We start from the raw sequence: 144,179 nt of genomic DNA on the forward strand, positions 1-144,179 counted from the left end.
CCGTGGACAGTAGCTTGCTAGACCACTAAGTCCATGGAATCCTCCAAGCAAGAATACTGGAGTGGGTAGTCATTTCTTTCTCCAGGGTAATCCAGGGATTGAATCCAAGTCTCCTGCACTGCAGGCAGAGTCTTTATCATCTGAGTCAACAGGGAGATTTTAGACAGTTATTAACATGCAAGAGCCTAAGAATGTTAATACTAGGAGGTTTTCCTGAGAAATATAATAGAAAATAAGCTGTTCAGCTCAGTTCAGTTCAGTCACTCAGTTGTGTCCAACTCTTTGCAACCCCATGAATCGCAGTACGCCAGGCCTCCCTGTCCATCACAAACTCCTGGAGGCCACCCAAGCCCATGTCCATCGAGTCGGTGATGCCATCCAACCATCTCATCCTCTGTCGTCCCCTTCTCCTCCTGCCCCCAGTCCCTGCCAGCATCAGGATCTGTTTCAAAGAGTCAACTCTTCGCATGAGGTGGCCAAAGTATTGGAGTTTCAGCTACAGTAACAGTCCTTCCAGTGCACACCCAGGATTGATCTCCTTTAGGATGGACTGGTTGGATCTCCTTGCTGTCCAAGGGACTCTCAAGAGTCTTCTCCAACACCATAATTCAAAAGCATCAATTTTTTGGCACTCAACTTTCTTCACAGTCCAACTCTCACATCCATACATGACTACTGGAAAAACCATAGCCTTGACCAGACGGACCTTTGTTAGCAAAGTGATGTCTCTGCTTTATAATATGCTCTCTAGGTTGGTCATACCTTTCCTTCCAAAGAGTAAGCGTCTTTTAATTTCATGGCTGCAATCACCATCTGCAGTGATTTTGGAGCCCCAAAAAATAAAGTCTGCCACTGTTTCCACTGTTTCTCCATCTATTTCCCACGAAGTGATGGGACCAGATCCCATGATCTTAGTTTTCTGAATACTGAGCTTTAAACCAACATTTTCACTCTCTTCTTTCACTTTCATCAAGAGGCTTTTTAGTTCCTCTTCACTTTCTGCCATAAGAGTGGGGTCATCTGCATATCTGAGGTTATTGATATTTCTCTCAGCTATCTTGATTCCAGCTTGTTCTTCTTCCAGCCCAGCATGTCTCATGATGTACTCTGCATATAAGTTAAATAAGCAGAGTGACAACATACAGCCTTGACCTACTCCTTTTCCTATTTGGAACCAGTCTGTTCCATGTCCAGTTCTAACTGCTGCTTCCTGACCTGCATACAGGTTTCTCAAGAGGCAGGTCAGGTGGCCTGGTATTCCCATCTCTTTAAGAATTTTCCACAGTTTATTGTGAGCCACTCAGTCAAAGACTTTGGACAACTACAAAGTAACTTCAGAAGAGTCAACCTAAGATTTTCTGTTTAGCATTAAATATATTTAACTAAGTTACCAATATTAAAAGATGTAGAAATTGTGACAAAACAATATTAAGAAATACTGATCTGATCATGCAAAAATATTGTAATAAAAAATGAGAAGAGAAGAGATACAATCAATAAAAGATAAAGCATGCTGATTGACTTGTAGGTGTTATCAAGTTTGCTGACTGATCACTTGAAGCTAACAAGTAGAGTAAGCTTCAGTTCATTTAATATCATGTATATTAAAGCAAAAAACAACACTATTATTAAAAAATACAGCTTCCCAGGTGACACAGTGATAAAGAATTTGCCTGCCAAGCAGGAGATGCAAGAGATGCAGGTTCAATCCCTGGTTGGAAAGATTCTCTGAAATAGGAAATGGCAACCCACTTAAGCATTCTTACCTGGAAAATTTCATGGACAGAGGAGCCTGGTGGGCTACAGTCCATGGGGTTGCAAACATTAAGATACAACTGAGCAACTAGTACATACACATTGCAAAATATACGAAATACAAAATCACAACAAAAATATAGCAATTAAACCAGAGGAAAATTTTAAAGAGATTATTTTTAATTAAAATATGTTAATAGATCTGAAACACTGACATATAGATAACTTTATAGCAAAACCATGAAGATGGCTAATTGCTCCTAGTTTAATCTATACATTTAAAATTATTTTCATAAAATTATCTGCATGATTATTTTCTAGAGATAGACAATTCATTATAAATTTCATATGTAAAAATAGCCAAAGTACAAATGGTAAGAAAGAAAGCATCAGAAAAACAATAGCGCAATTTGAGGAACCTAGTTTTGTTGGCCATTAAAATATTTTTCAAGGAATCCTTATGCATTTCATAGTATGTAGGTATTATGTATGTGATATATGACAAAGTGGTATTATATTCAAAGTGAATTGAATAGTTTCTCCCCAAAATTCATGTCTATGTGGAAACACAGTTCAGTTCCATCGCTCAGTCATCTCCGACTCTTTGTGATTACATGGATTGCAGCACACCAGGCTTCTCTGTCCATCACCAATGCCTGGAGCTTACTTAAACCCATGTGCATCGAGTTGGTGATGGCATCCAACCATCTCATCCCCTGTTGTCCCCTTCTCCACCCGCCTTCAATCTTTCCCAGCATCAGAGTCTTTTCAAAGGAGACAGTTCTTCACATCAGGTGGCCAAAGTATTGGAGTTTCAGCTTCAACATCAGTTCTTCCAATGAATATTCAGGACTGATTTCCCTTAGGATGGACTGTTTGGATCTCCTTGCAGTCCAAGGGACTCTCAAGAGTCTTCTCCAACACCACAGTTCAAAAGCATCAATTATTCAGCACTCAGCCTTCTTTCTACTCCAACTCTCATGACCACACATGACTATTGGAGATACCATAGCTTTGACTAGATGGACCTTTGTTGCAAAGTAATGTCTCTGCTTTTTAATAGGCTGTCTAGGTTGGTCATAGCTTTTCTTTCAAGGAGCAAGCATCTTTTAATTTTATGGCTATAGCCACCATCTGCAGTGTTTTTGGAGCCCCCTAAAGTAAAGTCTGTCACTGTTTCCATTGTTTCCCCATCTATTTGCCATGAAGTGATGGGACCAGATGCCATGATCTTAGTTTTCTGAATGTTGAGTTTTAAGCCAACTTTTTCAAGAGGCTTTATCAAGAGGCTCTTTAGTTCTTTTTCACTTTCTGCCATAAGGATGGTTCATATGCATATCTGAGGTTTTTGAAATTTCTCCCAGCAATCTGGATTCCAGCTTGTGCTTCCTCCAGCCCAGTGTTTCTCATGATGTACTCTGCATATATGTTAAATAAGCAGGGTGACAATATACAATCTTGACGTACTCCTTTCCCAATTTGGAACCAGTCTGTTGTTCCATGTCCAGTTCTAACTGTTGCATCATGACCTGCATACAGATTTCTTAGGAGGCAGGTGAGTTGGTCTGGTAATCCCATCTCTTAAAGAATATTTCAGAGTTTGTTGTGATCCACACAAAGGCTTTAGCATAGTCAATAAAGCAGAAGTAGATGTTTTTCTGGAATTCTCATGCTTTTTTGATGATCCAACAGATGGTGCCAATTTGATCTCTGGTTCCTCTGCCTTTTCTAAATCCAGCTTGAACATCTGGAAGTTCATGGTTCATGTACTGTTAAAACCTCGCTTGGATAATTTTGAGCATTACTTTACCAGAGTGTGAGATGAGAGCAATTGTGCAATAGCTTGAACATTCTTTGGCATCACCTTTCTTTGGGATTGGAATGAAAACTGACCTTTTCCAGTCCTGTGGCCACTGTCGAGTTTTCCAAATTTGTTGGCATATTGAGTGTGGCACTTTCACAGCATCGTCTTTTAGGATTCGAAATAGCTCAGTTGGAATTCCATCACCTCCACTAACTTTGTTTGCAGTGATGCTTCTTAAGGCCCACTTGACTTCGCATTCCAGAATGTCTGGCTCTAAGTGAGTGATCACACCATCTCAGTTATCTGGGTCATGAATATCTTTTTTGTATAGTTCTTCTGTGTATACTTGCCACCTCTTTTTAACATCTTCTGCTTCTGTTAGGTCCCTATCATTTCTGTCCTCTCTGGTGCCCATCTTTGCATGAAATGTTCCCTTAGGATCTCTAGTTTTCTTGAAGAGATCTCTAGTCTTTCCCATTCTATAGTTTTCCTCTATTTCTTTGCATTGATCACTGAGGAAGGCTTTCTTATCTCTCCTAGCTATTCTTTGGAAGAACAGAATGGAATCTTATTTGGAAATAGGGTCTTTGCAAAGAGGATCTTCAGATGAAATCAGTTGTCTAGGATTTGGGATGGGATCTAAATCCAACGACTAATGTCCTTATAGGAACAGGAGAGGACACAGATTTATACAAAGAAGAACTTGTGGAAACAGAGGCAGAAATTAGCGTTATGCTGTCACAGATCAAGAAATGTCAGAAGCCACCATGAGCTGGAAAAGGAAAGGAACAATCCTCTCTTCAAGAATTCAGAAAAATCAAGGTCCTGCTGACACTGTAATTTTGGACTTCTGGCCTCCAATCTATTGTTTTGTTATAGTCAAGTAATACAGACTAATACCAGCAATGTGACTGAAATTGAGACTAAGGGCGAGAATCTGGTTAAGATGAGGCTTGAACAAAGGTCTGTCAGTCAAGGTTATGGTTTTTCCACTGGTCATGTATGGATGTGAGAGTGGGACTATAAAGATAGCTGAGCGCCGAAGAATTGATGCCTTTGAACTGTGGTGTTGGAGACGACTCTTGAGAGTCCCTTGGACTGCAAGGAGACTCAACCAATCCATCCTAAAGGAGATCAGTCCTGGGTATTCATTGGAAGGACTGATGTTGAGGCTGGAACTCCAATACTTTGGCCACCTGATGTGAAGATCTTACTCATTTGAAAAGACCCAGATGCTAGGAAAGATTGAGGGCAGGAGGAGAAGGGGACGACAGAGGATGAGATGGTTGGATGGCATCACCGATTCAATGGGCATGAGTTTGGGTCAACTCCATGAGTTGGTGATTGACAGGTAGGCCTGGCAGACTGCAGTCCATGTGGTCGCAAAGAGTAGGACACAACTGAGTGACTGAACTGAGGAGCAGGTGAGAGGCTCTCTAATGAAGATTTGCTGTTATACCAAGAACAATGGAAAAAACTTTGGAAAGATTTTAAGAGTGATACCATGAATAGATTTGCATTTTTGAGAACAACATTCTAACTGCAGAATAGAGGTGGGCCAAAATGTAGAACTTTTAGGAAGTATTCCTGAAGTTCAGGGAAAAGAACCTAGCAGCTTAAATTAGGATGCTGGTGGAAAATGTGGAGAGAAATGACCAGCAGCAGAAGATATTTAGGAGGTAAAATATACAGAACTTAGTAATGAACTGGAGTTTTGACATAACAATGAGTGAAAGAGCCAAATGCAAAATTACAGATTCAGTTCGATGTAACTAAAACTGAAACATAGGGTGGAAACATAAAAATTATAGATAATATTCTCATTTTTATACTTTCCATGATAATAAAAATATGGTAATATTATACTTTTATTTAAATAAAAATAATATTTTAGTATAACTGCCACATAATTTCCACAAGGATCACTCCTCAAGGGTAATTGAAATGTAACTATAGGTTTTGCTAAGATTTTGTGTAAAAATTAGTACAATCTAGAGAGGCTTGGCAGTAGAAATTACCTCTGGCATGAAATATGCCACAGAGAGTTTAGGATAAAAGGGGTGTTCCAGCACAGGAAGATCCATACAGAGCTAAAATCATCATTAACAAGGTTCCCCTGGCTCATTTTCCTGAAAGAGATTTTTTAATATACAGGCAGGCAAAATTATGCCTCTTTTACCTGAGGCAAATTTTCCAAACCCTGTGAGGGTTTGATTCATTTTATCATTTATAAAATGAGGGGGGTTCTAGCAGTACTTTTGACCACTGAATTATAAGCGAGTTGAGACAACCCACTCCCCACACACAGTTAAACATCCACATACTGCCATTTCTGCCTCAAAAAGAACGGAATTAATAAATGACTCACCCAAGGGCAGGAAGCTGAAAGAGTTTGGATAGAATCAGAATTTAAACCCTAGCTCTTTTGATTCCACATATTGTGATTTCTAATTGAACACAATTAGAAATTGGAAGTTTCACAATTAGAATTGAAAGTCTAATTGAAAATTTCTAATTGAACCTTTCCCTACCCTTATTTAAAGATTTGCAAAATTAAAATTTATTGGAAAAAAAAATCCAGGAATAAGTGGATCTGTGCTGTTCAAACCTGTGTTGGTCAAGGGTTAACTGTACTTTCTCAATAGAAATATTGTGAGGACACAGTGAGATAAAGCAGATAGAGTCCTTTGAACCATGTCTGTTGGATTCTAAGTGCTCAGACTGGTAGTGTGAAAGTGGTGATGGGCAAGAAATTAGCAGCAGTAGAAGTAGCAGTGTTTACTTCCCTCCACACTTAGGTTTTTCAATGACTGGTATATGCTTTAGGTAAAATTTTTTCCCCCTTATTTAGTAATTAAACATAGGTTTACATTGAGAGAAATTGTTCATGTTGCATGGGAGAGAAAATCAGTTGACTGGAATTTTAGGAATAGATATTTGTTTAATTGAGTGTAAGTCAGCAGTTTCAGAACTGGTTGCTTAGGTAAGATGGGCATATTTGGTACTCACAGAAGAATCTGCTAAGATGTCATCTGACTTTTCTTAAATGATAATACTTTTTTATGCCCATGGGGCAATTTGGGAAACAGACCAAAAAAGCTAAACCCTCGGGAAATGTTGTCCAAATCATCTAGACAGCCTTTCTAGATGTCAAAGGTAAAGGAGGCAGATGAAGTGACTTGATTGAGAGAATTGACCAAAGTAATCAAATTGATCAAATTGATTGAACCCAGGTCTCCCACATTGTGGACAGATTCTTTACCAGCTGAGCCACAAGGGAAGCCCTAATCAAAATGATCCTAAATGCAATATCAAGGCACCAAATAGGTGGGCATTATTTTTTCCTAAATAATAGTCATGAGATAACTTTCAATAAAAATAAAAGTGTACTTTCCAAACAAATGATGTTTTATCTTCCTGGTTGGTGATCCAATAGTGGACACATCAAAAACTGTTTCTCAAAAGTGCATTTTGGATGAAAGGAAGAATTTAGTACCAAAGTTCTGGCTTTATCTGCTCCACCTCCAACTGAGCTTAGGAGCAGGAACATGTGACTCAATAAATCTGAGTGTTAGCATCCACATGTGCAAAATGAAAAACATCTTTCACAAGGTTGATGTAAGAAGGTTTAAGAAGCTAGAATATTGTAAAGACTTCATTTGTTGCCTAGTGCATTGTATGAGTTCTTACCTCTGTAAGGACTTACCATTCTTACCTCTGTAACTATTATTAGGACATTTTGTCAGAGACATGTGATCAAGTGTACAGAGGGATAAAACATACAGTTTCAGATTCTTCTCAGTCTTAAATTTTCTTTTCACATGGATGCAAGAACAGGAGCTAGATGATTAGTTTTTAAAGATAAATTACTCAATTGGGATATACTTTGTAAGCAGACATGGTTTGGAAACATACAAAAAGCAGATTTGATTGACTTCTGATGAATACACTAAATCTAAACTTAAACTATAAGAAGGCATTTCCAAGTTCAATTTTTTTTTGTTACTTTTTTGTTACTTTGTCCCTTTATTCTATATTCAACTTAACTGGAAACCTCTTCTGATGTCTATTCAGGGAAAACATTTTGAAAGGAGTATTTTAATGAGACCATTTGCATTCCCTGTGTATTGCTGAGTGACAGGTTATGGAAATCATAGATGAATATTGTTGAAATTGAGAATATAAAAATAAGCTTATCAGTGTCTCACATTCAGAATGAACTAGTGAATTCCCTAAAGTGTGTCCCAAATATCAAACTTTAAAAAAAAAATCACACACAAAAGAAGTAAATCATGACCCTTGCTGTTTAACAAGAAATTTTAAAGATGTTGTCCCATAGTCTTACTCCTCAAACATCTCTTGCTTCCGGATTTCTTTAATAAAATTGAAGTAAGCAGACAAAATATTCTCCTAGCTTTTACAGTGGTAACAATGTTTCTTCATTTCAGACAGTTTTTACACTATTTATCAAGGCTTTCTGTGTCTAAATATATATATATATATATATATATATCTGGTTAAGAAGTTGATGAGCCATAACCTCTGTACCTGAAAAAAAATTTAATCTACAAATTTAGTTTATCTTATGATGTTCTAGTGCCTGAAAAAATACTGATAAGTGAGGACCCCCCACTGTTCTAAATGTCAAGAATAAAATGCCGTCTTTCTATGCGTGCATTTAGTATTGATTCTTCAAATGGAAAAAGAATCTGTAATAAACACAGGGGAATCAAGAAGGCTTTTAGACTCAGCAGTAGACTCAAGGAAAGAGGGCAGGCCAGAAGTGGTTTTAAACTGCCTGGAAATTACTGTGTAATGTGAAGAGCTGGGAGTCTACAATTTGTTAGTAAACTCAATTCTTATCATGAAAGCCGTCAAATCACTGCTACGCCAAGCTAATTTTGTTGTTGTCGATGTTGCTTTTAACAATTTATAATCTAGTAGTATAGGATCTGATGGTAAACAGTTCAAGTCATTTTTTGAAAGTTCTGATCTCAGATGATCAGCAGCCCTTTTTTCTTCCTTGTACCCTTAGATCTGTCCTACACGTGCTATCAGCTTGGAGAAACAACTCCACTCTATGCAGTGTGGACAGAGAAGATGTTCTTGGGCTATTGCTATGACAGACGAGTCTCTTTTCTTAAAAAGGGCCGGTGGGAGATTGCGCTAATTGAATCATTTTTTGGTTGTGTCTTTTTAAGTGCTTTTCTACTCAAGGGGTCAGAATCTGTACTAACACCTTTGACCTTGAGAATGCAGTCTTTCAAGTCAAAGAGCTTTCCCCACAGGTCTTCAAGGACTCAACTGACCTCACTAAATAGATGGTAAGCAAGGTGAGTAGTGACAGTCTAATGGATTATGTTGGATCAGAACTGAAAGAAAGAGAAATAAAAAAGAGGGAATCAGTATGCATGGTCAGTTACGAAATGTCTCTCACATGCCTTTTCTAAGACTGAATTGTTCATCTCTGTTCCATTTGAATTAGAATGCCGATGTGTTTTGTTCAAATAAGTCAATGCATCTGTGAATGTTAACCAGTCAAAGGTATTCTGAAAAGAGAAGCTAACAGTACGTTGTGCTATGCAAACACTCCCCCTAAACCTTTCCAACACCCCACATGCCTGCCAGAAGCAGTTGAAACTAAAGATTTAAACAACAGATGAGATAAAAAAAATGGGAGGCCATTGAGAATGTTTAGATAGCTTTTTGACAAGGCTGCATATTAGAATCTTGATTTCCTCAAAAACAGTGTTTTCTAAATTTAATGTATTATTTGTCTCTATTTTCTACGTTGTTTTCAGTCCAGTTTTTTCATAGTTCCTTCTCTCCTACCTCTTCTTTATCATACTTCATTGGAAGACTTAGCTTGCTTTGTGTCCTGAAATTACTTTGAATGTATCAGTGACTTTTTTCAAATTTGATCAAATTATGTTAATACCCATCAGGTAATAGTAGCGGTTTAGTTGCTAAGTCATGTCCAACTCTTGCAACCCGACAGACTGTAGCCTGCCAAGCTCCTCTGTCCATGGGATTCTCCAGGCAAGAATACTGAAGTTGGTTGCCATTTCCTTCCTCAGGGGATCTTCCCAACCCAGAAATCAAACCCAGGTCTCCTTCCTTGCAGACTCATTCTTTACTGACTGAGCTAGGAGGGAAGCACATCAAGGAGAATGAAAAAGGTGAAACAATATCTATGATTTATTGTGTTCATATTGTGTGCAACTCAGGTGTTGAATTAAGCACCTTACAATTTTAAAGAACAGTAGCCGCTGAATCAGATAGTGAGACAGATTTTTAAGCTCCAGTAGTTTTAATAGTAGCTTGTCAGAGTCAGACACATGCACATATGGGATAGATTTCGATTTAGGTGATGTTAAGAAGACTCATACTTACATACCTACAGAAGACCCTGAAAATTTACTAATCCATTCCTTAGATTCTGTCATTATTCCTTATGAATATTTTAAGCAGAAGAGTTCTCCCAAGTTCTACTCCCTAAGGTAATTTAATTTTTCTTGTCTTTGTTAAATCCCCCTATTTTTCCCTCTGTCTTCTGCCATTTTTCATCTCCTATAAGGTAAAGTCCTATAAAAACTATTGAGAAGTCCCACGACCTTCTGCTTATATTGAAAAAGCCCACCTCACTGTGCCACATTCAAATTCTTTTCCCATGATGGAAAAATTCAGATCTTACAGGGGAAATATTAACTTTGCTGCAACATGTGAAATTGATTTAGAAGTGTTATCCTGAGAATTCATTGCAGGAGGATGTCAATGCCCAGAAAAAAAAATAGAATTGATATGAAAGATCTAGAAGTAAACTTAACCCAGAAAGAGGAAGAACAAATGTCATCCAAATTTAAAAAAAAAAAAAACTGGAAAAGGACATTCCAATGCCTGTTTAAAACACAAGCATTTCTGATGGCACACATCAGAAGATCTAAAGAGAAGGAGGAATCGGAAGTGCGAGTGGAATACTTCTGTGCCTGAAAGGAGGGAACATGGGGCTGGAGGATTTGAATTTGAGAGGAATTTACTATAGATACCTGATTTTGTAACTTTATGTTTTATTCAAGGCAGCTAGCCTGCCAATATGGAAACCATTACAAAGTGGTCAACTCTAATCCCTTTCTTGATACAAGAAGAGACTGGGAAGTAATTCAAGAATTTCATGGCAGGCTCTATATGAACCACATTCTTCTTTACAGAAAAGCTTCAGGGCCCTTACTCTACCATCAGGTAATTATGAGAATGTGATCTATGATCTCCCTTCTAAAAATTAGTCACGTCTCAGAGTCCAGACCGCATCTGATCAACTCTCTCAGACTAGCCTGTCGGCCCAGTTTTAAACACAGATCATACTCTCAAAAGGACTCTGATGTGACCCTGAGACTTTTAATCAGGCACCAGATCAGTGTTTCAGTAAGGCTCAAAGGCTTTTACAACCTGATTTTCTCCTTTTTTTTTTTTTTTTTTTTTTTTTTTTGTCTAAGTTCCTGCCTTGGTTTCTGTTTATTCCATGCTTTATTTTGTCTGGGCATGCCCATTCTCAGGCGCCTGAGATGCTGTTGGCACCTCTTGCCTTCCTAGGCGTTGTGGGGACAGCCTATCCCCACGATGCCGAGTCCCCCCGCTCTGTCTCTGTTTCATATTGCTGGCCAGACACCCAGGCCCCTTGTAATGTATTTCATAGGAGAGTTCAGGGCCAGGAAAAGACTACTTGGAGAGAGGGATTTCTGAATCTCATGTGCAGTATGGAGACTAGAGCTTTGGGATGACAAGGAGGAGGACATGGATCCTAGATCAGCACTCCAGAAAGACAACAAAAGAGAACACTCGTGGTATTTCTAAAAAGAGGAAACGGGGACACTGGAGCACCCAGCCCCATAAATAACTCCATCCAGAGAGGAGCTGGATCGCAGTGGGCTGCTCTGATGAGCACCAAGGACATGCTGATGGTTCCCTGAGGGGTCTCACAGACATTACCGGAGGATGCCACCTTCCTCCCTACCAAAAATACATGTGGCATGCATAAAACACTGTCATTTTGGGGTGGAGAGAGAAGCCCAAAGCTAAACAAAGCTTGAATATCTCACTAGCCAGCTAGATAAGGGCTTAGAATAAAAATACTGTTATCACAAACAACAAAAAAAATACAATGTCTCTGGCAAAACCAAGTTTCTAGCCTGAGATCCATAGGTATGTATATGCTAGTCACTCAGTCATGTCCAACTCTTTGGGACCCATGGACTGTAGCCCGCCAAGATCCTTTTTCCATGGAATTCCCCAGGCAAGAATATTGGAGTGGGTTGTCATTCCCTTCTCCAGGGGATCGTCCCAACCCAGGAATCAAACCCAGGTTTCCCACATTTCAGGCAGATTCTTTACCATCTGAGCCACCAGGGAAGCCCATAGCTGCTTGGAATCTATGCCAAACTGACCAAGAAATGGAAAATCATCACTGTGTAACTTCTCTAACAAGTATAGATTGTTCCCAGAGATTTTTGCACCATACTTAAAGATTGTTGCTAACATCGATGGACAACCATTCTCTGTTACAGAAAGCATTGAGATAGAGGGGTTTAGGAGGGAGGTTGATATTGCTAAAGAGATAAGAGACAGACAGTTCTGAAAAGTCAGACAACTTGTATGAGACATGAAGATAGTGATCAATGGAGAGGGACAACAGAAACCCAGATGAAGGGCCCAACTTCCAAAAGTTCATCTAAACACTGAAAGAAATCATATAGGCAGCATGTGCTCTAAGCATTTAATATTTCTTTTAGCATTTTCATAAAAACCAAATGCAAAATAAACAAAAATTTTTAAATGAATGAGAAAATACCTGGGTACACCTACAAGCAATCTCATGTCAAATTTCTAAGGAATGATAGAGCTTTTGCTATGATTTCAACATAGAATGTGTTAGAGATTATGTAATAAATCTATCATGATTTAGCCTTAATGCATCAAGGGCAAGATATTTTTCTCATTTGTTTCAGCTCTTTGGTGTGTCTGTGGGATATCAGTGTTTAGCACTAGAATATTTATAATTTTCCAGAGGAATATTAAATTCTCAAAGTCAACCCAATGTTCCTATTTTTTAAAATGCAAGCATACATTATGTATCACACCACAAGTACTCTAGAAAATCAATGCTATCAGCAGGGGAGAAACCAAGAAATCGTGAAGAAAAATTGAAAGAATAAAGATAATTTACTAGTGACACTGTAGAACAATTTTAGGTTTACTTTCTCAAGGTATAATTTAAATTCTCCATATTTCTGGGTAGAATTTTGAGACATAACCTAAGAATTCCATCAAAAGACTAAGTGTTATGCCAATAACACTTAATTTGGCAAATTTATTGGCATTTCCTCAGAATCAACCTTTTATGAATTTGAGACAATCTTGGAAGAGGCATGGGCTAATCCTTGTCTGAATGGAAAAGAAATGCTGATAGGTGGTTACTGGAGGTCAATAAGCAACCAGATATGGAAATCAATAAAACTGTGTATTTATGTAAGAGAGGTTTATTGAACAGAAAAGTGCAAGATTAACAGTAAGGTTCTATCAAGAGAGGCTTGTGTTCAAGTTAGAGTTCTCAGAAGCCCTCTCTCTCATCATGCTCAGAAATAACTGTGGTAATATTCAGGAAAGCAGATGGAATTTGGCACCATTTCAAAGACTGCAGATTGGATGCTATGTATTTAAACTGCATGTAATTGAGAAATTATGAATGAGTCTTTGAGATCGAAAATGTCAAGCATTTCCTGTTATGCTGCAATTGGCTTGATTTATAATGACTTTATGAATAGTAAAATAAAAGGAAATGTATGTACTAAAATATTAGAGCAGAATAGGAAAAATCAGTGATGTGCTTGATTACAAAGAAAGCCATTGCTTTTTGAATGGAAGGTGATTGACATTCAATTAAGAGACAAAAGTAATAAATAAGTTTGCCCTTTTATTACCATTCTATCAAAATGCAAAAAGCATTGTGATAGGCTAAAAGACCAATAGACAACAATACACAATAAATAATGCAGAGCAAAGCCAACCTTGCAAATAGGGAAGAAAAAGCCTAATTACAATTTTTCTCTGTTGTTCCAAAGCCAAACTTTTTGTTTCCTGATATATCTACAGATAGTTTATTTTGCTTCTGACTATATGGTAATCAACATCTTGCCCCAGGCATAGTTGGATATTCAACCAATGTTTCTCTGGAGGCTCAGTAGGGAAACCACTAGTAAAAACAGTGGAATGGGAGGATTTAACATGTTGACTAAAAACTCAAGGACTGCAGCTTGGTGTGAGTGCTGTTTCTTCGAGGCAGTAATTGCACTAAACAATGCAAAGGCCTCTAGGTTTATACAGTGATTCAGTCAATGACTCAACCCACATTGTATTTACATATCATGTTCTCTTAAGTCATTTATCTCATAATTACCACATGCCAGGATTCAAAAATCTCTGCTGTTCAATGAAAACGATTACAAATGAAACCTCGCTGCTATAAAATTTTCCAGAACTTGGCATCTGTCTCAGGAAGCACTTTTGTGTCAGTTTCCCCTTCAAATCCCTGCTTCTGAAAGACTTGAATAAGTAATGCTGTTTTCCCCCTCTTTCATTACAGGTTAATGGTATCCCATATCCAGCAATATAATCGTGAATTCTCTTCCAATCCTGGGTAAATTCTAAATGTTCCAAAGACTTAGAAGTGTCTCAAGCTGTCAGCTCACTTCTAGCTAGTTTTTTGTCTGGTTTTCCAAAGCTTTGAGGAGTCTTTGAAAAAGATATTTAATGATACCTGCTCCTCTAGGCCCAGTTTCTTTCAGAAGCAGCTCCTAATATAGGAAACAGATAAACTCCAGAGAGATCTACTCTTCAGCCCTCTGTTTTATCAACATTGACATAGAGTTAGTTGATATATAAAATAAGAATTTAAATTGCACTTGAAACAGAAAAAAATGCCTCCCCCAATGCCACAGATAAAAATATACAAAAATTATTTTTAGAACAAACATGTGTGCCTTTAGCACATAAAGAACTTTTCTGGATTTAGTAAGGAGAGACTTTATTCAAAAGAATAGTTGTAAGGGGAATAGGAAGAGGAGGGCTATGGCAGCAGGAAGAAGTTGTGGTCATAAGATCTGTTTCAAGAGTCTCAAGAGTTAGGCAGGAAGGATTTTTCTGTTATAGAGAGGAGTCAGCAAGGCTTAGGGCAGGATGTGAGGAAGTGGGATAACAGGTGGTAGGATCAGACAGAAGATCAGAGGAAGCTTCACACTGAGGCCAGTCTACTTTTCTATTTTCTGGAGGGACTCTTAAGAAGGATTCTGTGCTGGATCAGGCTTGTACATGCATGCATGATAAGTTGCTTCATCATGCCTGACTCTGTGCAATGCTATGGACTGAAGCCTGCCAGACCCTTCTGTCCATGGGATTCTCTAGGCAAGGATACTGAAGTGGGTTGCCATGCCCTTCTCCAGGGGATCTTCCTGACCCAGGGATCAAACCCGTGTCTCTTGCATCTCCTGCATTGGCAGGTGGGTTCTTTACCACTAATGTCACCTGGCTCAGGGTAGGACAGAGTTCAGGGATCTGGGAGAAGAAGACAATCCTACCTCAAATTATTTAGCAAAACTTTGTTGCTTTTAATTAGGGGAGAAACAAGCACTTCAGCTAATTGGGGTTTTTTTGTCTTTTTTTTTAAATTTTTGTTTTCATTTATTTTTATTAGTTGGAGGCTAATTACTTTACAATATTGTAGTGGGTTTTGTCATACATTGACAGGAATCAGCCATGGATTTACATGTGTTCCCCATCCTGATCCCCCCTCCCACCTCCCTCTCCACCCAATTCCTCTGGGTCTTCCCAGTGCACCAGCCCCGAGCAGTTGTCTCATCAGCTAATTGTTTTGACCGAGCAAACAATTAGTTGCTCTGAGCTTCAGTCTGGCCTTATCAAAAGTAAACAAAGGAGACATCCCAAAACATTATCTAAGTTTATCTCAATCATTGGCTGGTTCTTTGCAGTAAATATTTTTTCAGAATAAATAAGGGTCAGGGGATTCCTTCCAACTTCACTGTTTATCAGAATTTGTTTCAGAAAAAATTCAAGCTCAGGGAAAACTCAACAATGTGTGTGTGTGTGTGTGTGTGTGTGTGTGTGTGTGTGTGTGTGTGTGGAAACATTTTATCGACATAAGAATTTTATGGACATTTCATGGATATATGCGCTTCTTGGATTCCCAGTCTATACAGTTGGCTGAACATATAAGAGATTTTCAGTGTTTTGCAAGGTCAAAGGTAAGGTTTCTGATCTATGAGCAAAGTTATGAACCCCTTGTACACTCCCAACTCCATTTCTGCCTTAGTCTAGAAATGTTAATAGGCCAAAAACTGGCTGTAGGACTAGAAAAGAAATGACGTGTTCCCCAGCAGTCTTAATAACTTAACCATTCTTAACATTTGTGCAATTATATTTTAGACATATGAAGAGTGGAAGGAGCCTTGTGACTGCTAATTAAGATCATAGACCACCACAAAGGCTGGTTCTTTAAAAGAAGTGTGAATTGATTTTGCGTGAACCCAGCCAGTTTAAATTGACATAGGAAACCACTTCTGCAGACCCTTTGACTTCTTACTCAGGCACACCTTCATCATCACGGCCACACTGCCTTGTTAGATAATTGAGGTTATTTGTTGCGGTTAGTGGTGTTATATTTGTTCCTCTCATCCCCTAGTTTCATACTGATCTGAACTCTCCAGAGAACATAAGGAAAATTAAAAGTACCCAATTGACCTTAATGGATTCCTTCACTCCTTCCTGCTTAAATAAAGGCCCTTTGTGTACTTCAAGAGAATAACATAACTAGAGACGGTACAATAACTGCGGGGTCTGGGAAAGGACCGTGAAGGCTCTGAACCAAGCAGCCCAACTCTTAGCATTCATCCTTTGCTACACAATTTCCTTTAATGACCAAAGTTTTACAGGTGATTTATTGACAAATATCTTTCAAAATAATATTGTTGAACTTATCCATTAACTTAATCCTATGTATTTTTCCAAGTGAATGAATGGTAGTTTCTGCAACGTCAGAATTTATTCTTCCATACATCTCTCAGTGATGGGGTAGCCAAAAACAAACAAGCAAAACAGTTCCTAGGTTTGGTACCATGAATAAATCATTCTTTCCCTGCTCACTGCTAAAGATGACTATGTCTCTGATCCTGTAAAGATAAGGTCTGACTTCCTCAGGACCGGATAATAGGAGTTTTGCTGTTTCCAGCTGTCATCCTTCCTACATCTCCCATTCTGCCCCTTCAAATCCACACCTCAAGGGACTGGATAAATTAACAAATGCCATAGGCTTAAATACCCGCCAGCACCTCGCTGGAGTGCCTGGAGGACCACCCAGGCAAGGTGATTATGGGAGGTTTTATTGGTGGCTCATGGACCCTACGGACAAAAGGTGAAGCGGTAACATGGGACTTAGAAACAGAAATTCAGAGCTGCTGCTAGGACTAGGTGTTCTCTTAGAAATTGATTGCTAATACCCACTAGGATTTCCATTTCCAAGACACATGCACACAAGGATACTCTTTGCTTTCAAGTGAATCCCAAAATGATTCCATTGTAAATACTCCTTAAAACAATTTGAACAGAAAACAATTTCACTATCTTCAAATTTATGACTTTCAGATTTTTTTAAATGTTCTGTTCCCTTCTCCTTTTGGCTAGATGCTTGATAATTCCAATATCATTTCAGTCCTAGATAGATTACTCTCCTGAAAATGAATACCAGGCTCAGGTGCACTCCTAACACTTTGTGAATCCTTCACCTAATTAATGAGAGGTGAGCCTCTTAACCTACTGCCCAGGTCCCAGGGCAGATTATTAGCACGATTGCTTTTGATGGATCTTTTTAAGTGCTCCTCTTAGGAAAGATATTTGAAAGTCACATTTAAATAAGGATTCAAAAATTACTGAACATTAATTCTCTTCTAGTCTCAAATGCTATTTCTGGCCAAGGTTATAGAGGCCATTTTAATGGAAGAAATACACCATTATTTAGTTACCCCTTATTCTCCACATCCCACAGAGGACTTTGCTAATCTCCCCTCTCCTCCCCCACCCCCAACTCTGGCCTTAACTTCTCTACTGATATAATGGTTTTCTATTTATGTTGGAAACATAGGAGATGAAGTGAAAGAGAAAAGAACCAGATCTCAAGGAGGTTTGTTCTGTCTTTTTATCCCAAATACAACCCTTGGGAGGTGCAATCTTGATAAAAGCATTCATATGACTGGCAATTTAATATTGTATCCAAGAAAATCCTTCCCTTTTTCTCTCTCCTGTCTTATCCTCAGCTGATACATTATAAAAGCAAAGAGGCTTTTTCTCATATAGAATTACAAAACTGAAAAGAACCAAAAATCCAATTCACTCCAAAACAGAGACTGATTCAGAGAGTGTAGTTACTTGCCCAAAGACAGAAGCTTGTTAGCAGCAAATCCGTGATGTGAGATCAGGTCCCGTGACACTCAGCAGTATTCTTCCTGCATGAGGCAACTTAAGTATAACTTGTGAATTCATCATGTTTTTAAAAAGTCAAGCTTATCTTTTCCTGCCTTTCCTTAAGACCAAAATTTTAAACTGAATAGGTTAAGATGACAAAAAGAATAATTAAGGAATTACAATTGCATCTAAATTTTCTAATGTGTGTAAGGTTTCATTCGGGCAGAGGCATAAAATAAGGAGAGATGACCTCAACGGATGTAGGTTACCTTTATTCAGGCAAGGAGGGACGACAGTCAGCCTAACAACCAGGCTGAGTGTGAGAGGGATCAGGGAGGCTTCATATTTAAAGGGAGGGTTGTGGAAGATAAGGGAAACGTTAGTCAGGCGGGACGTTTTGGGTAATCTTTAGTTGAGATGGCATTTGTAGTTGAACAAGGGGTGGGAGGATTTGGGCAAGGGGTGATAAGTCCCAGGTAGATGCAACCGGCCCAGAGCATCAGGGCAGAAATTAAAGTTCGGTTTTGTCTTCCCTGAAGTTAGATGATTCAGCAAGGACCTTTGAGACCATTGTTTTCTTTTCTAGGCCCAAGGAATCCTTCAATGTGTATAGTAAAACCTGCTATAGAAGAGAAATAAAGGAGAAGCATGAGATTAAAAGGAAATGAGTCAAACTTTCTTAGATTTTACAAACGTTTGAGAGATATATTCAGGAAAACAATCAAAATCCTAACTCATGGCAAAGGAAGACATTAAAAATACAAAGCAATGCTACATGCAACTTCACAAAGTGTTTCTACTGTCAGGAAGGCAAGAGACCAATGGAGGAAGAGATGAAAATATCGGTGGGTGAAACTGGAAATGAAGATGCTCTGGGTGGCAAACAGCTCATCTATTAAAAAGGCAAAGAGGAATATAATTCATATATTAAATGAACACAAAGCATCTGTCATTAACCATTGATTTTGCATTTAAGCATCATAGGGGACCTCAGCCCAAAAGCAAAGATAGTTAAATTAGGCCAATAGTGCAAACTCACAAAACTGGAGGGAAATAATCATAGAATTTTATTTCAGGGAAAATGAGAGAACAGTTAATGTAACAGTAAAACAAAACCTGTTTTCTCCTTCTGTATACACATATAAATCCTATTACCTTCATAGGCAGTTCACGCAAATCCAGAAATCTGTAGTTTTCTCTTAGGTGAGCACAGGGCTGTCTGAGGAGCTGCAAGCTGGTAGGGGTTAGAGGTCATATTAACGAAGCCAGAGCTCAGATGTGACTTCTAGGACACTCATCCTCAGTGGGAAGGGTTTTAAGATATGAGAAGCCAGGGATTTATTTTTAGACAGGTTGACATCCAATGAGGAGGACATTGAACTTGCATGCCAGATCTTAGAAATTCTATCACGGGTACCACCCAGCAATAGGACACAGGGATTTTCTCAAGTAAGTCCCAACACTTTCTGTTTCAAATGTACAATATTGTCCCTTAGGTTCAAGACAGAGCTGAAATGATTCACAATAAATCTTTGAAAGTGTATACTCCTCAACATTTTATAATTACATACAGTACTTAAAAATTCTACCTTTCTGTCCAAAATTGCCCACACCATTTTAACATACATCTAATGAACAAGACACAAAATCAGCTTTTTCAATGGCCATCAGTAAACATCACTCCAGAAAAGCACTATATAAAGTAGAAAAACAACAAGAATCTATTGTATGGCCTGGGGCTCTATACTCAATATTTTGTAATAACCTATATGGGAAAAGAATCTGAAAATGAGCATATACATATATTAAAACAATACCACATTGTAAATCAACTATATTTCAATAAAAAAAATTATACACAACCATAATTAATTGAAAGAAGTAAAGTTTAAAGTTTTCTAGAGGCATCAGTGTTAATTCTTAGAACAAATACTAATCACACACTAGGAGCTGGTACAAGTAGACAAGCTTGATTTGGATTATACACCAACTACTGTTGGGTATGGGTTTAGTAGGACACGTGCTCAAAGGTAGTATCTGCCTATCGTGGTAGCACAGCAGCTAATATTAGGCCAGATATGATAGATATTGCAAAGTCATCTTTGCAGCCGGGAAATCATGACTGCCTTACTCTCTATACCCACATCATGATTCCTAGTGAATGAGGAGATGGAAATTTCCTGGAGAAGCTGAACCGATGATTTGTCCTCCAAAGATCAGCCAGAGGATAACAAATTTTAAAAGGACAGAGAGAAGAAAGGAGGTCACTTTGGAATATCTTACTGGATGTGGGGAAGGGGATATTCCTGGGAGGGAAGAGGAAAGCTTATTGAGAAGGGGAGGCTTCAGGCACCCTGGTCTTGATCATAAATGCCGGCTGACTATTATTGAGGAAGCAAGCTTTGGGACAGTAGTTTTGCTCATGTGTCTCCATAACCTTACATAAAGAGTTATGAGGAATTTATTTTTTATAACATGCTCATTCCTTTTTTTCCTATGGAATTTCCTATGAGAGTGAAAAGAAGGGAAGTTATGTCTTGTGTGGCTGGGGTACATAATCCCTGATACACACACAGGAGTCTGCCATGGTTATCGGGGTCATCAGGCACACGCAGTAAGTCAGTTAGGGTGTCACATTTGGAGGTGTTGTTGAAAGTCCGCACTCCAGTCTGGGGATGGGTGGGGTCCGAGTTTGAAGGAAAGGGGGGACACTCAAAGGTCAGGACAGTCCTTTGAGAAGCACAGTGAAGAAACAGTAGCTTTTGTGAGAAGTTCTTTGAGAGAACAGCTTCTACTTCGGGTGCTGCAGATGGTTTCAAACTTCCAAAGTCAGAAATAGTAGCACCCAAATAGCAATGACTGCATGAGACAAGGAAGAAAGCAGGACTTACGGGAGCGACAGGAAACCTCGGAAAGTCGACCGAAGTAGTGACATACCAGTGTTCATAGCAACACCGTTTACAAGGGCGAAGACGTGGACGCAACTAAAGGCCCATCAACAGGTAGATAGATGAGGAAGATATGATGTATATAAACACAGATACCCCACACATACATACATATGCATGTATATACAAGGGGATATTACTCAGTCACAGAAAGAATGAAATAATGCCATTTGTGGCAACATGGATCGACCTAGAGATTGTCATATTAAGTGAAGTCAGACAAAGACACATATCATATGATATCACTTATATGTGGAATTCTTTTTTAAAAATGATGCAAATGAACTTATGCACAAAGCAGAAATAGATCCACAGACATAAAAAATAAAGTTATGGTTACCAGAGGGGAAAGGGAGAGAAGGATATAGTTGGAATTTAGGATTAACATATACACACAACTATATATAAAATAGATAATCAACAAGCACCTTCTATATAGCACAGTGAACTATACACAACATATAACCTATAAGGGAAAACAATCTGAAAAAGAATAGAATATATATACATATATTTATTTATGAATACATATACATGAATCACTGAGCTGAACATCTGAAACTAATATAACATTATAAATCAACTGTACTTCAATAAAAATAATAGTATAAGAAGACATCAACATGCCTGGTAAGAACAGGAACTTGGTGTGTTTGAAGATGCCGGTAAATGTACTAGTTGAGGACAGTAAATCAAACCCCAAAGCCGGGGAGAGTTAAAAGAGAGCTAGCACTCCCTCCTCTGTGTTCCCAAAGCACAGATTACAATTTATAATAAAGGACCATTTTTCATGTGTACAATTGATTCTTTCACTATATTGTGAGCTTCAAAAAGAGCTGGAACCTTATCTTACTGATTCGCCTGTCCCTAGCACCCTAAGTAGCACTTGGAACAGGGAAGAGGCTCAAAAATGTTTATTGAAAGTGAAAGTATAAGGTCCCTTAGAAGAGGCATGCTGAATAGGAGAAAAGACAGGCACACGGGCATAGTATTTTGGGAGATTGCCTATTATAGTTCTGCCTCTGACACGAACCAGCTGTGAGACCCTAGAAAGCTATTTACTATTTCTAAGACCTGGTTTCTTTATTGGCAAAATAAACTTATCCTTCCAGATTACTCTAAAGTTCTATTATTGGAAAATAAAATCTAGATATATTGGAAGTTTACTTATGATAGTTAAGTACCAGTTTTCATTACATTTAGCATCTACAAAAAATAGGACATGTTAAAAGCCCCAAATTTTGAGAGCTTAATTTACTTTAATTAACATACTAGACACTTAAAAAATTAACTCGACTCAATAATAAAGCCAATACACTGTGAGAAATATACCTTTAATTTCTCCAGATGTCTCTAAAATGAAAATATTCTGTTCTTATCATTTCCATGTAAAAGCTATGAGGTTGTTATTATTTTGTACTAGTTTACTTTCTGACTGGAAAGAGAATTATTAAATTTATGTCTTAAATTGATTAGTTCTATTAATCTTCCAGGTGATGCCTTTGTAAAAAAAAATAAAAATTGCAGGTATACTGTATGTCTTTATTCTTCCAAAATGAGGGATTTTTCTAAAGATTGGGAACATTTAAAATGAATTATGTACGTGCATATTTGTTTGTTTAATTATCTGTGTAAACCATAGTATAATGAAAATATTGTAATTGTGCCACTTTTCAAAGAAACGCTAAGGGGAAAATTGTAAAACTCATGGACGGGGAATTAATGCACACAAAGACTAATTGCTACAATAATGTTATTCAGAACTGTGCTGGTAATTTGCCCCTTAGGGGGTAAATTTGGAAAAAATATGTATACAGTTTAATCATGTGACTCTCACTTAATGGATATTGTACTGCAAAAGCCACACACACCACAGTGAACATTCCGTAATAATTATTTCTTTTATTCTCTTGGTGGCTTCTCTAGTATCTGTAATTGCCATGTTCTCAAAAACAGCACTCTTTACATGGCACCTGCCCAATAAATGAAATGGACTGGCAGTTACAACATAGAATTAGCAATTAGAGATTTATTTTTCTTTCAAAATTTCATTACTTAGGGCTTACTCTAAAGAGGAAAAATAAAATGAGTAGGTGGAATTTTCCTATGTTGAGACCTAGGAATCTCAGCTGCTGGTGCCTTTTTCTTAGGTGTTTGACTTGGAGATTATTTGTCAAATATGTTACAGAAAATGGTTTGCTTTGTGGATAGGATAGTAATCTACATTTTATTTGAGAACTGTAAAGATTATTCTGTTTTTGCAAGGCTTATTCATTCTTTGCTCTTATCATTCCAAGTCTACTCTTTGCCCCAGACTAACCCTTGTGCTTTGCATCTCCCAGACTCACTTGTTAGTTGGCTTCCAGTTGAGTTGGCCAATGGGAAGGCACCAGCATGTCATGATCATGAAGGTCTTTGGCACCTCCCTTATATCAGCTTTTCATCTCCAATACTATAGCTCCTTCTGATACGAACTTCCCTCCATGACTCCAACTCTCATTGGGTTTCTGTATCTCTCTTTATATGTCTTATCCTTTTCTACCCCGAGGGAGTTAACTGCATCTTACTATTGCTATCTCAAGGTGCCTCATCATCCCTATATAGTCCCTGACTTGTCCATGTCTTTTAAGTGCTACTTTAATGGAAATATCATTTGAACTATCTGCAGTGAATTTTGTCTTCTTCCAAGACATTGACCCATAAATCTTAATGATAGTGCACTTAATGAAAGTCAATAATAAATAATTTTAGCCTGTTGAGTTGCTTGATTATAGGGCAAATATTGCTATTACAATTATCTCCATACTGTTTCTTTAGGTAACAAAGTACTGTAGTGGATTCTACAGTGGTGTATCCAAAGAAGTAAATTACTATAGCAATTGGAGACAAAAGTACTTGCTCTTTGCCTCAATTTGGGATAACACTGAGGGCCATCCCAGCTCCAGACCTTGCCATAGATTGGCTGATTGGCTAATGAATAACTTCATTAGTTACTTCAATATGGATCAGCAGTCTTGCATATATATCTCCTGAGAGCAGCCCTAAAAATCTTCTGCATGCAATTCTCAATTTCTGAGACTTATTCCAGTCTAAGTCATAAAGTGACTGGGATGAGTTTAGACCTGAGATAGTGGAAGAATGTAACTAAAGCCCCATATTTAGCAAATATTTAGACCGTGACTATATGAATCAAAACCTTCTACAGTGTCTCATGACTAAACTGTTGTGATCATTAAATAGTGCAGCTACCACTGAGATTAGAAAAATAAATTTCCTCCCTTATAGTGTTAGAGCTCTTCTTACTAAGTCATCCAAAGAATGACTTTAATCTGGAATAATATGTGCTGTATTTCGTCAGGGACTTAGGTGGGTAGATATTTGAATTGTGCCAACTAGTGCTGTCTCCCGAACCATTTCTCTTGTTTGGTAGCTTCCATCGTCCCTTCTTTCAGGGATGTGGCTGTCCCTGCCTGTTGCAATGAATTGGTTCCATGGAGCCAAACTAGAGCATGGGTTTCTATTGAGGCAGCCAGTGTGTTATGAATCTAAGGAGTGCAGAATGTCAGTCTTCAAAAAGAGTTGATCAGAAGCAATCACTGAATTTAAAAAGCTAGAAGCAGATTTAAAATTTGAACTGCAGAGGAAAGCATATTGAGAGGAATGTGTGCATGCATGCTAAGCCACTTCAGTCTTGTCCAACTCTTTGCAACCCAATGGACTGTGGTTCGTGATGCTCCTCTGTCCATTATTCTCCAGGCAAGAATACTGGAGTGAGTTGCCATGCCCTTCTCCAGGGGATGTTCCTGACCCAGGGATTGAACCTGTATCTCTTACATCTCCTGCACTGGCAAGTGGGTTCTTTACCACTAGACCACCTGGAAAGCCTCAGTTGAGAGGGCTGGACTGGGGCAAAACTAGGCCAGCAACAAATGAAAAGAACTATAGGCACCTGCACAAACTGTCTTGGGCTTTAGAGACTTGCCTTCAAGTGTGTTGATAAGTATGAATGATAAGTATGGGAAAAAAATCAAGATTATTTCCAGCATCAAAATACTTCTCTGAATATTCCTAGGGTAAGGACCTTTAGTAAATGATGACTGCTTTCTATCAGGAGCTAGGGAGGCTCAGAGAAGCTATGGACAACAGCATCCTCAGTGCAAGCTATTGCAGTCAGCTAGAATAGATGAGAAAGCCAGAGCCCTGGAAGCAGCAGAATAAGTGAGTTAGGCACAGAACCTTTAAATCTAAGGCAGTGTAATCAGCAATGTCCATAAAATATACATATGAGATAAGTGCATATCTGAAATTACATTTAAATGGATAAAGTCCACTGAAAATGATCAATAACAATTTTAAGGCTTCTTTATAAGATCAAACTTCACACAACACTTAGAGGTTTTTTTTTACACAGAAGAGTAAGAAATAAAATCAAAAGAGAAAAAAAGATGAGCATAGTTAATGATTGAAAAAACCCTAAATGACCAATCCATTTTCCTTGGAAATATATGTTTGAATACCATGGCTTAAAAGCTTACATTATTTTCTGTTCCAATGCTTGAAAGTTAGCAATAGAATAATTTTCTTTGCAATAATGATAGTCTTGCTGTGCCTTCTTAATATAAACAAAAGATAAAAATTGCTCACTAGCATAATGTGTTTATTTACCTCCCATTCTTCTAGGCAGACTCTAGCTAAAAAAAAAAGTAATTTAAGGTTAGTCTTTCATGGAAATGCTCTTAATGAAAAATAAACTTATTTTAACTAATACTCATTTTAAAACAGATTTAGAATTAAGAATCCTCTTTGAATTCAGGCTAATACATTTCAGTTGATTCTAAGTACTTGTAGTTCACATAGATTTTCACCAAAAGGTTTCTTATTACAGCAGGCCAGATTTAAGGGGACTGACCCCATGAGCAGTGTAGATTCAGAAAAACAAATACAGTTACCCACAAAGCAGTCTTAATGAGCTACAGCTAACTGTAATAACCATTTTGCAAGGTAGCTCCTGCCCAATTTAACCGCATCCATGCAGGTAACACTTTTAAGATGGGGTGTTCTTGAAGTTATCTTTCATTTTAGAAACTCTTCTCCATAATCTCTCAAATCTTTTAATCCCATAGTGCCCTAGATGGGTGACTGTGCTTCCCCAGAATATCTCAGAGAAGAATAGCAGATTTGTGTTCTGCTCTTCTGGAGCCCACTGGCAAGCCTGAGGCAGGAAGCCTCCATGGCATGCATGCGTGTGGGCGTGCGGTCACTTCAGTCTTGTCTGACTTCTTTGCGACCCTATTCACTGTAGCCCACCAGGCTCCTCTGTCCTTGGGATTCTCCAGGCAAAAACACTGGAATGAGTTCCCATGACCTCCTCCAGGGGATTTCCCCAACCCAGGGATGGAAACTGCCACACCTACATCGCCTGCATTGGCCGACATGTTCTTTATAACTAGCCATCCAGTTCCAGTTCAGTCGTGTCTGGCTCTTTGCAACCCCGTGAACCACAGCACGCCAGGCTTCCCTGTCCATCACCAATTCCCAGAGTTTACTCAAACTCATGTCCATTGAGTCAGTGATGCCATCCAGCCATCTCATCCTCTGTCGTCCCTTTCTTCTCCCGCCCCCAATCCCTCCCAGGATCAGGGTCTTTTCAAATGAGTCAGCTCTTCGCATCAGGTAACCAAAGAATTGGAGTTTCAGCTTCAACATCAGTCTTTCCAATGAACACCCAGGACTGATCTCCCTTAGGATGGACTGGTTGGATTTCCTTGCAGTCCAAGGGACTCTCAAGAATCTTCTCCAACAACACAGTTCAAAAGCATCAATTCCTCAGTGCTCAGCTTTCTTCACCGTCTAACTCTCACATCCATACATGACCACTGGAAAAACCATAGCCTTGACTAGACAGACCTTTGTTGGCAAAGTAACGTCTCTGCTTTTTAATATGCTGTCTAGGTTGGTCATACTTTCCTTCTAAGGAGTAAGAGTCTTTTAATTTCATGGCTGCAGTCACCATCTGCATGATTTTGGAGACCAAAAAAATGAATTCAGCCACTGTTCCTACTGTTTCCCCATCAAATTTTCCGTGAAGTGATGGTACCAGATTCCATGATCTTAGTTTTCTGAATGTTGAGCTTTAAACCAACATTTTCACTCTCCTCTTTCACTTTAATCAAGAGGCTCTTTAGTTCTTCTTCACTTTCTGCCATAAGGATGGTGTCATCTGCATATCTGAGGTTATTGATATTTCTCCCGGCAACCTTGGTTCCAGCTTGTGCTTCATCCAACCCAGCGTTTCTCATGATGTACTCTGCATATAAGTTAAATAAGCAGGGTGACAATATACAGCCTTGACGTACTACTTCTCCTATTTGGAACCAGTCTGTTGTTCTATGTCCAGTTCTAACTGTTGCTTCCTGACCTGCATGCAGGTCTCTCAAAAGACAGGTCAGGTGATCTGGTATTCCCACCTCTTTAAGAATTTTCCAGTTTGCTGTGATCCACCCAGTCAAAGGCTTTGGCATAGTCAATAAAGCAGAAATAGATGTTTTTCTGGAACTCCCTTGCTTTTTCGATGATCCAGTGGATGTTGGCAATTTGATCTCTGGTTCCTCTGCCTTTTCTAAATCCAGGTTGAACATCTGGAAGTTCAAAATAGTTCAACTGGAATTCTATCACCTCCGCTAGCTTTGCTAGTAGTGATGCTTCCTAAGGCCACTTGCCATGCTTCCCCACAAAAGCGCACTCCCTTTATGGATACAGGAAGTTTGTCAAAACCTGAATTCTAAGATGGCTTATAAGATTTCCAGCCCAATGTGTGCAGTACATGCCCTGTGAGATTCTTCCTACTTGAGTGCGAGCGACCTGTGAATATGATGGGACAGTTTCTTTCTTAAACTGTGGCCAATGTGATAGGATAGTCAATCCTGATAGACTTGAAGAAGAAGGTTGGCATATTGTGTGGAGGGATCAGTGAGTGATCTCTAACCTGAGGGCCTCAGTCCTATGATTACAAGGAACTGAATTCTGATAGTGATCACATGAGGCATATAAGACAGTGACTTGCCCAAGGTCACATAGCCAGTGCGTTAAGGTTGTCAATGGTGCTCATTTGTTCATTACCATCCTGGGTTCCCAGGTGGCACTAGTTATAAAGAACGTGCCTGCCAATGCAGGAGACTTAAGAGACCCAGTTTCAATCCCTGAGTCAGGAAGACCCCTGGGAGAAGGAAATGGCAACCCACTCCAGTATTCTTGTCTGGAAAATCCCATGGACAGAGGAGCCTAGTGGGTTACAGTCCCTGGCATGGCAGAGTCAGACACAACCGAGTGACTTAGCATACATATCCTGGTTTTAGCACTGAATGTTCCATATTTCCATCCCAAAGAAACGTGGATGGTTGATCAACCTATACAGAGATTTGAATCCAGGCAGTCTAATGTACAGATGGTGTTCTTAAATCCAGTCTGTACCTTCCATTTCAATCATTGTCATTTGGGTGGTGAGGTATGATATGACACGATTTCAATCACCCATGACTGGTCTAAACCTATACTTTGTTATCCTGTAGTGCAATTTATCACTGACCCTATGAAGCTTCACTTTGCATCCAAAGAATGAAAACTATGGTTGGGGCTCATGAAGGGCTACACCGAACCATGCTGCCCTACAATGGCATATTGATTATTTTGAATTGCAGTTACTTAAAGAATGTTCAAACTACAACAAAATTGTACTTGTTTCACATGCTAGCAAGGTAATGCTTAAAATTCTTCAAGTCAGGCTTTAACAGTACATGAACCAAGAACTTCCATGTACAAGGCAGATTAGAAAAGGCAGAGGAACCAGAGATCAAACTGCAAACATCCACTGGATCACAGAAAAATCAAGGGAATTCAAGAAAAACATCTACTTCTGCTTCATTGACTACACCTTTGACTGTGTGGATCACAACAACCTGTAGACAATTCTACAACAGATGGGAATATCAGACTGCCTGACCTGCCTCCTGAGAAATCTGTATGCAGGTCAAGAAGCAACAGTTAGAACTGGACATGGAACAACAGACTGGTTTAAAATAGGGAAAGGAGTACATTAAGTCTATATCTTATAACCCTTCCTATTTAACTTATTTGTAGAGTACTTCATGTGAAATGCCAGGCTGGATAAGCCTCAAGCTTTAATCAAGATTGCTGGGAGAAATATCAGTAACTTCAGATATGCAGATGACACCAACTTAATGTCAGAAAGTAAAGAACTAAAGAGCCTCTTGATGAAGGTGAAAGAGGAGTGAAATAACTGGCTTAAAACTCAACATTTAAGAAACTAAGATCATGGCATTAGATCCCATCACTTCATGGCAAATAGATGGGTAAACAATGGAAACTGACAGATTTTATTTTCTTGGGCTCCAAAGTCACTGTGAATGGTGACTGTAGCCATAAAATTAAAAGATGCTTGCTCCTTGGAATAAAAGCTATGATAAACCTAGACAGTATATTAAAATGTAGAGACATCAATGTGCCAACAACAGTCCGTATAGCCAAAGCTTTTGTTTTTCCAGTAGTCATGTATGAAAGTGAGAATTGGACCATAAAGAAGCCTGAGTCCCAAAGAATTGAATGCTCTGGAGCCGTGGTGCTGAAGGGGACTCTTGAGAGTCCCTTGCACTGCTAGATGATCAAACCAGTTCATCCTAAAGGAAATCAGTCCTGAATATTCATTGGAAAGACTGATCCTGAAGCTGAAACTCCAATACTTTGGCCACCCAAGGCCATAGGAAAAGAGCCTGATGCTGGGAAAGATTGAAGGCAGGAAGAGAGGGGATGACAGAGGATGAGATGGTTGGATGGCATCACTGACTCAATGGACATGAGTTTGAGTAAATTCTGGGAGTGGGTGATGGACAGGGAGGCCTGGCATGCTGCAGTCCATGGGGTTGCAAAGAGTCAGACACAACTGAGCAACTTAATGACCAAAGCAAGTGGAACACTGACCCACTTTTCTGTCTCCATGAAAGCAGGAAACGAATCTCATGTGAGATGTACACTCCCTGCATCTGGAGGTAGAAAGACATTCTATCACCAGAGATAGAAAAACCCTATATAAACAAATCCAGCTACTTTAATTTACTACCCCAAGGACAAACTCTGCTTAGATTCTTCTTTAACTGAGCATCCAAAACCTAAGTTTCTTTATTCTATCAATTCCTCACAAATGTATTGTTTCTTTGTTTAAAACGTATAGAAGCTAACTGGTATGGTCACTATTTATATCTTATTTCTATGATACCTCCATGTACAAGAGTTAAATTTGTTTCTTTTTTTTTTTTCTACTAACCTGTCTTGTGTCATCCTATTAGTCCAGCCACAAGAACTCAAGTGGATTATGAGGAAATTTCCCCCTCTAGGTTACTACCCAGAGAAGGCAATGGCACCCCACTCCAGTACCCTTGCTTGGAAAATCCCATGGACGGAGGAGCCTGGTAGGCTGCAGTTCATGAGGTTGCTAAGAGTCAGACACGACTGAGCGAATTTACTTTCACTTTTCACTTTCATGCGCTGGAGAAGGAAATGGCAACCCACTCCAGTGTTCTTGCCTGGAGAATCCCAGGGACGGGGGAGCCTGGTGAGCTGCCATCTATGGGGTCACACAGTGTTGGACACGACTGAAGTGACTTAGCAGCAGCAGCAGGATACTACCTTTTATTTGTCCCCAAAGAGATGCGGCAGCAGGATGTCACCCCACCTCTCAAAGTAGGAGGAGGCCTTCATTTGCCCAGAGGAGTCCAGGGAATAAGGACAAAGTACATGTTTCCCCAGGGTGTCCTTTCCTGGAACAAGACCTGGAATCACTAAAGTCTTTGAGTGAAGAGACAGAAGGGACTGGTTAGTCATGTCACCCGGTCTGTGACATTGGGACTCAACCTCACCACTCTATAAGGATGATAAAGATCAGGATGATCTGCAGGATCTGAATGCTCAGATATGCTATGGATTTCTTCTAAAAAAAGACTTCTAGTTCTATTGCTATCCATTTTTTCTGATGGCTATTGCTCTTGTTAAGAGTCCCATGCCACAACTAAAGCCATTTTTAAGTGCATTACCAGTCATATTGGAAGAATAATTTCAGGCACTCTCATACATTTCCTTAACCTTCCTGAATTAAAAGCACTTTACTTTTTTGAGATGTATCAGAAGGAAAGAAAACCACTAAAGGCTGAATTTCTTCTTGTCTAATTCACTCCCTTGAACCCTCGGATCCATGCCTTGCCCCTTCCGCAAAAGCTTCTCTTATCCTTCAAATTCAGATCCAAATTCTCTCTTCTCCAGGAAACCTTCCCAATTTTCTTTATACAAGAATAATGATAAAAAGTTTATATTGCAACATTTTACTATACACAAATAATGATAAATGTTTATATTGTAACACTTTACTATATCTCAAACACTGTGCTCTATAGGTAGATAAATAGGTAAATAGACAATCTTAGATTAAATTTATACACATAATCTTATTTAATCTTCATGACCACACTATGAAGTACATGATATTCTAATTATCTCAATTCACAGATCAGAAAATTCAGTTACAGAGAAATTAAGTGGTTTGCCTGATGTCACATAGCTAGGTAGAGTCAAGGCTCAAACTCAGACCCACTAAGATGAAATTCTGTGTCCTAACTATAACTACCTCCTGCTAATTTCCCAAAAAACTTTCCTTCTAGAAACACTTATTGAGTACACTGCTCAGTTATAGCTTAATCTCTTTTCCTTATGTTAGGTAACTTTTCAAGCATATGTCTGGAGAAGGGAATGGCAATCCACTCCAGTATTCTTGCCTAGAGAATTCCATGAACAAAGAAGCCTGGCCGGCCACAGTTCATGGGGTCGCAAAGGGTCAGACTTGACTGAATGACTAACACACACACAAACATATGTCTTGTTTAGTCCATGTATATCTAGAAACTCCCAGATTATAGGAACACTACTCTATGCCTCTTTGAATCTTCAGCACTTAGGATAGTGCCTTGCTCAGTATGAACCTTGGTCTTCATCCAAATCTAACATTATAATAGCATTTGTCTTGGTTGAAACACAAGTATCAGTTGATTGTATACAAGTAAGTATTTGATTTATAAGTGCATAATGTTTTATTTGGGCTTCCCTGATAGCTTAGTTGGTGAAGAATCTGCCTGCAGTGCAGGAGACCCCAGTTTGATTTCTGGGTTGGGAAGATCCACTGGTGAAGGGAAAGGCTACCCACTCCAGTATTCTGGCCTGGAGTATTCCATGGTCCACGGGGCCACAAAGAGTCAGACATGACTGAGCGAGTTGCACTTAGCAATGTTTTATTTACTTATAATTATTGAAATATTTGAAAACTGATGAGAGATATTCCATTCATTCATTATATTTCAGCATTGTTTATCAAACATTTATCTACATTTTCTACTTAAAATATACTTTTTTGGAGTACTGAATGAATGCAAAGATGAATTGGATGCAAATATTTGCCTAAAAGAATTTTCAATTAAATAAGGAATGTACATAAATGATTAGAAAGTAAAATAAATGAAGATTAATTACATAAGAGGGACAGGTATTCCTCTCAGTTTGACCTGGAGAGCAGGTGCAATTTGGACCAGAGAAAATGGGCAGAGGCAGTTCAGGGAGACAGAACTATGGGAAGAAGACACAGAGGCAGCAAAGGACAGGTTCCAGGCAAAGAACAGCAGTTCCCAGACTAGATGAAATGTTAAGAGCAGAAGAGACTAACAAAGTAGATTGTATCATGGTGGGCTCAATAGGAGGCTAAGACTTCTAAGCCTGGCCCTGAGTGTCTACCAAATGATATGATAATAAGAGATTTGCTTTCAGAAAATTAATACTGCTACAATGTGAAGAACTGCCTAAAGGAAAGAGAACTGCATAAGGGGAAACAATTGGAGGTGTTCAGTTCAGTCCAGTTGCTCAGTCGTGTCCGACTCTTTGCGAACCCATGAATTGCAGTACCCCAGGCCTCCCTGTCCATCACCAACTCCCAGAGTGCACCCAAACCCATGTCCATCTAGTCGATGATGCCATCCAACCATCTCATCCTCTGTCATCCCCTTCTTCTACTGCCCTCAATCTTTCCCAGCATCAGGGTCTTTTCCAATGAGTCAGCTCTTCGCATGAGGTGACCAAAGTATTGTAGCTTCAGCTTCAACATCAGTTCTTCCAGTGAACACCCAGGACTAATCTCCTTTAGGATGGACTGGTTGGATCTCCTTGCAGTCCAAGGGACTCTCAAGAGGCTTCTCCAACACCACAGTTCAAAAGCATCAATTTTTCAGCACTCAACTTTCTTCACTGTTCACCTCTCACATCCATACATGACCACTGGAAAAACCATAGCCTTGACTAGATGGACCTTTGTTGGCAAAGTAATGTCTCTGCCTTTTAGCATGCTGTCTAGGTTGGTCATAAGTTTCCTTTCAAGGAATAAGCGTCTTTTAATTTCATGGCTGCAATCACCATCTACAGTGATTTTGGAGGCCAGAAAAATAAAGTCAGGCACTGTTTCCCCATCTATCTGTCATGAAGTGATGGGACTGGATGGCTTGATCGTAGTTTTCTGAATGTTGAACTTTAAGCCAACTTTTTCACTGTCCTCTTTCACTTTCATCAAGAGGCTCTTTAGTTTTTCTTCACTTTCTGCCATAAGGGTGGTGTCATCTGCATATCTGATGTTATTGATATTTCTCCCAGCAATCTTGAGTCCAGCTTGTGCTTCCTCCAGCCCAGCGTTTCTCATGATGTACTCTGCATATAAGTTAAATAAGCAGGGTGACAATATACAGCCTTGGAGATGGAGATGAGGTAGATTCGATTATGGGTGACAACATACAGCCTTGGAACTGGAGATGAAAGTGAAGGTGAAAGTGAAGTCGCTCAGTCGTGTCCGACTCTTTGTGACCCCATGGACACCAGGCTCCTCCGTCCATGGAATTTTCTAGGCAAGAGTACTGGAGTGGGTTGCCATTTCCTTCTCCAGGAATTGAAGATGAGGTGGATTCAATTATGGTGGAGATTATCAATAGCTTGTACCCATAAATCCTCAATAACAAACTAAAGATACTTATTATCTAGATTTCAAGTAGGATTAATAAAATATTGACTCTCTAGATATTTTGTAATCTTTTTAAGAAGTTTTATTAATAGACATCTCTATACCAACTCTGGAAATGATCAATCATGCTATAGTTATTGAATCTCAGTTGTACAATCACCTCTTCACTTTCGTCTCCATAGCTCTTTGTTTATTTACCTACTAGATAATTTATCACAGTCTGTCTTTCATTTAGAATAATATCATTAGATTTTTCAACATCTATAGGACAGGTAACACAGCACAGATGATACTGTCTAGAAAAGCACTGGTAGTTGATAAATGTTCATTAAATTCAATTAAGCCAAAAGTCACTACTAATTTCCATGGATGCATTAGCTTTTTATCATCTACATTTTTGTTGAACAACCAAGGATCACCTGTCATGCAAAGACACTGAAAGTAGGCAGCAGTATGGAAATTTAAAACACATTCCCTGTTCTGAAGACATTCATGGCGAAGAGCAAGTGAGTCACTAATTATAACACACTATTCTGAGTGTAGGGATAGAAGTGAAATGAAGTGAAAGTCACTCAGTCGTGTCCAAGTCTTAGCGACCCCATGCACTATATCGTCCGTGGAATTCTCCAGGCCAGAATTCTGCAGCGGGTTGCCATTCCCTTCTCCAGGGGATCTTCCCAGTCAAGGGATCAAACCCAGGTCTCCCACATTGCAGGTGGATTCTTTATCAGCTGAGCCAGAGTGATGGAGCTATCACACTTAGGAAGCTTTTTGACCTACCTGAGGGGCACTGAAAAGGTTCTCAGAACTTCTACATTTTCTTAAGTAGAAACAGCACAGGAAGACGGGACATCAAAAACCATGTAGACAGTCCTGTAAGTTTCCTATCTTCCCAAATACTCTGTAATTTCTAATTAAATACAATCCTTAACTCTATTATACCTTATTTACGCAAGTCCCTTATCTTTGAAGGAAAAAAAAACTATTGAAGGCATACCTTTTACTTTAATATTTCTGGAACTTTGAAGGTAGGCAGACCCTCAATTTGGTTTACACATCTTCTACTTAATAACTGCTTGAGACCAAATTTTCTCACCTGTAAAATAGCAACACGATGTAATTGCCTTCCTTTCAGGCTTGATGGGACAATTACGTGAGATCGCTTATGCAAGACACCTATCAAAGTTCATTGCTCCCTCCACCCTAACTTCATTCCTCACTTTGTACGACTCCCCCAACCCAGTCCCACACTGCTTAGTTTACCACAATTTCTTGAGAGAGTATCTTCAAGGTGTGACTTCTGGAGTGGTAAGGGTAGGTAGAGGCAAGAAGAAAAGGAAGAAGGTGAGAAAATCCAGTCCTTTGACATGATATCCAAGTTACATGTTCAAATATCTTTTAATCATGTCGTTCCATACTCAGAAACCCTCATGATCTCCTCAATGGCTACATTTTATATAAATTGCTTTTCTGAACTATCATGATTTACATAACATAGCCTCACTTTTTCCATTTCAAATTATTGGCCACGCTTACTATTATAGAAACTCTACTCCAAATACAATAAGTCCAGTTCTAGTTTTATGTCTTCAATTACAGAGTCTACTCACACCGAGAAGGTCCTTCCTGGTCACCTTTATTTAGCACCATTCTATCCATCTTTTGGCAACAAATGCAATTTATGACCATCTCTTTATATGGTTTCCCATTCATCAGGAATATACCATATACCAACATCCCATACACCACTTCTTTAAACTCCTATTACAGTTAGTACCATGCTGCTGACGATAATGATGCTTATTCGCTTCAGTCGTGTCCGATTCTGTGACCCTATGGACTATAGACTGTCAGGCTCCTCTGTCCATGGAATTCTCCAGGCAAAAGTACTGGAGTAGGTTACCATGCCCTCCTCCAGGGGATGTTCCCAACCCAGGGATAGAACACCAGTCTTCTGCATTACAGGCAGATTCTTTACCCCTGAGATAGCCCAGTTTTACCATATGATTTAGTATTATTATTTCCCACTAATGGTTTCAAATGCTACTCTTCTTTTCACTCCTCCACCTACGTAATCTACTTTTTGCCCTTGAGAAAATCAATTTAAGGTCAGTAATGACTTAATTTACAAATCCATCATCAAATCTGGGCCAGCTAATCTTATCCATCCATTAAAATTGACACGCTTGAAATATGACTTGGAAAATGGCTTCTTTCTTTTTATGGCTTTCTTCTCCTCTGCTAGTCATGATTTATCTCCTTTCTTCCTGAATCTCCAGTACAGATTTCTCGTGCTTTGTCTGCCCTCTTAGCGCAGCTAGTTTAGGGCTTGCTTGCCCTCCTTTGCATGATCCCTCTGGAGATATCCTTATTCTAGAAGTTTGTTTATCATATCCATCCTATCTCCAGCCCAAATCTCTTCACTGTGCTTTAGGCCTTGGTTCCCAGATCACTCACAAGAAGCTCAAACTCAACATCTATAGAACTGAACCATTTCCCCACATCAGTCTCCTCCTCCATTCCCTACTTTGGGTGGTAGTACCATCCTCAGCTTAGTCATTGAGACTAGAAACCTGGGCATCAACCTTCCTTCTTCTAATTCTTTTGCCAACCACAGAAAATTCATCATCCAAACTTGTTAAATTTACTTTGTAAAAGTTTTATGTTATTTTCTCAGTTCTTATGCCTATTGCTATTACATGTGTTATTTCAATTACCTCTCTGAAATGAAAATTGGATCTTCACATCCTAGTTTAGAACTCTTAAAAGTTTTTCTCATTGCCAAAAAGATAACCTCCAAGTCCCTTAAACCCCCACCTCTCTACAATTTCTAGTCACACTCACACATGCCCTTTTTACTTATAACCCTGACCATGCCCTGCACCTTACTTCTCCAGGCTTTTCCCTTGGATTGTAATACCTTCCTCCTTTTATCCTACAGTGAAAGAAAGTGTTAGTTCCTCAGTCGTGTCTGACTCTGTGACCGCATGAAATATAGTCCACAAGACTCTTCTGTCTATGGGGTTCTCCAGGCAAGAATAGTGGAGTGGGTACATTCCCTTCTCCAGGAGATCATAAAGGATTCTATTTAAAGATTTTCTTTTCTGCACTTCTCAGACTCCAACAAGAAACAAGGTTCATCATTTCACCACTCTTTCGCCCGAGCGCCTCCAGAAATAAGTAGAGCCTACCAGAAGGTAAGATTCCTCCTGAATTTCTGACCAACAGAAATATGACAAATGCATGTTATTTTAAGCTGAAGTGTGTGATGATTTTGTATGCCAACATAGAAAATCTTACATAGTAGATATTCACAACTATTTCCAACTGTGCCAATATCCACCTCCTAAGTGTCTTATAAATGCTCACAGACAGGAATCAAGTTTGCCCTTACTCTTCTCACCAGAGTTTAATTTTTCCTCAAATGATTTTTCTGATTCTACAATCATTTTTATTTCCTTTCTTTGGACTCTTTTTAAAAAGATTAACATGAGATGCAATATATTTGGTCAGTGCTAAGTCTCAGCTGGAATTAGAAAAAATATTCTTCACTCTCAAGCTTCTTGCAGTGAAAAAACCATACAACTTCAACAACTAATATGTTATGTGGAAATTCTCAGATTAGGTAAATATGTGTTCAGCAATAATTCTTCTTAGCTGCTTTCAATCTGTTTGGACCAAAGCCGATAAAATTCACACTGTTGCATAAAATCTTTGTCCAGAGGAATTGAAAGGGAGAGAGAGAGAAATCAGAGAGAGAAAGAGATGAGAAGATTATTTATAATGGAAAGACTTATTTTTATAAAAGTGTATATCTTTCCTAGAAATGTCTATATAGATGTATCTCTATAAAGGACAGCCTTCCCCAATCAAGGATTTGACTTTTCTGCTTCCTTTTAAATCACAGCCAACATTTCAAAAAATCAATATGCTTTAGTAATAACTCATAATTCTTTCTGTTGTGCGATTGTCGGCCAGTTGGAACAGTCATGTTTCGCTAGCTGGGAAATCGCAAGTACAGAACTCTCAGAAACCTGTTTTTTCTTCTGGGCCATGTCCCATTGTAAGCCAGGCATATCCAATAATTCTGATATAAGCAAAATCAGAACCTTCCCTGGAAAAAGCTACTGGACACTTTTCCTAAGGTCCCTGTTGTTCCCCTAGTATAGGGCAGTCAGGGTCTTACAGAACTATGCCTAACATAGTTAGGCATAGAACTATGCCAGGACATTGACCTAAGTTCATGGGGACCAATCTATATTCCTTATCCCCTGGAAAACTAAAGAAACTCCGTTCAATCCATATGCATGCTACATTTTTTTTTGTAGAATGAATAAACAAAATATTTTTTAGAAAAATGTACTTGTGATAGTCAATTTTATAAGTTGACTTGGCTAGGTTATAATACCTAGTTATTTAATCAACACTAATCTAGGTGTTGTGAAGGTATATTGTGGATATGGCCAACATGTACAATAAGTTGACTTTAAGTAAAACAGACCATCCTCCTTAATGTGGGTGGGCCTTCATCTTAAAGATGGAAATCTTTAAGAACAAAACTGAGGTTCCCTGATGAAGGAGAAATTCTGCCTCAAGACTGCAACATCAGCTCCTCTTTCAGAGTTTCCAGCCGCCTACCTGTCCCCTCAAGTCTTAGACTTACCAGCACCTATAATAATGTAAGATATATACGGTGCAACTACTGGTTCAGTTTCTCTGGAGATCTCTGATATAATACTATTTTTTAAGTGTGTACATATTATTGGGATTTAAATATGTAAATTGATTATAAATATATCCTTATGTAGTAATTTTTCATTTTATATTTTTACAAATAATCCATAAATACTAAAATACATAATACCAAATAAAATCTGTAAATTTTTTTTACATTCATCAAGTGTTCTTATGCTAAGAAAAGTTGGATACATTTTGAAAGTGATGACCACTCAGTTTGCAGACTACATTTTACCAACTCTATAGTAGAATAGGCCCTATGTATGACTTGGACTATGAAAGATAGAGAAAATGATACCCTGAGGTTCAGAGTTGAAAAATCACAGGCTGAATTTAGACCTGTGGGGTATGGGTAGGAATACAAGCTGCCTTCAGAACCTTTTCCTTACGCTAGCCATCATCACAGTATAGAAATTGTCTGTCTGCCCTGAGTCTCCATGAGGGCAAGGCCTATAATCCCCACTTAAACAGGCATAGTAATTACTGCTATACCTAGAGCACATCCTATGTGGAATGTCTCTTTATAGAGTGTCCCACATATACAGGTTGTTTGCAAAACCCTGTAAGATAGGAGCTATTTGAAACATCCATTTTATATGTGAAAAAAAGCTGGACCTTAGAGAAGTAACTCTGCAAAATGCCTTTAATTTTACATTAACGAACTAACGATCAGAGTACTTTATACATTGCTGGTGTCCACTAAATACTTGGCGAGTGAAGTAATACAGATGCTCCAGAGAGAAGTGAGTGCACATCATGTATTTACCAGATGAAGAAATTGGGCCAAGACAGGATAAGTGACTTGGTCCACAGAGCACTATAGGTTGATGGCATCAGACCCGGTTCTCTTGACTATTAGGCCAGGATATCACAGAGCTGATGTTTCTGCTCCTAACAGCAGCAGCTTTCCATGTCCTTTGCAGGTTTAAAATATTCCTACATTAACTAATCAACTGTCATGTGTGGGCTTTGCCAGAGAATGGGAAAAACTAGGTGCTAATCCCTCCTTCGCATCCTCTCAAGCCATCCCTACCCAGGACCAATATAGTCCTCAAGAAAAGACCATTGATGATTTCAGTCTTCCCTTGATGAAAAATGACAAATGTTTTTAAAAACCCTCTCCTGACCCATCTCGCTTACCAATGCAGGAGATGCAAAGATACGGATTTAATGCCTGGGTTGGGAAGATCCCCTGGAATAGGAAATGATAACCCACTCCAGTATTCTTGCCTGGGGAATCCCCATGGACAGAGGAGCTTGGCAGGTTACAGTCCATGGGGTTGCAAAGAGTTGGACACAACTGAGCGACTGAGCATAGTCCAGCCCTCTAGTAAGCTGTTTATTTGAGTTTAGAAACCTCGCTTAGATGTGCAAGGATGTGTTATAATATATTTGATAGGACATGTATGGGCTGTGCTGTGCTTAGTCACTCAGTCATGTCCAAATGTTTGTGACCCCGTGGACTGCAGCCCTCCAGCTCCTCTGTCCATGGGGATTCTTCAGGCAAGAATACTGGAGTGGGTTGCTATGGCCTCCTCCAGATATTCCAAACCCAGGAACTGAGCAGGGTCTCCTGCATTGCAGGTGGATTCTTTATCCACTGAACTAACAGAGAAGCCCGGAGGACATGTACAAATTCCCCCAAACAAGTTGGGACAACCCCCAGGGTTCTGAAGGTTCCCTGGCCCATAGTTTTAAGACAGGATGATACAACTAACTCTTCAGTTCAGTTCAGTCACTCAGCCGTGTCTGACTCTGTGACCCCATGACCTGCAGCATGCCAGGCATCCCTGTTCATCACCAAATCCTGGAGCTTGCTCAAACTCATGTCCATTGAGTCGTTGATGCCATCCAACCATCTCATCCTCTGTCGTCCCCTTCTCTTCCTGCTTTCAATCTTTCCCAGAATCAGGGTCTTTTCTAACGAATCAGTACTTCACATAAGGTGGGCAAAATATTGGAGCTTCAACTTCAGCATCAGTCCTTTAAATGAACATTCAGGATTTATTTCCTTTACGATTTACTGGTTTGATCTCCTCACAGTCCAAGGGACTCTCAAGAGTATACTTGAACACCACAGTTCTAAAGCATCAATTCTTTGGTGCTCCACTTTCTTTATAGTACAACTCTTACAACCATACATGACTAATGGAAAAACCATAGCTTTGACTAGACGGACCTTTGTTGGCCAAATAATGTCTCTGCATTTTAATAAATTGTCTAGGTTTGTCATAGCTTTTGTTCCAAGGAGCCAGCATCTTTTAATTTCATGACTGCAGTCACCATCTGCAGTGATTTTGGAGCCCCAAAAATAAAGTCTGTCACTGTTTCCATTGTTTCCCCATCTATTTGCATGAAATGATGGGACGGGAAACCAAGATCTTTGTTTTTTGTGTTTTTTGTTTTGTTTTGTTTTTTTCAGTGGGTTTTGTCATACATTGATATGAATCACCCATAGAGCTACATGTATTCCCCATCCCAGTCCCCCATCCCACCTCCCTCTCTACCCGATTTCTCTGGATCTTCCCAGCCCACCAGGCCCGAGCACTTGACTCATGCATCCCACCTGGGCTGGTGGTCTGTTTCACCACAGATAATATACATGCTGTTCTTTCGAAACATCCCACCCTCACCTTCTCCCACAGAGTTCAAAAGTCTGTTCTGTACTTCTGCGTCTCTTCTTCTGCCCTGCATATAGGGCCATCGTTACCATCTTTCTAAATTCCATAAGCAGATGAATGGATAAGGAAGCTGTGGTACATATACACCATGGAATATTACTCAGCCGTTAAAAAGAATTCATTTGAATCAGTTCTAATGAGATGGATGAAACTGGAGCCCATTATACAGAGTGAAGTAAGCCAGAAAGATAAAGAACATGACAGTATACTAACACATATATACGGAATTTAGAAAGATGGTAACAATCTTTGTTTTTTGAAAGTTGAGTCTTAAGCCAGCTTTTTCATCACCTCTTTCACTTTCATCAATCAAGAGGCTCTTCAGTTTCTCTTCACTTTCTGCCATAAAGGTGGTGTCAACTGCATATCTGAGGTTTTTGATATTTCTCCCAGCAGTCTTGATTCCAGCTGTGCTTCATCCAGCCCAGCATTTTACATGATGTACTCTGCGTATAAGTTAAATAAGCAGGGTGACAATATGCAACCCTAACATATTCCTTTCCTGATATGGAACCAGTTCATAGTTTCATGTCTGTTTCTAACTATTGCTTCTTGACCTGCATACAGATGTCTCATGGAGGCAGGTATGGTAGTTCGGTATTCCCAACTCTTTAAGAATTTTCCACTTTGTTGTGATCCACATAGTCAAAGGCTTTGGCATAGTCAATGAAGCAGAAGTAGATGTTTTTCTGGAACTTTCTTCCTTTTTCTATGATACAATGAATGTTGGCAATTTGATCTCTGGTTCCTCTGCCTTTTCTAAACCCAGCTTGAACATCCAGAAGTTCTAGGTTGATGAGCCTGACTTGGAGAATTTTGAGCATTACTTTGCTATGGTGTGAGATGAGTGCAATTGGTAGTAGTTTGAGCATTCTTTGGCATTGCCTTCTTTGGGATTGGAATGAAAACTGCCCATTTCCAGTCCTGTGGCCACTGCTGAGTTTTCCAAATTTGCTGACATGAGTACAACACTTTCACAGGATCATCTTTCAGGATTTGAAATAGCTCAACTGGAATTCTATCACCTCCACTAGCTTTGTTGGCAGTGATGCTTCCTAAGGCCCACTTGACTTCACATTCCAGAATGTCTGGCTCTAGGTGAGTGATCACACCATCATGATTATCTGGGTCATTAAGATCTTTTTTGTACAGTTCTTCTGTGTATTTTTGCCACCTCTTCTTACCATCTTCTGCTTCTGTTAGGTTAATACAATTTCTGTCCTTTATTGAGCCCATCTTGGCATGAAATGTTCCCTTGGTATCTCTAATTTTCTTGAAGAGATCTGTAGTCTTTCCCATTCTATTATTTCCTCTGTTTACTTTGCACTGATCACTGAGGAAGACTTTCTTATCTCTCCTTGCTATCCTTTGGAACTCTGCATTCAAATGGGAATATCTTTCTTTTTCTCCTTTGCCTTTAACTTCTCTTTTCTCACATATTTGTAAGGCCTCCTCAGACAACCATTTTGCTTTTTTGCATTTTTTTTTCTTGGGGATGGTCCTGATCACTGCCTCCTGTACAATATCACGAACCTCTGTCCATGTTTCTTCAGCCACTCTATCAGATCTAATCCCTTGAATTTATTTGTCTCTTCCACTGTATAATGGTAAGGGATTTGATTTAAGTAATACCTGAATGATCTAGCATTTTCCCTACTTTTTTCAATTTAAGCATGAATTTTGCAATAAGAAGTTCATGATCTCAGCCACAGTCAACTCCCAGTCTTGCTTTTGCTGACTGTATAGAGCTTCTCCATCTTCAACTGCAAAGAATATAATCAATCTCATTTTGGAATTGACCATCTAGTGATGGTCATGTATAGATTTGTTTCTTGTGTTGCTGAAAGAGGGTGTTTGCTAGGACCAGTGCCTTCTCTTGGTGAAACTCTGTTAGCCTGTCCCTTGCTTCATTCTGTACTCCAAGGCCAAACTTGCCTGTTACTCCAAGTATCTCTTGACTTCCTACTTTTGCATTCCAGTCCCCTATGATGAAAAGGACATCTTTTGGGGGCATTAGTTCTAGAAGGTCTTGTAGGTCATCATAGAACCATTGAACCTTAGCGTCTTCAGCATTACTGGCTGGAGCATAAACTTGTATTACTCTGATATTGAATGTTTACCTTTGAAATGAAGAGATCATTCTGTCATTTTTGAGTCTGCATCCAAGTACTGCATTTTGGACTCTTGTTGACTATGAGGGCTACTGCATTATTTCTAAGGGATTCTTGCCCACAGTAGTAGATATAATGGTCATCTCAACTAAATTCATCCATTCCAGTCCATTTTAGTTCATTGATTCCTAAAATGTTGATTTTCACTCTTGCCATCTCCTGTTTGACCGCTTCCAATTTACCTTGATTCATGGACCTAACATTCCAGGTTACTATGTAGTATTGTTCTTTGTAGCGTTGGACTTTACTCCCATCACCAGTCACATCCAAACTGGGCATTGTTTTTGTTTTGGCTTTTCCCACCAGGGACCATTTTTAGAAGTATTATCTGGGAAAGCTAATTTTTTTGGTGAAAGAAATTTTTAAAAAGTTAAAAGAGAAAGAGTGCAACTTTTAAGGTTCAGAGGTGATTTAAATATATATGGCAGTGATGGTATTTGGCTGAATACATAAGATTTGAAACCAAACTGAATACCTTAAGTATATATACTTTAAAGAGTGTAACAGAATTAGAGCCTCAAATTCATGGCAAAAAAGCTCAAAAATAAACTAGAAATGAAGATAAAAATAAGATTCCAAACTTTCAAAAGTCCTAGACTTAAAAATCACCTGGCCCCTGGAACTCCTGAGTTTTCCCAATTATAAATTAACTATTCATGTGTCTTAGAGAGATATCTTAGCTGTGACCCAGTTGAAGTCATTGAAGGAGCCCAACAATCAATGGAAAATTATCTGTAGTAAAGATAAATAACCTTTACTTTCCCAAGATTAGAAAGGAAGGAGCTATAAGCTTTTTTGCTTCCAAACTCTGATTCTTGGCCCGCAGAGATCATCTTTGTCCACATAGAAGTGTGAACCTATAAAATAACCCTTCCTTGTATAAACAAATACATGAAGCTTTATCTCCTGAAATCCTTCAGTGTAACTGGAAATGCCTAATTGCATCCTTCAGTTCAGTTAAGTCCCTCAGTCCTGTCTGACTCTTTGTGACCCCATGGATTGCAGCACACCAGGCTTCCCTGTCCATCAACAACTCCTGGAGCTTGCTCAAACTCATGTCCATCGAGTTGGTGATGCCATCCAACCATCTCATCCTCTGTTGTCCCCTCTTCCTCCTCCTTTCAATCTTTCCCAGCATCAGGGTCTTTTCCAGTGAGTCAGTTCTTTGCATCAGGTGGCCATAGTATTGTAGCTTCAGCTTCAGCATCAGTCCTTCCAATGAATATTCAGGACTGATTTCCTTTAGGATTGACGGGTTTGCTCTCCTCACAGTCCAAGAGACTCTCAAGAGTCTTCTCCAACACCACAGTTCAAAAGCATCAATTCTTCAGTGCTCAGCCTTCTTTATGGTCCAACTCTCATATCCATACATGACTACTAGATACACATTCATACATACAGCTTTGACTAAATGGACCTTTGCCACCAAAGGTCCTTAACACAGCATTATTAAAAGCAATTTATCTGTTCACCATACTTCAGCCCTAGTGGTCTTTGAATTCTTCCAATATTTCAAGCATCCTTCTGTGAAGCTTTTGAATTCATTTCTTTCACTCGAATTTTTTTTTTCCTTACTGTTCAGATCCACCTAAATGTATTCTTAGGTTTGGATTTTTCTGATGACTTGATAGATAAAAAATTAGTTCTTTTCACCTGGTATTCTCTCTTACAAACACATTTGTTTTCTTCATAATTCTTATCTCAATTTATAATTTTGGAGTTTGCTTCTTTATTTCTATTTCACTTTTTAGATAGTAAAGCCACTGAAATCAGGAATACACACACACACACAGTTTCAGGAATAGTAAAGTTTCTAATATATGGTATATAATGGGTGCTCATTAAATATGGATCAAATGAATGTTCTAGCTCAGAAATATAAATTTTCAGAAGTAAAAATTGTAAATTTATGCTTGATCTGCACTCTTGTGATCCTGATATATGTCTGAAGTTTGTTCTTCCTTGCATTTCTCTATGGACTGCTAATAAGTTTGGGGATTTTACATCGATTTTTTTTTTTTTTTTTTGGAAGACACACAGCATAATTTTTTTTTTCAGTTTAGCTTATAATTCAACTCTACAGAGAGTTAAAAATTCTTGACAGATCACAAGAGTTAAAAAGGACCAGGATACCCTTTATTGACAGTGTAGTCATATGTCACTGACTTAGCCTACTTAAATTTCTCATAAATTATTTGGTTCTTCCTTTGTAAATAGAGATAATAATAGTACTTTCCTGGCTAAAAGTATTTCCAGGAGTACAGAATTCTTAGTATAAGCCCATCCCGTGCCTGCTCAGTCATACCCTACTCTTTGCAATCCCGTGGACTGTAGCCCACCAGGCTCCTCCATCCACGGGATTTCCCTGACAAGAATAATGGAACGGGTTGCCATTTCTCATACTTCATAAAAACTCAAAAAAAAAGATAGCTGTTACTCTGATAATTTAAACTGATAACTATGTAGTCCGAAGGAATCTGGAAATGACACATTTACATGATTTTCTTTAGAAAATATTTAAACAACTCCTAAAATCCTGAATATAGCAAATGACATAATAATATTTTCAAAGAAATTCCATGTGAATTACAACAAGATATCTTATACTTTTCAGAATGCATATGGAAAATTTTAAGATCCTAGCCCTTTCTGACACTTGATGCCTCCCATATGGTGTTAGGGGTGCTTCTTGAGTGCTTTAAGAAAGCCCTGGAGGACATTTTCAAAAGCCAGTGACTCTCTGATAATAAATACAAGCCTGCATACAGTAATCAATTTGCTAATTACCAAGACCTTAGAGCTATCAATCAACTTTACTGAGTGACCCCCTTGCATTTTCCCTTCTACGTTTCTCCAGCAGGTTAAGTTGTGATGTACACAGTTTAGTGCTCCTATCTTAGATCTTTTTTCCTCTTTAAAAGCCAATGAAATGCTTTTTCTGATAATCCAGTCTTCCTTAAGACCTCAAGAGTGACTGAAACTTACAAGCCAGCTAATTATATGCCCTTTCAAACTCAACTTCAAATCTTGCAGCATCCTTCTAAATATTTTAAAGTTACCTTTCAGTGCTACTTTATGACCCCCCATTAATAAATGCTGCTGATATAGTCTCAAAACAATAGCAAAGGAACCTTATTGTCAATAATGAGTGTTCTATCTAGTTACCACATTAGCAAATTTTAAGAATTCCAGTTCTAAGGAGAAAATCCTGTTGGTGAGATGTTTATAAGAGGATATATTTTTCCATACACAATTAAATGGAAAAATTCTGAAGGGCAAAGATTACTTTTCCATATCTAAAGTATAGAAAAGGGAGACAGTGCTCTTAGTAAAGTCAACCTTGGGTATATGATAAGTTCAGTTCTCTACCTAAGTGTATATAATATAGCATATAAGAGTATATAACAAAACTAGAAGAAAATGTTAGCTATTAACAGAGCAATCTTTAAAAAATGTACCTTATAAGTAAAGGGTGCAGGAAGACTATGAACAAATTGATGTTATCATTTAGAACATAGCCACAGTGTCTTACCTTTTCTTCTGTGTTTAATCAGTAGGCCAGTTTGAAAACTACAGGTTGATTTCTACTGTCATCTCTTCACCAACCATGGAAGATGTGGGGCCCATAGATCTGTGGACTCTTTATTTCCCTTGTCCTGACCCACTCTAACTCCTAGTGGGCAATGCAATGCATATGTCAGCCACATAGAGCATAGGCTACCCTTTGGAGGGCAAAATATATCTATATATATATATATATATATATATATATATATATATTATCAAGACAAATAGGAGCTTGACTGTCTTATAAAAATATAAAATCTTGAAATTTGGAGCAAACAAGGTTTTTGAGGCTTGGTCTCAAAGGACAGAGAGAAGTTGGCCTGGGGCACAAAGTGCTGAGGCCAAACAGAGGTAATAGCTTAAAGAGAGAGAAGGAACTAGAAAAGAAAGGAACAGGCTTTTAGGTTCAGTTCAGTTCAGTCGTTCAGTCGTGTCCGACTCATTGCAACCCCCATGAACTGCAGCACCTCAGGCCTCCCTGTCCATCACCACCTCCCAGAGTTTACTTAAACTCATGTCCATTGAGTCACTGATGCCATTCAACCATTTCATTCTGTCATCCCCTTCTCCTCCTGACTTCAATGTTTCCCAGCATCAGGGTCTTTTCAAAGGAGTCAGTTTTTTGCATTAGGTGGCCAAAGTATTGGAGTTTCAGCTTCAGCATCAGTCCATTCAATGGATATTCAGGACTGATCTACTTCAGGATGGACTGGTTGGGTCCCCTTGTAGTCCAAGGGACTGTCAAGAGTCTTCTCCAACACCACAGTTCAAAAGCATCCGTTCTTCAGCACTCAGCTTTCTTTATAGTCCAGCTCTTACCTCCATACATGACTACTGGAAAAAAACATAGCTTTGACTAGACAGACCTTTGTTGGCAAAGTAATGTCTCTGCTTTTTAATATGCTGTCTATGTTGGTCATAGCTTTTCATCCAAGAGCAAGTGTCTTTTAATTTCATGGCTACAGTCACCATCTGATTTTGGAGCCCCCAAAAATAAAGTCTGTCACTGTTTCCATTGCTTCCCCATCTATTCACCATGAAGTGATGGGACCAGATGCCATGATCTTAGTTTTCTGAATGTTGAATTTTAAGTCAACTTTTTCACTCTCTTCTTTCAATTTCATCAAGAAGCTCTTTAGTTCTTCTTCAATTTCTGCCATAAGCATGGTGTCATCTGTGTATCTGAGGTTATTGATATTTCTCCTGGCAATCTTGATTCCAGCTTGTGCTTCATCCACTTTGGCATTTCTCATGATGTACTCAGCATATAAGTTAAATAAGCAGGGTGACAATGTATAGACTTGAGGTACTCCTTTCCTGATTTGGAACCAGTCTTGTTGTTCCATGTCCAGTTCTAACTGTTACTTCTTGACCTGCATACAGATTTCTCAGGAGTTAAGGCAGGTGGTCTGGTATTCCCATCTGTTTAAGAATTTTCCACAGTTTGTTGTGTCCACACAGTCAAAGGCTTTAACATAGTCAATAAAGCAGAAGTAAGTGCTTTTCTGGAACTCTCTTGCTTTTTCCATGATCCAATGGATGTTCACAATTTTATCTCTGGTTCTTCTGCCTTTTCTAAATCCAGCTTGAACATCTGGAAGTTCACAGTTCATGTACTGTTGAAGCCTGGCTTGGAGAATTTTGAGCGTTACTTTGCTACGGTGTGAGATGAGTGCAATTGTGTGGTAGTTTGAACATTCTTTGGCATTGCATTTCTTCGGGGTTGGAATGAAAATTGACCTTTTCCAGTCCTGTGGCCACTACTGAGTTTTAGAAATTTTCTGGCACATTGAGTGCAACAATTTCACAGCATCATCTTTTAGGATTTGAAATAGCTCAACTGGAATTCCATCACCTCCACTAGCTTTATTCACAGTGATGCTTCCTAAGGCCCACTTGACTCACATTCCAGGATGTCTGATCTAGGTGAGTGATCACACCATCGTGATTATCTGGGTTGTGATTATCCTTTTTGTACAGTTCTTCTCTGTATTCTTGCCACCTCTTCTTAATATCTTCTGCTTTTGTTAGGTCCATACCATTTCTGTCCTTTACTGTGTCCATATTTCCTTGAAATGTTCCCTTGTTATCTCTGTTTTTCTTGAAGAGATCTCTAGTCTTTCCCTATCTATTGCTTTCCTCTATTTCTTTTCATTGATCACTGAGGAAGGCTTTCTTATTTCTTCTTGCTACTCTTTGGAACTCTGCATTCCAATGGACATCTTTCCTTTTTTCCTTTGCCTTCTGCTTCTCTTCACAGTTATTTGTTAGACTTCCTTAGACAATCATTTTGCCTTTTGCATTTCTTTTTCTTAGGGATGGTCTTGATCCCTGTCTCCTGTACAATGTCGGGAACTTTCATCCATATTTCTTCACGCACTCTGTTTATGAGATCTAATCCCTTGAATCTATTTGTCACTTCCACTGAATAATAGTAAAGGATTTGGTTTAGATCATACCTAAATGGTCTAGTGGTTTTCTATTCTTTCTTCAAGTCTGAATTTGACAATGAGTTCATGATCTGAGCCACAGTCAGCTCCCAGTCTTATTTCTGCTGACTGCATAGAGCTTCTCCATCTCTGGCTGCAAAGAATATAATCAATATAATCTGTCATCAATTTAATCGATTTATAATCAATATACACTGCCATATAAATGCAACCAATATGTAGAGCCAGACTCAGGCTTAAATGCAAAACTTTTTTGCCCAGGGCTTTTTAGGTCTTGCCTGAATACTCCAGATGACTCACAGAATAGCTCACTGTAACTGTATCAAATAACTCTGAAATTAATATTTCCAGTAACTAAAATAGGGCATAATAGCAACAGATTTTTTTTTTAATTTAATTGTTCCTATCCCTCTAATTTACCCATCTTTCCTGGATGTAACTCTACTGAGTGACTATTACAACAGGATAACTGATTGATTAGAAAAGAAATCAGCTTCTACTAATAGGCAGGTAGATACAGTTAGAATCTATGACCAAAGACTTTGTTATTCACTGTTAATTGAGATAAATAACAAATACCAAATATATAGAGAAATCAAATATATTAAGGGTAAAGATATCTAAGACTAATAAACTTGAACAGCTGCTTAAACTGATCAGTTTTACTACATATTTCCATTTTCTTTTATTTATATGGACCAGACTTGTGTATAAAGAAATAACTGCCTCTCTCTTTCATTAAACAATAGTTTTACAACATTGAGAAAATTTACGAATTACAAGTATCTGGTTCTTCAAACTGAGTCTCCTATTATTTGTCTATTCTCCTTAGGATGGCATTTTCCCATTTCTGAACATTACTGCTGCTGTAGGCCATTCAATAAAAATATTATTTCTTCCCTGTAAATGTCTATTCTGATTTGCTTTTACATTGTTTCTTTAACCTCGATTTAGTTTTATCCTATGGCTATGTTTTGAGCTGAAAAGGGTAACTTAACTTGGCATTTTACCTATAAGAATTACTGACGTGAAGATGTCACAGTTTTAAACCAAGGGCAGCATGATTTAAAAAAAGAGTAAGAAGAAAAGAGTTAGTGCTACTCAAAAATATGCCTTTCAACCATCTAACCTATAACAGATATTATTCTCCAAGTATGAGAGTAAATTGTATGCTGCAGCATAGTAGTCAGTATAGGAATAACCTTTGAGAACTGAAATATTATTGAAATACTATGCTATAATAAATGGAACAGATTTGTGGGCATAATACTTGTGGTTAGTTTAATTACCAGACAAAATATGCTATAAAAACAGTTACATGATTTCTTTCCAGAACAAAAGCATTGGCTGAAATGTCCTAGCCGGTAAGAAAAGGTAGCAGTCAGCTGAGGGATGACCTTCAAGTAAAAGCTAACTTTCAAGCAGTAATCAGAGGTAACCAGTGGTTCTCCTGCTACAGAAGAAGAGGCAAAGTGAGCAGAACTGAATAGAATAAATGTAGTAACTGGATCAGAAAAGCTGTTCTTTTCTTATGAGTCTATCCCAACCTCTGTCACTTAGAGGGTATGTGAGGAAACAGTGGGAATTGCCCAAATCTTCAACATTTGAATTCTAAGAGAATTTATCTCTTTTCTGCATTCCCCAAAGAGGTTTAAGTGTTATTTGCTCAGTTGTATCTGATTCTTTGTGACTCCATGGACTCTAGCCCACCAGGCTCCTCTGTCCATGGAATTTTCCAGGCAAGAATACTGGAGTGGATAGCCATTCCCTTCTCCAGGAGAGAGATCTTCCTGACCCAAAGATGGAACCTGGGTCTCTGGCAGTGCATGCAGATTCTTTACCATCTGAGCCACCAAGGAAGTTTACATGCAGCCAGAGAGCCCATGGCAAGCTACCACTACCCAAATTCTGCCACAGAGCAAGCACTCACATCACAAAAATAAATGACAGTTACCTTTCCAGCAAATCAAACTTCATAAGTTAGAAATTTTATAATCAGTGATAGTTGAGAACACACACTAGAAAGCTTGAAATTCTCCCCGGAAATAATGAGAATGTGAATTTTAATACAGAAAATAACATATGATTTGGATGACTATTGGCCTACAAAATAATGTCCCTGCCATCTTATCCTGACAGTATATGTGAGAATCTAACGATCATCAGTACAATGAGGACTGTTAGATATAGATCCTTCTCTACAAATCTCCCATAGAAGGAGGGAGGCTTTGCAGTCATCCTTCCTCGTCCAAAACCTCCACAATTTAAACTTTCACCACCCTCCCCAGCCCCATCTCAGGCCAAAGTTCCTCAAGTATTAGACATGAAAAGGATAATGTATGGAGAAAGTAAACTGAGATTCTGACTAGAGGGAATTTATTAAGTTCCGTATCTGTAATCCAACTGTAACAAATGCAATTTAATAAGTTTTAAGTTCAATAACAGAGCAGCTTCTCTATATGTCACAAAGTTGGCATCTGAAAAATGGCTGATAATGAGCCTAGACTGTAATGAACCTTATCCCTAGTACATTACTTGCGAAAGGTTTTCATTTGATATTTTGCATGGTATGATGAAATCTATCTCTTACACTTTTCTAGTGATGTGTTAATAATAAAGTAAAGTGACTCAGTCATGTCTGACTCTTTGCGACCCCATGGACTATAGTCTGACAGGCTCCTCCATCCATGGGATTTTTCAGGCAAGAATGCTGGAGTGGGTTGCCATTTCCTTCTCCAGGGGATATTCCTGACCCAGGAATTGAACCTGGATCTCCTACACTGCAGGTAGACTCGATTGTCTGAGCCACGGGGGAATCTGCCAATAATAATAATACTGCCTGCGAATTCTCCCATGAGTTCTAAGAATGTGAAAACAACATGTAAATATTGTTAGAAGGTATTCTTCAAGCCTGTTTGGTATTTTATACCAAAATATCCCCTTCTCCACTTCTGAAAATCTCCAAACAAAATGTACAAAAGGAAGGAAGTATTGACACATTGATAGTGATATAGACCTGTGTGAGGCACTGACTTTCAAATTTAGGATAGTATCAGGGGAATAAATGCTTAGGAGCTGGAGAGAAAAGCACCCGAATATAAGAAGTAAACACAGCAAAAGGCATGGCAGCCATCAAGCACAAACTTTGTTCATTTTCAGATTTTGCCTGAAGATCATCATGCACCCAATAAAGTGAGGTTTTTGTATGAATATCTTTCATTCACTGCAAATTTCAGCCTATTGCCTATTTCTAATTCTATCTGTTAAATTGTCTATTTTATCGATTTAATAGGCCTGTGAAATAGTCTGCAAATAGGTGGTTTAGTCGCTAAGTTGTGTCTGACACCGCAACCCCTAGGATTATAGCCCTCCATATTCGTCTGTCCATAGGATTTCCCAGGCCAGAATACTGGAGTGGGTTGTCATTTCCTTCTCCAGGGAATCTCCCCGTATCAGGGTTCAAACCCACATCTCCTGCATTGGCAGGTGGATTCTTTACCATGAGCCACCAAGGAAGCCCTCTATAAATGGGCTTTTTGTGAAATGAGAATTTAATCAACACTTACTGTGTTCTTCCTATTATAAATTATAGTTCAGATTTTTTAAAAAATCAGAACACACTCCAAAAGTGAAGGAACTAGGGAGAGAAGTGAATGAGGAGTTATTATGTGATGGATTTAGAACTTTGTTTTGCAGAGTGTAAAGAGCTCTGCAGATGAATGGTAATGATGTTTGCACAATATGATTATATGCAATATAACTGAATCATACACTTTAAAATGGTTAAGATGATAAATTTATTATGTGTTTGAAGACAAGGAAAAATTTTTTAAAAAGTCAAGGGCTAACCATGTAAGTATCTATCTACAAATAAAATAATTTGTAGTCAATTATAGTTAAAGGGAAGTCTCTGAAGTTTACTTTTTTTGCTACATTTGAAATTATGAAAGACCTCAAAAGTATATTAGATATGAACTACAAAAATTTTTTTGAAAACTGTGAAGTTAAAAAAAAAGGGTCAAAGGACAATTGTACATATTACAGGTAATTTACCAATCTCGCAACACCACTTTTTATCAACTAGGATTTCCTTTGTTTGCATCTGTTTGCTCAAAATGAAAAGACAATCTTCTTAACTCCCCAGTTACAACCCAGAATAGTAAGGTTTTATATCTACCACTTAATCTGCATCTTAATTAAACTATTAAATGCTATCTCAGTGCAGGCAGAAATTAGTTTTGCCTTCTTTATCTCCTTTTCATTCAAAGGTTTCCATTTAAAAGTTTAAAAATTCCCCTTTCCAAGAAAAGTCTAATAAATGGTCAATAAAAGCTAGAGCTAGGATTTACAGATTAGCTTTCTAAAATTTCTTTTTTCCTTTGACTTATAAAGTTACTTATTCAAAGACTAATCATTCTATTCCCAATGGAGATTTTACAAATGAGTTTTCAGTGTTCTTTATTAAAAAATTATTATAATTTCTCCATAGCTCCTAGAAGACAGGAAGCATTTAATGTCTCCATCACAAAGAATACTAGAAGTGGATAGAGAAAGTGAGATGTTTAAAGCAGAATTAAAAGATAAAGTTCACAGCATGCTACATTGGAGATGGAAAGGAGAAACCAGTGTTGTTAATCTATGGCTTTGGATCTTGGCCCACATAACTGGAATTTGATCTTCCCAAAAGGAGTCTTCTGTATCCATGACATTACTTCTCAGAGGAAGCCTTCTGCTTTGGGTTGCATGCCCCTCTTAAACATTCCAGTAACATTCTCTGTAGCAAACAACATACTTAGAGTAATCATCTATTTATCTGTCTCTTCCACTAAACTGTGAACAGGTATTGATTCTACATTCTTCTGTGTGTTAGTTTTAGGTTTTAGCATATTGTTTAAAATGTCAAGATTAAATACACAAGAATATAAAGAAAAAACAGCTACTGTGTATGGATCTAAGCCTTTTACATTTATTAAGTTCTCATATCAACCCTTTGATCTAGGTACCATTATTGTCCCATTTTATAGGCAAGGAAACTGAAGTACACACAAGTTAGGTGAGTTGCATACATTCACAGAGATAAATAAGCTCTTACATCATGCTAACCTGAATAAATAAAATAATGAGTACTGACAGGCACCCCACCCACAGATTTCTGGATTACTTAAAATTCTAAGAGATGAAGGACCATATGGAAAGGAAAACTATTCCTTCCCTCCCCATGCTTTATATTAAATGAGTAAAATATTTTTATTGATGAATAAAATTCAAAGGAATTTGCATTATTATCATGCCACTGGAGATAAACAGCTAACATTCTGATACTAATCCTTCTAAACTACTAAAGACAATTGTATGCAAAGTGGAATCACGCTATGTATACTCTTAAGTAATCTGCTTTGGTCTCTTAACATATTCCACATATCTTCACAGCAGTAGATGCATACCTTCAGCAGCATTTGTAATAGTTGCCTCATAAATTTTTCTTTAAGTACATTGACTCAGTATCACCTGTGTGTACACCGTACTAGGTCAGCATACAGATGTGAAATCTTAATTTTATTCTTAAAAACAGAGATGTTGCATGAAAGAATGAAAGTCGAGGTATGGGAATGCCACAAACAAGAAATTAGCAAGGGACAAATACAAGGAAATTAAACGCTGTGCCTGTCCCTCACAGTCAAGCAAGATGTGTAGACTCCGGCAGTAGATGCAAAGAAGGAAGGTTATAAGAATGCACTTTGATGGTTAGGTTCGCAAGTGTACACTGATTAGCCTTGCTAGAATTTACAATTAAACATAAAAGAACCAAGTGACTTTTAGAACACCCTTGAGAAAACTTGTCACTGGTTACATAAAGCTGGTCATTTAAATATGTGAGGCAAAAACTCTGGCAACTTTTGTTTCCTTCTCGGAATGGTTGTGTGTTTTGGTTTAGAAATGACACCAAAAATGTCCTGGCGTTCAGACTAATATGTAGAAGAACTTAGATCAAGAGTGCTTCACAACTGAAAATATGAGAAGCAAAAGGGATGATTGCATCATTTGCCAAATTTTCAACAGGTTCACAGTGCATGTGTTTATATATTTGAACTTCTCTAGCATTAGTGGATCAGCAGGTGAAGACACTTATAACATTTTTAACGGGAAGATAATTGCGTTACAATGCTGTGTTGGTTGTTGCCATGTAACGTGACAGATCAATCATAGCTCCATATATCTACCCCCTCCCTAGAGAGCTTCCCTCCCGCCCACCAATCCCACCCCACAGAGCGCAAAGCTGGGCTCCCCGTGTTATCCAGCATCTTCCCACTAGCTATCTGCTTTACCCATGAGTGTATATATGTCAGTGCCACTTTCTCAATTCATCCCATCTTCTCTTTCCCTCACTGTGTCCACCGTCCTTTCTCTTGACAGGAAGCAAGAAGGAAGGATTCAGAGAACATTTACAAAGCGACTCACACTTTCCTGTGACACCACATTAACGGCACTTAAACTGTACATAAAACACTTTTACAAGTATGTCTTTCTCCAAGAAAAGTAAAAGACCCACTTAATCTGTAGGCAAATAAAACTTCCCGGGGTGAGGTCTCAGAAAATTTGTTTTAAAAGTTCATTTTTTTTCAATTGTGGTATTTTGTTTTAACGAGGCACATGAAATGCTTCCATTTACCCCGTGGCCACCTTAAAACCTTGTTTTAATTCCCATATGTCCTTAATGGGATTCTTCAGAAAGAGACATTCCTCTGTTTTCATGAAATTTGGCAGTGAAAGGGAGCCCAAGCCTCATGAAGGAGAGAATTTGGGGATCACTAAGAAGGTAACCAGAGCACAGACGGATGGTGACCAAGCCGTCTGGCAGGAAGTAGCCAAGGTCCTAAATTTAAGAGCCCTCTGACTTGGAGAAGGAAATGGCAACCCATTCCAGTATCCTTGCCTGGAAAATCTCATGGACACAGGAGCCTGGCGGGCTGCAGTCCATGGGGTCTCGAAGAGTCGGGCATGACTGAGCGACTCACAGTAACACACACTGATTTGGTTGACAGCCTCTCCAGAAACTGTGTTTAAAAGGAGAGACATGAAGTCATTATTTTGCACAGAGTATTTCACACCTCTCCTCTTCTCTTCAATACCCCCCTCTCTACTTTACTCCTAACTCTTCCTACATTGAGGAAATAGGCAAAATAAAATCAGAGGAGAACCACCACAAAAGCTAACAACCTCTCTGCATCTGCAGCCCATGAAACAGATGTTCTAAGGGACCCTTCCACTTACACAGTGACACCAAACATCTCAGCCTTAAGAATTTTGCTCTTTCAGTATTCCCCATTCATTCCCTTCTCTCTCCCTACGGGATTGTTCCTATCTTTAGGAGTGACAGCGCCCTTTTCTCTAAAGGACATGGGCTCTGGAAACAGAGTTCTCAGATTAGACTCCTGGTCCCACCCTGTAGCAGCTCTATGACTCTGAGCTAACGACTGACTTCTTTTGTGAGTCAGTTTCATCGGTAAGATGAAAGATTCTTATGGAAATTGAGGATTAAATAAACTGGTACTTGTAGAACATTTCATTTCAGGCACATGGTAAATAATATACAAATGAGCTAGAAATCAACACAATATTGTAAAGCGATTACTCTCCAATTAAAATAAAATTTAAAAAGAATGAGCTATTTTTATTATTCACATTGAAGCATGCTTCAATATTTCCCATATTTGAAAAAGTCCTCTTTAGACACTAGGCCATTTTTCATCTATAGCCCCATTTCACCAATATTCTTGCTTGTGAACTTTTTGAAATGGTCTTTTCTCATATCTCCACTTCCTTACCTCCCACTCTTCCAAACAAGCCCTGAACACCTGTCCATGACCCCACTAGATCAGCTCCCAATTAATGTCATCAGTGGCTTTCATATTGCCACAGTGAGCGTGACATGGTCCAGCAAAAGCAAAACCCACAGTCCAATTAGACAATAAGCACTCAAAATTTGCACAAGTGTTGGGGCAGCATATTAGACTATCTGAGATGCAAGGTAATAAACCTGTGCTAATTTTATCTTACTAAAAAGGATAAGAGTAACTTCAACTAGCATCTAGGTTACATTAGTATCTATGTAAACAATATCCCCTAGGACACACAAAATTTATTCTCTTTAACAGATAGGCCCAAAGCCCATCAGATCACTGACTCTCATAGAGTAACACAAAAACTTTTCCCTCTGCTGCAGTGTCTCTGTGGAAATCCCGAGTGGGGCTGTCGCATACAGTCGGCCCCGCTGTCACTTCCCATATCTCTCTGCCTTTCTGCTGTTCTTCTGCAATCTCACTGTTTCATTCAATCCTCACTGCTTGCCTCTGCTGCACTAGACCCATGTCGAGGGTGAATTTATCCAACAAACTGGGATGTTCTTGAGGGTGAGAGGAGGTTGCCTGAGGTCAGGTTCCCTACAAGTAGAGCATCCTTCCCCCAGACAAGGATTCATGTGTATGTGATTGACTGAGGGGATGGCCTTCAGGATAAAACTATAAGGGAGTGAGGCAAGTGGAATAGGAAGAGGGAAGAACTGAGCAAGGATGTAGTCACGGGGAGGTCTTGTGCTGGCTTGATCCACAGGAGGCTCCGGGGCATACATTCATCTACAAAGATGTCCCCAGTTTGAGCTACAGTGAGGATCTATTATACCTAGTCACCCATTGACTATGGATCAACCAGTCCTGAAGGACCACTCCTTTCTTGTTTGAGGGCACTTGTGTGTGTGTGTGTGTGTGTGTGTGTATGCCTGTGTGTTGGGTGATGGAACTGATGTGGTGTCAACTGTAAGCCATTAGCAATCCACACAGCTATTGAGATATGGGTGTATCAGCCTATAAAAGAATCTGGGTGAGTCAATAACAACACCCACTCCAGAAGCACCATTAACATTCAGGCCTGGATCACTTCAGACAAATAGGTCACTATACCTATGCCTCTTACACTGCCATCCATGCTGTGGCTCTGCTCTGCTCTGCACCTCCCAAGGTCCTACATCCCTGAGAGCTCATGGCCACACCACTGCGTGGACACCCTCCTGTTGCTGCTCCGTGCAGGCCACTGTCGCCAGCCAACAATCTTCACACAGACCACCACACAGATGCTGGAATGCAGCTCTGGAATCTTTCCTTTCATGACCTTTCTTTGGGTTCCTTTGTATTAAAATCCTGCAGAAGAAGAGGTCTGAACATTGAAAACTAGGATCTTTAAAAGGGTAAAATTATCATTTGTTGTCCAAAATAGAGCAATTTTGAGAATTAAAGGAGGTCTTATGTATAATTACACTGTGACAAAATGCATATTCTGATTATTCTAATCAAAGCTGGATACATCATTTATCAAGCCAAAATAATACCATGAGCCCTTGCTAAAAGAATAAAATTCAGGATTAAGGAATCTTTTTCTACTGCTAGAAAAGCAAAAGGCACAAAAGATTAAGAAGTGAATTTTGATGCTGAAAAGCTCTAAGAACCACAAGCGAGAGGGTCTCATGGATACATAGAAACAGCAAGAAGACCTTGGGCAGCGTGAGTTCAAATGCAGCCTCTCTCTGTTCTTAGAATCACTAACCCCCTGCACTTCCAGGCCATGTCCCCACATTTGGCTCATGACATGAGACTCTTTGTCCCTTAGCAAATTCCGTCCAGGATCTCAAAGCACCACTGTGATTTAGGTTGACTTGGCCCTCTCCCAGATCAAGAGATGTTCAAACACAGTTCTGATCCTTCCATATGGACAAGTTATTAACTAGGGGGTTCAAAGTCCTTGACAAATAAATGCATAAAACTGGAACTGCACACCAGGATGTGTTGCTGAACTCCAAATACAAATCATAGTTGAGCTTCCACTGTGAGCTAGACTGACTCTGAGATATAAAAGGAGAAAACGAACTATGCAGTTTTGTGTGTTTCCCCGTAACTTGCACCTGAACATGATGACCTGAAAGTTAACTTAAGGAAATACCTCTTGGTGAGATAAAAGAGCAACTCTTGTGGTATCTGAGTGGATATCAGTGTCTCTCCATTTTCTTATAAAAACTCAGAAGGTTATCATGAATTCATTTCACATCACTGAGCACAAATATGCTAATACCCTGTGTAATTACTTAGCCTCATTTGTACATGAATGGTCACATATAATAGATGTTCTGAGGAAACAATTTAAAGTCAATATGAATTTAAACATCTGAGAACAGAATTAAATTCTGTCATTCTTATTACATAATATTCTCATTTAGACACTTACCAAATCTTTAGCAATTATTTAATAGCAGAGTGATAAGAACAAAGAGCACTTAAATGTAAGATTTGTTTCCAGGTGAGACTGTGACTTCCCATAAAAGGTAGTAACCTGTAAGGACAATGATTATAACTACATCTACATACATATATCAAATAAACTCCACCATTTCTGAACATGTATGCTTAGAATGTATCTTTTACATGAGAAGTCTGCAAATTGAAGCTCATTACTATTAAAGACATATCTGATGTGAGAACTAAGTTATAACAAGTATGTTCTGAAGATCAGCAACAAAATAATCAGGAGATGAGCAGATATGTGAGTTACTGTGCTGTTCTCAGTCACTCAGCCATGTCCAACTCTCTGCGACCCCACGGGCTGTAACCCGCCAGGCCCCTCTGTTCATGAGAGTCTCCAGGCAAGAATACTGGAGTGGGTTGCCATTTTCTTCTCCACGTGAGTTATTGCCTATAACTAAATTATGAAGAATGTTAGGTACACTATAAAATATTATGCACTTAGTTACTGGTAGTCTTTAACAAAATGAGCTTCAATGCTAAGATTTATTATCTTTATTCAGCTGGAACAGTCATTCAACTCAAACTTCAAAAGCTCTCAAAATATCTAGAACCAGTCTGGCTTTAATAACAGTAACAAAGTGATCATAAGGAAAACTGAATAGTTGGATTTCAAGAAATGCACCAATCTCAGGTTAATGTTTAATGGCATTATCAAAGCCATGGGTCTAGTCTATGGGCTGGTGGACAAAGATGGAATTACCTCTGAAATATATGGATATATATCCACTGTCAGTCATCCCAGGTTGTGGTTGATCCTGGGGTAGATTTTTAGGCTGCATATGAACTGACAATAGAGGAAGGATTTTCCCTAGGGCTTAGAAAGGAAATGGTATGGACTTTTCATTAATCAGGGTTCTCCAGAAACACAGAGCCCCTAGGACCTATATAAATATATGAGGAGATTTATTATAGGAATTGCCTTGGCTCATGTAGTGATGGGCTTCCCAGGTGGTGCAGTGGTAAAGAATCCACCTGTCAATGCAGGAGACACAAGAGGCGTGTGTTCAATCCTTGAATCAGAAAGATCTCCTGGAGGAGGAAACAGCAACCCACTCCAGTATTCTTGCCTTGAAAATTCCATGGACAGAGGAACCTAGAAAGCTACAGTCCATAGGGTCACACAGAGTCAGACACAACTAAGCACGCACACACACACACACACACACGCACACACACTTGTAGTTATAGAAGCTGAGAAATCCCATAATTTGTCCTCTGCAAACTGGAGAACCAGGAAAGCAGGCGGTATCATTTAGTATGAGGCCAAAGGCCTGAGAAGGATTATGAGCTGGGGATGGGGAATATCTGGGAAGTCCCAAAGTCCTAAAGTCCAAGGACCAGGAGCTCTGACGTCCAAAGGCAGGAAAAAGATGAATGTTCCAGTTCAAGAAGAGACAGAGAAAATTTTCCCTCCCTCCATCTTTTGTTCTATCTGGTTCTCAATAGACTGGACCACAGCCACCCACCTTGGTGAGAGTGGATCTTCTTTACTCATTCTGCTGATTCAAATACTAATCTCTTCTGGAAACATTCTCTCACAGGCATGCCCAGAACTAAAATTTTACCAGTTCTCTGGGCACCTCTTAGCCTCGGCAAGTTGACATACACACTTGAACATTGCAGACTCCAAAGAGTGGAAAGGCCTGGGGTGGTTGCTATAATGGGATGACCCTTCCATGGTCGTGTAGAAGCTATACGGAAATGAGTGGGGGCAGTGAGTTTCTCACACTGCCGGGCCGCAGGAGGTTGCCCGGGGCAGTCCCAGCAGGGCAGTGCAGGGCCTGGCTTCCAGTCAAGATAACATACAGGGCAGCAAGTAAGAAGAGGTAAGACTGACCTTCAGACAGGTGAGTGAGGAGCTACCCCACCCGAGATGTGAGTCGGGGCAGAAGTGGCATCATTAACACAGATTGTTGTGCCCAGCAAAACTCATAATTCACAGGTATCTTCAGCAATAGCTGTAGCAGATCAGTGACAAGAAACAGCCCCGAGTCAAGAAATCTGAGGATCTTGTTTTGATGTCACGTGAGGCATTACCTTGGAGACATTCTCAGGAATACACAAAGTATCTTCTCCAGAGGAGTCATCTCTGGCAAAGAAGTGCATGGGGTCTTGTGCCACTGTGACTTGAGTAAATAAATAAAGAAGTATAATTATAATTGTAGTCATAAGATAGGACAAGGATATGTAGATAAATAATTAAAAGATCTCTACATAAAGTCTTAGAGGTTAGTTTTTCTACAGTCTCAATCAATGCTTTGGGAACTATTTTTTGAGAATTAGAAAGATAAGCAACTCAATTTTGATTTCTCAGTGGGGAAGGAAGTTGTGAGAACATGATGCAAAAATTAAGTTTTTAGAAAATCAATTGAACCGAAATTAAAACTAAGAAAAAAATAGAAGTAGCTATGAAATTTACTTCTATCATCAAGATTTAACAGTTATATTTATCAGGACATTCATCAGCTTCCAGTTGAAAAAGTTCCTGTAACTTTGAGTTCAACAGTTTTCTTATTTTAGAGCTAAAACAATTTTTTTCCTTGTTTGTTCAGTATACTTCAAATCATAAGCACTCAAATATTTCTTACTTTATTTAAAGGAAAATTTCTAGCATTTATAAAGTGCTGCACTTTACAACACATTTTTCCATAATTTTTTATTTCATCTTATAATTACACTGTGATATAATTATTCTGTGATAATTTCATTGTTATTACTACTACTGCTAAAATCATCCTTTATATATATGTCTCTGTGTGTACACATAAAAGGGTCAAAGAAATCAAGATTTTCCCAAGATTATTTAAGTATGGAAACTTAGAGACTACTCAACTATTCATATCATAAAATTCCTTTTTTTTTGACAAAAGCCTTCAGAGTATTATTTTATAAAAAAGGGGACATCATCCAATATAATAAAATTGCTAACAATTTATTACAGGCTATGTTTTGGGACACATACCGCTTACATAAATTACGGACACACATATTTGCATAGTCTTTCTACTTGAAAATGTCTTTTAAGTAACGGAACATGTTTAATCTCAAACATTTAGAGTAAAGGCATGTAGGTGTTGAATGAATTTTATCTGATTATATTTGAGAAAAAGTAATTTTTTTTTTTTACCAAATTTAGTAAAGTTTAGCTGTCTAAATTGAAAAAAAAAAAAGTAATAAAATTTAAAGCATGTTCCATTACACTGAAGCTCTGCTTCAAAGGAAAATGGAGAATTGGTGAAAAGAGAGAACATTTCAAACCCTAAACTTTATTTGAAATGGTCTCAAATTTGTAGTCAAAGCTATTTTTAAAATTTGTTTTGTTTTACATATTTACATATTTGTTGTTATTTTTCAGTCACCAAGTTCTGTCCAGCTCTTTGTGACCCCATGGACTGCAGCACAGGAGCCTTCCACATTCTTCACTATCTCCTGGAGTTTGCTCAAACTCAAGTCCATTGAGTCAGTGATGCCATCCAGCCATTTCAGCCTCTGCTGCCCCCTTCTCCTTCTGTCTTCAATCTTCCCCAGCATTAGAGTCTTTCTCAACGAGCTGTCTTTTCACATCAAGGAGCCAAAATATTGGACCTTCAGCTTTAGCATCAGTCCTTCCAATGAATATTCAGGACTTATTTCCCTTAGGGTTGACTGGTTTGATCTCCTTACTGTCCAAGGGACTCTCAAGTGTCTTCTCTGATGCCACATTTCAAAAGCATCAATTCTTCAGTGCTCAGTCTTGTTTAAGGACTTCCCTGGTGGCTCAGATGGTAAAGTGTCTGTCTACAATGAGGGAGACCCAGATTCAGTCCCTGGGTCAGGAAGATACCCTGGAGAAGGAAATGGCAACCCACTCCAGTACTATTGCCTGGAAAATCCCATAACAGAGGAACCTGATAGACTACAGTCCATGGGGTTGCAAAGAGTAGGACAGACTGAGCGACTTCACTTTCACTTTCAGTCTTGTTTATGGTCCAACTCACATCCATAAGTAACGTCTCTGCTTTTTAATATGCTGTCTAGGTTTGTCATAGCTTTTCTTCCAAGGAGAAAGCATCTTTTAATTGCATGGCTGCAGTTACCATCTGCAGTGATTTTGGAGCCCAAGAAAATAAAATCTGCCACTGCTTCCACTTTTTCCCCATCTATTTGCCATGAAGTGATGGGACCAGATGCCAAGATCTTAAGGTTTTTGAATGCTGAGTTTTAAGCCAGCTTTTTCACTCTCCTCTTTCACCCTAATCAAGTGGTTCTTTACTTCCTCTTCATTCTGCCATTAGAGTGGTGTCATCTGCGTATTCGAGGTTACTGATATTTCTCCCAGCAATCTTGATTTAGCTTGTGCTTAATTCAGCCCAGCATTTCACATGATGTACTCTGCATATAACTTAAAAAAAAAAAAAAAAAAAAAAAAACAGGGTGACAATATACAGCCTTGACGTACTCCTTCCTCAATTTGGAACCAGTCAGTTGTTCCCTGTCTGGTTCTAACTGTTGCTTCTTGACCCACATTCAGGTTTCTCAGCAGACAGTTAAGGTGGTCTGGTATTCCCATCTCTTTCAGAATTTTACACAGTTTGTTTTGACCACTCAGTTAAAGACTCTAGCATAGTCAGTGAAGCAGAAGTAGATGTTTTTCTGGAATTCCCTTGCTTTCTCTATGATCTGATCCAACCAGTGCTGGCAATTCAATCTATGGTTCCTCAGTCTTTTCTAAACCCAACTACTACAACCGGAAGTTCTCAGTTTTTAAATCATTCGACAAATTTATACTGAGTATCAATGATGCACTAAGCATCAAGTTAGGCCTGGGAGTACATTAGTGGGGACAAAAATCAAGGGGTGGTATAAATATATGATATAATATTCAAGATTGCTTGACAATATCTGTGAAGGAAAAGAAAGCAGTGAAAGATTAAAAAATCATGGGTAAGGGTATACTGTTTGATAGAAAGCAACCAAATAGGGTTTTTTTATAAATGAGAGATACTTGAGAAGCAAAGACACAGTGATATAAAAAGATAAGTGTTTGAGGCAGAGGAAAAAGACTCTAAGACAGCAATTAGCTTTGTGCATTCAAAAAATAACAGAGAAGAATTAATTATAATAATTATTAAATATAATAATTATAATAATTATTATAATAATAAGAAAGCCAATGTGAACATGGTGGAGTAAGTGACAGTGCCAAATAAAGCTGGATGTTTTGAATGGGCATATAGTACAGAACTTGTAGAATATTAAGAATATTCAGAGTATAATATTTAGCCCCTGGAATGCTCTGAGCAAGGATGAGGAATGAACTGAACCATGTTTGCTTTCTCTGAATTTTTTGATTACATAAAGCAAAATAAGACAACCTTAAGTGAACAGATCAATGATGTTTTTACACAAGTATGCATCATGTAATCACCACTCAGAATTCAGCTTTTAAAAGATCATTGTAGGGGCTATGAGAACAATTAACACACAAGAAAAGAGTATGGAGATTAGTAAGGAGAAGATGGCTATAGTTTATGTAAAAGAGATAATGGAGGCTTGAACTAAGATGATAACTTCTTGACATGGTGAGAGATGCAAGTTGGAAACTGGAGTTTCCATTTCAAGGTGGAACCAATAGGCATTTTTTGCTGTATTGAATACAGGTGTGAGGAAACAAGAACTACAAAAGATGATTTCAAAGTTTTGGTTCTGAGCAATCATAGTATAAATAATTGGTGTTGCTATTTTTGAGACAAACAAGGAGTTGATTGAAGGTAAAATATTATTAAGTTTCTGTCTAGCTGTGTTGAGTTACAGCTGCCCATTAGAATCCCTGGAGTCTGAAGCTTTATGGGGAGGCTAGATGACATAGCCTATAAAAGTATGGGTAGAAAGAAAAAAACAAAGGACAAAAGTAGTAGAGCCAGCTCCTGCCTATGAAGGAAGGGCCAGAGAAGTATTAATATCAGGCAAATAGGTGTCCACCACAAATCAGATGCTGAAGTCTTAAACCCCAGTGCTTCAGAATGAGGTTCTATATAAAGACAGAGTATATAAGAGAAAATTATGTTAAAATGAGGTCATTAGGATGGATCCTAATTCAATACATCTGTGTACCTTAGGAGACAGATTAGGACATAGACACAAACAGAAAACCACAGGAGAATGAAGGGAGAAGACAGCCACCGTATGAGGAGAAACAGACCCATCAACATGCTGACCTCAGACTTCCCCCATGATTCTCACTGTCCTCCTGTTTAAAATGTGGATTCTAATAGCTGAGAGAATCAAACAAGATTCACAGACAATTGCTTCACAGTAATTACCCAAGCTACATTGGCCTTCCTTGGTGGCTCAGATGATAAAGAATCTGCCTGCAATACAGGAGACCCAGGTTCAATCCTTGGGTTGGGAAGTTCCCCTGGAGAAGGGAATGGCTACCCCTCCAGTATTCTTGCCTGGAGAATTCCAGGGAGAGAGGAGCCTGGCAAACTACAGTCCATGGGGTCACAAAGAGTCAGTCACGACTGAGCAAGCTATTAACTACTATTACTGGATGTCCAGCAGTGTTGTTAGTGACTCAGTGAATGAAACTAATACTTGACCATTTTGCCGATAAATAAACTGAAACTAAGACAATATGAGTTATGTCCCCGGATACCTGTTCTATTTTTGCCAACTAATAGCAAAGCCCAGGCCCTTTCTTTAAATGTCATAGGAAAACAGACTTTGGAGGTAAGACTTCATGTCTGAGGCAGCTATTATCACAGATTCACTGCCATTATCATCTCCTAAACTTTGCCTTTTAGGTACTTGCTTTATTTAGCAGGACTCCTTCCTGTCTGCATGCTTTCATACCAACATAATGTTAATAACAGATGCAGAAATCATGTGTTTTAAGTTGCAAGTCTAATCTTTTAAAACAAGTTACCTCAGATCAACAATTATTCTCAACAATTTACCAAGATTTGAATAGGTTTTAAATTGGGAAACATTCTCTTTGCAGATAACACATTGCTATCACACTGGAATAGATTTTTATGTCACCAAGTAAAATGTTCATGAACTATAATCTCATAGTCAGGGCCACACACACCGTACACAGTAAATAAGTTGTTTTTTGTTTTTTTTTTTAGCAGAGATAAGAGTTGAGATTTCAGGGGTCAGATTTCTTGGACACTAGGTCAAGGTGATGGACAGGCTGGATGTTGACTGGCAACCATTTTTGTGTTTTCTAACAATAAAATCAAGATCAAAGTTTGGATTCATGAAAACATTAAAATTAACAGCTTAATGACTATCAAATCTTAGATGTATACATTGATTATAGTTCTAGTCATGTCATTTTTCCACATTCTCAGATACTGAATATGTTATATAAATGCATATATATGTGTAAATATATGCACACAACTATACAAATCTTAATTCTCAGACCAAAAATTCATTTTAACTAAATACACCTGGTATGAATCATCATCCTCAATAATCCTATTTTCTTTTGAGTAAAATTTACCCTCACATAAAGTACATGCTCAGTGGTTTTTCAAGTAAGTGAAGAATTGAAATTCAAGGATTTCTTAAGGGGTACTTTTTAACTTAAAACAGAAGATTCTGCTTTATTTTTAAAGAAAAATATAATCAAGTAGCATAGAAAGGTCTGTGATAAAAAGAAATATCCATATTCATCTACATAACTTTCCATATTTCAGAAACAATCATGTTTAGCCACTTCTGTGTGTATTATTTTCTCCCACAAAACTGCACTATTATTAATATATTAACATTTGACTTGTTAACTCAGGACACTGTCTACTAACTACTTCCTCTAGTAGGAGAGTTCAGATTCTTTTATCTCTCCCATTGCCTGGGCTTCCCTAGTGGCTCAGTAGTAAATAATCTGCCTGCCAACACAGGAGAGATGGGTTCAATCCCTGGGTCAGGAAGATCCCCTGGAGAAGAAAATAGCAACCCATTACAGAATCCTTGCCTGGGAAATCCTATTGACAAAAAAACCTGGTGGGCTACAGTCCACGGGGGTTACAAAGGAGTCAGACATAACCTAGCAACTAAACAACAACAAAAACAAGAACAGTATTTATCAGAACCTTGAGCTCAGGCAAGTTCTAACTTATTCTAACATTTATATCACAGTCATGTCTTCCCAGATCTCTACTTCCCAGGTTTATAGTGACCGTTAATGAAAACACGAATATAAAGGGATTAGCACCAGATCTGACACTAATAGTTAACAATAAATATTATTATTATAGCATTATTGTTATAAGTTCTCAGTTGGTCAGAAGGCACCATTAAGTTAAAGCCCATTTTTCTAGTTTACTATTATATCTATGTCATCTGGCACTGTGCCTAACTGTAGCTATTCAAAATGGTTGATAATAAACTAAGTGATGCATATTTTGTAGTGATCTTTAAGAATCAGAAAAAAAGTTGTTTAGTTGTCTCAATATTTAACATTGCACATACTCAGCAAAGTCATTTGGTATAGTAAAAAATGTAAATAGATGCTCTTTTTTATGTTTTCAATTTATCTACATTTTTAATAATCAGTTTTGAAAAATATATTTCTATGTGTTCTAAAATTTTTAATGTATCTGCTCAAATTGACTCATCCGCACACAACATGGTGGAAAGGGATAGTTTTCCATGTACTTAGAGTAAGTAAGCCTTTATATAGACTACATTGCATTCTGTTGCTCTGTCTGTTGGATTATTTTAAAGCAAGTTATATTTGTTATATGTTGGCAATTTTATGAGCATAACAGTAACTCAGAATTTTTCTTTTGGAACCATGTAAGGGAAATCGTATTGCTTTCTACTCTGTAGAAACATTGCAGTTTCTGAATTCTTTCATAATTTATCAAAGAGTAATTTCAATGGGTTAGCTTTTACAAAATTTAAATATTGGTTTTCAAGGAAGGGAATAACAAGTAATATTTTTATGATATTCACTTTGTTTTTAGTTTTAATTGTATGAAAACTGCAGATTCTTATGTAGTTTTAAGAGGTAACACAGGGAGTTCTGGGCTTCCCAGGTGGCTCAGTGGTAAAGAATCCGCCTGCCAACACAGGAGAAATGGGTTTGATTCCTGGGTCAGGAAGATTCCCTGGAGAAGGAAATGGCAATCCACTCCAGTATTTTTGCCGGAAATCCCATGGACAGAGGAGCCTGGTGGGTTGTCGTCCATTGGATTGTAAATGAGTTGGACAAAACTTAGCAACTAAAAAACAGGGAGCTCTAGCAAGCCCTTTACTCCTTTTCTCACCATGGTAAATTCTTACATCACTTCAGTATAATATTACAATCAGGAAATTACATCAATATATTCCATTGTCTTTATTCTGATTTCACTAGTTCTGAATGTGTTTGTGTGTCTGTGAGTTTGTGTGTGTGTGTGATCTATCTCATGCACAGATTCATGTAACCATCACCATGGGCAAGTTATAGCACAATATCATCACAATTATCCATTGTTTTTCAACTTTAGATTTGCTAGAGTAAATGTACACTTTAACTACATTTAATTATGGTTCTATGTTCTAAACTCAGACACAATTATGCAAAATATACTTATTAGTTCAATTTCAACTCACATAAATTTTTAAGCCCTAAATAATCACATAAATAAGAAAAACACTAAATATAACTAATTACTGATTTCTAACACTATGCTTTTTGGTAAATATTTATCACAACATTTAAAAGAAAAAGATAAGTTTTACAAATATCTTTTACAGATCACAACTGACCAGCCCCAAATATGGCTGTAAGTAGCTCCTGGTTTCCCTTAATTATTGATTAAAAAACCTTTCTAATTTTAACTATAATTTCTTGGCAACTCTGAAAATTCCAGTGAACTTTGGGCCAGTATAGAGTGGTAGGTGGGCAGAATCTGACAAGTATATTCTCGGCTTTTGATCTTTTCTTTATTGAGATACTTTAATGCTGCTGCTGCTGCTGCAAAGTCGCTTCAGTCGTGTCTGACTCTGTGCGACCCCATAGACGGCAGCTCACCAGGCTCCCCGTCCCTGGGATTCTCCAGGCAAGAACACTGGAGTGGGCTGCCATTGCCTTCTCCAGCGCATGAAAGTGAAACATGAAAGTGAAGTCGCTCAGTCATGTCCGACTCTTAACAACCCCATGGACTGCACCCTACAAGGCTCCTCCATCCATGGGATTTTCCAGGCAAGAGCACTGGAGTGGGGTGCCATTGCCTTCTCCCAGACAGTTGAATAGATATGACTTAAACTGGAATGTATTCAATTCCCTTACTTTTCTAGGAAACCAGGTATGCTTCCTCAGAGTCCTTTGGACTCCCTACCCTCACCCCAAGGCAAGCAAAAATGAAAGGGAAATTAAAGAAACATCATGACACTGCTGGCCTGCATGAAAACACCATGATCATCTTTGTCTAATCAGCTGGGAGTAATTTTCTTGCTCTCCACCTGACTAAAATCTCCACTCTTCTCACCTCCCCTCAGGTATCTAACTGCTAAGTGTTTACAGATTAATTTGCATGAAATTGTCCCTTAGCAATAAATACTCAGAGGATCAAATCCCTCTACTCCTTGATACAGACTTTTTTTCGTGATGATACACCTGCTTTAATAAAGATTTAAAGTTAAAAAGTCAAACCCCAGCATTTAGCCTAAATAAGGCTATAGCTTTTATAATCTATTTAAAAGAACATTTTTCTTAGACTGATATATAAGGCGTTTTCAAGCGCCAGAAAATTTTGTGTGTTTTAGATCACATCCACACAACAGAAAAATTTATATAAGGCTGACTAGTTTTACAATACAGTTGCAGTCTGCTGTCAAAGTAGAATCATCAGCTCCCCAACTCCTTTGCCCTGTAGAGTGAAGTAATTAATACTAGTAGGAGGGACAGGGAATGATAACAGTGAAAGGTCGTGGGTAACAAGACTGGCTGTTACTCACACAGATTGAGTCTATGATTTTGTCAGACAGTTTAAAGCATTAGCTTCCACTTCTGTCGGATGATTATTACCCTACTAACTTGATTTATCAATTGGTTTTAACCCCAAATTACAGCCAACTGAAGACCATTGTAATGTGGAGACAACTGTGGAGGCTTCTAATGCACAGGGAAACCATGTACCTCCTGTTACTCCTATTACAAAGATTCCCAAATCAGCCCCGCTCCCTCCTCCAACCACAGCAGAAGTAGGTTTTCAGCAATTGCATCATGAAATACACCCGCTAATCACCAATAACCTTGTCTTTACCATGACTGTTGTTCTGTTTCTCAGAAAGCTCAAGGTTAAAGGAAAGTTGTTTTTTAAATGGACTTAGTTGCAAAAAATTTAATGTTTCAAAAAATTTGGTTGGCCAAAAAGTTCATTCAGATTTTTCCATAACATCCTATAGCAAATATTGAATTAACTTTTTGGCCAACCCAACAAGTAAAGTTGAATGTGATCTTTCTGTTGTGTTTAGCTAGGCCGATTACAATCTGTTTTAGAGTCGTAAGATTTCCTTTGAAAATGATTTAGTGTCAGATCTCTAGTGGACCTGAGACGTCATGTGCTAACCAACCCAGAGACCTAGACTTTATCTAGAGAAGCATAATGGTCCAACAGTGTCATCTCAATGTCACAACTTGCTCTGGGCAACTAGGGGGAGGGGACACTAAAGGCGATTCTATTCAACACCATTACACCTGCTATTGTGAATGTTTACAATGGACTTGGGATGCCCCCAGACTCTTTGTCACATAGGCAGAGCAAAGATCACTCTTACCACTTTGCTGCTTATCAATATAATATTTATTTATATTAGGCAGGGTTATCCAGAGAAACAGAACCAGTAAGAGACAGATAGGCAAGTAGATAGATAGATAGACACTGATAGAACAAAGAGATTCAGATGAGTCAAAATTTTAATTCCAGTCCAAAGACTGGCAGGCTTGAGACCCAGAAAGAGCTCATGTTTCAGATTGGGTCCAAAAGGCAGGGGGTAAAAATGATGTTCCAGTTCAAAGGCAGTCAGGTAGCAGGAATCTCACTTAATCTGGGGTATGTGTGTGGTGGGTGAGGAGCAGGGGTCTGCTGTTTTGTTCTACTCAAGTCTTCAACTGATTGCATGGGGCCCACCCACATTACGGAGAGCAGTCTGCTTCACTCATTCTGTTTCGCTGTGCTGTGCTGAGTCATGTCCGGATCTTTTGCGACCGCATGGACTGGAGCCCGCCAGGCTCCTCTGTCCACGGGGATTCTACAGGCAAGAATACTGGAGTGAGCTGCCATGCCCTTCTCCAGGGGAACCTTCCCAACCCAGAGATCGAACCCGGGTCTTTTGCATTGAGGTGGATTCTTTACAGTCTGAGACACAGAGAGTTAAAAATACTGAACTGAGTTGCTATTTCCTCTTCCAGGGGATCTTTCCAACCCACGGGTCCACCCACATCTCCTGAGTCTCCTGCATTACAGGTGGATTCTTTACTGCTGAACCACTGTGGAAGCCCCTATTTCTATTATATTTAAGCATTAATTTCATCAAGAAGCACCCTGACAGGAACACCCAGAATAATGTTTGACCACATATTTGGGCATCCATGGCCAGTCAAATCAACACATGAATTTAACCATCAGAGTATGTTAACTAGCCTTATTGTAGTAATCATTTCACAATATATACATGTATCAAATTATCACATTGTATATCTTAAACTTACATATATCAATTATATCTCAATAAAGCTGTAAAAAAATGAATCTTCATAATATTATTTCAATATATGCAAGGAACACATACCACTGGAAACATCTGCATGCCCTGCAGTCTATTTTGTAAACTTCATATTCAGCGACAGTAAACCTGGGTTGACAGAGAGGCCAACAGAGAATTTGCATGAATATTTTGCGTATTTGTGATGTATGGTATTGCATTTCTGGGGGAAATATTGTTTGGTGTAATCTGTGGTGCTACCATCTTTCAGATTAATTGTTCTGACCTTGGTCTACAAGCATAAACAGAATGTATTTCAGATAATGTTAGTTCCTGTCATAATTATATTCTGTGCACATTTAAGTGGAGAGGAGTTAGGGAGCATCTGTGTTTTCAGCAGGAGCAAGAAACCTTGAACCAAAAACAAATGCATAAATCTAACCTCAGGTAGGATACTAGCTATTAGATGAACACTGACCACGGACAGGGAGGTGTGCAACTGCAAATCTTTACCTCAACCAAAACTACAGCATCCGGAAGATAATATTAATGACACATTACCATAATCTGTGCCCATAAAATGAATCTTCTGAATTGGTTTGAAAAACCTTTCTGTGATTACATCTATTAGATACTGGATAAAATAAACACCTTTTATGTATCCTAAAATCTGCTACAGACTTGTCAGTGTTAAAACTACTGTCAAGTGGCCATGTATTGACAGCACTCTGAATCACTCTGCATTTACCAAAGCGAATTCTATTTTCACGAATTTACAAACTAATTATGATAAGATGATGCTTAATAACAATTGATGATGCTTAATAATAATTAGAAAGAAACTTAGGGTCCTAAAAGTAATTTTATAATTTATAAACATTTAGTTGAAAAATTTTTACTTGATTGCTAAAAATGAAAAATCAACGTGTATCTGATTTTTAAATTTTTGCATGTACTTTTATTTAAAATATGCATCAAAATAATATAAATTTAATTTTCAAACATGCAAAGTCTATGAGTCAGGATACTTTAAGTCATTTGTGAATTAAACCGCATATAGCTTAAAGTATCCTGACTCATAGACTTTGCATTCTTTATCAGCTGAGCCACAAGGGAAACCCAAGAATACTGGAGTGGGTAGCCTGTCACTTCTCCAGGGGATCTTCCCGACCCAGGAATTGAACCAGGGTCTCCTGTATTGCAGGCAGAGTCTTTATCAACTGAGCTATCAGGGAAGCCCCAAATTAAACCTAGCTGAAACCAATTTAAACAAAGGAGAATTAAGCCATCTAACTAGGAAGTTCAAAAGTGAAGTTCAGGTATGGTTGCATTAAGGAGTTAAGTGGCTCTCTTTTCATGTTGGCTCCATTTCTTGATGCTCTTTGTATATTGGTCTCATTGGCTTCTTTAACAAACTAACTTTAGCTATATGGAAAGACAACTGCTGGTTGATCCAAGCAAATATTTTTCACAGCTTACTATCCAACAGGAAGAATTCCTCTCTCAACATTCATAATATAAAATATCATTAAAAGATTTTCATTGACCCTGTTACAGTTTTCTATTCTACTTGAAAAAGGGAAAATGTCTGTATTTAGAGAAGTCCAGGGCATAATTCCTGTTGTCATGAACTGGGTGACTCAGATTAATAGACATGTTATATTATATGTTTGAAAGAAAAGAGACCATCTTCCCTTGTAAAATAGGTATTGGAAAGGCCAGAATCATAGATCTCCACTGCTTTACATAACTAAAATATATCATGAGACATTAATTTAGATTTTTGCTTCTCACTTGACTCCATAATCTTGAGTTTTATAGGGCCAGCCATCTACAGTTCCAACGAAATGCAGTTCAAATTTATTCAAAGCACCATGTTAAGGACCATAAGCAATTATAAAAGAAAGAAAATAATTTGTCCAATGACCTTACAACCTAAGAAGACTTTGTGGGGAAAACACGGAAACGCATTTTGGAAAAAAAAAAAAAAGGTTATAAAATTAAACTGAAACTACTTTTATTAAATATTTCATATAATATTCCATAGAACAAATCAAAGAGCTCATACAAGTATAGGATATTCTTGTGTATAAGTAAGCATTTACTTATTTTCTTTATTTATTGACTTAATTATTTCTTTTCCCTGGGTGTTAATTTGGCAAATTAACACACCAGGACACTACTATGGTACTGAGGTGATCTGAAAGGATTTAGATACTTTTCATTTTGCCTGAAACTCAATTTGCCCAAAAATGACTTAATTAAGCTTCAAAACACTCCCAAGAGAAAGCTGATGTTGTCACTGAACAGAAAGTTGTGATACAGCATTTCTGTTACATAACATCTATGACTCAATTATTCTACATAAATGCTTAAGCAACAGAAAAATCTGTCCAAGAATGTCTAAGAACAAGGACATCAGGGTAAGAATTCAACCATCATGCCCGAACATATACTTTATTTAACATCATACTTACTGTGCCTTCCTTCTTTCACTACCTTTGAATTATAGATCTTTCAAAATGTGACTGTTGCTCAATAAATCAATAAGTTCCTGGAGTGTATTACATTTATCTGCCACTCTACATGTTTCTATAAATTGTTTTTTTTTTTCTTTTGAACTTGAAAGAGAAGGTCATGCCAGAAATAAATGTATCATCAGGAGAAAGTTTGGACTAGAAACTGTTCTGCACCATTGGAGAAAATACCCAAGTAAACATACTATCCAGAGAAGAGTCCTGCCAAGTCATCCAGAGCAACTTTTACCAAAATATAATTATAGGGGCTGTAAATATATTTGCTTTGATGGTTGGTATTACACCTACAATTATAAGCAGTCCATTTACATGATGAACCTCTGAACAAATAAAGTAATAAAGGGCTTTGAAACACCAGACGGCAGAGGGGGTTCTCGGTTCTCAATGAGTTATTCCCATGATGACAATCTTAGTGACAAAGAGGCTATTAGCCTCATGAGCTGCGCGGTGAATCCACATCCTATGTGCCACTGAGTTCTCCAGACATACCCATCACTCTTGTTATTTTGCCTCTTCTGACCAATTGAGTTGTTTTTATTGCTTCTTCAAACTCAGTGTACCAAAGGAAGTCAAAAACAACCAAAAACTTTGTATTTAGGGTTTTTATATACAGAAGAAAATTCAGAAGAACAAACACCATCACATAACCTTTTCACTATTGATTTTAGCACAAATAAAGAAATTTATTTATGCCTATCTCTTATTAGAGATAAGACAGTAAATATTAACAGGTTCAAAACTACAAACCTGCGGCCTAAATTAGTTAGAAAAATGTGGAAACTGCATGACAAAATATCACATGTCCACAATCCCTTCCCTAAAATATGTGTTTCAGAATTCAGAATTTTTCCAATTTTAAATTTTAATTTCTGTAGTGTCCACACCATGTATTGCATAAACTTCTCCACAACTTTGGGGGCAACACCTGTAATCAAGGCCCCAACACTCTGCAATGAAATTTAGAAATTTTCTAAGAGGGTCAAGTATACACATGAATTCCCTTTAGATTTTCGCACCATACATGTTTGCAGGAAACGTAGGAAAAATCATTGTTTTCAGAGCTGTTTGGGTTTTGGGTGGGAAAAAAAATATTGTTCAGCTCCTCAGACCTGGGTTCTCTGCAAAGACGTCTCTCCTCAGATCCTTTCTATGCCTTTGCTAGTAACTTGTACTCAGATCTTCCTGAACCCCAGCAACGATCACTGGACTCCTGATCTAAGTGAATGTGCTTCAGGGGAGCAGTCTGTAAATGCTTCATTCACAAACCATGTCTGTTATTATTTGTATTCGATTTTCCTGCCACTAGAGTTAATTTCATTCAAAGAATCACCCATCATAAGGATTAATATATTTTGCAATAAGGTTGTTGAATAGTCACGATGCCAAAATGTTTTTGAAATCAGTTAAGATGTTCAGTTAATTCATAACCAAGTTACCAAATTACTCAAGCTATTGTGTTTAAGGGTGAGCTGGGATAAGCAACAGGCAAGCTAGTGACCAAACTCAAATGTCACTGCCATAGTCCATTCAAGCTTCTATATCCAAATACCACAGACTGAGTGGCTTATAAACAAGGGAAATTTAAGTCTCACAAATCTAGACGCTGGAAGTCTGAGACCAGGGTACTAGCATGGTTGGAAGAGGATTCTCCACCCAGTCGCAAATTTCTTGTTCTAGCGTCACATGGTGGAAGGGACCAAACATACCTCTGGAGCCTCTGTAATAAGGCACCAGTCCCATTCATGAGGGCTTCAACCTCATGACTTAAGCAGCCCTCAAGGGCCCACCTCCTAATACCATTATCTTAGGAGGTTAGGATTTTACTAAATGAATTGCAGGGTGGCACAAACCTTCAGACCATACTGGTTACCATCAAAATATCATACCTAGTCAGTATTTCATTTTACACTTAGTACTTGTTGACATAAAGAGTGATGGGGGGTGATTTTCTTTTTAAAAACATATAATAGACTGGTAACATTTACACATTTAACTAGGCTGGTTCAATTCTGTTCACTTTGAAACAAAAAAGGGAAAAAGAAATAACTATAATAATACAAGTGAACCCCTGTCACTCTTTTACTCATAATTGATCGGCCAGCATGATCATGATTTAACAAGAAGCTGCTCTTCCCAGTGTGGTCTGGGTCCCTGTGTCACATCTTGTACACATGACCTGTGTTAATTCTAATTCTAGTGTTTAAAGTTGCTATATGTTTCTGGGTGTGTTTGTTTTGTATTATATGACCCCTAAAAATAAGCCAGATGCTTCATCTGGTGCTCACTCAAAGAAACAAGAAGGAAAAGTATCCATATAGAACTAATTTGGGTTGTTTTGATATTATACTTTATGGGACATTTCAAGATCAACTCAAGATCAATTTCAATTATATGATACTGTCCATTTATAATCTATGGACTGAGAAAGGTGAAATTATACTGCATATGTAAGTTATTCAGGGTATTGTGATTTGTTTAACCATAGACTGGGGTAAGAAACACGTATTCTCATAGGCCAAACTCAAATATATGGATAAGTCAGAAAAAGATACAGCAGAAAACATGCGCATACATTTTAGAATTCACGGCTCCCCTTTGCAGACATCCTAATGATTCATATGAAAATGCAGGCTCATCTCCAAGTCACTGTACTCTAAGACAACCAAGCCCTTAGAGAAAAATACTACAAAAATCAGGAAATCTGCTAACTACACAATTGCTGCTTCTTTGTGGAATAATCATTCTCAGACCATGGATCATCTGTATCCACAGTCACTCTACTGTGTAACATTTCATGAAATGTATCATAACAATACTACTATTCCTTTATACAAACAATGTTAAAATTCTGTTAATAAAGAAAATATGAATTTCCTTTTCAACTCTTGTTACAGAACATTTGCCAGAGCTTTTGTGGCTTTTATTCTATTTTGGAAATTTTCTATACAATCAAAACATTTCCCTGAGATATCTCATTTGCAACATACATCCATTAAGCACAGGATCAACTGCTTTGGGCCAGTTTTCTCATATGTAAATCAAAACACTGGATTAAATGATATTTAAAATCTTATCTGAACATAACAGCATATGAATCTATAAGTCGATATGCTGAAAGACAATTGAAGAGCCTGTGACCCACGCTATACAAGTACATTCAACCTACTTATTAGTCTAAGATTATATGTTGGGCTTTGTAAATCTAATAGCTGAAATTGAGGCATTAACTCTCCAAAAACAATAACCAACAGCCCTACTCTGCCATTTTTGAGAATTCTCCTTAGGAAAGAAAATTGTTGAGCTTCCCTTGCTACCTCACCCCCTAGCAGAGTAGGACTCTGAACCCATTTAAAAAATGACAAGATATAAATGAAAATCACTAGCATTAGAGTCAAGAGACTCGCATTTGCGATCCTCCTCTGCCATTTTCTAGTTCTACATGATGACCTTTAGCAAGTCAGCGAATTGTGCCAAGTCTGTTTTTTCCAAGTTATAAAATGAGAATAATCACCTCTCTTCATTCGCCAGCCCACTGTAGCTGGAAGAACATTTTGCAAACTCCTAAGTCCTATTTAAGTGTGAAGAAAAATTAAAACTACTTTATATCCCCTCTCCCAGGGAATTATTTCCCCCAGGAAATATTAGTATCCCTGATTTAAAGGAAAAATGTTAGAAAAAAAATTTTTCCTCTGGAAACTCTTCCCCGGTGGGCCTGGTCATCTGGCCACTTCATCACGGAACCGCTGATACCCTCCTCATCGCTTCCTTAAGTCGATCAACTCATACTGAGGCCAGCCCTCAGCGTGGGCTCCCGTCTGGAACCTTGTCACCTTAGGCCTAACAAAGGAGTTTCCATGGATGTCGGTTTTGTGTGTCCACATTCAATACCCCACATGGCTAGTGACAAATTTAGAATAGTTTCATTGCTCAGTGAAAGGAATAGGTCAAGAAACACAGACATAGTTCATCCCCTTGCCTTCTGAATGAAATTTCTTTAAATTTAAGATCCTCTAGAGGAGAAAATTCCATTATTGACTCCAGTTCTATTTTGTACTGCTCCACACTTTCCACTACCAGGAAATTCTCTCCTGTATTATCTACCTAACCAAAATCTTTCTTGTTATAATGTCTCTCGTCCACATTGGATATTGGGAACTATTAGGAAAGTTAAAAGCCTTCAATAAAAGCTGAAATAAATTTGCAGGAAAAAGAAAATAAAGATAAGCTAATTTGGAAAATATATTATTTCCTTTGTGTTACTGGAAACCCAACAATTAATAAGACTCTAAACTAAACATTTAGAAGGGACCCATATATAGTGAAAAAAGATGGGTTAATGTTTTAAGCCTGAAATTTCTTATACGTCTTAGTAGATAGGTTTCTAACTTGTAGCCCAGTTTCTCATAAAGCATTATAGTACTAATTTCCACTTATTACAAAACAGCTTTTTTGCCTGTATGACATTGCCTCTTAGACCCCATACATGACTTTAATTAAGATCTAACTTATTCATGACTATAATTCAGATCTAACAACCAGTCTAGTCAGATCAGGGTAATTAGTCCCAGAGGGTATTGTAAGAGAGCTCATTTTTCTTTTCATCTTTGTATTTTGGCAAACAAGTTGGGATACTGATTCATTTGGAGAATTCTATAATTCAGAGGACTAAAAAAATGTGGGAGTGAATAAGCTAAATAAATTATTTTAAGAGATTCTTATAAAGGACTTATGTGCTGGTTAATTTGGTTTGTATGCCTTTACTATGGTCCAGAATAGAAAAAATAATGATGATTAACCAACATCAAGCTAATAGACTCTTATAGCCTATTACAAAGTTTATTAGAAAATTTAAAGGGAAGAGGTTAACCCTTGCATATCACCTGCCCACTTGAATTTCCATAGATTTGAAAGCATTTATATTCTACTCTTATATCCATTATTTTTATTGCTGTTTTATTGAGGATTCTATTACTAACATATATTCAAGCAACTGGAAAGATGAAACACATTACATAGACCAAGGTAGTACAAAGGAAAGCTAATTACTCATTTAAAATGTTGCCGTTACAGTTTTCCTTTTTGTACTATCATTACCTGATGCTAAAATGTTGCTATTACAGTGTTCTTTGTTGTACTGTCATTATCTGATAAGGACGTCCCTTATTCTTACTCATCACTGTACTTGTAACCACCTTCAACATTATAGAAGTCTTCTCCTCCCCCTTTTATCAGAATTACCCAGTGATGTATAATGCATGCTGTTTGGTCTATACCACATAGCCAAAAAATATATATTTTTAACAATTTTCAAGAAAAATATATGCATAATGCCATGTCCCAAGTGAATCCAGGAGATGGCCATTCAGTAGATGGTTAATATTGATTGCCACAACCAAAGTATATAAGACAACATCTTCCCATCCAAAAGACTAATTCGAATGCAATTGACCTAGAACAGTGATCTATATGTCAGGAGACCAGAACGACCATTTCAAGAACACCTTCACCCTGTTGACTTCCTACCTTATCTGTAATGAGGCAGTAATCAGAGTTGTTGAGAGTTTTTGACATAGAAAGAAAGGAAGAGTTTAAGTCTTAAAAACTGGATTCCAATTCTAGCTTGATTTTATTTTTCGGTTGCTCCACTTGGCTTGTGGGATCCTAGTTCCCTGACCAGGGATTTAACCCAGGCCCTTGGAAGTGAAAGTGCAGAGTCCTTACCACTGGACTACCAGAGAATTTAAAATTCTAGCTTCATTATCTTACCAGCTTCGTAATCCTGAAAATGTTGTTTACTTTCTGAGTCTCCTATGCTTCAAAATAAAATGGAAATAGTGATTTCAAGCTCAGATGTAAGGATTATATGAAAACATGTGTGCTGATTCAGGAAGAAGAGGCCCTGAAATAAAGTAGATCTGTCTTCCTTTCCCTCACTCCTCTTCCCTTCCTTCCCTCCCTCCTTCCCTCCTCCCTTCCTTTTTCTCCAAGTGGATCTTAATGAGGGATATTTCTCCCCTAAATTGCTAGATATGAACATGAATTACAGAAGCTTTCTCTGGAAAGAGAAGTTGGGGAAGGAGTCTCTTTCCTCCACTCTCCCTCCAAGTTCCTTCCTTTTTTCCAATTCCTTTTTCTCCACCAATCAAACTGCAAGATTAATAATAGCTGATCCTGTTTACAGTAAAGAAATTGAATTATTCTAAGTTAAGAATTGCTTAAACTGTATCAAAGCACTATTATAACAGCCAACGGTAAGCCCCTATCTGGACCAGATAGAGAAAAATAAAAGCTCAGCACGAAACGGCAGGGATGTAAGGGGAACGGTGGGGGATCCAGAGCGGGGGGAGGGTAGATGAGTGGGACTTTGTGGTGAGACAGGAGCAGGGGGAGATGAATGGAACCGGTAACCTGAGGCCAGGCGGAGGAGGGTGCCTTGGAAGCCAAGGTTTCCCTGAGCTGACTTGTTCACTTGCTCAGCCATGTCTGACTTTTTGTGACCCCATGGGCTGCAGTGCACCAGGCTTCCTTGTCCTTCAGCATCTCCTGGAGTGCCTTAATCAGTGGCCTCCAGCAGTAACATCAGCTATAGTTAGTACACAAATTTCTCTTTTATTCTGGTCTTACTCAGAGATGAACTTAGTTATAGTAGTTCCAGAAAGACATCATCATAGGAAGACATCCCACATCATGAGGAATGTATAGTGTGATAGAAGTTATCACACTATAGAAATAGGGGAAGTTATTTCCATCTAAATAAACAAACATCTGAAAAGTCATGATATCCCATCTCTGCACCATGATGATTTAATTATTCAAATAGAACAAAAACTAGGAAATTAACTATGTCCTAACTTCTATCTTCACTTTTTTTCTGAGGAAGATAAAGTAAAAGATGCAGAATCTGATCAGGATGAAGGGAGTTTTGTGTTCAATTGCTGGAAGCTTCTACTGAGATGGAGCTAAAATTTGAACCTATGTAGAGAGGCAGTCAATACAATACATGAAACACACTTCAGCACCTAGATTGTTGTGGTGACTCAGCTTGTATTTCCAGCCACCTCTGCACGTAACTCTCCTCCTTCCCTGCCCCTCACACCTCCAATCTCCTGGAGGCGCACACTGCGTTACTCAGAGATGACTGAACCGCCTCACAATCTCCCTCATGCAAGCCTTCACATTTGCTACATCCTCTCCTGGTATATCTTCCTCTACCCCGCACATCTGACCAAGGATCAACTGTCAGTTCTTTTTCATTCATTTCTTTACAGTTTTGCTAAGATTCTGCCTGAACAAGGTAAATGCAAAACATCTTGGTTGGATGTTCTAGGTCATGGGTTGGAGATAGATCCTAATAGGAAATGTAGTGGGATCACAGGTAACATGGAAATCAGGGACATTCCCTTGTTTATGAAGTCTAAGTGTGGAATCTAATTATTTATGGGACTTCTGCATATATAAATATTTTTTGGTGCCAATACTCAAATGCTTAAGAAAAAATCTCCCTGGTTCTACTTCTGCCCTTTCCATCTAAAATTGGACTTAATTATCTGATTTTTTTCATAGTTGCATCTGTGCTTTGCTTTTTCCAGATACAAGCCTGGTACTTAAGATCAGATGTCATTGGTGATCTCTTCATCAAGTCTAAGGGTGCTATTTTACTAAATCAAATAATCTAAGCACAGAAGTCTTCAGTTTCTTACTTAAAGTTACGTGAAAAACTAAGCTTACCAAATCAGGACCACGTTCTGGGCATCCTGACCCTTAGGTCAATGTATTTTTCTCGCCTAGAATTTCAAAAAGTGTTGAGTGAGATGTTAACTTCTTGGGTTGTTAATAAGCAGTGCTTAATATGTTACTTCTTATCAAGTACACTTGGGAACTTCTGAATTAAACTGAGTTAAGCAGATTTATTACTGGAAAGCCTTTGTTATGCTAATGCGCATTGATTAACTAAATATAACAAAGTGTCCAGTTACACTCTCTCTCCCCATTTCCTATGTAACCAAATTCCACTTGTAGGAAAATAATGGTTAACAATAAAGAATTGAATAAACATTTTATGAACACAGTGCATGCTCAGTCACTTCAGTCGTGTCTGATTCTCTGTGACCCCACGGACCGTGGCCCACCAGGCTCCTCTGTCCCTGAGACTCTCCAGGCAATAACACTGGAATGGGTTGCCATTTCCTTCTCCAGTGATAAAGTATGAAGTGAGTGAAGTGAAGTCGCTCAGTCGTGTCCAACTCTTTGCGACTCCATGGACTGTAGCCTACCAGGCTCCTCCATCCATGGGATTTTCCAGGCAAGAGTACTGGAGTGGGTTGCCATTTCTTTCTCCATATAAAAACAGTAGAGTGTATTTTGGGCTCCAAAATCACTGCAGATGGTGACTGCAGCCATGAATTTAAAAGACGCTTGCTCCTTGTAAGAAAAGCTATGACCAACCTAGACAGCATACTAAAAAGCAGAGACGTTACTTTGCCAGCAAAGGTCCGTCTAGTCAAAGCTGTGGTTTTTCCAGTAGTCATGTATGCATGTGAGAGTTGGACTATAAAGAAAGTTGAGCGCCAAAGAACTGATGCTTTTGAACTGTGGTGTTGTAGAAGACTTTTGAGAATCCCTTGGACAGCAAGGAGATCAAACCAGTCAATCTTTAAGGAAATCAGTCTTGAATGGGAAGGACTGATGCTAACTCCAATACTTTGGCCACCTGATGCAAAGAACTGACTCACTGGAAAAGACCCTGATGCTGGGAAAGATTGAAGTCAGGAGAAGGGGATGACAGAGGATGAGATGGCTGGATGGCATCACCAACTTGATGGACCTGAGTTTGAGCAAGCTCTGGAAGTTGGTGAAGGACAGGGAAGGCTGGTGTGCTTCAGTCCATGGGGTTGCACAGAGTCGGGCACAACTGAGCAACTGAACTAAACTGACAGTGTGTTGGTTAGCACAAAATGCTTGAGTACAAATGTCTAACATTGCTATCAAGTACAGTATCTGTCAATTAATTTACCCCTCTATGCTTCAATTTATTTATCTTGAAAGCCAAAATAATAATATCACTTGCCTCACGGGGTTTTTGTAAGGATCACATGTGTTATAGATGTAAAACCCTTAGAAAAATATCCGGCACATAGGAAGTGTTCAATAATGATTAACTATTATTAAAGGAGCTATAACTAATTTGTAATCCAGGTATCAAATTTCTTAATAAACCTCAATTAATATTTTTTTGTCTTTTCCCAAAGGCCTTCTAAGGTCCATCCACCATGGTGGTCTGCTTCTCTTTAAACTTAGCTTCTACCTCCTGGCCCATAATGGTTGCTCTAGTCCCACCAAAATCCACATTGCAGTTAGCAGGAAGTTTAAAAAAAAAAAGAAAAAAGGCAAGGGAGGGAGGCACACATGTTCTTCATAAGGGGATGACCCAGATGCTGCACACATTCTAAGTCCAAAGGCCACACTTACTGTAGGAGGTACCTAAACATATTTAGCTGTGTGATTATTGCCAACCAAAACTTTGTTACCTTCAGTTCAGTCGCTCATTTGTGTCTGACTCTTTGTGACCCCATGGACCGCAGCACGCCAGGCCTCCCTGTCCATCACCAACTCCCAGAGCTTACTCAAACTCATGTCCATTGAATCAGTGATGCCATCCAACCATCTCATCCTCCATCGTCCCCTTATCCTCCTGCCTTCAATCTTTCCCAGCATCAGGGTCTTTTCAAATGAGTCAGCTGTTTGCATCAGGTGGCCAAAGGATTGGAGTTTCAGCTTCAGCATCAGTCCTTCCAATGAACATTCAGAGCTAATTTCCTTTAGGATGGACTTATTGGATCTCCTTGCAGTCCAAGGGACTCTCAAGAGTCTTCTCCAACACCACAGTTCAAAAGTATCAGTACTTCAGTGCTCAGCTTTCTTTATAGTCCAACTCTCACATCCATACATGACTACTGGAAAAACCATAGCTTTGACTAAAAAGACTTGGTTGGCAAAGTAATATCTCTGCTTTTTATTATGCTGTCTAGGTTGGTCATAACTTTCCTTCCAAGGAGTAAGCGTCTTTTAATTTTATGACTGCAGTCACCAGCTGCAGTGACTTTGGAACCCCCCCAAAATAAAATCTGTCATTGTTTCCATTGTTTCCCCACCTATTTGCCATGAAGTGATGCGACCAGTTTCCAGGATCTTAGTTTTTTGAATGTTGAATTTTAAGCCAACTTTTTCACTCTCCACTTTCACTTTAATCAAGAGGCTCTTTAGTTCTTCACTTTCTGCCTTAAGGGTGGTATCATCTGCATATCTGAGGTTATTGATGTTTCTCCCGGCAATCTTGATTCCAGCTTGTGCTTCATCCAGCCCAGCATTTCTCATGATGTACTCTGCATATAAGTTAAATAAGCAGGGTGATGATATACAGCCTTGACGGATTCCTTTCCCAATTTGGAACCAGTCTGTAGTTTTATGTCCAGTTCTAACTGCTGCTTCTTGACCTGCATACCTTAAGGAAAAGGAAAAATAGCTGTTGGAAGACAAATGACAGACTTTGCCATGTCAGGAGTTAAACTGATGGTTCTGTGACTGACAGGCCCCATGGCAAAGGCTTCCACAACAGCAACCTCCGCTCCTCTACTTTCTACCCTAAGTGAAGTGAAAGTCACTCAGTCGTGTCCGACTCTTTGCGACCCCATGGGCTGTATAGTCCGTGGAACTCTCCAGTTCAGAATACTGGAGTGGATAGCCTTTCCCTCCTCCAGGGGATCGTCCTAATCCAGGGATCGAACCCAGGTCTCCCACATTGCAGGTACATTCTTTACCAGCTGAGCCACAAGGGAACTCTTGGGTAAACTCAGTCAAAATATTCTAAGTAGTCCTTAAAATAAAGGATAAACCTATTTGGAAGGTTGAAGTGAGAATAGGTTTCTAAAAGGAGGGAAGAACATATAGAAGAAAAAAAAATGGAAGTGTATTTCAAGGTATTTTAAGCACTTGAATGTAATCAAATATATAATTATTTTTTAAAGTTAATAATTTGAAAAAATTTAATCACTTGAATTTTTTAATGGATGCTTTCTTGGTCTCAGAATATGTACCTCCTCTCCCTGTGTCTATTTGTTTGGCTAAAGCGTGTTGATCTATTGTGAATGGCAAAATAAAATTAATTTCTATTCTTTGTTTCTACCATTTCTTAATCAATGTATTTTTGTTGTTAATAGCTAGCATTTTTGTAACACTCCTGTTTAATTTATTCCTCCTAAAAGCCCAGCACTGTATACTATTGCTGTCCCCACCTCACAGATGGGAAAACTGAGACCGGCAAGGAGGCTATATAGCCAGAATGCTGCCTCTGATAACCAATTGTTTGTAGACACCAAGCCTTAAAATTCATGCAATATTTTGTCAAGCTAAGGATCTCCTTATAAAAGCAAAACTGAGATAAGCAATCAAGAGTTCAGTGCCAACGACGGCTATAGAAGAAGCAGGACATGGGAAAACTAAAGATGTGGCTTTAAGATCAAAAAAGTAGGGTTCTCTGTTTAGTGTTTTTAATTCCACAATTCCAATGCTTCTTCATTAAAAAAAAAAAAAAATCATGATCAGACCACTTCTTTTACTAGGCAGAAATGAAAGCAGAAATGTAAAATGTTTTCACTGATGAACATCCCAGAGTTAAATTATTTAGAACAAGCAAATGATAATATGCACTGTTTAACTAATCATTTTCCAAGGATGCATAACAGATTGAGAGAAATTCTTGACACATTTTCACATCTAAAATGTGTGCTGCTGACTTCTCCACTGAATAACTCCAGAGGAACAGGAGGATGTGAGCAGGGTCTGAGGCCTGGGAACTTGAGATGCTGCGGTAGGTCGTGTGCTTGTCCGTGAGTGAGTGCAGATGTTTATAAAGGTACCTCTCAGGAACTGCTAACCAGAGGATTAGGGCTCAGCGCCATGCTGACTCTGCCTCCAGCTGTGGGTGTACTTCTAGGCTGATTTCCTAGGTGGCGATATAATCTTAAAAATAAGCCTTCACCTTCTGGTGCAAAAGTTTCAGCTCTCCAATTTCTCACTAGCATATTTTTCATTTCCAATGTTGCTTTTCTCTTGGTTTCATTTTTGCTGCCTTTCACACTGAAATTTCGTGTCATCTGCCCCATTTTTATAACAGAAAAGCTATTAAGCCATACAAGCAGGCTTGACAAAGAGAAGTTCAAAATCCCTCTGTAGTATGTCCTGAATATTGGAGATTCAGTCTTTTGCTATCGCTGGTTCCTGAGGGTTGACCAATACTGATATACATATACCTCTTATATCTGTATATCTGGAATTTTCTTTCTCACTGAAACATTAAAGAGGCAAACATCCTCCTTTGCCTATGTATGTGTGTGTATACATGCATATATACATATATATATATATATGCATATATATATGTGCCATATATATCAACATTTCTCAGGGGTGATTAAAGGTGCAATCTGCTACTAAATATTTTTGTAAATCCAAATTTTTCACTCCCTACTTTTATTTTATCCTCACATGTTGTACCTCCACCCCCCAAGTACACAGCAATTCTGGAGGAAGTTATAAAATTATGGATAAGTAAATATCAATGAAAGTGCTTAAAATGCAGTTGCTGCTGCTGCTAAGTCACTTCAGTCATGTCTGACTCTGTATGACCCCATAGACGGCAGCCCACCAGGCTCCCCGATCCCTGGGAATCTCCAGGCAAGAACACTGGAGTGGGTTGCCATTTCCCTCTCTAATGCATAAAAGTGAAAAGTGAAAGTGAAGTTGCTCAGTCGTGTCCGACTCTAGTGACCCCGTGGACTGCAGCCTACCAGCCTCCTCCGTTCATGATATTTTCTAGGCGACAGTACTGGAGTGGGTTGCCATTGCCTTCTCCATAATATATGCAGTTACATTTGATGAAATACTAATTATCAGTATTTTCCAATATCCAGAACTAAGGTAGGAAACATCTCATCTGGAAATTGGAGACATTGAGAAAACTGTATTCCTTGTAACCTTGAGTTATCCTGAGAAAATTTCATTCCTGACCCATAGGTAATGACCCAGAAAATGCCCACTGCAAGTTCATATAATTCACCCATTTATATTGGCTCACCTACTACACGACCAGCACTATGTTGGACACTGTGAGGCCAGCCAAGGGCTATCAGCCATAGTTTCCAGCCTCAGGAAGCACAGCGGTTAGGAAAGCTCAGATGTAGCTGACTGGTGAAAAGTGGCTCAGACACATCTGCAGTCAGAGCTCAGACAAGGAGACAGCAGACTGGTTGGGTGTAAGTTGAGAGAACAATGATGGAGGATTAAAACTGACATAGCCTGGAATAAAGGAAGAGTACTGATGCATGAGAAGGGAAAGGAGGAGGTCCAGATGCATGGACTTTGCAGTTAGGTTTGGACCAGTGCTTGTTTGAGCCATGATCACTGAGGAGAGGAGATAATAGAAATTCAGGTGAGTGCTATCTAGTAGAGGGAAGTAAAGTGAGATGCACAGAGTGGGGTGTGGATTGGGGGAGTCGGTGAGACCAGGCGGTAGGGCAGCTTTGATTTGACAACAAGCAGCTTTCTGAATGCATCACAGCATCACTGTGAACAAGCAGTTTGGGGATGATTAGCCTGGTGATGAGCATGGGAGAGACTAGAAAGGAAAACAGAGACACTCAGGAAACATAGACTTGAAAGGTGATAATTCAGTCACAAGGAGAGAAAGGTTTGGGTTAGGAAGGTGACAGTGAAAATACACAAAAATAAACAGGAGAGACATAGTGAAAGATGCTTACTCCTTGGAAGGAAAGTTATGACCAACCTAGACAGCATATTAAAACACAGAGACATTACTTTGCCAACAAAGGTCCATCTGGTCAAGGCTTTGGTTTTTCCAGTGGTCATGTATGGATGTGAGAGTTGGACTATAAAGAAAGCTGAGCACAGAAGAATTGATGTTTTTGAACTGTGGTGTTGGAGAAGACTCTTGAGAGTCCCTTGGACTGCAAGGAGATCCAACCAGTCCATCCTAAAGGAGATCAGTCCTGGATATTCACTGGAAGGACTGATGCTGAAGCCAAAATGCCAATACTTTGGCCACCTGATGGGAAGAGCTGACTCATTTAAAAAGACCCTGATGTTGGGAAAGATTGAGGGCAGGAGGAGAAGGGGATGACGGAGGATGAGATGGTTGGATGGCATCACCGACTCAATGGACATGAGTTTGAGTAAACTCTGGGAGTTGGTGATGGACTGGGAGGCCTGGCATGCTGCAATTCATGGGGCCACAAAGAGTCAGGCACGACTGAGTGACTGAACTGAACTGAACTGAATAGTGAAAGAAAAAATGTTCCAAATCTAAGACTGACTGATGTGGATTGATGAAAGGGACAAAAGTTAGTCTTGGTAACTGGGATAATGGTGGCTTCACTGAAAGAGATGAGGAAATTTGGGAGGGAAAGACACTAAGTGTGATTATAGGAATGTTACTTTTGAGATGACCCATAAGATTTGCAGTATAGCTTCCAGGAGGCAATATGAAATGTGATTATATAGCCAAAGGATTAGAGACAAATATGTAATAGCTACCTATCTGGAATTAATAGTTGGGAAAACAATCAAATGACTCAGTCAGTCAATTCAGTATATTTGAGTTCCTCATATTGGAGAAGGCAATGGCACCCCACTCCAGTACTCTTGCCTGGAAAATCCCATGGACGGAGGAGCCTGGTGGGCTGCAGTCCATAGGGTCGCTAAAAGTTGGATACAACTGAGCGACTTCACTTTCACTTTTCACTTTCATGCATTGGAGAAGGAAATGGCAACCCACTCCAGTGTTCTTGCCTGGAGAATCCAGGGACGTGGGAGCCTGGTGGGCTGCCGTCTATGGGGTCGCAAAGAGTTGGACACGACTGAAGTGATTCAGCAGCAGCAGAGTTCCTCTTATATGCTAGATACTGTGAAACACTGAGTGGAAAAACACAGAGATAAATAAGGTACATAACTGAAAGACAGACCCCTATTGTATTTTCAACACAGTAAAATCAAGTCTGTATCAGAAGTCCAGTGGAAGGATTAATCAATCATGCAGAGGAAACCTGAGGAAGCCTCATTATATGCCATGAAGAATGCTTTTCCAACTTATCCCAAGGGCAGAATGGAGGTAACAAACATTTCAGAAAAATACTTCAGCCTTTTTGTCAAAGAAACAGAACGTGTAACAGCACAAAGATGAGAAGAACCAACTTTGACACAAGGGAGCGCCAGTGTTCCAAGTGCCTAAAGCACAGGAAGAGGGAGTAGTGGGATTGCCTGGTAAAGAAAGTCAAGGGGAGGTCATAAAAGAGCTCTGCGGTGGAGAGACAGCGGCAGACTGATGAGCAAGTGATAAGGCCTTGGAGGGTTGGGTCTTGCCCATTGTTGAGGGAGAGACAAAGGAAGCAGAAGCAATGAAAGTGAGGAAAACAAGCATAGTAATGAGATAGAAGAGATGGGGACAGTTCAGTTCGGTCACTCAGCCGTGCCCGACTCTTTGCGACCCCATGGACTGCATCACGCCAGGCTTCCCTGTCCATCACCAACTCTTGGAGCTTACACAAACTCATGCCCATTGAATCAGTGATGCCATCCAACCATCTCATCCTCTGTCGTCCCCTTCTCCTCCTGCCTTCAATCTTTTCCACCATCAGGGTATTTTTAAATGAGTCAGCTCTTCATATCAGGTGGTCAAAATATTGGAGTTTCAGCTTCAGCATCAGTCCTTCCAGTGAATATTCAGGACTGATTTCCTTTAGAATGGACTGGTTGGATCTCCTTGCAGTTCAAGGGGCTCTCCAGAGTCTTTAACACCACAGTTCAAAAGCATCAATTCTTCGGCGCTCAGCTTTTTTTATTGTCCAACTCTCACATCCATACATGACCACTGGAAAAACGATAGCCTTGACTAGATGGACCTCTGATAGCAAAGTAATGTCTCTGCTTTTTAGTATACTGTCTAGGTTGGTCATAGCTTTTCTTCCAATGACCAAGTGTCTTTTAATTTCATGGCTGTAGTAACCATATGCAGTAATTTTGGAGTCCCCCCAAAATAAAGTCTGTCACTGTTTCCATTGTTTCCCCATCTATTTGCCATGAAGTGATGGGACCAGATGCCATGATCTTTGTTTTCTCAATGTTGAATTTTAAGTCAACTTTTTCACTCTCCTCTTTCACTTTCATCAAGAGGTTCTTTAGTTCTTCTTCACTTTTTGCCATAAGGGTGGTGTCATCTGCATATCTGAGGTTATTGATATTTCTCCTGGCAATCTTGATTCCAGCTTGTGCTTCATCCAGCCCAGCGTTTCTCATGATGTACTCTGCATATAAGTTAAATAAGCAGGGTGACGATATACAGCCTTGACGTACTCCTTTCCTGATTTGGAACCAGTCTGTTCTTTCATGTCCACTTCTAACTGTTGCCTCTTGACCTGCATACAGATTTCTCAAGAGGCAGGTCAGGTGGTCTGGTATTCCCATCTCTTTAAGAATTTTCCAAAGTTTGTTATGATCCACACAGTCAAAGGCTTTGGTGTAATTAATAAAGCCAAGGTAGAGATGGGAACAATGCTGAGTACAAGTGGTAGAGGATTAGAGCAGGAGAGTGAAAGGAAGAGTTTTACAGGGAAGAAATACATGATAGTCTCAGTATTTGAATTATTTTTAAAATATGGTGCTTATTAATATGCAAGTGTCCTATGGTATCTAATTAGTTAATCTCAAAAGATGTCCCCAATGCACTATATCTCATGGTATTCATGACTTTTTGAAGTCACTCACACGCTGAAAGCTAGCTCCCCTATGACTTCAGTTAACCAATAGTTTGCAGCAGAAGTGACGCTGTGACCATTATGAGGACTTAATGAATTCTATTTCCCCTCCTTGCATGTGGGAGCTCTGAGCTGCCACATGAGAAGTCAGCTTCCCTGGTCCATATATCACAAAGAGAGGCAATGCATAGAGGAGAAGCCCTGAGACTATGTGGAGAAAGAGGAGATCTAGAAATCCTAGCATCTCAGCCAAGCCACCAAATGGTTCCACTCACCTGCAGACAATGAGGTGAACATCATGTGGCTGTATCCTCCCAAGAAACCTCAAGAGAGACCAGCAGAAAATGGCCAGCTGAACACAGTAAACATGCAGAAATGTCAGAGAAGATAAAATGATGGTTGAATCAGGCCACTAAGTTTCGGAATGTAAGCTGCGCCTGTGAAACTTAGGCTTCATCCAGTCAGCAGCTGTGGAGGTAAACACCCTGGGTAAGTGACCGCTGTCTGGACAAGCTCCCCCCATAGCAGGCAGAGGAAGTCGGGCAGGGTTTAGCCACTTAGTGAGGGTTCTTGGGGAATCTGCAGGACAACACAGTGACTCTAGGCAGCCTGGCAGAAGGAGGAGGATGTGGCCAAAAGGATGATGTAAGAAGGCACTATTAGGACATAGGGTTTTCCTTATTTAAACAAAACCTCAAAACTCCAGGCTTTCCTACAGGGGAAACTAACATAGTCAGCAGTCCTATAAACTCTGCTTGTCAGTCTGGTCTTTCTCTTTGGGAATTCCTCACTTCAAATATTGCTGCCATCGTCTCACTAGTCCCAGGAAGCATAGTATGCCATTTCCTTGCTCTATCTAAAGCACATTCAAAATCTCCTGTGTTCCTGTAAGCATAGTTGAGGGAGGCTAGAACTTTAAAAGATATTTCATTAAAAGTCAAGGCAGATAAAGAGCAGCAAACACAGATAAACACAAAATGAACCATTATTCAAAGACTGAGTGAGATACCTGCCCCAGTTCCAAAGGATCAGACACCTCTGAAGGCACTTTTCCTAGGTCCCTTACATCTTGGTTCCTAGTTTCCTTCATTTATTCATTTGACAAACATTGACTGAGCCTTTTTGTGCCAGGCACAGCTAAGCATTGTAGTCTGAAACATAAAAGATATAATTCCTACCCAGAAGGAGTTTACAATGTGTTGCTGAGGGTTAAATGGACAAGGGACATACAGGAGGAACAAAAAATCTCTGATGGGTTTTGAGTGATAGTAGAAAGTTAACGTACCCTCCAAGGAACAAATGAATTCAAGAAAACCCATAGTAGTTGGCCAAGCTAATATGCGAAAAGGCTTTACAGGGTGTGGGAATACCAAACCCAAGTCCAAAGAGACTTAAAAAAATGCAGTTACCAAGGTTTAAAAAAAAAAAAAAGTTCACTATAACTAGAAAATAATGTGATAGAGCCAGAGATAAGAGATCATTAAGGAGGCAGTCTGCAGCCTGAATAGGAAGGGTTTGAGGTGCAATTAACACTCTGGATTTTATTCAGAAGGCTATGGTAAAGAAATCATCATAGGCAATTGACATAAGAACTGAGTTTCAAAGAATATTTTAGTCATTTTGGGAAAATTAGAAGTGGAATGCCACATGACTCATCTACCCAGGATTTCATAAAATGCTTCACAGGTTATAAAGAATTTCCTTCATAAATCAACTTTTAGTTTCTACTCAGCAGGTGTCAACCATGAGAGAATGGCCACATGAAGCAAATCAAGAAGCCGGCAAACAAACTACTCACTCTTGTCCTTCTAGTACAATCTCAGGGCACTAACTAACTTAAGAGAGCTTGAATTGTCAGTCTTTCTGAACTGGTCCATACAATGCCCTAACCACACAGACAGGTTCCTTAATGTTCTGCTGGTCCACAGTCCTCAAAGCAGACGTGTAAACTAGAGTTGTTCATTTCTTACCCAGGATTGTCCCCATGAAGTGTTGATCTTCCTGCTGGTAAATTGGAGATCTTAATGACATGTCGGGAGTAGACTAGGATCAACAGTACGTACCCCAGAAGGATTCTGTCCCAGCAGCGAATGTCTTCAAGTAACCCATTACACATGAACAGGTATCTATCTGCAAATGACATCACTGTTCAGCTCATTTGCTTGAAATTAAATGCCAAATATAATTTTAGTTAGAAACATCCCTGCAACAATAGGAGTCCATATAGAAGTTTCATTTTGGAAATATTTCTTTCTTAGGACATTTATTGTCCTAAGAAGGAAATATTCCTCTTCAGACTCCTCCTTCTTGTTTTAAGTGAGATTAACAGACATTTCTGTGACTCATGTTCATTTTTTTTTCCCCTGTATGAAGAATAAAATGGGGGCAAGGAACATAATGGGAGTTATGAAAATTTAAACATTTATACCCTGAGAAGAATTATGTCAATTTGATATGGTAATGTTTTAAATGAAATGCTAATAAGTAAATGACAGTGTAATCTCAGCCTCTCCTATGACAATCATTTAATGAAACTTTAAGTCAGCTCTGTGATTTAATACGATGGGCCAAACTTTCAAGGGCAGTTTTCCTTCCACGGGGTGCTTAATTTGGGACTGTGAAGAAGGACGCTTGGTGAAAGCAAATACTGTATTATAGTTGAATTATGGCTGCGCTGACTAATTGCAGTTCTGCTCTCTGAAACCCTGTGTGGACCGGCAGAACCGTGATGAGACACGGTTTGTCAGAAGAGAAAAGTCACTATAGAGACTCAGGCTGCAGAAGATTCATTGACTGCAATGCCAGCCTTAAGATTTGTGAGGTCGGGAACCTGGAGTTAAATATGAGGCTGATTGACAACAAAGCTCTTTAAAACTGACCTTGCTCACCTTGGAGGATAATCAAGGCACTGACGGTTCCACTGCACCCCACCACTGCCGACCGTGAGGAGGCACGATGCCGGGCTGGCCGGGGCAGTCCCGCCGGGGAGCGCTCAGGTGCACAGTCACGCTAGTAATACCCGAAAATCCACCTGCTCTGGCATGCGGTACCCTCACTGAGCGCCAGAACGTTGCATAAGCTTGCTGTTTTTCCAACATAGTGAGCATACTGTTGGCCATTCTATCCGAGAGAAAACGCCTCTCCTTTAGCAGATCAGCTTAGGGAGAGGATGAGTATAGCCAGTTAGGGTTCCCCACCTGCCCACAGAGTAGCCTGGGTTAGAAGAGAACATCAAGGGGGAGAGAGGAGCATTTTAAGGGCCTCCGACGAATGAAGAGATGAAAGAAACGAAATATATTCTATATACTTCCCGGGGTGACAAGACAAAAATTCTCTTCCAAGGGAGCCCAGAATTGTCATATAAATTTAAGAGCCATATTGTACTTTGGAACTACAATGGCCTTATATTGTCCAATTCTTTCACTACACAGATAAAGAAAAGTAGGGTCTGAAGAGCTGTGTTGATTTTCCCAAGGTCATAGTTATTACGGCTCTCCAGAGGAAAAAACCAATAGGATATACACAGACACATGCATATACACATATATATGTGCTATATACAAACACATCCACATATATATACAGAGATGAACAATGTAGGAGTTAGGGGCAATGGCCCTCCATGAAGTTGGAAATCCATGTATAATTTTATAATCATCCCTCCCTGTGTCTCATCTGTGGATTCAGCCAACCACAGATCATGTAGTACTGCAGTGTGTATTTACTAGAAAAATAAAATTACATATAAGTGGACTCAAGTGAATCTTTTTTGTTCAAGGGTAACTGTGTGTGAATATGTGTGTGTATATATATATATATATAAACATATATATATACACATAATATGTGGGAATATAATATATAAATATTTATATGAGGAATATTCATTATTAATATAAGAACTCAGTTACATGATTATGGAAAGTGATAGGTCTCAAGATCTGCAGCCAGGAAGCTTGAGACCTAGGAGAGCCAATGGTGTATTTTTTGTCTGAACACTGGTATGCTCTAGACCTAGGAAGAGCCAGTATTTCTGTTCAAGTTTGAAACTATGTCCCAGATCCTGTGCAGGCTGGAGGAATTTCTCTCAATTTGAAGTCTGGCCAGCTTTTTGTTCTATTCAGGCCTTCAAGTGAGTGGAAGGAGTCCACCCAAAATAGGGAGGACAATCTGCTTTGCTCACAATCTTTTCCAGGAACACCCTCACAGACCACTCAGAATAATGTTTGACCAAATATCTGGCACCCTGTCTAGCAGACACAAAGAGTTAAATATCACACACAGCTTATTGGGGAAGATTCCAGCCTTGATCAGCCATCCTCACTTTAGTCCAATTCTCTTTGCACTGTGTCACACTGCCAATTCAAAGTGAAATTACATGCAAGGCCATTGAATAAGCCTGGGTGATTCATTTTAATCAAGTTAAGATCCCTTCAAATTAATTACGTGAGACATTATTCATTTACTGATTTTTGAATTTGAAAAATATTAATTGAATTGCATTTGAAGCTCTTAGAACCCAAAACAATGAGCTTGAAAGAGGTATTTCTGCACAAAAAATCAGCGATACATCCAACAAGTCATTGGAATAGACTGTGTCCTCTGCCTGAGTGCCCACGCCTTCCTGTGGGAGAGTTCATAAAACCAGTAGTGAGAAGAGCACCTCAGATACGCAGGTGACACCACCCTTATGGCAGAAAGTGAAGAAGAACTAAGGAGCCTCTTGATGAAAGTGAAAGAGGAGAGCGAAAAAGTTGGCTTAAGGCTCAACATTCAGAAAACAAAGATCATGGCATCCAGTCCCATCACTTCATGGCAAATGGAGAAGCAGTGGAAACAGTGGCAGACTTTATTTTGGAGGGCTCCAAAATCACTGCAGATGGTGACTTCAGCCATGAAATTAATGATGCAAAGAGCTGACTCATTTGGAAAGACCCTGATGGTGGGAAAGACTGAAGGTGGGAGAAGAAGGGGATGACAGAAGATGAGATAGTTGGATGGCATCACCGACTCAATGGACATGAGTTTGAGTAAACTCCAGGGGTTGTTGATGGACAGGGAGGCCTGGCGTGCTGCGGTTCATAGGGTGGCAAAGACTCAGACACGACTGAGTGACTGAACTGAACTGAACAGGGTGAGAAGAGTACTCTCTCTCAAACCCTGCTCAGCTCCACTGCCACACTGCCTTCAGTTCAGTTCAGTCATCTCTTCGCATCGGGTGGCCGAAGTATTGGAGCTTCAGCTTCAGCATCAGTCCTTCCAATGAACACCCAGGACTGATCTCCTTTAGGATGGACTGGCTGGATCTCCTTGCAGTCCAGGGGACTCTCAAGAGTTTTCTCCAACACCACAGTTCAAAAGCATCAGTTCTTCATTGCTCAGCTTTCTTTATAGCCAACTCTCACATCCATACATGACCACTGGAAAAACCATAGCCTTGACTAGATGGACCTTTGTTGACAAAGTGATGTCTCTGCTTTTTAATATGTTGTCTAGGTTGGCCATAACTTTTCTTCCAAGGAGTAAGTGTCTTTTAATTTCATGGCTGCAGTCACCATCTGCAGTGATGTTGGACCATACTGCCTTAAGATCTACAATATCCTGTGAAACAATACCACATCATGTCCATTTTTTGAAATGCTACATCAGCTGGCCTTCACAAAAGAGACAGATGCATTCCCTCAATCATTTCCTCAGAAGCCACACTGGCAAGCTTCATTTCTGGGTCTTGGTATTGTGTCCTCTGACTGTCACACCAGGAATCTGGGCATGGAGGATACAAGGCATCATCAGGACATGGACGTGTATCCATGTGCATTTTTCCCCACTAAAAGTTAGGAAATGGGCTTAATGTCAAAGAAGCATCACAAAACAGTGGTTGTAAAAGAGGGGTGAATTCTAATTATTCCCCTAGAATGATTTGTAGTGACAAAACCATATTTTTGTTTTTCTAAATCTGTAGGAATCATATCTCCTTCACGGGGATAGACAATTTCACTGGAATAAGGATGCTGTTTGTGTATCACATGGGGATCGTCTAGCTTCATTTTCTGTGTGCTCTGAGAACTCTGAGCCTGCATGAGTATTTCTCCAAATGAGAAAGCAAAAACAATTATATCATTTCTATTTCATTCCAGCTTACTTAATAAAGGAGAAACAAGAGAGTTTAAAATTAATTGAAGGAGCCAGACTAGTACTGGGCAAGTTAATGAAGAGCTTTTATGAGCTGTATTTTTTATTTATTCATTTGTCCAATTAATTATTTATTATATGCATTGGATATGGCCAGTGTGTAATAGCCTTCTGGGTGCATTTAATGCTGTAATTACCCCAAAACGAGCCCTGCCTTTACAACTTGTAACCTAATCAGATTCAGGAAAACAGAACATTCACATATGGAGTAAATGGAATTCACTGAGTTCTGCCTCAGATGGAGGTTTCAAGGAAATTTTTTCCCACCAGTAAAAGGTTGTGCTAATTTCTATAGGTATCTATCAATCAGTGAGTCAGTAAATAAATTATTAATCACCTACTATGTGGTAGGAAAGATGAGGAGACAAAAGAAAATACCTAACATCCTTAAGCAAAACTAACAGTTTTGATAATCAAAACTCCTCATTCCAATGAAATTATCTATCCCCGTGCAGGAGATATGATTCCTACAGATTTATAAAAACAAAAATACTGTTTTGTCATTACAAATCATTCTAGGAGAATAATTACATCTACATCTACTATGTACCAGGCACACTACATATGTCCTCTTTCAAATATTTACATTAATTCAACAACAAAGACATTTTCACTTTCATTCTCCCATCTTAACAGACAAGAAAGCTTACTGAATAGCTTAAATGATCCATCTCAATGTACTAGCCAGACATAATATGTGTTCCCTTTCTAGGTGATATTGAGAAAATGAATTAACTTGCCTATATACAGATTAAATAAAATTAGTACTTTTAATATTATTTTTATTAGGTATAATTCACATAATATAAAACTACCACTTTGAAGTATAAAAGTCAGTGACATCTAGTACATTCATAGTGAGGAAAAGTTTATATTTTAACTTGTCTAACTTGCTGATGCTTCAGAAGGAATACTCACTGACCTGGATGTCCACAGTCTTGAATTTTAGTTCTTACTTGTCCAAACCAACTTTGTGACCTTGTCTAGGTTGTTGAATTCCTATAGAACAGAAATATCTCTCTGGAGAATAGTCAATGATTTTCACTGCTTGTATCAAAATCACCTTGAGAAATGGTTTAAACTATCTGGCTTTGGTCCATCCCCAGAGTATGATTCAGTTGATTTGACATATGTGATTTTTAGCAAGCTAAATTTAAGAACTATTAGACTTGATAATTTCTAAGATTCTTTCATAAATTTATATTTTATGGGAGCCATGATTTCATAATACAAAGCTGGGGCTTTACCAAAAAAAGCTACTTGGAAAAAAAAAAAAAAAAACAGCTGAAATCAGATAGAGGGACATTAGATGTAACACTTGTATAAAGCTCTCTGACATATTTCTTTTAATGATTAAAGTTATTTGGAAAACTATATACAAAGTGCATGTGTCTTCCAGAGAAGAGTAAAGCATGTAATAGAAACCAATTCAGGCAGCAAATGGTCCAAAGAAAACACAAATTCAGTTTTTGAAAATGGATGTTTTCTGATAAGTACCAGCTAAACTGCCCCTGCTACCCTGAGTTATAACCACATAAGTCACCCATGTTCAGTGATCATCAAGCTGCATGTTCATCCCTCATATAGACGGTACAGTGACTCCTGTGAAGAATACACACTAGACGTTTCCCATGAAAAGTCTGATTCAGAAGGCTGGTTTCATTCCAAGAATACATGTTCCATTTCCCTGATATTTTTATTATCACAAAGGGTAGTAATCAATGACATTTTACTTGAGATGATACGATAGTCCATTTTATTGTGACAGTTGACCAGAGAACAAAGATCCCATGTGATTTGTATTTATCAGTATTCATATGAATTCCTTTCTCAGCTATTTCCTTTCTTATCTTGGTTTGCCATTCATAAATCAGGTGGAAACAGAAAATCCAGAATGTTGATTTCTGGCAAGTGCGGTATTTAAATGGTCTATCATTACATATCATGCATTCAAAATACAATCCTTCCCTCCCATGGCATACTCTATTTGTATGCTTTCAAGATGTGTGGTGAGTCAGCACTGAGGTGCCTTATTGAACGAGCATACATTAGCGCAAGCTGACTCTACTACCATTTGCATCAATGTGGAAGACATTTCTCGGCAAAAAAAAAATATATGGAGGCAGAGCTGAGTATTATGAGACATGAATTCAAGTCATGATGACTTTATTTTCCTCAGATCTAGTCTTACCCGACAGTGTTTTTGGCAATTTCCTTTCTTTAGGCTCATTTTTCATCTATGTGAGAGTGGTTTTTCTTTGCTGCTTCAATGCACTTCCCAGTCTATTTCATAATCTATGTCACAGTCTTTATGGGACTTCCCAGGTGGCGCTAGTGGTAAAGAACACCCCTGGCCAATGCAGTAGACCTGAGATTCGGGTTCAATCCCTGGGTCGGGAAGATCCCCAGGAGAAGGAATTGGCAACCCACTCCAGTATACTTGCCTAGAGAGTCCCATGGACAGAGGAACCTGGCAGGCTACAGTCCGCAGAGTCGCAAAGAGTCGGATACGACTGAAGTGACTTAGCACGCATGCATGTCACAGGATTTGCATTTCCCATTAGTCCAACTTCCTTATCAAGAATTACCCAGTGAAGACTGTTGCTCTCGGTATTTCCCTTAAATACAATGTAATTTTTTTTAAATGCTGCAAAATGGGCTCACGTATTTCTTCCCTGATTATAAGATAAAGACTTTTTCTGATCTTATTAGAATGTATCACTGCACACTATTTTAGTAAGAGGTGCCTTATTTTATAATTCCTGACAAAAGAATACCACTCTCCTCTTGCTCCACACCCCAGTTAACTCACTCCCCCTACCTCCACAAACAAATAAAGCCCTGTATTCTTAAAAAACATCTTCTTCCTTTGATGGGTTTATGGTTGCTTTTAATATCTTGTTAGGACAAAGGAGAGGGACAGAGGGTAAGAGCTTATACTAAAGGGCTATGGATTCTATGTCCCACCAGTAACACTGAATAGCTGATGTTGAAGGATTCTATGAAGACCTACAAGACTTTTTAGAACTAACACACAAAAAAGATGCCCTTTTCATGATAGGGGACTAGAATGAAAAAGTAGGAAGTCAAGATACACCTGGAGGAACAGGCAAGTTTGACCTTAGAGTACAGAATGAAGCAGGGCAAAGGCTAATAGAGTTCTGCCAAGAGAACACACTGGTCATAGCAAACACCCTCTTCCAACAACACAAGAGAAGACTACACATAGACATGACCAGATGGCCACACCGGAATCAGATTGATTACATTCTTTACAGCCAAAGATGGAGAAGCTATATACAGTCAGCAGAAACAAGACAGGGAGCTGACTGTGGCTCAGGTCATGAATTCCTTATTGCTAAATTCAGACTTAAATTGAAGAAAGAAGGGAAAACCACCAGACCATTCAGGTATGACCTAAGTGAAATCCCTTATGATTATATAGTGTAAGTAAGAAATAGATTTAAAAGACTAGATCTGATAAACAGGGTGCCTGATAAACTATGGAAGGAGGATCTTGGAGGATCATGATATTGTAGAAGAGACAGGGATCAAGACTATCTCCAAGAAAAAGAAATGCAAAAAAGCACAATGGTTGTCTGAGAAGGCCTGACAAATAGCTGTGAAAAGAAGAGAAGTAAAAAGCAAAGAAGAAAAGGAAAGATATACCCATTAGAATGCAGAGTTCCAAAGAATAACAAAGAGAGATAAGAAAGCCTTCGTCAGTGATCAATGCAAAGAAATTGAGGAAAACAAAAGAATGGGAAAGACTAGAGATCTCTACAAGAAAATTAGAGACAGCAAGGGAACATTTCATGCAAAGATGGGCTCAATAAAGGACAGAAATGGTATGGACCTAACAGAAGCAGAAGATATTAAGAAGAGGTGGCAAGAATACACAGAAGAACTGTACAAAAAAGATCTTCATGACCCAGATAATTACGATGGTGTGATCACTCACCTAGAGCCAGACATCCTGGAATGTGAAGTCAAGGGGGCCTTAGGAAGCATCACTACAATCAAAGCTAGTGGAGGTGATGTAATTCCAGTTGAACTATTTCAAATCCTAAAAGATGATGCTGTGAAACTGCCACACTCAATATGCCAGCAAATTTGGAAAACTCAGCAGTGGCCACAGGACTGGAAAAGGTCACTCTTTATTCCAATCCCAAAGAAACGCAATGCCAAAGAATGCTCGAACTACTGCATAACTGCACTCATCTCACATACTAGCAAAGTAATGCTCAAAATTCTCCAAGCCAGGCTTCAGCAATACATGAACTTCCAAATGTTCAAGCTGGATTTAGAAAAGGCAGAGAAACCAGAGATCATATTGCCAGCATCTGTTGGATCATCAAAAAACCGAGAGAGTTCCAGAAAAACATCTCTTTCTGCTTTATTGACTATGCCAAAGCCTTTGATTGTGTGGATCATCACAAACTGTGGAAATTTCTAAAAGAGATGGGACTACCAGACCACCTGATCCTCCTCCTGAGAAATCTGTTTGCAGGTCAGGAAGCAACAGTTAGAACTGGACATGGAACAACAGACTGGTTCCAAATAGGAAAAGGAGTACATCAAGGCTGTATATTGTCACATTGCTTATTTAACTTATATGCAGAGTACATCATGAGAAACGCTGGACTGGAGGAAGCACAAGCTGGTATCAAGATTGCTGGGAGAAATATCAATAACCTCAGATATGCAGATGACACCACCCTTATGGCAGAAAGTGAAGAAGAACTAAAGAGCCCCTTGATGAAAGCGAAAGAGGAGAGTGAAAAAATTGGCTTAAAGCTCAACATTCAGAAAACAAAGATCATAGCATCTGGTCCCATCACTTCATGGCAAATAGATGGGGAAACAATGGAAACAGTGACAGACTTTATTTTGGGGGGCTCCAAAATCACGGCAGATGGTGACTGCAGCCATGAAATTAAAAGACACTTGCTCCTTGGAAGAAAATTTATGACCTACCTAGACAGTATATTAAAAAGCAGAGACATTACTTTGCCAAAAAGATCCATCTAGTCAAGGCTATGGTTTTTCCAATAGTCGTGTATGAATGTGAGAATTGGACTATAAATAAAGCTGAGCACCGAAGAACTGATGCTTTTGATCTGTAGTGTTGGAGAAGACTCTTGAGAGTTCCTTGGACTGCAAGGAGATTCAATCAGTCCATCCTAAAGGAGATCAGTCCTGGGTGTTCATTGGAAGGACTGATGTTGAAGCTGAAGCTTCAATACTTTGGCCACCTGATGCGAAGAGCTGACTCATTGGAAAAGTCCCTGATGCTGGGAGGGATTGGGGGTAGGTGGAGAAGGGGACAACAGAGGATGAGACGGCTGGATGGCATCATTGACTCGATGGACTTGAGTTTGAGTAAACTCCGGGAGTTGGTGATGGACAGGGAGGCCTGGCGTGCTGCAGTCCACGGGGGTTGCAAAGAGTCGAACACAACTGAGATACTAAACTGAACTGAACTGATGGAGTCTATGCTTTGACTCTGATGCATTTCTACATCCCCCAACTAACCTGCATGATCTTCTGTTTCTGTTTGATCACCTAGGTCAGTCCCACTGTCTCACCATCACTGAGTCCCAGAGAACAGCCCTGAAAAATCCAAACCCACAGGAGTCACCAAATAACTCCTCACTTTATCCATCAAATTTGTCTCACTGACAGTTGCCCACTCTGCTAAAATCACCTGCTTTGTTAATTATCCCATTACTCTCCAACCTGAGTCCAAAGAAGTACATTTATCAAGTAACATCCACTGGGGTTTTTAAGCAAACTTGGTAGAGAAAAAGTACACAACATATGAGAAAGAAGCACAACTGAATCAAGTCCTCCTGGAGAGCTTCAGAGTTTCCCAAGAGTAAAATGATCCCTAAAATCCAAGTTAGCTAGGAAAAGCTGACCATTGGTAGCCTGGTATTAATTTCAGTTACAGTAAATGTGATTAACTGTTTCCTTATTTGATAACAGCTGATAATTTCAGAAAATACAGTGACAGTAGCCAGAGATTAGAACTTCAAAGTCCATAGCCAGTTACATGCACAACACTGGTGATGTGAACAAGGACTTTCAGGTATAAATATTCAAAGATAATCTAAAACCCAAAACTGATATCCACAACTGTAACAAACCCACGCCCTAAGTCAATGCAGCATTTTCACTGGCTAAAGTTTCTGAGATGAACACGTGTCAATGTAACAAATAAGGCTATATGAAATGAAACTGCTTATGAGGCCAGGTTGTCCAATAAGAATTTCTTGTAGGTGATGAACAAGCCTGTTTGAAATGTATCCGATCTGAGAATCATCATGATGCACAAGCTGTAGCCCAAGAGTGAACCCATTCTTTAAGAGAGGGTGGGAAGGACATGCTGGACAGAGGAATTAAAAAGTCTCCCAGAGGAATGTATCTGGTATTTTTGAGAACTCAGAAGGCCAGAGTGGTTGGGGTGAAAGGTGTGAAAGAGTGATGACAGCCAGAGCTGAATTTGGGAGGATAGATCAGACCTACATCTCTGCTAATCACTGAAAGAGTTTGAGCATTTCAGTGTGATGAGAAATGGCTGAGATTTCATTCTCTCTGGTTGCCAAGCATAGAATGAACTGGAGAACAGCAAGAGGAGAAGGCAGAAGACAAGCTGACATGTGGCTACCCACTTTCTGAGCAGCAACATCTTTCTATGTCACAAGTCAACACTTACCTCACAAACAAAAAGCATCTAACCACCCCATCAGTACTCAGGTAGAGTAATTAACTCAGTTATGTTACCCCTTCTTTTATTTACACTTCCTTCACTTGGCATAGTATATTTTATATGTTAGCTACTAAATTAAAGGAAATAATATGTTAGGTACTTCTCATAGCATTTAACACAGAATAATTGTGAATATTATTCATTTTTCTTTCTTTTGAGCTACAAATATTCATCATTTTCTCACTTCTGCAGGGAAGACTACTGTGAATTACTCTCACTAGGTATTACCAGTAAAGCCACAATCAAGGGATTTTGCAGTGAAAGATTGTTAAAGCAAAGGAGGACGTTTGATAAAAGGATATTTTAGCAAACAAAGTTGGGGTACCAGTCGTGGATATTGAAAGCTGGGGAAAGAACATGGCTTTAATGAGCCAGGGAGATAAGAGTTTGCGTGTGCATCCTAAGTCGCTTCAGAAAATGCTAAGCCGTGTCAAACTCTTTGAGACCCTATGGACTGTAGCCCACCAGGCTCCTCTGTCTATGGGATTCTCCAGGCAGTAATACTGGAGTGGGTTGTCATGCCCTCCTCCAGGGGATCTTCCCGACCCAGGGACTGAACCCGTGTCTCTTATGTCTCCTGCATCAGCAGGCAGGTTCTTTACCCCTAGTGCTACCTGGGAAGCCTGGTAAGATTTTGCAGGAGGGTAAAGATAGAATGAAGGAAAGAAAGGTCCTCTGTGAATGCCTAGAACTGGCTGATTTTACAGCGTGCCAGCTATTTTTAAGTGGTTAGAATGGGGGTGAATAGTCCTTGTATCTTCTTCACTAATATATCCTCATGTCATAGCCTCGGGCCAGGCACATAGGAAGAAGCTCAAAAGTGCTACTGCACAATTGTATGTAATGTACACTTCAGGGAGACAGAGGTTGTTAAACTGGGGAAGTGCAATCAAAGCCCTCCTGAGGAAAGCGTTGCCTGACCTTGTGCTGTATGCAGAGCCCAAGAAGGGCAGCATCTTGGAGGTAACTCCTCTTTAAACAGCAGGGACACGATCAGAGGAGAGCGGCCATGGCGTTATTTCTGGAAGGCAGAAAAGAAGGGAAACAAAGGAAGAGAAGTGGGTCATTATGTTTTACCAACAGTATCGTCCCGTAATAGATTCATAGTAAAGAAGTTCAAAGACAGCAGAGGCCTCTCTCTGAAGAGCTCTAGTAATATGGTCCAGGCCTAATGTGTGTGGTTTAAACCCTTGTAGGATTTTTCTCTATTTCAGGTCCCCTCTCATCTTGGCCATGGCATTTGGCATTGTTCTTTTAAGTTTAAATTATTGGCCTAATCTTGGGGTCCACCCCCTTCTTTCTGGCAAAAGTCACGGTATAGCCATTTGAGCAGAGTCAATGGCTCATTGAACCAATTAATGAATGATTCATTTGTTTCTGCCAACTCCTGATAAAGGTGGAAGTCCATCCAGTAGTCATTTACAGAAATAGTACAAAATTTTTTTAAAAATCAAAGTTCCAATGCCCCTAAAGAATAGTAGTGCTCAAAGTACTTGCCCAGCTCTTGGTAAACCTCTGAGATTTATCATAGGCAGCTCCAGAAGCAAAATTCTAGCAATGGAGAAAGGCTGGAAATGAAGAATCTACCTATCTCTGATTCACACTGTGTATGCAGTTTCTTACCATAAGGACTGATGGGATCCTAGCACTAGTGACTATGACGGATGGTGGGAGGGTCTAGGGCCATGTGAATAGGAGACAGAGCATTCTCAGGAAGAAAATTTTCTGGCTTCAATTAGACATGATTCTATTGGAGAGGGTGCTGGCTACTGTGGAACAATCCTAGGGTTTGGTGTGATGAACCTCCTCAGTAAAAAAATATTTTATCATCCTGTAGTCATTCTTCTCTTTACCTTGGCATGCTGCCACATCTAATACACACAAGCAGGCCCACACACCAAGGTTTGCACAAGGCAACCAAAAATCTAGCACTGAAGCTGACAGCAAGCTAGGAGAGATAATCAAAACAAAGTGGAAAAAAATGTCTTGGGAGCAAATAACACACTATGCTTGGATGAACTTGCCTCACATAGACTTTTCTGAAATGTATATTTTTCAGACAGATGTTTTTGTTCTCATGCTCAATAATGCAGGAAAAAATAGGAAGAGATAAAAATGGCTTACAGGGTAAGGACATCAGCTATACATCTTGTATAACCCAAACCTCAACAGAAACCATACTTGTTTTCAATATACCTGAGTCTCCAATTCCTTACAAACCCACCAAACTAAGACATAAATTAGATGCCAGAATTCTTAATATACATCAATTTTCTGATTAAATTCATGAGTGATAAATGATTTGAACATACATTTGATCTGCTAGTTTTTCACTATGATGGATAAAACTATTTCCCTTTGGTGAGTTAAAGGCATCCAGTTACTTAACAGCCTCTCCTGAATCTAATTCCATAAACATTCATTGTAAGTCTTATTTTGAAAGCTCTAGTGTTTTTCTTCCCCCAACCAAGTCATAAAATTTGGCTTTATCTTATTTAATGCATCCCCTCATCTCATTGCCATATCTTGTTCATAAAAATAATATGAATAAAAATGTAAAAGGAAGGGAGCCTTGTATTCATGGCTTAGACCTGTGTAAGTTTCTCAAACACAGCTAATTAATAAGTATTAAACTTGAAAATATTATGCCTTTCTTATGTTAACAAACATAATTATTTTTAAAATTCTGTGCAAGCAATTAAATAGTTTATGTGGCAGCTTCTATACCAAGTTCTAATTATTCTGTATGAAGATAGGCAATGTAATTATTAACCACCTTCAAATCCTGAACAGGAAATAGCAAATCCTTTGTTCCATTAGCAGGGATGAATTTGGCACTCATTAACCATCTTAACTTCTTGTTCCATAAGTAGCAATAAAACTGGTAATCTTTAAAGAGACAAGACATGGATATTTTGCCTAAGATAATAAGCAGAATCATTTTAGGATAAGCATTTAAAATTTGTGGATTATTTAAAGATTTTAATCAAGTAAATCCCTAGACCACTGTGTAAAGTATACGAAATATCCAATGATATATTTGCTGGTACGCAAGTACACTTAATGATACATTTCATTCCTATTTAGTTGATGAAATAAACTCTAAGAAATCCAAAGTAAAACCTTCTCCCCCGTTCAAGCTCTCAGATAATATTTTCCTTTTAGTGAAACCTAAAGAAACCTAAAAAGACACACTTAATCTTTTTATCATAAGCAAAACAGCAGGTGGTGGTTGTTCTTGTTAGTCCCTCAGTCATGTCCGACTCTGCAACCCCAGAGACTATAGCCCGCCAGGCTCCTCTGTCCAGGGAATTCTCCAGGCAAGAATATTGGAGTGGATTGCCAGTTCCTTCTCCAAGGGATCTTCCTGACCCAAGGATAGAACCCATATTTCCTGCATAGGCAGGTGGATTCTTTGCAGCTGAGCCATCAGGGAAGTCTAAAACAACATGTACCAGGGCCTAAATTTCTCTTTAAAAATACATCTAAGTAGAAAAATTGAGGTTGCCCCACCCACATTTAATACATTCTCTTGAATTATTCTTTATTTTCCTTCAACCCTTCATTGTCAACATTAGTTTAGGATTCCTCTTGTAGCAAGTGACAGACCCAGGTTAAACTAACTGAAAGGAAAACAAGTAAATTTCTTGGTCAACACTAGCAATAGCACTGAGCCAACAACCCTCGGGAAACATACAGGTGCTAGAACAAAGTCCGATTATTGACCACAATAAGTAGTTTCCCCCTCCCTCCCTTCCTCTTTCTCTCTCTCTGAATACTGGCTCAATTATCTGTCTACCTTACTACACATGGCAAAAAACAGAGGTACCCCAAATTCCCATGTCTACATACAAATACTATTATAGAGACTGACTTTTTATATTTAGAACTAAAAATTCTTAAGTTTCCCGCAAACCCACACTTTTGCAAAGCAACTGTTCTCTAATTATTATTTCAATTTTCCTGTGGGTTTCTTATTTTGACCTTAACTGATATAGGCGTGCAAGCAAGAGTCACCATATAATTCAGAAAGAACAATGCCATGAAAAAAAAAATTCAGCAAAGATAATTTGTACCTCAGATAGGCACTGTTAGTAGAGCAAATAAGATAGAATTTTAAAATATACCCTTGAAGACTCACACAAGAATATGGCAATCTTTTAAAAAATTACCTAGAGAGGACTTTTGACTCCAAATATAATAATTTACTTGGATTGATTAATACTAATCAATCCCTCTAACATGAATAACTATAAAGCTGAACAAAATGTATGAAAACCCTATTTTTAGGCACTGGATGACTAGCAGCACAATAAAACTTGAGGGAGGAGAAAGCCCACAAGATTAGCCCCACAATCATCCCAGTTCTCAACCTGGAGGTAATTTCCTAACTTTACTGACTTTTCTCACATGTTTTCCATCTTGCCTGACTTTGGCACAGTGAAAATTCACAGCTGGAATTCAGAGAGAATATGGATGTCCTAATGAGCTGAGGACAATAAAGAAGGTTGAGCATAGACGAACTGATGCTCTTGATGTGTGGTGCTGGAGAAGACTGTTGAGAGAGCTGTGACTGCAAGAAGATCAAATTAGTCAATCCTACAGGACATCAACCCTGAATTTTCATTGGAAGGACCATTACTGAAGCTGAAACTCCAAAACTTTGGCCACCTGATGTGAAGAGCCAACTCACTGGACAAGACCCTGATGCTGGGAAAGATTGAAGGCAAAAGGAGAAGGGAACGGTAAAGGATGAGATGATTAGATGGCATCACCAAGTCAATGGACATGAACTTGAGCAAATTCTGGGAGATAATGGAGGACAGAGGAGACTGGCATGCTACAGTCCATGGGGTTGCAAACAGTCAGACACAACTTGACCATTGAACAAAAACAACAAGAACAATGAACTGAGGAAGTAGATGTCAGGGTTTAGGGTAGCTGGAGCAGCTGGAATCTGAGGGCATCAGACAGGAAGAAGCTGTGGAAGGGATAGATAGAAATTTATATGAGGGTTCAGGCAAGCCCTTCATTAAAGGCTGAGTTGCATGTGTGGAAGGTGAGCCTTCAGTAGACCTACCAGAAAACAGCTGGTATAGGGTGCAGAGCCAACATTAGGTATTGAACAGCACCGGAAGTTTCAGTCTTGTCCAGACAGACAGTGTAGATCTATATATATTTATAAAACATGAAGGGTATCCTGGGAATCCAACTGAGACATCACAAGGTTTAGTACAGATTTCTCTAGATTTGCCCAATAGAATGAAAAACCAAATCCTGACAACAACAGTAAAAAAAGCTCAGGTAAGATATAATTTGGAGGAATTTGAATCCTGGGAAGTCGTAGTATCTTGGGAAATACTTTATACTTTTATCAGATGTGCATAAACCAACTGAAAACCATGCTTATAAAAACTCAAGGTGTTTAATAATTATCAAATTTTTTACTAGAGCAAAATTAGGACACTTAGAAGGATATGGCAGAATCCATATTCTCTACAATTTATTATTCAAAATGTAGTATATAATAATAAATTATATGATATACAAAGAAATAGGAAAATGTGATCCATAGATACAAGAAAGCAATCAACAGAAACCAGCCCTGTGATAGGCTTATTGTTGACTTTAGCAAACAAAGATGTTAAGCAAACTATTGTAAATACATTCTAAGAACTCAAGAAAAATATAAACAAAAAATTAAAGGAAAATATAGTAATAAAAAGTAAACTAAAAGGTGTCCTTAGCAGGAAAAAATGAAAATTTAGAATAACAAAAGAAAATTCTAGGGCTGCAAAAGTAATGAAATGAAAAAGAAAATCACTGAAAATCACTGCTTATCAACGGAAGGGACAAGGACTCAGTAAATTTGATGATGGGTCAGTAGACATTATCCAATCTGAAGACTAACAAGAAGAATAAAGAAAACTGAAGAGAGTAATAGTGACCTGCTGGAAGGCAAAAAGAACGGTCTTAACAGGTATGAAACCTGAGCCTTAGGAGCAGAAAATACAGTGAATGTAACAAAGAAGTATTTGAAGCAAGCAATTTTTCCCAGTTTTGATGCAAAACATTGATTTATGTATCCATAAACTCAACAAACCTCAAATAGTGTAAATGCAAAGAAAACAATATCATACTCAAATTACTAAAATATAAAGAGAAACTCTTGGAAAATAGAGAAAAGAGATTCATTATACACAAGAAGAAAACAATGAACTTATAGCTAACAATGATATAAATTATAATTGCTTTCTCGTGAGAAATATTGTAAATCAGATGATAATGGAAGAAAAATTTTAAGTGCTGAAAGAAAAAAAATATTAACCCAGAATTCTGATCCAGTAAAAATATCCTTCAAAAATAAGAATGAAATTCAAACATGTTGAAATATTAAATCTGATATAATCCATTGCCTACAGGACTTCACAAAAAGTAAAAAAGGTGTTCTTCAGAATGAAGAAAAATAATGTAAGGTATAAATCATGTCTATTGGAAGGTAGAAAGAATACTAGAAATGATAGATAAAGAGGTAAAGTAAATAACTGCATTTTTCTGGTCATAACATTCTTAAAAGACATCGGACTCTAAGGCAAAATTAATAATGCTGTAAGGTGGTGTTTATAACATGTGTTGAAGAAAACAATATGAAGATAACAGTACAAAAATGGATATGTGGGTAAATGAAATTAAATGTCATGTTTTTTACATTTATCAAGAAGGAAATGAAAGATGGAGAGTATCAGATATGAAATGAAAAGTGGAAAGTAGAAATTCATGCAATATTAAATTTACATAGACTTTGATAAGTTAGGCTTCATGTTGTTAGGCTTATAGCAACAATAACAATAAATTAACTTAATCAATTAAAAATGAATAGAAATAGATAAAATACAATTTACTGCTAAGAGCATTAAATTAGTCTCAAAGAAGTAGGAAAGGATTAAAGAGTAATAAAAAGACAAAAGAATAAATGCAGCAGAAATATCAAAAGGGAAAAGGCAACCTACTAAATGGGAAACTATAGCTTACAAATCATATACCCAATAAGTGGCTATATCCAAAATAGATAAAGAACACATATAACTCAGATACAGCAAAACATTCAATTAGAACCAGAGATCAAATTGCCAACATCCGCTGGATCATCGAAAAAGCAAGACAGTTCCAGAAAAACATCTACTTCTGTTTTATTGAGAATGCCAAAGCCTTTGACTGTGTGGATCACAAAAAATTGTGGAAAATTCTTAAAGTGATGGGAATACCAGATGACCTGACCTGCCTTTTGAGAAATCTGTATGCAGGTCAGGAAGCAACAGTTAGAACTGGACATGGAACAACAGACTGGTTCCAAATAGGGAAAGGACTATGTCAAGGCTATATATTGTCACCCTGCTTATTTAAATTATAAGCAGAGTACATCATGAGAAATGCTGGGCTGGATGAAACATAAGCTGGAATCAAGATTACCAGGAGAAATATCAATAAATTCAGATATGCAGATAACATCACCCTCATGGCAGAAAGTGAAGAAGAACTAAAGAGCCTCTTGATGAAAGTGAAAGAGGACGATGCAAAAAGTTGGCTTAAAGCTCAACATTCAGAAAACAAAGATCATGGTATCTGGTCCCATCACTTCATGGCAGATAGATGGGGAAACAATGGCAGACTTCATTTGTATGGGCTCAGAATCACTGCTGATGGTGACTGCAGCCATGAAATTAAAAGACACTCCTTGGAAGGAAAGTTATGACTAACCTAGACAGCATACTAAAAAGCAGAGACATTTCTTTGCCAACAAAGGTCAATCTAGTCAAAGCTATGGTTTTTCCAGTAGTCATGTATGCATATGAGAGTTGGACTATAAAGAAAGCTGAGCACCAAAGAATTGATGCTTTTGAACTGTGGTGTTGGAGAAGACTCTGGAAAGTCTCTTGGACTACAAGGAGATTCAACCAGTCCATCCTAAATGGAATCAGTCTTTAATATTCTTTGGAAGGACTGATGCTGAAGCTGAAATTTTGGCCACCTGATGCAAAGAACTGACTCATTTGAAAAGACCCTGATGCTGGGTAAGATTGAAGGCAGGAGGAGAACGGGATGACAGAGAATGAGATTGTTGGATGGCATCATCAACTCAATGGACTTGAATCTGACTAAACTCCTCAAGTTGGTGATGGACAGGGAGGCCTGGCATGCTGCAGTCCATGGGGTTGCAAAGAGTTGGACATGACTAAGTGACTGAACTGAACTGAACTGAGGGCGTGAATAAAGAATTTTCCAGTGAAGACACAGAGATAGCCAACAGGTACTTGAAGAGATGCTAAACATCACTAATAACCAGAAAAATGCAAATCAAAACCATAATAAAATATTACCTTACACCTCTTAGAATGACTATTCTCTAAAACATAAGAAAGAACAAATGTTGGAGAGCATATGAGAAAAGGGAACACTCATACACTATTGTGATACTATAAATTGCTACAACCACTATAAAAAAAAGTATGGAGATTCCTCAAAACCTTAAGAATAAAACTACCATATGATCCAGCTATCCCACTTTTGAGTATTTATCTGAAGCACACAAAAACACTAATTCAAAAAAGTTGCATGCACTCCTATGTTCAGTGCAGTGTTATTTACAATAGCCAAGATATGGAAACACCTAAGTGTCCACTGATGGATGAATGGTGACAAATGGATAAAGAAGATGTGGTATATTGTATGTATCCACACATATATACATGTACATATTACATACACACACAATGGAATGCTACTTAGTTATATAAAAGAATGAAATCTTGCTATTTGCAACAACATGAATAGACTTACCTGAGAAGACAAAAGACCTGTATTCAAAAAAATATAAGATACTGATGAAAAATATCAAAGACAACACAAACAAATAGAGAGATATACCATGTTCTTGGATTGGAAGAATCAATATTGTGAAAATGACCATACTACTAAAGCAATCTACAGATTCAATGTAATCACTATTAAATCACCAATGGAAATTTTCTATAGAATTAGAAAAAATCTTTTTAATTTGTATGGAAACACAAAAGACCTCAAATTTAAAAGCAATCTCGAGAAACAAAAACAGATCTGGGGGAATCAGACTGTCTGACTTCAGACTATACTATAAAGTTATAGTCATCAAAACAGTATGATACTGGCACAAAAGCAGAAATGTATATTAATTAAACAGGATAGAAAGTCCAGAGATAAACCCACACATAAAAGCACCTATGGTCACCTAATCTATGACAAAGGGGGCAAGAATATGTAAGGAGAAATTCTCTTCAATAAGTGGTGCTGGGAAAACTGTGCAGTCACATGTAAAAGAACAAAATTAGGACACTTCTTAATGCCATACTCAAAAATAAACTCAAATGGAGTGAGGACTTAAACCTGGACACTATAAAACTCTTAGAGGAAAACATATGCAGAACATTCTTTGACATAAATCACAGCAAGATCTTTTTCAATCTACATCCAAGAGTAATGAAAATAAAATTAAAAAATAGGACCTAATTAAGGGCTTCCCTGGTGGCCCAGTGGTAAAAAAAAAAAAAAAAAAAAAAAAAATCCATCTGCCAATGCAGCAGAGGCAGATTCAATCCCTGGTCCAGGATGAGCCTCTGGAGAAGGCAATAACAACCCACTCCAGTATTCCTGCCTGGAAACTCCATGAAGTCTGGCATGCTACAGTTCATGGGGTTTCAAAGAGTCAGAGTAGCAACTGAACAACAGCAACCACCTAATTAAACTAACAAACTTTTATAGCAAAGGAAACCATAAACAAAATGAGAAGACAATCCTCAGAATGGGGGAAAGTATTTGAAAATAAAGCAGTGGAGAAGGGATTCAACCTCCAAAATATACAAATAGCTCATGCAGCTCAATATAAAAAAAACAAACAAGTAACCCAGTCAAAAAATGGAAAAATAGATATTTCTTCAAAGAAGACATATAGATGACTAAAAAACAAATGAAAAGAAGTTCAACGTCACAAATTATTACAGAAACGCAAATACAAAACCACAGTGAGGTACGGCCTCACGCAAGTCAGAATGGCCATCATTAAAAAGTCTACAAATAATGAACACTGGAGAGGCTGTGGAGAAAAGGGAACCCTTCTACTCAGTAGGAATTAAATTTATGCAGCCACTATGGAGAACAGTATGAAGATACTTAAAAAACTAAAATGAGAGCTACCATATGACCCAGGAATGCTGGGCATATATATGGAGAGAAAACCATAATTTGAAAAGATGCATACACCCCAATGTTAATTGCCAACACTATTTATAATAGCCAAGACATGGAAGTAACCTAAATGTTCATTAGCAGGGGAATGGATAAAGAAGATGTGGTACATTATATATAATGGAATATTGTGTGCTGTGCTTAGTAGCTCAGTCACGTCCAACTCTTTGTGACCCCATGAGCTGTAGCCTGCCATGGGATTCTCCAGGCAAGAATACTGGAGTGAGTTGCCATGTCCTCCTCCAGGGGCTCTTCCCAACCCAGGATCAAACCCAGGTTTTCTGATTTCAGGAGGATTCTTTACCATCTGAGCCACCACTTTCCCCGGAGACACCAGAGACACAGGTTCAATTCCTGGATCAGGAAGATCCCCTGGAGAAGGGAATGGCACCCCACTCCAGTAATTTTGCCTGGAGAATTCCATTTATTGGGTCACAAAGATTCGGACACAACTGAATGGCTAACGCTAATGGAACATTACTTGGCCATTAAAAAAAAAGAAAAAAAGAATGCTATTTGAGGCAACATGGATTGATCTAGAGATTGTCATACTGTGTAAAGTCAGACAGAGAAAGACAAACACCATATGCTATCACTTATATGTGGAATTTTTTAAAAGGCACAAATGAACTAATCTATAAAAGAGTTACAGATGTAGAGAACAAACTTATGGTTACCAGGGATTAAGGGGGAGGGAGAGGGATAAATTGGAAGATTTGGGCTGACATATACACATGATGGACATGAGTTTGAGTAAACTCTGGGAGTTGGTGATGGACAGGGAGGCCTGGCGTGCTGCAAAGAGTCAGACACGACTGAGCGACTGAACGGAGCTGAACTGATACACAATACTATATGAAAAATGGGTAATAATGACCTACTGTATAGGACGGGGAAATCTACTCAATACTCTGTAAAGGGCTCAATGGGAAAATAATCTAAAATAGAGTGGATATATGTATATGTATAACTGATTCATTTTACTACATACCTGAAACTAACACAAACTGTAAACCAACTATACTGTAATAAAATTTTATATATATATATATAAACAAAAATGAAAAAAGTATTCTATAGATCAGCAGTTAAAGCCAGAATTTAAAATATGAAAAACAAGATTGCCAAAATATGAAATATCAGGGGTCATTCATTTTAATTGATCTGTAGATTCAACACAATTCCAAATATAATTCTAACAGGGTTTTTTTGGCAGACACTGACAAGTTTATTCTAAAATTTACATAGAACACAAAGTCTTAGAATAGAAAAAAACAATTTTGAAAAAGAACAAAAGTCAGATAGCTTATCAGACTTAGGTGCTAAAGCTACACTAATCAAGGGAGTGATATTAGCATAAAGGTAAGCATACAGATCAGTGGGAAAGAATAGTATTCAACAGTAGACCTGCGCATATAAATCAATCCATGTCAACAAAAGTGCCAACGTAATTTAATAAAATTAAGCTTTATCAGGAAAAAGATATTCATTATTTTCTACACACAGCAGCTGAAGATGGGAGGTAGAAGAATTCCTCCCACAGATCCAAAAATTCTGCTTTAAGGACTAATATGATTACTAAGAAGTCACAGATAATTGAGCAAAACAGAGATTAGCTCCACAATTGCCAGGCTTCCTGTACTTGATTCAAATCACTGAGTCACTCTTTCCCTATATCTAATTTAAAGTAGCATATTAAAGTTTTTCCAATTGACTTGTAGATAATTAGCAGCCAAATTGCAGTTATATTTTTAAAAATACATATATGGGATGAGCAACATAAAAAGAGGAGGGACTTTTTTTTATTTTTTTAATCAAATGGATTTAGGTTTCACTAATCTACTTCCTTATTTAATAATAGAACTTCCTGGCAGAAAAAAGAAATAATGTATTTGCATTCATTAGATCTAACCTGCCTCAGTCTAAGTGAAGGCCCTTTAACAGAAAACTGATTTTTATTTTATATGATAAATAAGTGCATCTATATATATAACATCAACTTTTGTCAAATACAATATCTCTAAGTTATTTTTAATTGCACAGGCTCATTTTGGTAGAATCATTTCTTAATGAGATTTAGCTTGATTTGAGTAAGAAAAAAAAAAATAATTGTATAAATGCCTCATTTGTTCCTGCTCATTTGAATAGCAGCCAAAGTAATATTGTCTCAAAGAGATGTTTCTTCCAAATGTGGTTTATGCAGTAATAAGTTATTGATGTTAACATTTCCAGTCATTATTACTACGAAGCTAAATATCACCAAAATCCATTCATTTCTATTCAACACAGAGGATGTGGGCTCTTGGGAGGCCCTATATTGACCATATTCCATTTTCCCTTTATCTCCTCACAAAGTTCATGAAGTTTATTTCTTTGTTGTTGCAGCATCATATTTTGATAGTGCGTGCATTTTTAAATGCCCTTCTTCCCAAATAACTGAAACACAAAAATACTACAGGAAAGGAAAGTCATGTTCACACTGACTGCCCTTTAAATACAAAGGCTGTTACTGGTGGCAGATGGATTTTTGTCCTGAAGAACTTCATCTTCCTCTTTTTCTCCTGCCAAAGCAAAATAAAGCTTTGGTAGTTAAATATTTCAGTGAATTTGAATTGTGAAAAAAGCTAATTTGGACCTTAGACCATTTAGCGTTTATTGCCCTTGAGAGAGAAAGGTGGATGCTTTAGCCTGAAGTATGTTAACTGTCTACAAAGTAATTTCAAGAGATAATTCTAAATCCTGCAATGTAATTTGAATCCTCTGGATCAGGCAGGAATTTCCTGCTCTATTTAATTATACTATTTCACCAAATAAATGTAAGCAAAGTCTTGAACATGTTCATTTTTATTCTCCCCTTTAACCAATTTTATAAGAGTCTAACTGAATTTTCTATTCACTGTTCCCATTATTTTTTTTTTCTTTTAGAAATAGGCAGACTATCATGGAACATGAAGAAGTACAACACATAGGAATATAGGGAGTCTATTGTATATAAAATTTTTTGCATTGTCTCAATGTTGAAACTGAGATATTTATGAATTGTGTCTCCAGGCATACTCTGCCATTACCATCATCATGTAAGGAAGATGAATCATAATTAATGTAACTAAGGTTGGCAGAAATAAGCTTCAGAGAAAAGGACACAACTGTTGGAGTCTTCGAATTCCAAGATTCAACTAATACAAATATGCACTGGCAGAGCAGTGGATACATCGCACACTAGATTTTACCTCTCTACAACTGAATTATACCAGCCATTACTTCGTACATATCTACTAACTAGAGGGAGACACTGAAGAAGCTGAAGTTGCTGAAGGAGCTGAAGTTGAAAGGTTCTGTAAGGACCTACAAGACCTTTTAGAACTAACACCCAAAAAAGACGTCCTTTCACTATATGGGACTGGAATGCAAAAGTAGGAAGTCAGGAAACACCTGGAGGAACAGGCAAATTTGGCCTTGGAGTATGGAATGATGCAGGGCAAATGCTAATAGAATTTTGACAAGAGAACGTACTGGTCATAGCAAACAACCTCTTCTGAAAAACACAAGAGAAGACTCTACACATGGACATCACCAGGTGGTCAACACCAAAATCAGATTGATTATATTCTTTGCAACCAAAGATGGAGAAGCTCCATACAGTCAGCAAAAACAGGACTGGGAGCTGACTGTGGCTCAGATCATGAACTCTTTATTGCCAAATTCAGACTTAAATTGAAGAAAGAAGGGAAAAACACTCGATCATTCAGGTATGACCTAAATCAAATCCCTTACAATTATACAGTGGAATAAGAAATAGATTTAAGGGACTAGATCTGATAGACAGAGTGCCTGGTGGACTATGAATGGAGGTTTGTGACATTGTACAGGAGACAGGGAGCAAGACCATCGCCAAGAAAAGAATTGCAAAAAAGCAAAATGGCTGTCTGAGGAGGCCTTACAAATAGCTGTGAAGAGAAATGAAAAACAAAGCAGAAAAGGAAAGAAATGCCCATTTGAAAGCAGAGTTCCAAAGAATAGCAAGGAGAGATAAGAAAGCCTTCCTCAGTGATCAATGCAAAGAAATAGAGGAAAACAATAGAATGGGAAAGGCTAGAGATCTCTTCAAGAAAACTGGAGATACCAAAGGAACATTTCATGCAAAGATGGGCTCAATAAAGAACAGAAATGGCATGGACCTAACAGAAGCAGAAGACATTAAGAAGAGGTGGCAAGAATACATAGAACTGTACAAAAATGGTCTTCATGACCCAGATAATCACAATGGTGTGATCACTCACCTAGACCAGACATTCTGGAATGTGAAGTCAAGTGGGCCTTAGGAAGCATCACTGTGAACAAAGCGAGTGGAGGTGATGGAATTCCAGTTGAGCTATTCCAAATCCTAAAAGATGATGCTGTGAAAGTGCTGCACTTAATATGCCAGCAAATTTGGAAAACTCAGCAGTGGCCATGGGACTGGAAAAAGTCAATTTTCATTCCAATCCCTAAGAAAGGCAATCCCAAAGAATGCTAAAACTATTGCACAATTGCACTCATCTCACACCCTAGTAATGCTCAAAATTCTCCAAGCCAGTCTTCAATAATACATGAACAGTGAACTTCCAGATGTTCAAGCTTGATTTAGAAAAGACAGAGGAACCAGAGATCAACATCTGCTGGAGCATTGAAAAAGCAAAAGAGTTCCAGAAAAACATCTATTTCTGCTTTATTGACTATGCCAAAACCTTTGACTATGTGGATCACAATTAACTGTGCAAAATTCTGAAAGAGATGGGAATACCAGACCACCTGACCTGCCTCTAGAGAAATCTGTATGCAGGTCAGGAAGCAATAGTTAGAACTGGACATTGAACAACAGACTGGCTCCAGACTGGGAAAGGAGTAGGTCAAGTCTGGATATCGTCACTCTGCTTATTTAACTTATATGTAGAGTACATCATGAAAAATGCTGGGCTGGATGAAGCATGAGCTAGAATCAAGAATGTCAGGAGAAATATCCAAAACCTCAGATATGCAGATGACACCACCCTTATGGCAGAAACTGGAGAAGAACTAAAGAGCCTCTTGATGAAAGTGAAAGAGGAGAGTGAAAAAAATTGGCTTAAAGCTCAACATTTAGAATACTCAAATCATGGCATCTGGTCCCATCACTTCATGTTGAATAGATGGGGAAACAGTGGAAACAGTGTCAGACTTTTTTTTTTTTTTTTTTTTTGGTGGGATGGTGGTGCTCCAAAATCACTGCAGATGGTGACTGAAGCCATGAAATTAAAAGACACTTACTTCTTGGCAGGAAAGTTAGGATCAACCTAGACAACATATTAAAAAGCAGAGACATTACTTTGCCAACAAAAGTCCATCTGTCAAGGCTATGGTTTTTCCAGTGGTCATGTATGGATGTCAGAGTTGGACTATAAAGAAAACTGAGCACTGAAGAATTGATGCTTTTGAACAGTGATGTTGAAGACTCTTGAGAGTCCCTTGGACTGCAAGGAGATCCAACCAGTCCATCCTGAAGGAAATCACTTCTGGGTGTTCACTGGAAGGACTGATGTTGAAGCTGAAACTCCAATATTTTGGCCACCTAATGGGAATAGCTGACTTGTTTGAAAAGACCCTGATGCTGGGAAAGATTGAAGGTGCGAAGAGAAGGGGACGACAGAGGATGAGATGGTTGGATGGCATCACTAATGTGATGGACATGAGTTTGGGTGGACTCTGGGAGTTGGTGATGGACAGGGAGGCCTGGCATGCTGTAGTCCATGGGGTCGCAAAGAGTCGGACACAACTGAATGACTGAACCAACTGAACTGAACTAGAGGGTATACATTGTGAGAGAATATTAGTAGAAATCATGTATGTATTTCAGAGGAAAAAAATCCTGCCCCAGAGCTTGGTTTTTAAAATTACCCACTAACAGAACCTGAAATCCATCCTTTGCCCTGATGATAGAATCCACCATGCTGAGATGATAAAGTGTTCTTCTGTACCATTGAACCAGTCCCCTCATTTGCCAGTCTTTATAAATGTCTTCTGTTCTCAAATCTGTCTCTGAGTTTATGATCTAGTAAGACTGGAATTGTGCATGGTTGTTACTGCAGTGGGCTTGCTGAGCATTTGAGAACATGCTCCCAATTTGAGAGTTCCTTACTACCAGTTGGAATAGAACTGTACTAAGTATAGGTTGATTATGAAGCATATTTTTTTCTTCCAGAATTTAATGATCAAAATTGTTTAATGAGCAACCAGTATATGATGGTAGTTTTATAGCACAATTTTATAGCACAATTGAGAACTCTGTGAATCCATGGATCCTGATACTTCAAAGATTTTGTAAACAGCACCACCCAGGGATTAGGGAGAATTTCTTCAGGGCTCCTGCAGTGCTAGAGTACATTTCCTAATCAATCCTCTGCTATAATATGGAATTGTTGCTTTTGGTGGTAGGCAGGTGGGCAGTGAGGATCACCTCCCTTCTTCCAGGTTAAAAACAAGAAAGTAGACTTGTCAGAGCAAAAATACAGAGATCTTTGGTACCAGGAGTTAGAATTTGGATGGCAGCTGTCTATAGGAGCTGTCTGAGCAAGCAGCCGCTCAGCTCCTGGAGACGGCCTGTGGGATACGGTCGGGACCCACGGGAAGCTGAGTTGAGATGCAGCCCCTCCCACCAGCGGAAGGGAAATAGGCTGTGCTCCCTCATTGTCCTGGTAACCCACACGAGCCCATGGGGACCCCTTTCAGGAAGCTCTGCTCACTGCACCACATATTCTGCTCAGAAGGACAGTTCTAAAAAAGCATTTTATTATGTGGTTTGGGGAATAAGGCAACAAAGTTCAAGTTATTTCATTTCAAACGTTGCTTCTAAGACTTTCTCATGGTTAAACCTTCCAAGAGAAAAGCAATACTCTGATAATCCCCAAAACAGAGAGCAACGTCCTCAACTACCAATGTTTTAACATCAAAATAATATTGACTTACTACTCTCTGCAATAATTATAAAACACACAGAAAAATCCACTAAAAGATAACATTATCCTCAAAATTACATCCCGTTATATTCTTTAAGAAATGCTGACTACTTTAGAGTAACATGTACTCATTTAAGTCGCCCTTTTGACTCAAGGACAAGAATATGAAAATACAATTTGTCAGCACCACAGTTGTGACTTAGTCATTTTTCATTTTAATTTTCTATTTCTGTATTAGTACATGTGTGTCTTTCACCACTGACAGCTTGAGCAAAGCAAGATGAATTATTTTGATATACAGGAATTCTATGTGGGCATATTGCATGCAATTTACTGACACCAGGCAAGTTGGAAGATTACCAGTAGAAATAACTTTGTGTTCCTGAACACTCATGTATAAATTCTATTTTATGCATGTCCCTAAAGGAAATTTTGAGTCCTACAGGTATTTCCTCCTTCATGAAAATAATCAACCTAGAAACAGTCACCATCTAGTTAATTTCTACTATAAATTTTAAATTGAATTGAGAATGTTTTCCAATGTAAGCACGTATGTCTCATGTCACAAGAAAAAAAAAGCCAATTATATCTATCGAAATGGACATATTTTGAATATTTGAAATAGTATGTATAAAATTTGGGGACTGGTAAGACAGAAAAAGGATGTCATCATATTAGCAGAGCGTATGATGGATAGACACATTACCAACTGTGGTGCATGAGTGTTCAGTCATGTCCAACTTTGGAACCCTACGAACTGTAGCCCACCAGGCTATAAATACGTTATAAATGCATTGTTCATAAGTATTTATACTGAACCACACATTCTGCTCTTAATCCAGCATGTTTTTGTGTCAATACACGGTAGCAACCTAGACAGCATATTAAAAAGCAGAGACATTTCTTTGCCAGCAAAGGTTCATCTAGTCAAAGCTATGATTTTTCCAGTAGTCGTGTATGGGTGTGAGAGTTGGATTATAAAGAAGGTTGAGTGCCGAAGAATTGATGCTTTTGAACTGTGGTGTTGGAGAAGATTCTTGAGAGTCCCTTGGACTGCAAGGAGACCCAACCAGTCCATCCTAAAGGAGATCAGCCCTGGGTGTTTACTGGAAGGACTGATGTTGAAGCTGAAACTCCAATACTTTGGGTCACCTGATGGGAAGAACTGACTCATTTGGAAAGACCCTGATGCTGGGAAAGATTGAGGGCAGAAGGAGAAGGGGACGACAGAGGATGAGATGGTTGGATGGCATCATTGACTCAATGGATATGAGTTTGGGTGCACTCTGGGAGTTGGCGATGGACAGGGAGGCCTGGCGTGCTGCAGTTCATGGGGGTCGCAAAGAGTCAGACACGACTGAGTGACTGAACTGAACTGATCACTGTAGCAAGAGGCAGTGCTACAGTGATGCACTGTGTGTTAATGTACACAGATCTATTGAGACATTGTATTACTGGAGTGATTAGGGTTGGTGTACATGATGCCTTGATATCAGCAATGCTGTTGTTGGCTTAGAAGTCATTCAGATTAGCATTGTCCATAGCATTATTTTATATAGCAACATGTTGCTCATAATGACAACATTGAAGAAAATACTTCCTCAGTATGTGTCATATAACACCTCCCGACTGTCAGAGAAACAGATTAAGAAGAGTTTAAAGGCAGTATAATAGCATCGAAACATGTATATTATCAAGGGTGAAACAGATCGCCAGTCCAGGTTGGATGCATGAGACAAGTGCTCGGGGCTGGTGCACTGGGATGACCCAGAGGGATGGGGTGGGGAGGGAGGTGGGAGGGGGGTTCAGGATGGGGAACACATGTAAATCGAAGGCTGATTCATGTCAATGTATGGCAAAAACCACTACAATATTGTAAAGTAATTAGCCTCCAACTAATAAAAATAAATGGAAAAAAAATAAAGGCAGTATTTGGAAAACAAAGGACAAAGCATTAGGAATTATGCAATCATTTACACATGACTTTTGCAAAATTCTTATGTTTATATCTTTACTGCAATTTTAGACTATGTTTACATTATGAAGAGGACGGAACTCCTCTGTGTTGGGTTTTATAGAGGGTTTTTTCAGACATTTACATTAGGAATTCAGTTTTGAAATAAACGTCATTCCCAAATTAGGCCAATGTTGTTCATTAAAATGAAATATGTGCCCAAACCCCCAAGTGGTTCTGCTGGTTATTAACCAAAATCAAGCACTGGAATACTGCAATTTTTAAAAACCAAGTTGACAATTTTTAAAAGGAGATAGTCACATACTTTAGATCAAATTTTCATGCATTTACTTAACCTGCCATTATTTCAAGAGCTTTGTCAAATATTTCCTATTTTCCTATTAAAAAGAAAACAGTATCACATTAAAAGAAATCTCTGTAGAATAATATTTACAGAAGGGTACTCAGTTGAGCTTATTTATGTTAACTCTTCACTTTCAAACACTTATTGCATTTTATAATATAATCTAATTTTAGTCATCACAGCATCTCCATAACATACTCCATAGTGTGTAGAAACTAGCATTTCCATTTTCCAGTTGAGCAACTGAGAAAAAAGGATAACACTTTTCTGGGGTCCCTCAGATAAGAACCACCCTAAATACCTAAACAGAATTTATGGCCAAGACACCTAGAATTCCTAAAACACATTATGCAACACCTTTGAGTTTTTCTTTCATGAATTGTGTGTGAACAAAATCCTACCATTATATAGCACTTAAAATTTACAGAAAACTTTAACATTTATCACTACACATAATCCTTACAACTGTGTAAAGTTGTACATTTTTATCCCATTTTCTCATTAGAAAAAAAATGAAAGCTTGAAAGAGATAAATTGACTTTTCTAAGGTCACAAATATGATCATTGGCAGAGCTAGGCTAGGAGGCCAGTTGGATTTCAAAACCAGCATTCTTTCCTATTCCCTATGACTATAGTTGCCTTGTCTTGAGTCCTTGCTGTCTCTGCCTGTAAAAGCATATTTTATACTTCAAGATGTATCTCAATACCACCTACCACACAAAACTCCTAATGCTCCAACCTTCCCACAAGCAATCGATATAAATGTCTTAAATAGAATAATAAGATGTGGCTTATCTCTTTTTCTAGAATAAAGCAGTAAAAGGAAAGAACTGATGAGTCTTGCATACAGTACTTGTTCCAAAGACATATGAGATTTAATAAATGGATGAATTAATGGAATCAAGAGGATTTGCATGCTTGTAATCTCACTTGACTCTAAGGTCATCGGCAGCCAGGACTGTGTCCTGATCACCACTATGTTGCTGGTACAAAGTAAAGTGCCCGACACTTTAGGGATACTCAACACCTTTAAAAATAAATAAATACACCTGTGAGCCCCTGGGAGATCTCAGATACCTATTCAGAACTATAAATGAGAGCCATTCTAATAAGCAACCTCAAAATCTGGTCTCTGGGGATAAGATTTCTCAAGACAGCTCTAAAGGGCCAACACAGCTTGGCAAAAATAATACTCCAAAACAGACAGGAGATAGATCTTCTGATCTCTGAACAAGGAGGGACTTGAGCCATCCTGGCAATGTGAATTTGAGATTGGCTAATGCCCATACTAGTCCTCGTTATGCCATACTGATGCTGCTAATGATTGTTCCATGTACTGTCAATTGTCTAACCGGTCTTGTCTCTGCCCAGGTCAAGCTACGACATGCAGCGCCAGTTCAACAAAGATAAAACTACAGCCAACCACAGAAAACATCAGTCACCCTTAGATGGACACCGCTATAGGGATTTTGAGGCCTGAGACTAGCAAGAGGGGGAGGCCCAATGCCCCTCGCCGTCCCAGTTCAGCAGGAAGTAGCCCGAGAGACCTCGAGGCCCCTATTCCCAAGGAATTGGGTCTCCCATCTCTTGAGGGGGGAATATTAGGTAGTTAGAATAGGGAAAAAGAGTCCAAAATGGCGGTGGCTAAAAGACCTGGAAGGGAGTGAGAGCCTCAGGTAAAACCAACAACGCTCCTGCCTAAGCCCAATTTACATAAGGCAGGCCCAGGCACGGAGAAACATATAAAAAGAGGAGCCAAAGCCCTCTTCTCCCTTTTTTGCTCCCTCCCTCTCCCCCGCGCGATGGGGCCATCTTCTCTTCGTGTCTCTAGATCGACGTGCCCTCACGCCTCAAAGATGGATTTTCCTGCTATTATCTAAATAAATAGAGCTGTAACACTGGAAAAAATTAAATAAATAAATAAATAACCGTAATCCCAGATTACCACAGAGGAGTAGGGGTTCTCTGTGGCAAACCAACTTGCCCTCCTCCTTCCAAAATGCTCTGTGGGATGAGGTTAGCTTGATCATTTCCCCATGGCAGCCCCTGGCCCTTCGTCTTGAAGACAGTGAAGCCTTGTCTGTCAACACACATACAATGATCTGTCTCTCAGCTGCAGACTTGTGTTAACTGAACTCACAAAACTGATTAAATAAAAGCAGAGTGACGAGTGACTTATTTTAGTATGAAATCTACTTAATTCAGTTTCTCAATTCTAGCTGACACATTATTTCCCTAAAGACAAAATGTATGAGAAGTCCAAACAGTTCCTTAATGAGAACACAATTGAAAACTTGGATGTTCATATAAGGCCACCATCTCCTATAGGGACAGTCTTGACAAAAGAGCCAGGAAGAGTCAAAATCATTAACCAAAGATCTTTTTCAACTTACCAGACTGTCCCACCATGGATCTACTCCCGTTTTACCTTCCTCTTTTTCTTTGTCCTGGAGGCTGTTTTTAACCGACATTAACATACTAAGTTGAGTTACTATCAAATCTTACAGACCTAGGAACTAGTCTGCCTCTTTGGCAGTTTTGTGGATTTCCCAGCTCAATTGACATTAAATTTTACTCAGAGCAATTAGATTTTCCTCATCTCCTAGGGGAAGCCCCACTGTATCATGATGTCATAACAATTAGAAGAAAGAACAATAAGAGGAAAAAATGTTTCCCAGTAGGTAAAGAGTCAAACTTATGCCATCTTCAGAGGAGTCTAATTGCAGCTGAGCCTTGCCTGAGTCTGCAGTGCCCTCCTGACATCACAGATAAAGCTAGTTAGTTCCCTAGTGAGTTCATCCAACCCATCCAGGCCTGTGATCACAGCCAAAGGAGATCTAAGTTCCTGCCCCACAAGTTGGATTTCTGCAGCACTTGTTTTGTTTTCTCTGAACCTCTACTAGAGTATGACAACTGGCATCTCACATTGCTAGTGACTGTGTCCCTGTTTGCTTCAGTAGCAGATGCTCTGTGAAATGAGGGACACAGGCAGCCTGACATGACCCGGTAGAGAGGGACCTCGGGGAAAAAGTAATTTGACCTCACTTTTCTCCCTACCTCTCTCTAACGTCCCTCTAACACTCTCCTGTCTGTCTCTTAGGGTAAAGATTGAAGTAAAGATCCGAGTGGCAAAGATTCAAGAAGCCTATCTGAAATGGTAGATAAAACTGCAAATAAGACATCAGTTTCCTTTCTTTTAGAATGAAAATAATATCTACAGAATTATTGTAAATGAGCTAGTTCATGGAATAATACTTTGCAAAGCACCTGGTATACAGTAAGAGCTTTAGCTATGACGGCGACCATTCTTGCCGGTATTATTAACACAACCACTACCCCCAATCCACCCCTCTGCCCCTTTCACTTTGAACAATCCTGTCAGTTAAACCCCATCTTCCTGAGGTTGGATTCTTATTCATAAACTCTGGTTTGTAAGTTTGCCTTCATACCTGGTGATCCAAATGATGGATGGGGAGTCCTTGTCTTCCAGATTCCCCATAACTGGGTTCCACTAGCAACGATCACATCCTAACTTCACTGATGAGAACAGTTTTACTGAATTTAGTTCAGTTCAGTCCCTCAGTCGTGTCCAACTCTTTGCGACCCCATAAATCACAGCAAGTCAGGCCTCCCCGTCCATCACAAACTCCTGGAGCTTACTGAAACTCATGCCCATCGAGTCGGTGATGCCATCCAGCCATCTCATCCTCTGTCGCCCCCTTCTCCTCCTGCCTCCAATCCCTCCCAGCATCAGAGTCTTTTCCAATGAGTCAGCTCTTCCCATGAGGAGGACAAAGTATTGGAGCTTCAGCCTCAGCATCAGTCCTTCCAATGAACACCCAGGACTGATCTCCTTTAGGATGGACTGGTTGGATCTCCCTGCAGTCCAAGGGACTCTCAAGAGGCTTCTCCACCACCACAGTTCAAAAGCATCAGTTCTTTGGTGCTCAGCTTTCTTCACAGTCCAACTCTCACATCCATACATGACCACTGGAAAAACCATAGCCTTGACTAGACAGACCTTTGTTGGAAAGTAATGTCTTTGCTTTTTAATATGCTGTCTAGGTTAGTCATAACTCTCCTTCCAAGGAGTAAGCATCTTTTAATTTCATGGCTGCAATCACCATCTGTAATGATTTTGGAGCCCAAAAAAGTAAAGATGACACTGTTTCCACTGTTTCCCCATCTATTTCCCATGAAGTGATGGGACCAGATACCATGATCTTAGTTTTCTGAATATCGAGCTTTAAGCCATTTTCACTCTCCTCTTTCACTTTTATCAAGAGACGTTTTAGTTTCTCTTTAGTTTCTGCCATAAGGGTGGTGTCATCTGCATATCTAAGGCTATTGATATTTCTCCTGGTAATCTTGATTCCAGCTTGTGCTTCTTCCAGCCCAGCATTTCTCATGATGTACTCTGCATATAAGTTAAATAAGCAGGGTGACAATATACAGCCTTGATGTACTCCTTTCCCTATTTGGAACCAGTCTGTTGTTCCAAGTCCAGTTCTAACTGTCGCTTCCTGACCTGCATACAGGTTTCTCAAGAGGCAGGTCAGGTGGTCTGTTATTCCCATCTCTTTCAGAATTTTCCACAGTTTATTGTGATCCACCCAGTCAAAGGCTTTGGCATAATCAATAAAGCAGAAATAGATGTTTTTCTGGAACTCTCTTGCTTTTTCAATGATCCAGTGGATGTCTGAATATTATAATCTTATACTATAAGTTTAGGTAGGAGGACTCGGTTTCAGACTTACCCCATGTCTTTGGATTAGGATTGGCTACAATTGATATAATCATAGTCCAAGATATAAAAAGGACAAGAGTTTTGTTTTTAAATTCTTAGTGCTATTCAGAACCACAGGTACTACCTTAGCGTTTAAGAGTGACATTTAGAGAATGAAAGGATGCGCCATTAGGAATTACGGGTCTGTATCCAAATGAGTACAAATACAAACACAAATGCTTTGGTCATTCCCTGTTTCCTTCCTGAGTCTATGGGTTATGGGGAAAGCTTCATTGGCCACAGAAACCATTCTGGAAGGATCATTACCAACTGCATAAAGTTTGACAGTTAAAACAGATTAGGTGATTGTTGGCCATAACTTACTGACAATATGACCATAAGTGGAACAAAGCTGAGACTTGAGGACTGTTCTGAGACTCTGAATACAAACAACATATTGGAATCAAGTAATTCACTGTTGCCAGCTTAAGATGGCTCTATGAAGTGCTTTAAATTCTATTGCTGGCTGGAGTGGTCATTTGATGGGTGAGAGGTTTTTGTTTTATTTCCAGCAGGTGTATTTGTATGTATTTGTTTTCTTTCCTCCATAACAAGATTCCACTATTGCTTTTCTGCCCGCAAAACCCTTCTCTCCTCTGTCCGGCTTGTAGTGTTAGTAAGTGGTATGCAAAATGATTTTATCTTTACTCTAGGAGTGTGCCCTCCAAATGAAGCTCAAAGGCTAGCTTTGTTTTCTCGAGAACTGTGAATCTAACAGGAATCTAACAGGCTGAGCTTCACACGGATGAGAAAAGGGTGAACCTGAGACAGGAAGACATCTGTCACTTAACCTGGGCACCTGAAAGTGCTTCAATGGACATAATTCATACCCCAGGATTTCTCAGTTTGATTTAATTTCTTACGCTTTAAAAAGCTGCCTTAAAAAAAAAAAAAAAAAGCTGCCTTAATCTGATATGTTTTCCATGGAAGGTAACATTACAAAATTGTAATTGGGAGTATATAAATAACAATATCTGTAATAAAGGGTAATCAGAATATGTGAAATCTTCCAGAGCTGCAGATTCCTGGCTTAAGGTCTTGTATGTACGTTTGCAAAGATTCAGTGTGGCCATGAAATAAACCAAAAGGAAAGCATAATTATGAATTGTATTGATGCTGTGATTCACAGTAAGATCTCACCCTTTGAAAAATGTAAAATGGCATTAAAATTTAGTGTGTATAAACATAGAGGAATAAATGAATTTAAGTATTTTAATCTGGAGAAAAATAGCTATTTCAGCCATTTGTCAATAACTTAAATGAATTCTGTGGCCTTTCCTTGATCTGTTGATTAAGGATTTTAAGTGGTGAAGAAATCACCCGAAACTAATAGGACTTCCCTGTCAGTATACAGAAGCACCACTCTCAGTGTTTTGGCTAAAATACAAAATCTAGAGGAAAAATGTTTTCTGCACCCATTTAACTTGTCATTCATAATGTAGCAGATAGACACTAATCAGCTGTGTGATCTCAGACCATTCGCTTAGCCTATTCTTCAACTGCAAAATAAAAGCTTTGGGTAAGACCATCTTATATCCCCTCACAACTATTAACTTAAAAATTCTAGGGTACTTACATCTGACTTCCTATAGAGTGGCAGGACAGTTTCAATCTCATGCAAACCAAGTTCAGATTAACAGTTATATGCTATATTTTTGGTGGATGATTTGGTTGACAATTTCATTACCTAAGTTTTTTCAAGAGCTAAAAAGAGCTCAAGGGTCCTCTGCATAACCGAAGATATTCCGTTCCAATGCATATGTCAATATTCTTTGGAACATATCACTCCAATATCTTTGTTATAGTTGAAGAACCCTTAAACCAAAGGCACTGAATCCTACAGTGACTTAGTCTGTGATGTGTGTCTTATAGTTAAACATCTTATTGTAGGTATTCCTTGCTGGACCATAATTATCTGCCCTGATTAGATCCCTTCTCCTGAGAAATTTGAATAAAAAATAATAAACATAGAATGTATAGTAGCACAGATGGAAAGACACATAGAAAGTCTGCAATGAACTGGAGCCATGAGACAGGAGGAACCATGAGTAAATGAAAGCAGAAGGTAGCCTGATCTCACTCGATACCAGTAACAGAGTAGCGAAAGACTTACAGAGAATGTGAAACTGACATGGGGCTAATACATTACTAGAATTATTGTTGGACCACTGTGCTAGTCACTCAGTCATGTCTGACTCTTTGTGACCCCACAGACTGTAGTCCAACAGGCTCCTCTGTCCATGGAATTCTCCAGGCAAGAATATTGGAGTGGGTTGCCATTTCCTTCTCCAGGGTTGGACCACTAGAGCAGCTTTATTTTTTTTTCCATTTATTTTTATTAGTTGGAGGCTAATTACTTTACAATATTGTAGTGGTTTCTATCATACATTGATATAAATTAGCCATGGATTTACATGTATTCCCCATCCCGATCCCCCCTCCCACCTCCCTCTCTACCTGATCCCTCTGGGTCTTCCCAGTGCACCAGGCCCAAGCACTTGTCTCATGCATCCTTAATTCTTACCAAGTTCCAGTTCTCCATGAAGCCTGATTATGTATCTACCTGATTATGTATCTCTTGAACAAAGCTCAACACATTGTTCAACACTTCCATGACTCCTCCATGTGAATCCAGACCAAAAACTCATATTATGAAAAGAACTTTCATATCTTTTTATCCTTTGCAACCTGAAAGAGTACAGCACAAATAAGGTTCAAAAAGTGAAATAAGTCAGAGAAAGACAAATGCCATATGATATCACTTATATGTGGAATCTAAAAAAATACAACAAACTAGTGAATATAACAAAAAAGAAGCAGACTCAGAGATATAGAGGACAATCAAGTGGTTACCAAGGGGAGAAGGAAGGGGGGAGGGGCCGTAAGAGGGGGTAGGCAATTAAGAGGTACAAATTATTAGGTATAAAGTAAGCTACAAGGATATGCTGTACCACACTGGGGATTTGGCCAATATTTTATAGTAACTATAAATGGAATGAAAGTCACTCAGCCATGTCTGACTCTTTGCAACCCCATGGACTGTAGCCTGCCAGGCTCCTCTGTCCATCGGGATTCTCCAGGCCAGAATACTGAAGTCGGTAGCCCTCCCCTTCTCCAGGGGATCTTCCCAAACCAGCGATTGAACCCAGGTCTCCCACATTGCAGGCGGATTTACCATCTGAGCCACCAGGGAAGCCACCTATAAACAGAGTATAACCTTTAAAAATGGACTCACTATATTGTGCACCTGTAACATATAATATTGTACATCAGCTATACTTCAAATGTGTGTGCACTAAGTCACCTCAGTCATGTCCAACTCTTTGTGACCCTATAGACTGTAGCCTGCCAGGCTCCTCTGTCCATAGGATTCTCCAGACAAGAATACTAGAGTACATTGCCATTTTCTCCTCCAGGGGATCTTCCCAAGCCAGGGATGGAACCCTCATCTCTTGTGTCTACTGCATTGGCAGCCAGGTTCTTTATCACTAGCTCCACGTACGTCAGCTATACTTCAAATATACACACATACATTTCAAATACACACACACACACACACACACACACACACACACATATATATATAATCCAAATAAATAACTACATAATAAAATCAACAGTTGTGTCGGGTTCAGTTAAGTTCAGCAGAGTCGCCTGTCATGTACAACTCTTTGCAACCCCATTGACTGCAGTATGCCAGGCCTCCCTGTCCATCACCAACTCTCGGAGTTTACCCAAACTAATGCCGAGGGCTTCCCTGGTGGCTCAGAAGGTAAAGCATCTCCCTGCAATGCGGGAGACCGGGGTTCAATCTCTGGGTTAGGAAGATCCCCTGGAGAAGGAAATGGCAACCCACTCCAGTATTCTTGCCTGGAGAATCCCCATGGGCAAAGGAGCCTGGTAGGCTACAGTCCATGGGGTCGCAAAGAGTCAGACACATCTGAGCGACTTCACTTCACCTCATTTCATGACCATTGAGTCAGTGACGCCATTCAACCGTCTCATTCTCTGTCGTCCCTTTCTCCTCCCACCTTCAATTTTTTCCAGCATCACGGTCTTTTCAAATGAGTCAGTTCTTCGCAACAGGTGACCAGGATATTGGAGTATCAGCTTCAGCATCAGTCCTCCCAATGAATATTCAGGACTGATCTCCTTTAGGATGGACTGGTTGGATCTCCCTGCAGTCCAAGAGACTCTCAACAATCTTCTCCAACACCACAGTTCAAAACCATCAATTCTTTGGCACTCAGCTTTCTTTATAGTCCAACTCTCACATCCATACATGACCACTGGAAGAACCATAGCTTTGACTAGATGAACTTTTATTGAAAAAGTAATGTCTCTGCTTTTTAATATGCTATCTAGTTTGGTCATTACTTCTCTCCCAAGGAGCCAGTGTCTTTCAATTTCATGACTGGAGCCACCAACAGCAGTGATTTTGGAACCCAAACAAATAAGTCTACCACTGTTTCCACTCTTTCCCCATCTATTTCCCATGAAGTGATGGGACCAGATGTCATGATCTTAGTTTTCTGAATGTTGAGCTTTAAGCCAACTTTTTCACTCTCCTCTTTCACTTTCATCAAGAGGCTCTTTAGTTCTTCTTCACTTTCTGCCATAAGGGTGTTGTCATCTGCATATCTGAGGCTATTGATATTTCTCCCAGCCTGTGCTTGATCAGCCAGCATTTCTCGTGATGTACTCTGCATATAAGTTAAATAAGCAGGGTGACAGTATACAACCTCAATGTACTCCTTTTCCTATTTGAAACCAGTCTGTTTTTTCATGTCCAGTTCTAACTGTTGCTTCCTGACCTGCATACAGATTTCTCAAGAGGCAGGTCAGGTGGTCTGGTATTCCCATCTCTTTCAGAATTTTCCACAGTTTATTGTGATCCACACAGTCAAAGGCTTTGGCATAGTCAATAAAGCAAAAATAGATTTTTTTTTTTTTTTTGGAACTCTCTTGCTTTTTTGATGATCCAGCAGATGTTGGTAATTTGATCTCTGGTTCCTCTACCTTTTCTAAATCAAGCTTGAACGTCTGGAAGTTCATGGTTCACATACTGTTGAAGTCTGGCTTGGAGAATTCTGAGCATTAGTTTACTAGGGTGTGAGATGAGTGCAATTGTGCAGTAGCTTGAGCATTCTTTGGCATTGCCTTTCTTTTGGGATTGGAATGAAAACTGACCTTTTCCAGTCCTGTGGCCACTGCTGAGTTTTCCAAATTTGCTGGCATATTGAGTGCAGCACTTTCACAGCATCACCTTTCAGTATTTGAAATAGCTCAACTGGAATTTCATCATCTCCACTAGCTTTGTTCATAGTGATGCTTCCTAAGCCCGACTTGACTTCCCATTCCAAGATGCCTGGCTCTAGATGAGTGATCATACCATCATGATTATCTGGGTCATGAAGATCTTTTTTGTACAGTTCTTCTGTGTATTCTTGCCACTTCTTAATATCTTCTGCTTCTGTTAGGTCCATACCATTTCTGTTCTTTATTGAGCCCATCTTTGCATGAAATGTTCCCTTGCTATCTCTAATTTTCTTGAAGAGATCTCTAGTCTTTCCCATTCTTTTGTTTTCCTCTATTTCTTTGCATTGATCACTGATGAAGGCTTTCTTATCTCTCCTTGCTATTCTTTGGAACTCTGCATTCTAATGGGTATATCTTTCCTTTTCTCCTTTGCTTTTCACTTCTCATCTTTTCACAGCTATTTGTCAGGCCTCCTCAGACAGCCATTTTGCTTTTTGCAGTTCTTTTCTTGGGGATGGTCTTGCTCCCTGTCTCCTGTACAATGTCATGAACCTCTGTCTATAGTTCATCAGGCTCTCTGTCTATCAGATGTAATCTGTTAAATCTATTTGTCACTTCCACTGTATAATTGTAAGGGATTTGATTTAGGTCAAACCTGAATGTTCTAGTGGCTTTCCCTTCTTTCTTCAGTTTAAGTCTGAATTTGGCAATAAGGAGTTCATGATCTGAGCCACAGTCAGCTCCCAGTCTTGTTTTTCTGACTGTATAGAGCTCCTCCATCTTTGGCTGCAAAAAATATAATCAATTTGATTTTAGTATTGACCAACTGGTTATGTCCATGTGTAGAGTCTTCTCTTGTGTTGTTGCAAGAGGGTGTTTGCCATGACCAGTGAGTTCTCTCGGCAAAACTCTATTAGCCTTTGCCCTGCTTCATTCTGTACTCCAAGGCCAAATTTGCCTGTTACTCCAGGTGTTTCTTGACTTCCTACTTTTGCATTCCAGTCCCCTGTAATGAAAAGGACATCTTTTTTGGGTGTTAGCTCTTTAAGGTCTTATAGGTCTTCATAGAACTTTTCAACTTTAGCTTCTTCAGCATTACTGATCGGGGCATAGACTTTGATTACCGTGATAAAGGGGCTTATTCCAAATATGAAAAAGCCTGGTGTGTCTCAACAAGAGTAGACAAAAAGGACTGACTGTAAAGCCCACATCAGCCTATATTTCAGGTTATAGTAAAGCATTTTAGGAAAGGGATAAAAAATCAAGGCGTCTACAACTAAAAACTTAAAGTTATATGAGATGAGTATCTATCATTTGCATTTATCCATGTATTCTCATTCAGCATTTGCAGGGTTATTCATGACTGAGGTTTAATGCAATTATTTTGTAAATAGAGTTTGGCTAATGTTATTATTGCTTTCAGGAAAGTCTGGTATCAGCAGTATGGTTTATCATTCACTACCAGAGAATGTCAGAAGAATTGTGCAAATTAAACCACAGAATGCCAACTCTGTACGCTAGCTGTTGAAGTATTTATCAGTATTCTAATTAGAGTCCTGTTTACGAGACTGAAGGAGCTCAGGGCCAATTCCTCACATAGCTCCTGTTGGTGGGCATAGTTTCCAGAAAAGCTTGGTTACATCTGGTGTGTAACTTGTAGCGCAGCATTGATATTTTATTCATTTTATAGCTAGCAGCAGTTTTGCAGGCAATATCTTTCTGAAACAGTGGGCTCGGTACAAATAGCAATGTATTCTGATATGGTTGTTCTGTTCTATCAAGTGGAAAACTTTAAAAAGAAAACCTGTGTGATTTGAATATCCCTGTAAACTGTGTTTAATGCACCTTTTAATGAAAGAAGAGGAGTTGGTCACAGAAACAAAAGCACTCGATATATCTCTCTTCCCAAGCTGATGCAAAGGAAAACTCATGTGATGTCAGGAGAATGAAAGTCATCATCACAGGGCCATTTCAGGAACCAAGGAACCCAGAACAACATTTTAACACATGGGATTGGGGGTGGGGAGGTAATGCATTCTCCACTCTGTTTATTAATATTTTGTCAGTCAGGTGATCTGCCAATAACAAACTTATTGTTTTAACCAGTATAATTGCTAATTTGAGGATGAATGTATTTTATCTTTCAGTCCATCTATTCTTATATTTAAGTGGAATTTAAAACAGGAGGATTAAGATATTACATTCCTCACAATAAAGATGACTAGTCTTTATTGTCCATAGGGTGAGATACAACTGTAGTTGATTACCAATTTCATTCATTTATTTAGAAACATGAATGGCTCTCCCTAGATTTTAAAATTCTTAAAGGGACAATGCTTTTTATCCAATTACTCTATGAAAGGTACAACAAAAATTATAACAGTGTCTTACCCAGAGCTATCAATATGGTGATTCCCAAATGACCTTTCCCATCACATCTTCCGCAGAGTTCACCGTGACTTACATGAAGGATGAAAGAAGATTTGAGGAGAGTGAAGCAATCCTCTCAATGTGGCCCAATTGGTACATGTGATAAACACTGCTAATCCTGCACCATGGTGGTATGGAAGGCCAGTAAAGTATTTTCTAATTGAATCTTTCAGTCTTCTACATCTCACACACACACATGCACACAGCAATTTGGCGCTAAGGAGAAACCACAAAATACTGGGGTAGAGGTAGGAGCACAAAACGAGGACAATGGCCATTGAGAAAATGCCTTGTTGTTTGGTAAATTTTCTCCTTACTCTGAATACCAAACTGACCCCATCAGGCTAATACAGGTGGTTCTCCAATGGGAAAAAAAAAAAATTGAGTTAGAGATGTGTTTTTTATTGTTGCTGTGACAGTGAGAATGTGTCATAAGTCAGTAAAACCCTTCATTACAAAGATTCAGCCCACAGTGGACCTTTGGTTTGGGAAGAAACTTTGTTCTCCCTCCATCTTTCGTCTGTGACCTTCACCTACCATTTTTATCCTGGCAAATTCTGGTTAAAACAAATAAACTCTGGTTAAAACAAATATCAAAATAATGTACAGACTAAGAGGAGTACATGAAGAAAGAGAAGGGAGCATCAGAGCCAATCTCTCTCTCCTCTGGGGGGATTTTGGGGGATTTTTTCCTTCAGTTTGTCTGCTGGTCCTCTCTTCCTTTACTGCGGGTTACAATTAGCAAATATATCTATAGAGAAAAAGACAATGCTTTTTCTCCTAATTTAACACCTTCCTTGTGAAAGATGTTACACAAGGCACTGTGGGGGGTTGTCCTCCAGACTTCTCAGACTAAGTCATAAATGGCAAGCTAAGATGAAAGCGTGAGTATAAATAGAGTCTAGAAAATGGAGAACAGGTAAAGAAGAGGTTGATTCCCACCTGAGAGATGCAACAAAGTTAAATGTTAAAAAAATTTAAGTAGAGCCTTGGAGGAGTAGTCAAGAGAGTAATAGACCATTCAGTACAGAGAGAAAGCATACAAAAATTTTTTCAATAAACATTTATCCAATTAAAGAATCAACTACTATGTATATAATGAAATGTAAATTGGTGCAGCCACTATGGAAAATAGCAAGGAAGTTCCTTAAAAAATTTTAAATGTAATTACCATATGATCCAGCTATTCCACCTCTAGGTATTTATCAAAATGAAAACGAAAACACTAACTCAAAAAGATATATGTACCTCCATGTTCACTGAAAACATTATTTACAATAGCCAAGATATGGAAATATCCTAAGTATTCATCAATGAATATAATGTTATACTTCAACTATACCTCAATAAACATAAATTTTAAATATTAAAACTACTTAATCAGTTAACTATTCATATAAGGCAATGTTAGAACAAATTCAGAGGAAGACATCTTTTGAAGTGATGAGGTATTTAAGGGGAAATGTTGGAAGACAAGGTTAAAAAGAGAAGCAATGACCCACTTTAGTAGATTGTTGTCCATTTCCCCTATCATGCCTAGGGGGAATATAAAGTATTTGAGGAAGGTAGTGATCTAGAAAGAAATGCTTCAAAACATACCTATAGTAGCACTGCTAAGAATGGATTAGAATGTGAAGTGACTAGTGGCAGATATACCAGTGAATAAATTACTATAGTTCCGGGAAGTTGCAATAAAATATTAGAAATAGCCAATAATTCTTTAGTGTATTAGAATTTATAAAGTTCTCTTGCACACACTCTCATTTGAATATAGGCTGATACAGAGCAGAAAGCTAGGACTAAAAATAAAGCATAGATATAAGATATCATGAGCTTCCTAGGTGTCTCAGTAGTGAAGAATTCACTTGCCAATGCAGGAGATGCAGGAGATGTGGGTTTGATCCCTGGGTCGAGAAGATCCCCTGGAGGGGGAAATGGCAACCCACTCAAGCATTCTTGCCTGGATAATCCCATAGACAGAGGAGGCTAGCAGCCTACAGTTTATGGGATTACAAAAAGTCAGACATGACTGAGCGACTTAGCGGCTGAATTAAAAGGTCTGACTACTGCTTGAACTTGGACAAAGGGAAAACTATCAAAGAACTTCAGTTTGAGTTGAAAGCTATTTACCACCATCACCAGGAACAAAGGATTCAGGACACACCAAATCTTAGGTCCTACGTTCAAACTCTGTATGAGACAATCTCATTTAATCCTCACAACTATATGTGGTCACCTCATTTCACAGATGAGAAAACTGAGGTTTAGGCGATATTAAGAAGTTTGTGTAAGATCACATAGCTGGTAAGTGGCAGACCTAAGATTTGCCTGAATCCAAAGCTATCAACCACTTTAGCTTGTAGTACCTTCCATAATACCAGTCAGTGAGAGGCACAGAGGCAAACTCTTTGTTTATATATGAATTTTCTATGTAAGATATGCAGATCTTGTAAAAATTTAATTTGGCTTTTTTTAGGTTATTATTTGATTCAAGAATAAACAGTACATCCTTTTAAAAATGAGCCAGGAGCTTGTCGGAATTGATCATAATGGCAACAGATCCTGTTTAGAGAAATTGGCACTCTCTTGTCACACTAGATTTTGATTAAAAGGGTTTACAAACGATGGGACGCTTTTCTGCCAAGATGCTGTAGCATTATAATAGAGTCACCTTCACTTTTGGACATTGGTTACATCAAAAATCCTCAAGCAGCAAGGAAAGAAAACCATTTTCCTTTAATCACCTATTCACATATAATAACATTCATATTCTCAAAGTTATTATATGCAGTCACAAAATCATTTCCAGCATGCCTGACTTTTAGCACTCCTGTATAAACTATCATGGGTATCTTCTGCAGCCTAACAAATCTTTCCAGCCAGTGAGGCCACTTAGAAGGTTATTGCTTCAGTCCACTAAATGGTCCTTGATGGCATGAAGCAATTAATGACTTGCCCAGAAATGCCTGGTGATAGCATCAAGAGAAAGAATGAAACTTTCTATTGCTACATCTTTTACAGTATATTTTTTTATAAGTGTACATATGTACACTTCAGATGGATTCTCTATGATATTATTCTATATTGTGTTTGAAACCAGAGGCCACTAAGTGAAGATTTCTTTTTTTCTATGTATTTCACTTAATTACATAATTATGTTCTCTAGAGTGAGGTTGTATTTGAAATGACCTAGGCAAAGGAGGGCCTAACAGTGGCCCTAATAGTGGAGAGTCATACCATTATGAACATTTACAGTTCCCAATTAAAATGACAAACACACTCAGTCACATATATTAAAGAAATTATGAGTATCTTTTTTTACAAGGTAAATATTATCATGTTTCTCATCTTGCCTTTCCTTTGTATGGTGTGTTACTTATTTTATACATAAATTTGTCCTGGAGTAAGAGAGGAAATAAACAATAGCATGTGTTAAAATGTTTTCTTTGCAGAGAAAGAAATCACTAGCAGGGAAAAAGCCTATTTAGAGTATTGTCTTTTTGGTAAGGCAGGAAATGAATCTGCTACAAAGGACTGGAAGCACTCTGATAGAATTGAAGGTAATTAAAAATCTAATGGTAGAATATAACCATTTAAATTGCAATTTTATCCATTGTATATCCTTGCCTCCTTTGTCAAAGATAAGCTGTCCATAGGTTCGTGGATTTATCTCTGGGCTTTCTATTCTGTTCCATTGATCTATATTTCTGTCTTTGTGCCAGTACCATACTGTCTTGATGACTGTGGCTTTGTAGTAGAGTCTGAAGTCAGGCAGGTTGATTCCTCCAGTTCCATTCTTCTTTCTCAAGATTACTTTGGCTATTCGAGGTTTTTTGTATTTCCATACAAATTGTGAAATTATTTGTTCTAATTCTGTGAAAAATACCGTTGGTAGCTTGATAGGGATTGCATTGAATCTATAGATTGCTTTGGGTAGAATAGCCATTTTGACAATATTGATTCTTCCAATCCATGAACACGGTATGTTTCTCCAACTGTTTGTGTCCTCTTTGATTTCTTTCATCAGTGCCCAGAATATTGGAAATAAAAGCAAAAATAAACAAATGGGACTTAATGAAAATTAAAAGCTTTTGCACAACAAAGGAAACTATAAGTAAGGTGAAAAGACAGCCCTCAGATTGGGAGAAAATAATAACAAATGAGGAAACAGACAAAGGATTAATCTCAAAAATATACAAGCAACTCCTGAAGCTCAATTCCAGAAAAATAAACGACCCAATCAAAAAATGGGCCAAAGAACTAAACAGACATTTCTCCAAAGAAGACATACAGATGGCTAACAAACACATGAAAAGATGCTCAACATCACTCATCATCAGAGAAATGCAAATCAAAACCACAATGAGGTACCATTACACGCCAGTCAGGATGGCTGCTATCCAAAAGTCTACAAGCAATAAATGCTGGAGAGGGTGTGGAGAAAAGGGAACCCTCTTACACTGTTGGTGGGAATGCAAACTAGTACAGCCACTATGGAAAACAGTGTGGAGATTTCTTAAAAAACTGGAAATAGAACTGCCATATGACCCAGCAATACCACTTCTGGGCATACACACTGAGGAATCCAGATCTGAAAGAGACACGTGCACCCCAATGTTCATCGCAGCACTGTTTATAATAGCCAGGACATGGAAGCAACCTAGATGCCCATCAGCAGATGAATGGATAAGGAAGCTGTGGTACATATACAGCATGGAATATTACTCAGCCGTTAAAAAGAATTCATTTGAATCAGTTCTAATGAGATGGATGAAACTGGAGCCCATTATACAGAGTGAAGTAAGTCAGAAAGATAAAGAACATTACAGTATACTAACACATATATACGGAATTTAGATAGATGGTGGTGATAACCCTATATGCAAAACAGAAAAAGAGACACAGAAATACAGAACAGACTTTTGAACTCTGGGGGAGAACGTGAGGGTGGGATGTTTTGAAAGAACAGCATGTATATTATCTATGGTGAAACGGACCACCAGCCCAGGTGGGATACATGAGTCAGGTGCTCGGGCCTGGTGCACTGGGAGGACCCTGAGGAGTCGGGTGGGGAGGGAGGTGGGAGGGGGGATCGGGATGGGGAATACATGTAACTATATGGCTGATTCATGTCAATGTATGACAAAACCCACTGAAATGTTGTAAAGTGATTGGCCTCCAACTAATAAAATAATATTAAAAAAAAAAAAAAAAAAAAATAAATTGCAATTTTAATTGGTCAAGTCAGATTGAAATCAGAATACCTGACAACCTTAAAACTGGACCATACGAAATTCACTGTGTGCATATGAAATATTTGCTAACTCTGGATTGAAATGAACAGCACATGGATGAAATGAAATAGTCTTTCAATTTATATGACTTTTCATTCATATAAAAAGATAGTTTCGAGGATTTGCCTCTTACAATATATAATGACAACTGACATAAAATTAAAAGCTTTCAAGTACAAACAAAAGATGATTAGATGTTTGCTGCTTATAAGATCTTATTATTCTAGCATGTATAGTTTATTAGATAAAGTCTGAAGATGGGAGTATTAAAATATCAAATTATATTTATTTCTGGCTTAACCTAAGTCTTTATAGTTAGGCTTAACAGCTACTCTCTCTCCAAGGACAGACAACTTAAGGATGCAATGCATATGTTTCTACATGTAATTATACCAGCTTTGTTAAAATGTTAATGTATTAAAGTAGTTTGACACATGAAGTAGAAAAAATGCTGATTGCATTTCCAAACAGGAAATGAATAAAGCACAATAATAAGGGATCGAATGGAATTTTAGAGAAATTACGATTTGCCAAAGTGAATGTCAGTCTCCCAACTTCTTGTTCAATATTCTTTCTGGTATGTCACCAATTGTTACTGCTTTGTATGTTACTTAAGACCCTGGGTACAACTTACTTTGTTATCAACCACCAGATGTTCAGTGTTGATATTATGTACTGCAGCTGCATCTGTCAGATTCCATCTTGTTCCAGATGACCAGGGAGAGAGTTTTTAGCCTCACTGGCCAAATAAAATCTAGATCTCTGAGCAAGACTGTGAACTAAAATATACTGAGAGAAGAACAGTTAAAGTGCCAACAATAAAAGACGGATATGGTTTAAGTCAACTTTTATTTTCTATTTCAATAGCTTTCTTTTGAAATAAAATTGCTTTCTAATTAAGGATCCTCTTCTTGGTTGTAATACATTTATATGTACAACAACCCCCCATATTTACATGCATTTTTAAGAAAGTTGGTTTCCTAAGAATTTAGTAACTCAGGAAATGAAGGCTTCATTCACAGTAAAAGGTTCAGCCACCACATGGCATGACCACATAACCCGAAAGGAAATCATTATCCCCGGAGGCAAAAAGTTCTAACAGAAAGAAGAAAACCTAGGTCTCTGTCCTTTACGTTTATAGAAATTATAAACAAGCAAATATTCATGAAAGACAGTGTACTTATGTATTTTCCCATAGAAACAATGTTGAAATGGGAGCTGTGTTTTTGTCAAGAGACTGGCATAAAAGTAAGGCTAGCTTAGGCCAATGATGTCATAAAAACAAGCATAAAATTCTTCCATATATTTAATACTAAAATTGTGCTCAGAGAGCAATAAAATGAGCATTCCTATATGCAGTGAATATACAAGAGGGCACTCTACACTATCAAAGCTACATGCCACACATAAAAAAAATGTGCTATAAATTAAAACTACTTAAAATTAATATGCTAGCTATAATAGAGATTAAACATTTAATTAACAATATTTTTGCTTGCCTTCTTATAAGTTTTATGATTCGAATGGCCTGGGTCTCCTAAATTGCTGTTTAGGAAAGTTTGAAATGACTCTTTCTCCTCAATAGATTCCCTGCCTTGACCCACATGTTCCAAGCCGTAAGATTCTGCAACTGCTCAGCAGACGACAGCGTAAAAGAAATACCCGGAAATGCACACGGTTAAGAGCCCACGTGCAGTGCCTCCCCGGAAGGCCAACCCCTAAAATTAAAACTCAAG

This window comes from Muntiacus reevesi, chromosome 21 (assembly GCF_963930625.1).
Source record: "Muntiacus reevesi chromosome 21, mMunRee1.1, whole genome shotgun sequence".
Classification (NCBI taxonomy): domain Eukaryota; kingdom Metazoa; phylum Chordata; class Mammalia; order Artiodactyla; family Cervidae; genus Muntiacus; species Muntiacus reevesi.